The 137,867-nt window shown below is 55.0% G+C and overlaps 6 protein-coding genes, 1 long non-coding RNA gene and 1 other non-coding gene across 14 annotated transcripts in view; 4 read left to right on the top strand and 4 right to left on the bottom strand.

Annotated features, from left to right (window-relative positions):
• The first annotated feature begins 4,108 nt into the window (after positions 1-4,108).
• On the top strand, positions 4,109-7,547 carry HRH3 (histamine receptor H3). The gene is made up of 3 exons (XM_060078408.1): positions 4,109-4,367; positions 5,401-5,567; positions 6,609-7,547. The coding sequence occupies exons 1-3, from the start codon at positions 4,109-4,111 to the stop codon at positions 7,545-7,547; spliced, it is 1,365 nt and encodes a 454-aa protein (XP_059934391.1).
• A 9,522-nt stretch (positions 7,548-17,069) lies between these two features.
• MTG2 (mitochondrial ribosome associated GTPase 2) lies at positions 17,070-33,776 on the bottom strand. Of its 3 annotated transcripts, none has more exons than XM_060078913.1 (8): positions 33,518-33,776; positions 31,354-31,535; positions 23,838-24,046; positions 21,449-21,596; positions 20,085-20,200; positions 19,405-19,623; positions 19,089-19,227; positions 17,070-18,361 (listed from the first exon to the last, which is right to left on the bottom strand). In XM_060078913.1, the coding sequence occupies exons 3-8, from the start codon at positions 24,039-24,041 to the stop codon at positions 17,967-17,969; spliced, it is 1,221 nt and encodes a 406-aa protein (XP_059934896.1). In that variant the 5' UTR covers positions 24,042-24,046; positions 31,354-31,535; positions 33,518-33,776; the 3' UTR covers positions 17,070-17,966. The 3 variants fall into 3 exon arrangements, with proteins under 3 accessions (XP_059934896.1, XP_059934894.1, XP_059934895.1); XM_060078911.1 differs by having other exon boundaries at positions 23,838-24,062; XM_060078912.1 differs by having other exon boundaries at positions 23,838-24,062; positions 33,487-33,776.
• Positions 32,468-32,540, top strand: TRNAD-GUC (transfer RNA aspartic acid (anticodon GUC)). The gene has a single exon. It is a non-coding gene; the product is annotated as a tRNA-Asp (tRNA).
• Positions 33,777-34,074: 298 nt separating the features above from the next.
• On the bottom strand, positions 34,075-63,736 carry SS18L1 (SS18L1 subunit of BAF chromatin remodeling complex). Of its 2 annotated transcripts, XM_060078060.1 has the most exons (11): positions 63,573-63,736; positions 50,780-50,856; positions 50,149-50,233; positions 49,419-49,563; positions 48,719-48,916; positions 47,781-47,942; positions 47,505-47,609; positions 46,558-46,650; positions 40,116-40,235; positions 38,492-38,619; positions 34,075-36,706 (listed from the first exon to the last, which is right to left on the bottom strand). In XM_060078060.1, the coding sequence occupies exons 1-11, from the start codon at positions 63,639-63,641 to the stop codon at positions 36,680-36,682; spliced, it is 1,209 nt and encodes a 402-aa protein (XP_059934043.1). In that variant the 5' UTR covers positions 63,642-63,736; the 3' UTR covers positions 34,075-36,679. The 2 variants fall into 2 exon arrangements, with proteins under 2 accessions (XP_059934043.1, XP_059934042.1); XM_060078059.1 differs by lacking the exon at positions 34,075-36,706 and having other exon boundaries at positions 37,757-38,619.
• Positions 63,737-63,995: 259 nt separating this feature from the next.
• PSMA7 (proteasome 20S subunit alpha 7) lies at positions 63,996-70,028 on the top strand. Of its 2 annotated transcripts, none has more exons than XM_060079533.1 (7): positions 63,996-64,226; positions 66,270-66,396; positions 67,276-67,400; positions 67,972-68,151; positions 68,628-68,747; positions 69,383-69,445; positions 69,801-70,028. In XM_060079533.1, the coding sequence occupies exons 1-7, from the start codon at positions 64,131-64,133 to the stop codon at positions 69,891-69,893; spliced, it is 804 nt and encodes a 267-aa protein (XP_059935516.1). In that variant the 5' UTR covers positions 63,996-64,130; the 3' UTR covers positions 69,894-70,028. The 2 variants fall into 2 exon arrangements, with proteins under 2 accessions (XP_059935516.1, XP_059935517.1); XM_060079534.1 differs by having other exon boundaries at positions 63,997-64,226; positions 68,029-68,151.
• Positions 70,029-71,700: 1,672 nt separating this feature from the next.
• On the bottom strand, positions 71,701-83,831 carry LSM14B (LSM family member 14B). 3 transcript variants are annotated; one of them, XM_060079529.1, is made up of 10 exons: positions 83,486-83,831; positions 81,475-81,638; positions 80,250-80,385; positions 79,367-79,483; positions 77,019-77,186; positions 76,748-76,825; positions 76,363-76,524; positions 75,857-76,007; positions 73,921-74,106; positions 71,701-73,350 (listed from the first exon to the last, which is right to left on the bottom strand). In XM_060079529.1, exons 1-9 carry the CDS (start codon positions 83,610-83,612, stop codon positions 73,935-73,937), a joined length of 1,275 nt encoding a protein of 424 aa, XP_059935512.1. In that variant the 5' UTR covers positions 83,613-83,831; the 3' UTR covers positions 71,701-73,350; positions 73,921-73,934. The 3 variants fall into 3 exon arrangements, with proteins under 3 accessions (XP_059935512.1, XP_059935515.1, XP_059935514.1); XM_060079532.1 differs by lacking the exon at positions 79,367-79,483; XM_060079531.1 differs by lacking the exon at positions 76,748-76,825.
• Positions 83,832-96,879: 13,048 nt separating this feature from the next.
• On the bottom strand, positions 96,880-107,476 carry LOC132476634 (uncharacterized). Its single transcript, XR_009530157.1, has 3 exons — positions 107,347-107,476; positions 99,082-99,146; positions 96,880-97,268 (listed from the first exon to the last, which is right to left on the bottom strand). It is a non-coding gene; the product is annotated as an uncharacterized LOC132476634 (long non-coding RNA).
• Positions 107,477-108,361: 885 nt separating this feature from the next.
• Positions 108,362-137,867, top strand: part of TAF4 (TATA-box binding protein associated factor 4) — a 72,082-nt gene continuing 42,576 nt past the window's right edge. The window contains exon 1 of the mRNA XM_060078909.1: positions 108,362-109,677. Coding sequence (XP_059934892.1) covers positions 108,399-109,677 — 1,279 coding nt within the window. The 5' untranslated portion in view covers positions 108,362-108,398. The remainder of the gene's footprint in view (positions 109,678-137,867) is intronic.

Raw genomic sequence — 137,867 nt, forward strand, 5'->3', positions numbered from 1 at the left:
CCCAACCTGCTCCTCCCACAGACCCCCAGCTCATTCGTGTCAACGCCACCCTAGAGGCATTTGAGCCAAAACCCTGGAGTCAGCCCTGGCCCCGTCTTTCTCTCACACAGCTCCTGTCGGCTTCGACCCAGAATCTGCCCGGGTCTCCCCTCCCCCACTGCCACCGTCGTCCTCGCCTGGAGCCTAGCAGCAGCCTCCCCACCGGCCTCTCGGCTCTGCCTTCACCCTGTTGGAGACTGTTCTGCCCCGAAGCAGGGAGGCCTGTCTCACCGTCTCTCAAAACCCTCCCGGGCCTCCCTCAGCGTCTGCACAGGGCGTGAGGCATCACATCTGCCCTCCCCACGCCCCGCCCCCGCGGCCGCCACAGACGCACGCGCCCCGCCCCCTCCACCTTGTCCTTTGCTCCCGCGGTCCCCTCTGCCTGGAACGCTGCTCCCTCCAGATCTCCAGCCCGCTGCCTCCTGGAGGTCTTGGCTCGACTCCCTGGCCATCCTTCCAGAACCGGAACGCAGCCTGTGTCAACTTGGGTCCTCCAGGAAGCAGACGCGGAGACAGGGTCCAAGGTTGAGAGGGTGCTGGGGACACCTGTGAAGGACAAAGGGAGCAGGTGAGGAGCGTCCAGACCGCAGTGCGGGTCTGACACGTGCGCAGGGAGAAGGTAGGTAGGAAGGGGGAGCCCCCCGGGAAAGTCTCAGCGCCCCACGGGGGCCCCAGAGCAGACACTGCACACAGAGGAGTCCCACACGACAGCTGCTGACCAGATGCCCGGGCAGAGGCTGCTCTCAGCTGGGGCGGTCACCGGCCCTCCTGCCAGCAAGTTCCCTGTGGAGGGGCCTCTGAGCAGCACACGTCTGTGCAGCAGGTTCTCTGCTCCATGCGGCAGGAGGAAGGTGGGCGAGGCCCCGCCGCTGCAGCGGGTCTCGGGGCCCCTCCACTCTCCAGCCTACAGCGCTCCTCGGCTGTCACCTCTGCAGATCTTGAATGAACGAATCAACTGATCAATCAGTGGATGAGCTATCTCCTGTGTGAGGGGTTTGCAGGGGGTCTGATTTCACTAATCCAGGGCTTACGTTTTTGGGGCATTGCTTCCTTCTGGGACTGGACATTTTGAACCCCAAATGTTGGCTGTTTTGACAAATGGAGAAACTCGGCCCCCAGGCCACGCTCTTTGGGGGCGTCCAGGTGAGCTGAGAATAGGGGCCCATGTCCCCCAACGCTCAGCCAGCCTTTCCTAGGGTCTTGGGGCGTTCCCTGCCATCCTGGGGCCTGAATACCCACTCCTTGAGACAGAGACCTCAGGGCAAGATGCCCTGTGGACAGTCACATGGGGACCTGCCTCATTCACCCCAAACTGCCTTAGCCAAGTTGGGCCCAGCCCAGAGGACTCTAGGCTCCTGTCCCGACAAGGTCAAGGCCCCAAGAGTTAGTACATTTGCAAGGTCAGGGGGCTTGATCTCAGGGCTGGGCCAGGAGTGTAACCATTAAGAGAGGGGCCTCTGGCCTTGTGTGACCTTGGGCAGGTAGCTTCCTGGGCTCTGTGAGGGCTGCTGGTCCTACCCACATTGTATGCTGAATTCGGGGTCGGGGTGGGGGGCTGATGAGGTCATGCGTGTAAGTGCCAACAGGGGGCGCTCACCACCCTTGGCCATGGCCATCCTCAAACCTCTGGGCCAGCTGTGGCCCTCCTCCTGATGCCCTACATTTCAAGAGGAAGGTCTCCACACTCAGAGAAATTTGGTAACTCCCCCAAGTCACCCAAGTGCCAGGGTCTGAACTGAGTCCATCCCCTGCATCCCTCGCTCTAGCTGCTGTGGGGTGAGAGACTGCCATGGAAAGCTCATGAACACTAAAGGCCACAAGGACAACCGGGCCCCAGCTTGACTGAGACTTTAAAGGGGCTGCCCTCTGCTCAGACTTCCCTCCACCCTGGACAGGAACTGAGAATGGGAGGGGGCTCCCAGCCAGCGAGGAGAGAGCCAGGGCCCCCCCTCACTCCCCATCCAGCCCCATCTCCGGAGGCCTGGGCTGGGGTGCGGGTGCCCCCTTGAAGCACTGACTGGCCAGAGCCGGCCTGGGGGTGCTTGTGGAGGAGCAGGCTCTGGAGGGGTCCAGGCGGCAGGGAGCTGCTGGCGAGCACAGAGGACGGCCAGTCCTTACCCAGCACCAGAGATGCAGGAAGGCTTGGATGGTGGGAGCGATGGGGTCCAGCGGCACTGTGCTGGACTCCAGCAGCTCTCCACCTTGGCTCATCTAACCACCAACTGGTGCCTGGTCCTGGCACAGCCCTGCCCACCATGCAAGTTGGGGAGCTGGGGGAGGCTGTACGAGGAGCAGGGCTTGCTGGCGGAAGGGGTACAGCCAGCTACTGAGAGAGGGCTTCTGGGAGGGGGAGCTGGAGCCCCGCACCTCTCCCCCAGCACAAGCCACGAGAAGCCATAGAACCGTGGATCTCCTGGGGCTGGGGTGAGGGGCTGGGGTCTCCTCCCTGCAATCAGCCCTGAGGAGGGGGTAGGGGACCCCAGCACCCCTCCCTCACTCCCCGAAGTTTCTAAAGCACCTCGGGGCTAGGGGGAGCGGTGGGTCCCAGCGTGATCACGAAGCTGCTGGAAGTGCGGGTGCCTGTGTGCCAGCGCCTGGGGTCCTCCTGCAGCCCCCACCCCCGCACGCAGACGCGCACTTTTCTCTCCTCTTTGAGGCTTCGGCAGATGTGCGCCGCTGCTTCCCTCTCCCTCGGGCGCTGTTCCCTCGCTGTCTGGGTCTGACGTGTGCGCGTCGAACTGCCGTTCGTGGGTCCCCAGCCTGACGCTGGGCGGCTGTTTCCCTGGTCTGTGGGAGTCTGTGTGGCTGCATGTGGGCGTGTCTGTCTGTCTCGCTGTGTGTCTCGCCGTTGACCCAGTCTATCCGAGCGCTTGTGCCTGGGCGGAGGGGGCGCTCCCTCCCGCCCGCCTCTCCTGCCCCCAAACCCTCCCGCAGGCGCTAACGCAGCGCGCCGCCCCGGCTGCGCCCCGAGCGCAGTGACCTCGTCGGTCCCTGAAGCACTGACCGCCCCACTGCGCTGTCCACCGGGGGGACCCGTGGCTGGGTTCCGAGCCGATGGTCGCTCTCCCTTCAAACTAGGGCCGCCTGAGCCCATGGTGGGCACGCTCCCCTCCCAGCTGGGCCCGCTGGTTTCCCATTTTCCCTTATGTAACTCCACATCTGTCTGCTCCTTGCAGGTCACCCTGGACGCTGCGTTGGGTCCTGCCCACGGGGAGACTCAGATTCAGGGTCGAGTCCCACGCATACGGGGGGCGGAGCGAACCCCTGGCTCGGGCACGGCTGTCGGAGACCCCTCCCATCCTTTCTCCTCGGGACGTTCCTTTCTTCCGAGAACTGCTTGCCCGAAGCGTGAAACGAGGAGGGGTTCCGTGGGGCAAGTTCCCCCGAGCGCGGGCGCAGGTGTTTCCCCTCACCCGCACTCCAGGTCCCCACAGGCGCCCCGGCTCCCGACGAGGGCTGGCCAGGGGTCCCCGGGGCCGAGGGCACGGGGCAGGCCGCGCGGTCCAGAGGCTGGCTCCTGTGTGCGAGCGCAGGCTGAACGCAGGCGAGCCCCCAGCTCCGGCGCCCGCTGTGCCGGGCTCCCCGCCAGCCGCCGTGCACACTCGGGCCGGGGCTCCGGCTGCCCGGCGGGCACGCGGCGCTGTCCGTGGTGCTGCCGGCGCCGGGCGGAGCGGGGGCGGGGCGAGGGCGGCAGCCAATGGCGGGGGCGCTGAGCGGGGCGCGTGGGGCCGCGGGCTGGGCCCGGGGCTCACTCTGCTGCTCTCGGCACTCGGGGCGCACGGACGCTCCGCCAGCGGCTCGGGCTCCAACTCCGCTCCGGGTCCGCTCGTGCTGCAGCGGTCGTGCCGCTGGCCCGATTCGGCTCAGATTCCGGGCCGGGCCCCCTCGGCGCCGCCCGCCCCGGCCGCGGTCTCGGCGCCCGCGGACCATGCGCCGGGTACCCCCCGGGGAGCCCGGCCGGGCCGAGAGCTTGCAGAGACCAGGCTCCCGGGCCGGGATCCCTCCCGGCTGCCCGGCCGGCGGTCCGCGCCCTGCCCTGCGCCCCGGCGCCGCGTGAGCCGGAGGGGCCATGGAGCGCTCCCCGCCCGACGGACCGCTGAACGCGTCGGGGGCGCTGGCAGGCGAGGCGGCGGCGGCGGCGGCGGCGGGCGGAGCGCGCGGCTTCTCCGCCGCCTGGACCGCGGTGCTGGCGGCGCTCATGGCGCTGCTCATCGTGGCCACGGTGCTGGGCAACGCGCTGGTCATGCTCGCCTTCGTGGCCGATTCGAGCCTCCGCACGCAGAACAACTTCTTTCTGCTCAACCTCGCCATCTCCGACTTCCTCGTGGGTAAAGCCCCCAGCCCCCGCCCGAGCCCAGGGGCGCCCTACCGGGTCGGGCCAGCGGGGATTGGAACGCGGACCTAGGGTGCCTTTGCCTCGGGGACACGCCCCGCTAAGGGGTCCGGCCTTGGGAGGGGCATCCGGGACTCGTGGGGAGGTGGGCGCAGGCGAAGTTCCTTGCCTCCCCGGCCGCGGGACTCGGGCTGGGGAAGGATGTCCCCGGGGAAGGGGTCCTAGCCGGTGGGCGCTCGCCCAGGCGCAAGGCGCTGCGGCCGCGGTGCAGCGCGGGCTCCTGCGCCGTATCTAAACAAAGGCTGCAGAGGACTCAGGACACGGGGAGGGCGCTGGGGGGGAGGTTTGGGGGAGGGGACATGGAGGGGGGATTTTTAGAGCCACGTTGGGGGAGTAGGCCATGGGGAAGGCGGGCGGGGTTGGGTGGAGAGGCTCTGAGGAGTGCGCTCTCACGTGTCCGTGCGCTGCTGCCGGCTGTGAGGCGGGGCGCAAGGAGGGGGCCGGAGGACCAGACACCTGTTGGGGCTGAGACAGGCGTCTGCCAGACGCTCAGAGCGGGGTTGGCCGTGGGAGCCGCCTGCGGCCGCGTGGCAGCAGTCAAGTGCCCTCTGAGTCCGGAGAAAGGCTTTCTCGGCTTCTGAGGCTGATGAGGAAGAGCCAGAATAGGAGCTTGGGATCCAGCGGGGCCAGAGAGGGAGGAAATTCTCCTTCCTTCCTCTGGGCACTGGGAGGGCTGGGCAGAAGCCCAGGAATGACCAGACCAAGGCTCTGGGGCTCGTCGCTCCCAGCGGTCCCCACACCTGGATCTTCCTCCTGCCCCCAAGTCCAGGGGACCCAGTGGGACTGGGGGCAGGCCGGGGTTGAAGGCCAGGTGCAGTGCCAAGAGTGTGCCTGCGAATGAGGCGGAGGGAGGATTGCTGGCCCCAGAAGGGCCACCCAGTGACCCCAGGTCCTGCCTGTCTCTCGGCTGAGGGGGGGTGTCTGACCCCTGCCCAGCCACGGCCCACCACGGCCCTCCTCTCCCACAGGGGCATTCTGCATCCCACTGTACGTGCCCTATGTGCTGACTGGCCGCTGGCCCTTTGGCCGGGGCCTCTGCAAGCTGTGGCTGGTGGTGGACTACCTGCTGTGCACCTCCTCTGTCTTCAATATCGTGCTCATCAGCTATGACCGCTTCCTGTCAGTCACCCGAGCCGTGAGTCTGGGACGTGGGTGCTCATGTTCACTCCTGGGGGGGGGGGTCAGGAGCGGCCAGGAGACGCACCGGCAGGGGTTACGGCCACTTCTGAGTGGGCAGTGCTGGATGGGCTTGATCCCCACTGGCCTCTCACCTGACACATCGGGCACTCTATGGCCAGCCGCCCACATGGTAGCCATTTGCTGCCAGTAGGACTGGTCCTGGTTCAGGCAGGAGACACAGTGTGGACCTGAAGGAAGGGGGTCACTTCAGCCTCCACCCTGGAGCAGGTCCAAAGTCCCTGGAACTAAGGGAGGCTCTGGGCCAGGGGCCCATGGTGGTACCTCCCCACAGGTGTGCGTGCCTCGGGAAGACAGGCTCCACGAGCTTCCCTGGGCGTGGTGGCCACCATGAGTTAGGGGCCCTGGGCTGCCTGGACTTCCCACGTCGGTGTCCTGTGGGCACTGGGCTGGCGGCACTGAAGCAGAGGTCACTCCAGTGCAATCTCATTTCCTCCCTGATGGCTCCATCAGACACCCCAGGGCCCTCCGCTGGGGACCACGTGTGTCCTAGTCCAGGGAGGCTGCGGGACAGAGTGCAGGGAGCATGGGTTTCGAGGCAGCTCCGCCCCCTGAGCCGACCCACCTGTGTCCTCCCTGCCCTGCCTGAGCCACCAAGAAAGTGGGGATCATGCTGGAGCAGCTGTGAAGATTAAATAAGATGGTATCGAAAGGTGCCGAGCAGAGAGCCCGGCACACGGCAGGTACTCAGTAGATCGGACAGTGACGTGGCCCCCCGGGGGAGCGCACAGCTGATGGGGCGACGGCAGACAGGCAGCCCGGCACAAAGTTAGGATTCTGGGGGAGGTTCCGAGGCCACAGGGGAGTGTGACAGGGCCTCAGCCTGCCCGGGATTCATGGGGCGAGGGGAGGAGAAGGGAAAAGCATCACTGCCGGGGAAGGCGTGCACAGAGGCCCAGAGGCTGCTGGGAGCTGCGAGCGGCAGCGGCCGACCTGGGCTCAGTCCCCTTGCCTCCTGACCCAGCGTGTCCCACCGCAGGTCTCCTACCGGGCCCAGCAGGGCGACACGCGGCGGGCCGTGAGGAAGATGGTGCTGGTGTGGGTGCTGGCCTTCCTGCTCTACGGACCCGCCATCCTCAGCTGGGAGTACCTGTCGGGGGGCAGCTCCATCCCCGAGGGCCACTGCTACGCTGAGTTCTTCTACAACTGGTACTTCCTCATCACGGCCTCCACCCTCGAGTTCTTCACGCCCTTCCTCAGCGTCACCTTCTTCAACCTCAGCATCTACCTGAACATCCAGAGACGCACCCGTGTCCGGCTGGACGGGGCACGCGAGGCGGCTGCCTCGGAGCTTCCCCCCGAGGAGGCCCGGCCCTCCCCGCCGCCGGCCGCGCCCAGCTGCTGGGATTGCTGGCAGAAGGGGTGTGGGGAGGCCGTGCCGCTGCCCAGGCGCGGGGTGGGGGGCGGCAAGGCAGCCCCAGGCACTGGGGCCGAGGCTGGGGCCGCGGCCCTCGGGGGCGGCAGCGGTGGAGGTGCCGCGGCCTCGCCCACCTCCAGCTCTGGCAGCTCCTCGAGGGGCGCCGAGCAGCCGCGCTCATTCAAGCGGGGCTCCAAGCCGTCCACATCCTCGGCGTCCCTGGAGAAGCGCATGAAGATGGTGTCCCAGAGCATCGCCCAGCGCTTCCGGCTCTCGCGGGACAAGAAGGTGGCCAAGTCGCTGGCCGTCATCGTGAGCATCTTTGGGCTCTGCTGGGCCCCATACACACTCCTCATGATCATCCGGGCCGCCTGCCATGGCCCCTGCGTCCCCGACTACTGGTACGAGACGTCCTTTTGGCTGCTGTGGGCCAACTCGGCCATCAACCCTGTCCTCTACCCGCTGTGCCACTACAGCTTCCGCCGGGCCTTTACCAAGCTGCTCTGCCCGCAGAAGCTCAAGATGCAGCCGCCCAGCTCCCTGGAGCACTGCTGGAAGTGAGCTGGCCTCCACAGGCACCTGGGATGGAGGGGCGAAGCCCTCCACTGCCACCCGCCTCGAGGTTGTGGGTTCCCGGGCAGCCGGGCCTCGCCACCCTCCACCTGGCTGCCCCGCAGGCGTGAGCCCTGCCTTGTCTTCGGCCCACCCTAGATGCCACGGCGGCCTCTCAGCCCGTCCGCTGGCAGTCGATGCAGCCTGGTGGGCGGCTGGACAGGCCCCTGCTGCCCGAACTGGAATGTGGCCACCCAAATCCTGCTCTAGCCCGGGAGGGACAACCCAGGGGTCCCAGCCAGCCTGCCACCCCCAAGGACAGTGGGATGGCCGGTCGTGTCCACGCTTCACACAATTACTGCTTGGTGTCTTCCCAAAGCAAGTGCCTGGCGTGCGCTCCAGGCCTCCAGAGCCAGTGCTTTGCCCCTGCACGTGCACACGCCTGCACACCCCTGCACACCTGCCCCGTCCCAGACAAGCCCTGGCCACTGGCTTTGCTGCTGTCTGTCCCCTGCTCTAGCCTGGAACCTGGCACCTTCATGCCTCTTCCCTCCAACTTTCTCTGCTCCCCAAGTGCCGGGGACTCCCCAGAAACCTCGCAGCAGGTCTCCGCTTCTCTATTCTGGGTGTTTCAGGAAGACGGAGAAGAAGAAAACACGTCCGTGAACTCGCTGTTCCCTTGGATGTTTAATGAAGAGAGACAAAACTACCGAGGAGCTCAGGGCCTCCCACGCCCTCCTTCCTCGCGCTGCCGCTTCCGGCTGAGCTGCGCCAGCGGCTCCTGCCCACCCCGCCTCCCAGCTCACGGTGTTGGGCCCCGACTGGCGGCTCTGCGAGCGGCCAGAGCCCCGGACGCCTGCTCGTCCAGCGGGTTGCCCTTTCTTCTCCATTTACTCAACCAGAGGTTTCTGGGATTGACGGGGACCCAGCAGTGCCCTGAGCGTCCTGGGGCTCCCAGGGGCAGTCGGAGGAGACCAGGGGCCGGGTGCCCAGCAGAGGGGTCGCTTCGCCATATCCCGTGCACCCGGTTGGCACTCTGCATGCTCCGTTCCCCGCGCACCTGCTGCACTGCCCCTGCAGACCCCAAAGTCCACAGTAAAGTGTATTTTTTTATTGGTGCTGAATCCTGAGGAGTTCGTGGGGGGTGGCTGAGCGCCCGTACTCCAGTCGGGGACCCAGGGGGGCACAAGAGCACCCAGGTGGGCATGAGGCACAGGCCTGCCCCTCCCCCTGGCCTCAGTGTCCTCTTCAAGTGGACGAGCCCGGCGGTCATTCCAGGCTTTAATCCTAACAAGCGACGTGCGCCCCAGCAGTGCCCCGCCCGCTCCCCACTCCAGTCTTGAAAACACGCGCCACAGCCCTCCACCTGCTGCAGCCTGCCTGCCCACAGGACACGAGTTCTCACTGCTCTCAGCCATGATCTTCCCCCTGGGGAGCTTCCAGGGGCGTGGGGACTGGAGCTGAGCTTGAGGGGCTGGGCCAAGGGAGGGGAGGGGGCTTCCTGGGCAAAGGCTTGGAGGCGGGACTGAGGGTGATGGATGGGGACGGCGAGAAGGATCTGACAGGATGATGCTGGGTGATCCTGGGCCCAGTGGGCTCCACAGAGGGGGCAGACACTGGCCCTCACCCCAGGTGCCAGAGTCCACTCGGAAAGGGGGCAAGACCAGCCCAACTTAGGGGCAATAGATACTTGGGTGGGTCGGATGTCACCCCCTCCAGGAAGCCTCCCTTTCTTTCCAGCCACGAGGGCCCTCCCTCCCCTGACCTCACGGACACAGCCTCTCGTTCCCTCCCCACCGTGCTGGCCCAGTGTCCACAGTCTTTCTTCCCAAGGCAGAGAGACATTTGGCTGCCTCACGTCCCTCCCTTACAGCTGGGTGCCATGGGTCCCATCTCCAGCAGTGAGGTGCCCGCCAGCTCTGAGTCTCACCACTACAGGGGGCGAAGCTGTTCACAGCAACATCTGAAACCCACAAACCTTCCTCTTCCAGACATTTCCTCACCCCACAGCTGCACCTGCACTTTGTTTTCCCAAGCACCCAGAAGTCTTCCTCCAGAACCCCAGCTGGGACTCCTTCCCCTCTGCACTTTCCCTCCACCGGAAGGGCCCCCTCGGTCAAGGCAGGATGGTCTTCTTGGGCCCCCTCTTTAGTGGCCCGAGGGAGGGGCAAGCCTTAGCTCCCCTCAGGGTGCTGGGAGCAGCCGGGAAAGGCGGTGACAGGGAGGTCGCCCACCGTTTGTGGGCCCAGAGCTTGGGGAAGCCCTTGCAGCTCTGGGGCCCGTGGTGAGACTGGCGGGCTAGCCATTGGCCTTCCCTCCAGCCCTGCAGACTTGCCTGGCCCCCAGAGAGTGGGCGTCCGTCCCGCAGCCCAGAGCTGTCTGGGGAAAGACAAAGAACCCACTCTCTGCAGCGGTGGGCACCTCCGTGCTGCTTGCACAGCCAGAGCCCTCGCTGCCCCTTGGCCCGGCCCTGCTAAGTGGCTACAAGTTGGAGGATAAAAGTGCAGACTTTCAAGAAATTTTGCCTTCAGTCTCTGCAAACTGCTGCTTCCCGAGCTACTGCGCAAGGATGGAGGAGGAGAGAAGAAAGACATGGAGTCTATTGGGCCCGTGTCCAGCAGCAAACAAACACGCCAGGGGGGTCTTTCTCCTTGGATCCGACCGCTGGGAGCAGAGACAAGCTGAGCCCCGAGGCAGGAGCAGCCACCTCTACAGGCACCACCCACGTTGGCAGCTGCTGTTTATTGAGCACCTACTGTGTGCCGGGCTCTGTGCTGGACAACGGGCTGGAGCATCAGCAGGGCCATTCCCGTGGGGGCTGAGGACTGTGGGGGGACCAGGAGGTGGGTGGCCTGGCTCATCAGCTGGGGGGACAGGGAGCCTGTCTGAGGAGGTGACGTTTCTCTCATTCATTCCACAAACTTCCACTGAGCCCAGTGGTGGGAGCCCCGAGAGGTGGCAGAGGCCGAGCCTGTGGCTGAAGGAAGGGCCCGCAGGTGACGGGGGCAGAGGGGCAGTGATGTTTCAGGGCCTGGAGGCCAAGGTAAGGAGAGCGGCCTTGCTTCTGAGGACAATGAGGCATCCAGAGAGTGAGCCTTAGGCCCTAGGATGGAGCACAGCCTGGGTGGCCCGGCTGTAAGTGTCGGCGCAGTCCTAACAGTGGGTGCAGAGACTGGCAGGGGCATGAGGCTGGGGGGCAGTGGCACTGAGGAACTGGGCAACGGCCCGACGCAGGGTTCTGCTCTGGGTGCCCGTGGATGACCTGGCTCCTCCCATCGGGGCCAGCTGTCAGCCCTCAGGGGCCAGCACATCGACAGGGCCCCTCGGTCTGGCACCGGCTACGTATGTCCGGCTGCCGCTCCCGCCCCGGTGCTGGCTCTGGGGCGCCCCCTGAGAACAGCTTCTGTGCACATGCTGGGTGAGGGTCCTTCCCAGCCTGGGGTGAAGACCCTACATTCTCAGGAGCCCAGCTGGCAGTCCCCATCCTTCTACAAAAGGACAAATTATTCAACGCTCTTTTTGGGGCATCAGGGCCATGAAAATGGAAGCCTGGGGTCAGCTGGCAGGGCTTCTGGAGGCCTGAGACGTGGGGAGCCACACGCTGTCTGGCCTCTTCCTCCCCACCCCCCATCCTGACACTTGGGGCTGGACTCGGGGCTGCAAAGAACACTTCCACCAACACTTACTGCAGCCCGGCAGCCTCGTGGCCACCCCACGAGGGGGGTTGCTCAACTCTCCATTCTGCAGACTCCCCAGAGCCAGGGCCCTGGAGGCTGGGCGACTCGCCCCATATCCCGCACTCAGCAGTTGGTGGGGGCCAGGACCCCATCCTCACTCTTCCCTGGGTTCTCCCCAGGCACCACCAGGGATGGTGGTGTGTGAGCGGGTCCCTGCCACGTTGCACCTTCCTGGGGGCCCAACTGCATCCCTGGGATGGCGAGCACACCGGGAAGACCTGCCTGATGGCGCATCTGGGGAGGGACGCTGGCTCCAGCAGGTCAGGGCTGGGGGTCCTGGAGCATGCAGGGCCTGAGGCTGGGGGTCCTGGTGCTGCCCAGGAAGGATGGCCATGGTGCCTGGCACAGGGAACGTGCTTAGACTACAATTATAATGAACAGACCTACTATGTTCCGGGCACCATTCTGAGCCCTCTTCTTATGTAAACTCATCTAGTTCCCAGAGTAGGTACTATTATTCCCATTTTACAGATGAGGAAACAAAGGCACAGAAAGGTTAAATGAACTGCTCAAGGTCACACAGCTAATGACTCTCCTTCCATGACCATTTTCCCAAGGCCCTTGGCTCTCAGGGCCACCTTCTCTTTCCTCTCCCGAGCCTGACCCCCAGGCACCCGGAGCAGGCTCAGGGGACGCACACACGCTCCTGAGTGTGCCCAAGGCCTCTCGCTGCACCCATTCTTCTGGTGACAGCAGCCTGTTTCTCCTTTGGGAACCATTCCCCGGTTACTTCAGTGGCTCCAGGATGGGTGTGGATCCCAGGCGTGGCTGGTCAGAATCACCGAGAAAGGTTGGGGTGGTGCACGTCTCCAGTGAGGCCAGAGAGCAGCAGTCCTGGGATCTTGTCTGGTGCCCTGGGAGGCCTGTGTTCCCCTTCAGCTGGGGTTGCTGGCCTGGCGGCCTCCAACATTATCCTCATGGAGGCCACCCCGTGGAGGGGGCACACCTGGTGCAGCCAAGGTGTAGGAAAGCCACACCGAGAGTTGGACGGAGACGGCTTCCACGTGCTGTTGTCTGAGCGCCTGGATCCAGCCTGGCCTGAAGCTAGAACCTGGACCTTTTGGTTTCATGAGTCACCAAATGCCCCTTCCTTTCTAAAGCCGGCAATGAAATGACGTTCTGTAATGCGATGGCCCAAGCTGGCATCCCTCTGTCTTGGGGTCGGGGAGGGGAACAGAACACTTCTGCCCATGGGAGGTCTGACTCTAATAAAAAATAGGGAAGTGAGTCAATTCTTTAGTAATGATTGTTGGTAGGAAAATAATGATTTTTGGTATATTAGGTAACATACTGGCTCTAAGGGTGAAAGGTCAGGATGCCAGGCCATTTGTCTGTGACATCCTTCCTGTCCACAGGGGGACCTCGGCCAGGCGAGTGCCTTGGCCTTAGATTCCTTGTCCATTAAGCAGAGCGTCCCAGACAGCACGCGGCATCCTGCTCCCAGGGTGGCAGGTGCTGTGTCCAGAGGAGGCACCTTGCTCTGGAGTTTGTCAGACACAAATCTCAGAGGGGCGCAAAAATATCCTTCGAAAAAGAGCGAAGGGGAGAAGGGAGAGAGGAGAGGAGGGTTTTGGATGTAAGGGGAGGAGGGGGTGGTAGCGCTGTGGGAACTGTGCTATAAATGCATCCGTGACACTCCGAAGTCACCAGTTTCCAAATTCAAACATGACAAATTTGATGATCTTTAAACGCTTCCACTTTAAATGCTGGACGATCTTTAAAGAGTCCAGCAAAGCCTGGTTCTGAGCAGAGGTGTAGGAGTCGGGGCAGCTCAGTGGACGGGGAACGGGCTGCCTCCTGCCCTCCTTCCTGGGCCCCGGCTTCGCAGGACCACACACTCCCGAGAAGCCGGGAGGGGGCAGGGGGTAGACCGTTCCTCGCTGGCCCCTCCCGGGCGCCCCTCCCGGCCTGGGGCTTTTCCTCTGACAGCCGAGGCACGGCTCTGTCCCAGCCCCTCCAATCCATTAACTCATACTGAAGTGTGATGGACTGGTTCTTCCAGGGACGGGGGAGATGTGCATTGTAACAGAGGGCGATCTGGATCTTTAAATCAAAGGAGGCAAATTCTAATGCAGGTATTTCAGACCGTAAGGCACACCAAGTGGGTGAAGGGCTGGGGGTGGATGGTGTCTGCACACTGTCTTGAGCTCCTGCTACCTGCTGGGCCCTGAGCCAGACGCTGACTTCACCAAGGATTCCAGATCCGTGCAGCTGGGACGTCAGGGTCCCTTGTTTGGAGATCCTGGACGGAACCCCCGTGGTGGGCCAGCAGCTCTGTGGGCCACACGGATATTTCATGGGACCAGTGCCGGGTGCTTGAAGATGCCCCCTTTAATCAGCCGTGGACCCCAGACGTCCCTCCGGGGTCCCTGAGAGCCAGCTGGAAGGCAGAGAGCCCGACAGGTGCCCACCATCTTAGGCAGGGGTGGCTGCTGCTGGGCCCACCCTGAGGACAGCGGGGGCAGCTGGCTGGAGGTGACCAGCTGGGCCCGCCCTGGCACAAGCCAGCAGGGGGAGGCCTCGGCTCCCCAAGGCCCCCTCCAGGGACGGGATGAAGGCAGGGCCCCTCGCAGAGGTACAGCCTCGCCCAAGTTGGCCCAGCCCCCCAGCCCTCCCTGCAGGCCCAGCATCAATGAGGGCTGTTTCCACGACCTCCCCCGCACCTCACCCCTTCACTTCCGCCATCAGGTAAAACACATGAGCTCAGTGCAATCTGGATTTCAGAGTCACAACAAATAATCTGTTAGCTAAGTATTGCATTCTTTGTTGTGAATCTGAAATTCAAACCTAACAGAGCCGGTGACCCTCCCCGTGTTCACAGACACTGCAGGGGCCAGGCTGGGCTCTAAGGATCCATCCAGGTCTTTGGAAGCCACGGGAAGGGACCAGGGCTGGGCTGGTGGGAGGGTGGGTGGGTGGCTGCCTGTGGCCTGGAGTCCTGGGCCTGGCCAGGGGCGGCGAGCTGGCATCCTGGGGGCACGGCCCTCTCAACCCTGAGGCTTGCTCTGTCCTTAATTGTGGCTCCCACAAGACCCCACACAGGGAAGGGGCTGCGTACCCTGGGTGTGGCTGAAGTGAGCAAGCCAGGCCGTGGGTCTTAAGCTACTCTGCTGGGCCTTAGTGTCCCCGCTGTACAGATGATGAAAACCAGGCAGCTGGGGTGGGGTGACAAGCGTGGGCGTCCCCGCGATACCCCCAGTGCTGAGCGTGACAGGTTCAGTGGGCTGGGCCGGGCAACTTGCCCACCCCAAGGCCACAGCGGAAACTGGAGGGACTTCCTGGCTCCGGGAAAACATCAACCCCCTGGTGTGCACTGATTCCTTGCAAGAAAGATTTTTTCCTCTAAAGAATCAAAGGATTGCAAGACAGAAAGAGACCGCCCAGGGGCTCCTTGGGCACGCACAGACCCGCCCCAGAGGCCTGTGAGTCCCCTCTGCTCTGTTCGGCCTTTTGCCCTTTCCGGAGAGGCGACACTCTGGCCTTGGTGGGTCCGAGCACTAGAGCCGCCCTGGCAACGAGAAGATGAACATCAACAGCAGACAGCGCCCAGTGCATGCTCACCTGCACGTGTGTGCCTGCATAACTACATGTGCGTGTGTGAGTGTGTGTGCTTAGTTCTATGTGTGTTTTCACTGCGGTCAAATACATCTAAAATTTGCCCTTTCCGCCATTTTAGCGCACAGCTCAAGAGGCGTGGGGCACATTCATGCTGTCGTGCGGCCATCCCCACCACCCACGTCCGGAACCTTCTCGTTTTCCCAAACTGGAAGTCTACCCATCAAACGCTCAGTGCGACTTCATCGTGGCGCACGACACCGCCAGGCCCCTCGTGCTGCCCTTTTAGGGCCGCAGCCAGCTCCCCACCCCAGGCCGGCCCCGCTCCGACCCTCTGAACGGCATCCGCAGGCAGCCACGTGGAGCAGCCGTCTGCTGCCCGTCGCTGGGCAGTGCTCTCCACTCTGTGGTCTCTGAACGTGTGCCCTGTCCGTGAACATGCTGGCATGTATCCCCACACGTGTGCGTGTGTTCACCTGAACTACGGCCTGCCCGGCACGGCTGTTATGCCTCCGGTGCCGGCACTGTCCTGGCGCTGTGACGCAGCCCAGACCAGGAACCTCGTGGCGGTAGGGGCTGATGCGCAAGGCCGGGCCAGGGGGCCACGCGCCCGACAGCGGCTGGCGAGGCGCAGGGCAGGGCCCTTGCGGGTGGGGCTGTTGGATCAGGTGGTCAGAGGCCCGCAGCTGGGGGGCACTCATAGGGTGTCTGAGGAAGGGCATTTGCGTCACAGGGACCCCGGCAGCACAAAAGCCCGCTGTCCTGGAGGGTCCTCAGTGTAGCCAAGAAACAGCTGGAGCAGAGGACAGAAGGAGAGGGGGGTGGGCAGCAGGGGGGGGGCAGGCCAGGTCAGGCCTGGCAAGGGCTGGGGCTTTGCTGGAGAGAGAGGGCGGCCCAGATGGGGTGGAGGAAGGACCCGTGCATACAGGGATCATGGCACCTGGGCTGCCGTGCGGGGAGACGAAGGGGCCTGAGCAGGGTATTAAAATAGAGTGCTGACCGGGTTGAGGGGCACCCTCAAATTCACAAGCACTGGGAACTTGCAATGTGACCTTATCTGGAAATAGGGTCTTTGCCAATGAATTAGAGAGTAAAGCGGGAGGGAGAGGAGACCAGGGAGGAGACGGCCACCTCGCCCCAGGAAGCCCCGCCAGGCGCTGAGCCCACCGCCTGCATGGGAACAGAGGGCCAAGGACACAGAGAAGAAATCTCAGGGAAAGGCTGGCGGCTGGAGCTTCTGGGAGATGAAACCAGTAGGGGAGGGACGACGCTGGGACAGAAACATCACGCAGAGGTAGAGAGAAAGCCAGGCAAGGAAACAACCCAGGGCTGTGCCAGCCCCCAGAGAACGAGGGCCCCACGGAGACGGTCAAGTGCCTGGCCCTACAGCCCACGCCCCGCTGGCCTGACGCAGACCCAGGCCACCCGGTGCAGCCGTGGGGAGGGCACAGGGAGGGTGACATGAGAAAGCGAAGTCCCCGTCCAGGGGCCAGAGGTCAACAGGTGGGGCCCCGGGCTGATCAAGGAAGCAAGAGTTGCTCAGACTTTGGAGCAGATCAGTCAGCAGGAACGGGCAGAAGAGGTGGCCCGGCTGAGGCTGAGCTGGGGGAGCGGGACACGGCTCTCGCTCGGCATCCACCCACCTGCTAAATAGTCTTCAAACTGAAAGAAACCTAAATCACCCAACATCGGCCACCACGCACTCGCTCGCTCCACAGATGCGTGCTGGTGTCCCCTTGGGGCCAGGTCCCGAGGCCGCTAGGGGCACAGTCGAGAACAGGACAGAGCCCCTGCCCTCTGGGGCACCCCTTCTGGGTCAGCCACGGGAGGCATCTTGAGTGTCTCCCCTCTGAAGAGCACACATGGTGGGCACCCAGAGAGCAAGATGAAAGGCCAGGGATAATTAACGCTGCTCTTCGTGGTGGCCTGAGAGGGCAAATACATGCAAAACCCACCTCTGGTTTCCAGAACACAAGGACCTCTGAAATTACAAGACATTAAAATAAAGCTTCAGGTAAAGGACTCTTGTTCTACTTTCACATTTGACGTCAGATCAAAACGGAATTGCTCCTGAAAGCTCAGGCGCTGGCTTATTATTCGAGGTTTGCCCAACCCCCACGTGTGGAAAAGACACTGGCCTAAGTGCACCCAGCGGCCCAGCTGCCTAGGGACCCTGAGGCCGATCCCCAAAAGGCCCCGGGTCCCTTCTTCACTTGTCCCTTGGGCCCTGAGGGACACATCAGATGCATCAGACTTTATTTGGGGGAAACAAAAGTTCTAGACCATTTTGACGGATGAGCAGGCTAGGAGCAGCTGCACCGTCCTCACAGGGCACCTGCAGTCAGGGGGCGCTGGGGCGAGGGCGCAGCTCCCATCGACGCCTAGAAGCACAAACCTGAGCCACTGGCTACCCTGGGGGACGGCGCTGCCATGCCCCGCCCGCAGTCCACAGTTAATAACCCGTTCGCGTGTACTAAGCGGGTCAGAAGCCGCGCGTCCCTGGGTCGGATGCTGGGAGCGTTCAGTCGTGAAGCCCGGCTCCCGAAGAGCACAGCACCGTCCGGGACAACCGGGCGGGTATCAACCTCACTGCTTCCCTCAGACGGCAGCATCTGAGAAGAGGATCGCACCTGCTCCTTCACCACTGGGCGCCTGCAAGTGCTTTCCCTCCCCCGGCCCTCGCGCAGCACACAGAGCATCGCCGCAAAACTGCGCTCGCGGGGCGTGTCGACAGCCATGGAATCGAGGGCCCACCTCTGCGACAGCTGCCACCACCCGAGGGTCAGCAGGCGACACTGGCTCCCATCCACTGTGTGCACTTGGCAGCATTTGGTGACGTCAGGCAGAGTGTGGTCCCTGCTAATCAGGGGCCAATTAACACAGACAAGCCCATCGTAGCACGTCAGTCGCATGCAGGCAGGCGCAGGAAGCACTGGGAATAGACCGGCGGATGCTCACGCATCCGCCGCCCCAAGGCCCTAGGCCTAGGGCAGGGGGGTGCATTGGTGGGGAGCCCTGGGCTGGCGGGAAGGCCGCTGCACCAAGGCCTCCGATTCTTCGGGGCTCCTTCCTCATCTCCGGTCACAGTCAGCCTGCCCGGGCACTGCCCACGCCACCTCCCGGCCTACCACCTCCGCTACCAACGGAGAGGCTGGCGGCCGTGCTCCAGCTCCGCGGCCACGTGATCATCGTGCAGCTCCTTCAGACGCAGCAGCAGCTCCTCCAGGTTCTCCCCGGTGGCCGCCGACAGGGCGATGGCCTCTCGGCCTAGGCGGGCCTGCAGCTGGGGCAGCTGGGCTCTGGCCTGAGGGAGGTCGACCTTGTTTGCCACGACGGCATGGGGTCTCTCGGACAGGCCTTCCCTGTACTGTTCTAGCTCGTCCTTCAGGTCATCCAGCTGCGTCCACGGCTCCGGCACCGAGAGGTCCAGCACGAACAGGAGGAAGGGGCAGCGCTCTATGTGCCGCAGGAAGGCCAGGCCCAGGCCCCGGTTCCGGTGCGCCCCGCGGACAATGCCCGGGATGTCAGCCACTGCGGAGGACAAGAGCAGGCGGTCCAGGAGGGGACCTGGGACCTCTGAGCTCTGACCCTCTCCTTCCAAGGAACACCTTGCAAGTGAAGTCGTTCAGTTTACTGCCTCAGTGATGCATCAGGCCAATTGCCATCTGAGGCATTTCAGCTTTCAGTTCTGCTAATGCTTTGAAATATGTGGTTGACAGGCATGATGACAGATCAGTCTAACAAGAACTACTTAACACATTCCAGTCTTTCTGGCTTCAAAAATGATTCAAAAAAGGGGAAAACGGCTTCCTGTACCATATTAATAATTTGATTACTGATAGGAATGATAGAGTCTTCTGCAAATCTAAAGTGCTATACAAACCGCATCGCCAGCAGGCTTACTATTTTTAATGGGTACATTATCTTCTGGGAAAAGTTTTCTTCTCTCAAAGTGGTACAGGGAAAGCTTTTAAAATCACATGTTGTCCACGTGACTGACGTTGCCAAGTTCCCCGTAGATGAAAGAGTAGAGGCGGCGAAAAGGAATAATCTCCTCAGGTTTGAAATTTAAACTGCAATTCCTGCACTGCCACTAACAGATGCCTGGGGGAGAGGGTGGGAAGCAAACCTAAAACCTGATTCTGATAGAGAACTACAATTTTTAAATGAAGAAAACAACGCTAAACTTAAGAGTCACATAAGCACTGCTCTGAATCCCATCGTCACCCTGACCCTCTGAGAGACCCTGGCGTCCTACCTGCTATTTGCTGGTGATCCTCGCAGTGAACGACCCCCACATGGGGGTTCAGGGTGGTGAACGGGTATGAGGCCACAGTGGGCCTTGCGTTGGAAATGGCCCGGAGAAGCGAGGATTTCCCTGCGTTGGGGAATCCGACCTGGAAGAGAGTGGGGACGCCCAAGGTCGGGGGTCTTGGGTCAGGAACCGGGGACGAGGGACAGCAGGGCTCCTGACAAAGCCAATAGGCTCTGATGGGAGAAAGTGGGCTGCCCGGCCGCCGCCCTCCTGGCGTGTCCCCCACCATCCTCCCGCCGGGGCTTCAGGTGATACCCACCAGCCCAGCGTGTGCCACCGTTTTGAGCTCCAGGAAGAGGACCCGCTCCTGACCCGGCTGTCCGGGGGTACAAGTCGTGGGCGCTCGGTTGCTGTTGGCCAGGAAAAAGCGGTTGCCTTTCCCGCCTGCCCCGCCCAGTGCTGCGATGAACTCATCACCCGGGTGCGAGAGGTCAGCCAGGACTTTGTTTCCCTCCTTCACCAAAGTGCCCACGGGGACCTGAAAAATAACAAGCGCTTATAGGGGCAGCATGAGAAGGGGGGCACAACTAAGCTCCACAGAGGGACAAAGGACCTGGGAAAGGGCCCAGCCCTAAAGGGCTTGAGAGGCTGACTGCACTGCAGGCAAACTGCATAAATGGCTTTTCCCAACAGCGTGCCTAAAGCATCAGGGTGAACAAAAGCATCTGGAAAATGAGAGTGATGCTGAGAGCACAAACTCTCCGCTCACAGGGAGGCGCCCGAGAGGGTTGGGGGGGCAGAGCGCGGGGCTGGAGACAGCGGGGGAGACCTGCGGGCCCCTCGCTGTAAATATAATCATCTCACGACTTTCTGAACAGGTGACACATTCACACGGTATGAAATCAGCACAGAGTCCCCGTCCAGGGTTGCTTCATGGAGGACGGGGCCCCTCTGGACCATTCGGCAGGACCTGGGAGCTTGATGGCCCAGATGGCCTACCTGGATATAGAGGACGGCGCCGTTTCGCCCAAAGCAGTTCTTCCTGCCGCCGGCTCCTCCATCAAAGCCCTGGTACTGAGACAGGACTGAGGACAGGGACTTGACTTGCCGGTCAACTGGAAGTCAGAGCAAGAAACGTCATCTCCCTCTGTGTCAAATGCAGACCCATCTCATGTTGTTAAGTTTCTTTGGTTCAGATTAAGAACGTTAAGAATGCACCTGGGATGGGACTTCCTTGGTGGCACAGTGGTTAAGAATCCACCTGCCAATGCAGGGGACATGGGTTCGAACCCTGGTCCGGGAAGATCCCACGTGCTGTGGAGCAACTAAGCCCGTGTGCCACAACTACTGAGCCTGCGCTCTAGAGCCCCTAAGCCACAACTACTGAGCCCACGTGCCACAACTACTGAAGCCCAGGTGCCTAGAGCCCGTGCTCCGCAACAAGAGAAGCCATCGCAATGAGAAGCCTGCGCACCACAACAAAGAGTAGCCCCCGCTTGCCGCAACTAGAGAAAACCCACGTGCAACCACAAAGACCCAACACTGCCAAAAATAAGTAAATAAATAATAAAATAAAAATGAAAAAAAAATCTAAAGAATGCCCCTGGGACCATGGAATAAAGTTGTGGCAAAAGTCGCTAAACTAGCAATGTGATTTTTTGAAAATTTTAATTTCTTATTTCTTTCAAAAAATACTACAATTTTCAAACAATTCAAAAATTACCCATAATGTCATCATCATCTTGAAAACAGCTGTACTTACTATGCTGTGAATTGTTACTGAGGGGACTAGTTTGCTAATATTTGTGCTCCATGTGCGTCAGGGCAATCAGTACCCTTTCAGCACTTGACGGAGATAGTAACAGATTTAGCCCTCTGACAGACTGTACTGGAATGTTACATGCCCTGACAGTAAACTGTCTTTGTGTTCCTGAAATAAAAAAAACCCAAACCATCAAAGTTGGTTTTGGGTGGATTATCTAAATGTGAACATCCACATAATTTAATAAAATGTTGTCCACAGGCCAATTTCTTTCTTTCTTTTTTTTTTTTTTTTTTGCGGTACGCAGGCCTGTCACTGTTGTGGCCTCTCCCGTGGCGGAGCACAGGCTCCGGACGCGCAGGCTCAGCAGCCATGGCTCACGGGCCCAGCCGCTCCACGGCATGTGGGATCTTCCTGAACTGGGGCACGAACTCGTGTCCCCTGCATTGGCAGGCGGACTCTCAACCACTGCGCCACCAGGGAAGCCCCACAGGCCAATTTCTGAATCCAACTTCCTGTTAGGATAAGAAGGTGAAAACTCCCCACCCCGGAGGCGCGCAAACACAGCGCATTTCCCCGGGCCGCCCCTCGGGACACCTGCCTCTCAGGATGACGTGGCCGCCGTAGCCTCCGTCGCCACCATCGGGGCCTCCAAACTCCTTCCGGGGCTCACTGTGGAAGCAGCTCACCCCGTCACCTCCACGTCCCCCTCGGACAAGCACTCGGCGATGGTCCACAAAATGCCTTTTCTGCAGAGAGCACACAGTGGCCTGTCGTTATTAACTCTGCGGTCCTCCCAAGGACCAAGCAGTCATTTGTAATGTACCTTTTCTACCCATGACAGGCTTTAAAATTAGAAGCTAATGATATTAATATTGCTAATCACTCCTAAGATGCAAATATAAGAAAGAGTTCCCACAAGTCACTGCTATTTGTAGGCAAATGTAAACCAACAACGCAGATGTAAAAAGTGCTCAGCGTGGAATACACACCCTAGTCATGAACTCCACGCTAAAAACCTAAATAAAACTCAGTTTAGGAGATACTCCTTAAATAAAGCGTCTTCCCAGCTTTTTCAAATAGAAACATGTTATTGAAATAACAGGTCTTTACTAATGGGGAGTTCTGCTCCTCAGGACGAGAGAATGAGAGTGACAGTCCCTGGGCTGTTATCAGGCTTCCAACTAAGAACAGAAGTCTTCTGTGGCTGACTGAACAGGGCTCCTTTTTTGTTTGTTTGTTTGTTTGTTTGTTTTTTGCAGTACGCGGGCCTCTCACTGCTGTGGCCTCTCCCATTGCGGAGCACAGGCTCCGGACGCGCAGGCCCAGCGGCCATGGCTCACGGGCCCAGCCGCTCCGCGGCATGTGGGATCTTCCCGGACCCCGGCACAAACCCATGTCCGCTGCATCGGCAGGCGGACTCTCAACCACTGCGCCACCAGGGAAGCCCAGGGCTCCTTTTTTAAATGTGGTGATGCAGAGCCCTTACCTGAGAGCAAGTTTTTCTCTAGGTCCCTAAGGGAGACACAACCTACCTAAAGAATCAGAACTAACAAACCAGGTTAACATATATATATATATATATATATATATTTTTTTTTTTTTTTAACACTTATTTATTCGGCTGCGCCGGGTTTTAGTTGTGGCACACGGGATCTTTGTTGCAGCGTGAGGGATCTAGTTCCCTGACCAGGGATCAAAACTGAGGCCCTGCATTGGGAGCGCAGAGCTTTAACCCCTGGACCACCAGGGAAGTCCCCTAACCAGGTTAATATTTAATAAACGTTTGCTCACAGGACAAGATGTCCAGCTGCCCGAGGTGCCAGGGTACAGTGTTGAGGACGCCACTCCCAGCCCAGCCGTCCTGTCCCGAGGAGCCCACCTGCTCCCCGCACACGCGCACAGGCTGACGTGGCCGCCCACAAGGCCCCTCCATGGGGACCAGGGCATCTGCATTTCCATCCACTACTCCATAAGCAGATCTTTTTTTAAAGGAAAATACAGAAATACTTTATGATGCTCTGGCACCACCACATGGAAAAACCATGAATTACTGTTTCAAAAACGCAATGTACAATTTTGAACAGAATGGAAATCAACCCGATGGGAAAAAAGCACAACAAAGGAGCATCATACAGAAGATAAAACTTAAGAGTCAATGTTTACATTCTGGGGAGGAGACAAAACCATGTGAAAACTTGATATATCTGAGTGCACACGCTGACTGCCAAAGTAATTTTTCCACATGAAGTAGTTTGCCCTAATGAGCCTTAATTGGAACCCGCACTTAGGAGGAAACAAGGTGGATTATAAACATGTGTATTCCTTTTTTTTTTTTTTTTCTTTTTTTTGCGGTACGCGGACCTCTCACTGTTGTGGCCTCTCCTGCTGCGGAACACAGGCTCCGGACGCGCAGGCTCAGCGGCCATGGCTCACGGGCCCAGCCGTTCCACGGCACGTGGGATCTTCCCGGACCAGGGCACGAACCCGTGTCCCCTGCATCGGCAGGCAGACTCTCAACCACTGCGCCACCAGGGAAGCCCCATGTGTATTCTTGAATTTAATTAAAGATCATTCATGTTTTAAACAGGTTTTGGCAAACAGAATAAAAAAACATGTAAGCCTTTGAGAACTATAAAACTAAAGGTGTATGTCCCGGTCCCCACCCCGCCATGCCATAAATGGAGAACTATTCACATGTACCTAAGAATATATATAGTACATATCTCAGACACACAGGCTAATGATACATAAGCCCCAGCCTCCCTCCTGGCGAAGGGAGCGAACACGGTCATCACTTCTGGCGTGCTGGGCACTGCCCTGGGTCCGCCGCAGTTTTAGGCCAGCCCAGTGTTTGGTACCCGCAGGCCTTCATCTCGCATCCTCATTTCCAAGGATAAACGAAGACAAGACAACAAGAGCTCAAAACAACGCCCTGTGCCTTCAGAGGGGAAACGGCAGTCAAATTCCTTCAAGGTTAGAAGCCTCACCAGTTTTTTCTCTGAGAGCAGCTTCTTCCTGGGGGGTTCCTGGTGCTTGGTGCAGTCCGCACAGCTGACCGAGAGCAGCCTGGGAGACGCGTGCTGGGGAAGGAGCCACCCGGGCCTGGGAAACACTCGTGCCAATGGTGTCCAGCACCCCATGCCCTCCAACACCGGCCAGGATCTCGCTGAGAAAAGCCTCGAACGTATCATGGCTCCTTAACAAAAGGCAAACTGGCAAAATAAGACATCTGGTTTAAACCTGAACATGAAACCGAAACTAAAGAAGTGTGAGCATCTGGCACAGGAGAATGCTGGTGCGTGTTTCTGAAACAAATAAATGAACCAGTGAATGACTTTCTTACCTCGCTCACCACTTTCCACCCCGAGTCATGCCCTATTAGCCTATATGCTACTTGGAGGGAGTTCCCTGGCGGCCTAGCAGTTGGGACTCTGGGCTTTCACTGCCGGGGGTCCGGGTTCGATCCCTGGTCAGGGAACTGAGATCCCGCAAGCTGCACAGCACAGCGAAAAAAAGTCTCCTTAGCCTATATGCTACTTGGGGGAAAGATCTGTGTACAAAGGATTTAAATCATTAAACCTCTTGCAACTCTGGAATATACTCCCTACAGAATATCAAATACCTGCTAAATGAAAATATTAAAAAGGAATCTCAGCCTCAAATCAAAATTTCTTAAAAATAAAAACACCCACTTACTCAGATGCTATGGTGTTACCCTGCACAGTTTAAAATGGTCCAACTGGAACACAGTGGGATATTCCCTATGGGTGCAGTGGGTAAGCCGCCAGACTCTGCACAAGGACCTCTGCCCCTTTTCCCCAGGGTGACCTAGGACAGTTCACTAATCTGACGACGGACCAGGCTGGGAGGGACAGGATGCACGACAGCAGTACCTGGCCCATATGAAAACTCAGTAAGCGTGAGCTACTTTTCATTAACTAAGAGCTGTTTACACCACTGCTCGTTCATTAAACAGCTCGTGACAATTATATATCTTGCAGGTGCCGAGGGTCAACGCGGGGAGTGTCAGGCCCAGCCCTCCAGAAGACGACAGCGCCCCCCGCCACTGTTCTGAACATCACCCACTTCCAATGTCGCCGCTTCCCAGGCACACATGTGCCACATAAAAGGAAACCACTGAGGCTTTCCTCCCATTGCTAAGTACGAACTAGATGTACAGAAGGGATATAAATGTACACGCACTATTTTAAAAATAATCATAAAGCCACCACGCGCACAGTGCAGCAGGCGAGGACACAGGGTACGCCTTTTCCACTGAAGCCCCTCCCGTGCCTCCCGCTCCACACCTCTTGCCCCTTCTGAAAAGGAAATACTTCCTTGGTGGGAGCTATTCCCTCTGCATGGCACTGAAAAGCTTTGCTTTTTGTTTGGAAACAATCAGGTATAGAAAAGTTCAAAGGAAAGTCCGTGAATCACCTAAGGGTGAGCGGCCGACCTGACACCCACCCCCCGGGACACAGCAGTGTGGTTCCCTGTGGACAGAGACCAGGCCACGAGCCACACCCAGACCCCCAGGTTTGGCTAACGGTCCCTATAGCGTCTCCCACAGCAAAGGGTCCAGCTCAGAACCACGAGCTGCGTTTTGCTGTCACGTCTCTGCAGCCCCTCCCTGACTCTCGTGCCCCTGACACCTCAAAGGTCACAGGGCAGCTGTTCTACAGCATGTCCCCGTTTTCCCTCTGACGGACGTCCCTTTGTGACGAGACGCGGTTAATGCACCTTTGGCAGGAATTTCACACGAGTCACGGGGCCTTGCTCACCCTGCACACGGAGCTCCAGCGCAGGGGGGCCCTGCCCGGCTTACCTGCTGTCGGGGCGCCCCTCCCTCCCTGGGTAGTTACGAGGACCTCGGGGGAGGTGGTCTGAGACTGTGCAAATCCCGATCCCCTAAACCACCCCGGTACTCGTTTCTAGGGGCTCGGGTTCCTGTTTTATTCAGTTAGCTACACTGTTACTATCATTTACTTCGATGCTCAAATTGTCTCTGGTTTGGGCAGTGGCAGCCCATCCCTTGGCTTTCGTGTCCTTCTGACACGTGCCCCTCAACCTGTGAGCACTCCCTGCTTCCCGGCACAAAATGTTCCAGGCTCACCGGGTACTTTCCCTGGTTGACCCTGAAATCAGCCTTTACTCCAAGGAGCCCTGGCTCTTTTAGTGGAGAATGCTATTTAGAAGGCCACCTGTGTGCTAGGGGTGCTCAGGGGTCCTGGGGTGGTGCTGCTCGTGGGTCCCCTCCGTGGACAGAGCAGACGAAGGTAAACGCATCCACACACAACACTCACATCTGTAGTCACTGCTACACCGATCCACCCGGTTTTGGAGCAGCATCTTTTGGAAACCATGGGTTCACACCTATAATCCCGATTCCAATTCAACACCACAAGGTTCTAATTTTCTCCTCCTGTCTTTGCAAGTCCATCCTCTGACTGTCAGAGTCCTGGCTCCGTTACCCTCAGTATGTTTACTCACCCCACCTCGACAGTAACCAAACCCTCACCTCCTGACGTAGGTGCTCTCCCCTTCCACTGGGCGGCCCCTCCATGGGGACACCCTCCTTCTGTTATCTTCCTGTTAATGTATTCTCCTAAATACACCTTTATTTCGGAATGATTTTAGATTTACAGAAAAGGTGATATTCCCATATACATCTTATCCAGTTTCCCCTAATATTAGCATCTTACATGACCAGGGTACACTTGTCAAAACTAAGAAACCAACCCTGCTATGTTATTATTAATTAAACTCAGGATGGCATTTGGATTTCACGTTTCCCCATGAATATCCTTTTTCTGTTCCCGGATCCCACACTGCATTAAGCCCTCTTAAAAGATATTTTTTAAGTGCTAAAAGAAAAAAAGCCCCACCCAGCATTATTACACAGCCCGTGAAAATATCCTTCCGGGAGGGAAGTGAAGTAAGACATGCTGGGTGGTGGGACACTGTCTCCACAAGCAGTACCCCAGAAAGAAAATGACGCCACAGGGAAACCCCAACCTCTAGGAACGAGGAGAGAGCAACAGAGATGGTAAGTATAAAAGAGTATTTTGGGGGGACTTTCCTGGTGGCGCAGTGGTAAAGAATCCACCTGCCAGTGCAGGGGACACGGGATCAATCCCTGGTCCGGGACAATCCCACATGCCGTGGAGCAACTAAGCCCGTGTGCCACAACTACTGAGCCCATGCACCACAGCTACTGAAGCCCGCGCGCCTAGAGCCTGTGCTCCACAACCAGAGAAGCCACGGCAATGAGAAGCCCATGCACCACAATGAAGAGTAGCCCCCGCTCGCCGCAACTAGAGAAAAGCCCGCATGCAGCAACGAAGACCCAACGCAGCCAATAAATAAATAAGTGAATAAAAGTACCTATCCTTTAAAAAAAAAAGACTTTTTTTCCTTCTAAGAGTTTTAAAATATGTATGACTGTAGAAGGAAAATTATAACACTGTCCAGTGGGTTTCCCATGCATACAGAGGTGATTGCAAGGTTTCCACATTTCTGTGAAGTGGCACAAGTCTTAAGTCTAAGTGGATCACGAAAGGTTAGGTATGTGCATTGTAATCTCCGGAGCAACCACTAAAATGTATTTCAGAGATATATCCAAAGGCCAATAAGTAGATGAAATGGAATGCTAAAAGCCTTTCCGATAACTCAAAAGAAAGGGGACAGCAAAATAAAGAAGAGGGACAAAGGGAAAACAAATAATAAAATGGTACCCTAGGGCTTCCCTGGTGGCGCAGTGGTTGAAAGTCCGCCTGCCGATGCAGGGGATACGGGTTCGTGCCCCAGTCCGGGAGGATCCCACGTGCCGCGGAACAGCTGGGCCCGTGAGCCATGGCCACTGAGCCTGTGCGTCCGGGGCCTGTGCTCCGCAATGGGAGAGGCCACAACACCGAGAGGCCCGCCTACCGCAAAAAAAAAAAAAAAAAAAAAAAAAAAATTGGTACCCTAAACCTAACCATACACGTAACTCAGACAAAACAGACTTCCAGAAAAAGAGCATCACCTGAGATGAACAAAGGCATCTGATAATGACAAATGGAATTAGTCATCAGGAAGGTCTAACAATTAAAAATGTGCGTGATAGGGTTTCCCTGGTGGCGCAATGGTTGAAAGTCCGCCTGCCGATGCAGGGGATACGGGTTCGTGCCCCGGTCCGGGAGGATCCCACATGCCACGGAGCGGCTGGGCCCGTGAGCCATGACTGCTGAGCCTGCGCATCGGAGCCTGTGCTCCGCAACGGGAGAGGCCACAGCAGTGAGAAGCCCGCGTACCGCAAAAAAAAAAAAAAAAAAAAAAAAAAAAAAGTGCGTGAGCCCAATAACAGATGCAAAATACAGACAGCAAAGTTGGACAGAATTAAAGGGAGAAACAGACCATTCCACAATGATAGCAAAAAATTTTAACAACACTCTCTCAAGAAGTGATGAAATGAGTAGTTGAAAAAGGAAACAATCAAAAACAGTAAAGACATAGAAAATCTGAACAGTGCTATCAACGATATGGACTAATTGACATTTATACAACAGTACATCCAACAACTGGAGAATATACGTTATCTGTAGCTGCATGTGAAACATTCACTAAGACAGACCTCACCACAGGTCATAAGAGGAGTCTCAATAAATTTAAAAGGAGCGGGGACTTCCCTGGCAGCCCAGTGGTTAAGACTTTGCCTTCCAATGCAGGGGGTGCAGGTCTGATCCCTGGTTGGGGAGCTAAGATCCCACATGCCTGGCAGCCAAAAAACCAAAACATAAAACAGAAACAATATTGTAACAAAATTCAATAGACTTTAAAAATGGTCCACATCAAAAAAAATTTTTTTCTTTTAATAAATAAACAAATTTAAAAGGATAGAAATCATATCAAGTGTATTCTCTAAACACAACAGAATTGAAGTCAATAGATATAAAATACCTAGGAAAACCCCAACTATCTGGAAATTAAACAACACTCTTCTAAATAATCCAATAGGCAAAAGAAGAAATCAAAAAATATTTTGAACTGAATGAAGGTATGACATACCAAAATTCATGGGATGCAGCTAACGTAGTGCTTAGAGGGGAACTTTTAGCTCTAAATGCTTCTATTAGTAAAGAGAAGAAAGATCTACATAGGGGGTCACCTTGGAAACCAGTACCACACAAACCAATCTGGCTTACTTTGAACGACTAGCTTTTTTATATACTGTAACTCTTTAATTGCAAACATTTCTCCCTATTCTGTTCTTGGTGGCATTAGAGAATTTGATTTCCTCTCTAGAGTTGGAGAAGAAAGCAATAATTTTCTGCTTTAGATACAATAATACTAGCATTCTAATTTCAGTCTTTCCACTTAATTTTTTATTTTATTTTATTTATTTATTTATTTTTTTGCGGTATGCGGGCCTCTCACTGTTGTGGCCTCTCCCGTTGCAGAGCACAGGCTCTGGATGCACAGGCTCAGCGGCCATGGCCCACGGGCCCAGCCACTCCACGGCATGTGGGATCTTCCTGGACCGGGGCATGAACCCGTGTCCCCTGCATCGGCAGGCGGACTCTCAACCACTGCGCCACCAGGGAAGCCCTCCACTTAATTTTTTAATAAACAATGTATTAACTTCCTTCTGTATGTGCTTTCAACTGTGTTGAACTGTATTATTTTTTTCTAATTCTAGAGTTTCTAATTTTTAACCTTCTAGGCTTCATCCTTCCTAAATATACTTTACATTATTAATTTAAAAAAAAAAGAGAGAAGAAAGATCTAAAATCAGTGACTTAAGGTTTCAAATCAAGAAACCAGAAAGAGGGGACTTCCCTGGTGGTCCAGTGGCTAAGACTCCATGCTCCCAATGCAGGAGGCCCGGGTTCCATTCCTGGTCAGGGAACTAGATCCCACATGCCACAACTAAGAGTCTGCATGCCACAACTAAAGATCCCGGATGCTGCTACTAAGATTCGGCACAGCCAAATAAATTCGTTAAGTATTTAAGAAAAAAGGAAACCAGAGAGAAGAGCAAAGTAAGTGGAAAGAAGGAAATAATAAAGAGCAGAAATAAATGAAACTGAAAACTGACAACTGAAAAACTACCACAGCTTAAAAACTAGCTCATTGAAAAGATAAACAGAACTGACAAACCAATAGCTAGACTGATAAGAAAAGTAGAGAACACAAATCACCAATGTCAGGGTTATCAATACAAACCTTACAGGCATTGAAAGGGTAAAAGAACACCATGAACAACCTTTTGCCAACATATTCAACAACTTATGTGAAATGGACAAACTTCTTGAAAAACACAACTACCAAATAAACACAAGAAAAACAGAAAATCCCAACAGCCCTGTATCTACTAAAGAAGTTGAATTTGTTATAAAAGAACATTCCCAGAAAGAAGACTCCAGACTCAGACTGTTTTACTGGCAAATTCTATCAAACATTCAAGGAAGAAATAACAGCAATCTTACAAAAACTTTTTCAGAAAATATAGGAAGTGAGATCACTACCCAACTCATTTACTGAGGGCAGCGAGAGCCCAGTACCAAAACCTGACATTACGAAAAAAGAAAATGACAGCCCAACATCCTTCATGAATAAGAAGTGAAGAATCCTTAACAAAGCACCCAACTGAGCCCAGCAGTAGAGAAAGGATCCCACACCAGGACCAAGCAGGGTGATCTCTGGAGCCCCAGGCTTCACCAACAGTCAGAACCAGTCACCCACCTCACGGTGACAACGACATACACCTGACAAAAGTCAGCACCCACTCATGATTAGGAAAATGAAAGGACACAGCAAACTAGGAACAGAAGGGAACATCTTCAGCCTGATCAAAGGCATCTACAGAAGGCCTACAGCTAACACCACACTGACAGGAGAAAGACAGAACTGTCACCCTTTGAGACAGAGAAAACAAGGGTGCCCATGTTCAACACGTCGGTGTAACACTGTCTTTTAGACACTGCAATAAAGAATTAAAAAATAAAAAAGAAGAGGTAAAACTGCAGAAAATATGACTGTCTCCACAGCAAATTCCAGTGAAATCTATAAAACAAAGATTAGAATATACAAAGAAACAAGGTTTTTTTGTTTTTTTTTTTATAAATTTATAAATTTAATTAATTTATTTTTGGCTACGCTGGATCTTCAATGCTGCGCACAGGCTTTCTCTAGCTGCGGCGAGCGGGGGCCGCTCCTTGTTGCAGTGCGCAGGAAGAAGCAAGGTTATTGGTTACAAGGTTAATTTGCAAAAGCCAACTGTGTTCTTCTACACTAGCAGCAAACTATAAAATGAAATTAAGACAAGAATCCCATTTATAGTGACACCAATTACAAAAGCATCTAGAAATAAGTTTAACAATAAACATTTAAGATCTCTGCCTCACTACTGGCAAGATACTGTTCTAAGGGTTTTCCAGGGATTAATGCATTTAGCTCTCATAACAGCCCTGTAAAGAAAGTACAGATGAGGACACTGAGGCAAAGAGAGGTGAAGTGACTTACCCAAGGTCGTAGATCTCTCAGATGGGAGGAGTGGGAGTGGAGTGTGAAAGCAGGTTGTCAAGGGGCAAAAACAACCACCTGATCATCAAAGCAGCACACCCACAGCTAAGTCTGTTGGAGAGCTACGCCATCCGTCCCGGCCGGGTTGAAAACCAAGCTTCTGGGCCCTGGTAACACGAAACCTGAAAGCGATCAATCAGAGGTGACGATTGGAAAGCCAACCAGAGACCTGAACTCCGAATCCTGCCTAACGTGGAGTACTCCTCCTTTTTACCTTTTCAGTGTGTTTGGAAAAATCTGCTGAACGCATGCCGTGGCTCTCCCTAGCCACGTGAACAAGTTCACTTTGTTTTCACATGACTATTTGGTCTTCGTTTTCCTTCTAATGCTTTATCTGCTCTGGCCAATAGCCCCGTGTGGCTATTAAGTTTAAAGACTTTTTTTTTTTTTTTTTGCGTTATGCGGGCCTCTCACTGTTGTGGCCTCTCCCGTTGCGGAGCACAGGCTCCGGACGAGCAGGCTCAATGGCCATGGCTCACGGGCCCCGCTGCTCCGCGGCATGTGGGTTCTTCGCAGATCGGGGCACGAACCCATGTCCCCTGCATCGGCAGGCGGACTCTCAACCACTGCGCCACCAGGGAAGCCCGGCTATTAAGTTTAAATTAACTAAAAAAATTTTAAACGTAAAAATTCAGTCCCTCAGTCACACAAGCCACATTCAAGTGCTCACAGCCACATGTGGCCAGTGGGTACCACAATGACCAGCACCCATTGGCACATTTCCACCATTACAGAAAGTTCTACTGGACGGCGCTGGTCTATATTGTGCAATGGGAACTCAGATTCCTCCTCGGAGCATCCCTTTTCCTGGGCCCAGCAGAGCAGAGTACAAAAGGTGGGACGGTGGTGAAAGCTGAGGGCCCAGAGTCAATCAGACTTCATGATTACAGGGTGGGGGCTTTTAAAAATGCTGGGAAGGCGCTCAATACACGGCAAGGGCTCCACTTTGTCCTGTAAAGTGTTAAGATCAGTTCTACTGGTCCATACATGTTATTATCTGCCAGGAGCCTCTAAGATCCTCCTACGGAAATTTTAAATTTTATTCCATGGGAATTCCCCGGTGGTCCAGTGGTCAGGACTCTGCGCTGTCACTGCCGAGGGCCCAGGTTCAATCCCTGGTCAGGGAACTAAGATCCCCCAAGCTGCTCGGCCCGAAACAAACGAACAAAAATCCCTTACAACCACCCTATGAGGAGTAACAGTGCATGCTGTTTTTTTTCCATCTGCTTTTCTAGACCCCTTTTCCACCCTGCTCCGTTTCAGAAGCCTACCCTGCATGACTACCCTCAGCTACCTTGCCGTGGGGCGGAGACTGCAGGGAGGAGCAGCAGGGCTGGATCCTGACTGAAGGTCGACTTCCAGCCAAGGAAGCCCCGTCTATACTGCTCTCTGCTGGTCCTGGTAACTGGCCCTCCCCTTAACCTGCGGGTGTCCAGGAGCAGAAGCAACTCCACTGTTACCAGTGCCTGATAAAAACACTAACTCTGCTGTTTCCCTGCACACTCCGCCTTAAACGGGGCCTTTACAAACCCTCCTTAAAGTATCCTAAAGTGATGGTGCCGTAACTTCTGACCCTTACATTTTTTATGCCGTTTTGTTTTGTTTACCACGCTGCCTGGCATGCGGGGTCTCAGTTCCCCGACCGGGCATCGAACGGTGCCCCCTACAGTGGAAGCGCGGAGTCTTGACGTCTGGACCGCCAGGGAAGAAGCCCCTTTACGCCCGCTCTAAAGCAGCGGAGGCTGAGACTCAGAGAGGCTCTCGCGTGCCCAACAGTGTCCTCGCTGCCTGTATTTCACAGCAGGGTTCTTCAAATCAGGGATGTGTACGCGACCACCATGCAAGGGAATCGAGGCAAGGGTCATTTTAAAAGAATCAGTTTTGCGCTCCTTAACTGTGGACACGTTTTCTCTGCTAAAGCATATCTGCCTGGGAACCGACTTGCGTTGAAAAGCGCGATCTCCTTTCCGCTCGTGTCGTGAGAAGGGCCCTCTACAGAAGGAAGCCCCCTCCAGGGAACTGGCCCGAAGGACACGCCTCCCTCCTCCCGACAGGCCCGCGAGCAGGACAGACCCCGGTGTCCACAGCGGCGCGGACGGCGTACCCGGTGCCGGCCCAGCCCGCCCAGAGAGCCCTCGCAGGAGGACGCCGCTCCTGTGCGACCAAGTGTTTCTCACGCGCGGGCACCCGCGCGCCACAGCAGGTACAGAGCAACGTCCGGGAGGAAGCGTTTCACACTCAGGACCTCGGCCCGATGGCGTCTCCGGGCCACCCGAGCGCGCCCACGCGCGCTGAGGGGAAGGCGGAAGCCCGGGCCGGCGACCCGAGAGCGCCCGCGGCCGCTATTCGCACTCACCACTTGAGACGGCACGCCACTTCCGGGGCTTGCTCCAGGGGCCACTTCCGGGGCGGGTCCCGCCTGCGCAGGCTCCTCAGCGCGCATGTGTGGCGGGGGGCGGGGTTTGGGAGGGGAAAAACGGAGCTACTCGCGTCTGCGCAGAGGCGAGCGGGGTCTCCGGCGTGTGGAGCGGGGGCGGCTCGGAACCCGGGGGACCCGGGGACGCAGGGACCTCGGGCCCGGCAGCCGTCTCCCCGCCGGGGCTTCCGGTTCCCAACCACCTCACGGAAACTCAGTCTCCAGGACGGTTCTCGAAGAGCCAGTTTATTAATTACAACAAAGGTATAAACAACTTAGACGCCAAAGTCCGGCTGAGGAGAGAAACGGACGGGTGAGGATGGTTGTCCGGGAACGGGCTGTGCTCACGGACGAGACGGCGTGATCTGGTCGGGGCCGGGAAGTCACACGGAAACGCCCTCCTCTCGGTCCGAGTGTGAGCGGCCGCCCTGCACGGACCGCCGAGGCCCGGCTGCGGGCGCGCGAGGGATGCTCGGGCCGGAGGCGGCGGGGCCAGCCGGCGGCCTGGGCGCTGTCGGCACCTCCGGGGGCCGCGGCGGTCACCGGCGGCACCGACCGCACCGCGCGAGCGACTCTCGGGCCTAAGCGTCTGCAGACATTGGTGTTGCGGAAGAGGAGACACAAAACAGTGAAGGAAAACGAGCTGCTGGCGTCAGTTTCCCCACAATATTACATGAAAACGGACAGCACGTCAAGGAAACATTGTGTTATGAGTCATTAAATACAGGAACACCGACAATCATGTATAAATTAGGAAAGAGATGGACAAACTATTTCACAAAGTGCTTTTAAAAATATATACACAACATTCAAGAAATTCTTAATGTAAGACATTTCAGATTGAAGTTTCGGGATACGTTTTGTTAAGTGTCCTTTTCCTTCAAAAAGTATTAATACAGCACTTAAACCAAACCCACACACACACACACACACACACACACACACACACAAGGCATAGTCCCAGATTGGCAAGGAATAAAAATAAACTATTTTCACAGTTCTCTGAAATGGTTAATTAACATTTTCAACGGGAAAAGTTAATCCCGGACTGAGTTTGCAAATTAGTTCTATGAAAATTGTCAGGAAAGAACAGGACGAAATCAAGGGCAATGACTCCCTAAATGAAATTACTGATGTCTGTGTCATGTAGCAGTTACGGACTCTCATTTCAATCATTTAATACAGAGATGTGTTTTTAAGCCCTTACCAGTGTTAAGGGTTTCTAAAAACCCGTATGTCTACAAAATAAACAGGTGAGATTCTGTCTCCGCAGAGGAGGGGAGAGGGTCCTAGAACAGGACTTGTACTCGACCCGCCCTTTCTTTTCTCTGAGCCTTAGTGCTTCATCTGTAAAACAGCAACAAGTCATTGCCACCATTTTCCCAGTGTGGACTGTAGGAATTCATTCCAGTAAAAACACATCGAAAACGTCTTATAAACTGTAAAGTATTCAATTCTGGATAAAGAACTACTTTAAATTTAAAACTTAATAAAACATCACCTTCAGTAGACCTGATATATGAAGAATTGGATATATTTTTATTTTCTTGGTTGTCTTGGAAATATGTCAGCATTTGGCCAAAGATGTTTTTAAAGGGGTCATAATAAATATGGATATTGTTATCCAGGTAAGGGTTGATAAAATGTCCCTACGACTTATTAGTGAAATGTAGAATTTTTCCTTTGACCTGACTTTTCCACATGAGCTGTCTTTAATGTCTGCACAGAATTTAAATGGCATTTAATGTCCTAGGAATGTAAAAATTACTCGTTTCTCTCCATAAGAGCTTTCCTTCTCATTAGGAGGAACACAGTAGAATCAGTGGTGTTCTTTTTAAAAATAAGATGTGAATTTCAGATATCCCTAAAAGAAAAGGAACGCTTGCTTGGAGATCTGAATAAGTAGGTCCTGGAAGAAGCAGTATAAAATAAACAACTTGCCAACAGTTTGGAAAATTTGGTGTCAATATTTTAAATTATAACTTTGGAGTTGGGCATATTAAATATTAAAATCCCAGAAATGACCATCAGATAAACAAGGGCCAAAGCCAAAGTAATTCCAGAGACTACCTTCTCTTTCCTTCAGCAATACCACTCTCCCTGGGTAAGGCTAATCATTCATTGCCTTCATGGATTTCTATTTATTTAGAACATAGTCATTGATCCCTCTTTACTTTTTAATACAAAAACATATAACTTTTTGGATAAACACAATTGGTGAGAGACACAGGTAACGAGCGAGCTCTGAAAACAACGGTTCACAGCGTCTCCAAATGAGGCTTAGTAATCCTTTCCATCGTGTAACAGAAACTGACGCAAATCACAGAAGATGCCTCCCCCACCCCCCCATCGAGGCACAGGAAGAGGCTGCCATCCAGGGGCTGTGCACACGTGTCCAGCTGCGGTGCTGCCAGTGAAAGACAAGTTTACAACCCACAGTACGACAGCGCATGAGGAGCGTCAGACCCAAGGTCTGTTTATACAAGTACGTGGACTATGGCCTCTTGTAGGTATGTCCCATCACTGGGCACAGAACACTCTGATGACAGAAGAACCCCTAAAGCTAGCTAGAAACACTGCGGGGCGGGGGGGGCGGACAAAAAGGGACAACCTCTCCGTTGTATGGACATACAATACTATACACAGCACCAAATATGTCACACCATCAAAGCGCTGTCTTGCACCAGCAGTGCACGCTTGGTGTCCTACCCCACGTGAAATGTGCACGCTTCACATGCAGACGCGTGGGCTGAAGGGGCAGCCCGCAGGTCACAGCTCCTCAAGACTGTCGCTGGCCTGTCCATCCCAGACGGACATGCCGCTGCAAGGCTCCGGAAGAATGTTTGTCCTTTACTGCTGGTAATTTCCGTACTGGCCCTGCAAGAGACCAAGACACAGATTACACCCCAACAGTCCTGCGTAAGAGGGTCCACACCCAAGGGTAAGACAGACTCCCCCCACACACACACCCGCCAACACCCAGGATGAGAGGTGGAGGGAAAATAAAAGGCAAGCGACCAAACAGCCTCTGCCTGTTTCCACGAGGCAGGCAGATAAGCGGCCTTCCAGAAGCCACTCTCCAGGCTGCAGCTACTGATGTAGGTCAGAGGGCGGAAGAGGCTGGTTCACCCAGCCACACAGCAGCTCACTGTGCTGGGCCTGGTCCAGGTGCCTCAAGTCACGGCCCCACCCTGAGCCTGCGGTGAACAGGTCCGTGACGGGCTCCCCCAGCCACAGACGACACTGGCACCGCTTCCGGCACACTCGGGAACATTCCAAACTGCTCTCTTCAAGGTCAGAAAGGTTTTCTCCTTAATTGCCCTGCCCTGGGCTTGTTTACCCGTGTTGAAAACTCATCGTCTAAGTATGACTGGTTCATTCTCTCTCTTCAGGGAGCAGGGTGAGAAGCATTTAAAAAAATAAAATACAGACCTTACCTATTCAGGTACCTGAGAAAAACATCCGTCTTCCATGTGGTGCCTTGAGATTTCATTAGCCGTGTAAACGGCCATTAGTGCCTATGACCCAGCACAAAAGGCCACCGATGGACCATCACCCCTTGCAAGGGGCTCTCTTCAAAGGAGGTTCCGAATATGCCCAGGATAAGTCTCCTCCCGCCCCACTGCCCTGCTCCTGGCCTGAGCTGCAGACGCCAAGGCTCCTCCTGACCGACTCACCTGAGACACGCCTGGCCACCTCAGGACCTCCGCACGGCTGCGTCCCGTGGCTGTGGCTCACTCTCATCCTCACGTCCTGGCCCCATGGCACCTCCGCTGAGAGGCCCCAGACACTTACATTCACCCCTCATGGGTTCCTCTCCCACCAGGAGGGGCCGACATCCATCATTTACCGCCCTTCTCCTCCACGCCTCCAGGTGGAAGTCAGAGGCATCTGAAGTTAAGCTTGATTTTCTCTCCACAGCCCTCTGCACCCCGAGAAATGGCAACTACCTCAAGCAGCCCAGGCTGAAATCCCTGGGGCCACCCTGACCCACCTCTCCCGCACGCCCCAAGTCCAGCCCACCAGCAAATCCCGCTGGCACCACCTCTGAGAGCACCTAGAGTCCCGGAGACTCTCACCTCTCTCCAGCAGCCACTGTGCTGTCACCGAAGGCCCTGACAGCCTCCAGGGCCCCACCCCACGCAGAGCAGATCCTCGTCAGGTGGGCGAGGCCTCCCTGCCGTCCTGGGAGCCTGAGCGGCTCTGCTCAGGTCTGACGGCCTCGCGGTCGCCCGAGGGCCTCCCGGACCTGGTCTGCGCCAGCCCTGCCACCCGTCGTTCCATCCCTTTGCCCTCTGGGTCCTCTTCCCAGAACTACCTGCCGCTGCTCCATCCCGGCGCCAACAGGGCCCGGCTGTGTCAGGCGAGATGCAAGCTCTAGAATCTGCCTAGTCGCCGTGGCCCCCAAGCACGCACCAGACACCCGACGCTGCTAGGCACGCAGGAAACACCCGAGGTGTGAAAGGACAAGGACACAGAGCCAGCTGTGTCTGACCGAAGAGGTAATTTTTAAAAACCTTACAGGCTCAGAGAATTAACGTTCTGGAGGGACCCTGGGTGCCAGTTCACCCTGTGTTATTGTTTCTCTTGACCACAGGGGAAACCTTCGTCACGTCTGACGCACGCGGGGGCTGCAAGTCTGGAAACGGGCAGAAGGCTTGCCTGCTCGTAGCCGTAAGGCCGCTGCTGCTGGGCGGACGGGCCCGCCTGAGACGCTCGGTAGCTTCCGTACTGCTGGCCTTGTCCCTGCTGGTAGCTGGAGTACTGCGAGGGGGCGCCCTGGGCAGGCCCTAGAACACATGCAGGAGCCGTCAGACCACCCCATGCCCCCGTCCGCTCGAGCCCCTGACGCTGGCACCCGTTCTCCCTCCACATTAAGCCCGTGCAGTGAAAGCGCCACAGCTGGTGGCTGCGCGGAGTCCCGCGTGGTTCGCAGCTGTGCTCCCACCCCCACCCGGATGGAGCCTGGGGTCCACTCTCAGCACCCCGGGCCTGCTTCCTGGGACCAGCTTACACCAGTCACGGTGGTCACTGTAAACCCGAGAGTCAAACACACAGCAAATGGTGAAAACACGCGCGAGATGGTAATCGTGCCTCCAGAGCCTAAGTAGATGGTTTAGGAGAAACTGACAAAGGCCGAGTGTTTTTTCCAAAACTGGTTGTTTCTAGGGCTGGGGCAGGGGAAACACTGTGGTCCCAGAAAGAAGAACGTGCTCTAAACCAAAAAGATGGGGCACGTCCAAGGGCCACAGGCCCAACCTGAGCTCCCAAGAGGCAGGGCTGAGATGGTTTGAACAATAAAAGAAAGAAGTTTGGATTGTAACTCAATGTGTAAAATCAATACCCGTGAGCACCTAAAAATATAAATAAACGATCAATAACTAAGTGAATGGGGGAGAAGAGACCCATCTTCCCTACAGAAGAATTCCAAACAATCTATGTAGACCAGCGGTCCCCAACCTTTTTGGCACCAGGGACTGGTTTCATGGAAGACAATTTTTCCACGGACGGGGGAGGGGGAGATGGCGATGGCTCAGGCCATAATGCAAGCGACGCGGAGCGATGAGGAGCGGCAGATGAAGCTTCACTCACTCGCCCACGGCTCACCTCCTGCTGTGCGGCCTGGTTCCTAACTGGCGCGGACCGGTACTGGTCCGAGGCCCGGGAGTTGGGGACCCGTGATGTACACAGTGCCCCCTTGAGTGGGGCTGGACCCAGTGACGCCAGAGTCTGGAGGAGGAGAGGGAAGGAAGCCCAACACTGGGGAGGCCTGGCAGACGCCCTTGACCATGTGACCAAGGCCAGACTCAACGGAGGCAAGTCATGCCCACAGGAGGGGACGCAAAGGCACTTGGCCGTGGTCTTCTTTCCAAAACTCAGAACCCAGGCCAGACAAACCCAACCTGAGGGGGGCGTCTGGGAAGTGCCCGGCCAGCCCTCCTCAAAAGTGCCAAGGTCAAGAGGGACGGGGAAAGTCTGAGGAACGTTTGCAGCCCAAGGAGCTGTGGGGCTGATGTCATGTGGGATCCTGGACTGGTCCCGGACAGAGAAGGACATGCGGGAGAGCCAGTGAGATCCGAAGAAACTGGTTCAGTCCACGGCCAAGCACCAACCTTGGTTTCTTAGCTGTGACCACAGGGCCCCGGTAATGGATGAGGTTAACCATGGGGGGACTCTCAGCTTTCCTAACAGCTTTTCCAGAAATCTACAACTGTTCCAAAGTAAGAAGCCTGCTGGGCGCCCACCGAATGACCGCGTTCCTGTGATGAACCCCCCCACCGCTTACCATAGCCTTGCTGCTGCCCGGGGTAGCTCTGCTGGTTGGGGTACTGCTGCTGGGAGTATGTCTGCTGCTGGGCTGTGCCCTGCTGGTACCCCGCCTGCTGCTGGCTGTACTGTGAGTTTCCTGCAGAGGGAAGGAGACATGAGCTCATTTCCAGAGAGCAATGGCAGCTCCGCTGTCCCTCGAGGCATGGGCAACTTTGGGTTCCCTAGACCGAGTCCACTGCTCCAGTACCTCTTCTTTTCCACAACAATTCAAATTATTTTGTTTTATTGGGTTGGCCAAAAAGCTCCTTCAGTTTTTAAGTAAAACTAAAACACAGTTTTCATTTTCACCAAGAACTTCATAGAACAACGTATTCACCGTTTTGTTCCACTACTTTCCGCCATTTTCCAGGTAACTTCATAATTCCATCTTCCCAAAACTTTTTATCCTTTTGAGCAAAGAACTGTTCCAGGTGCCTTTTACAGTCTTCCAGGGAATTGAAATTGTTTCCATTAAGGGAATTCTGTAAAGACCGAAAAAAATGGAAATCCAAAGGTGCAATGTCTGGTGAATACGGCAGATGAATCAGAACTTCCCAGCCAAGCTGTAACAGTTTTTGCCTGGTCATCAAAGAAACATGGGGTCTTGCATTATCCTGATGGAAGATTATGCATTTTCTGTTGACTAATGCTGGGCGCTTTTCGTCGAGTGCCGCTTCCAGTTGGTCTAATTGGGAGCAGTGCTTGTTGGAATTAATCGTTTGGTTTTCTGGAAGGAGCTCAGAATAGAGGACTCCCTTCCAGTCCCACCATATACACAACTTCACCTTCTTTGAATGAAGACCGGCCTTTGGTGTGGTTGTTGGTGGTTTATTTCGCTTGCCCCCTTATCTTCTTCCGTTCCACGTTACTGTATGGTATCCACTTTTCATCGCCTGTCCCAATTAGTTTTAAAAACGGAACGTTTTGGGCCTCCCTGGTGGCGCAGTGGTTGAGAGTCCGCCTGCCGATGCAGGGGATACGGGTTCGTGCCCCGGTCTGGGAGGATCCCATATGCCGCGGAGCGGCTGGGCCCGTGAGCCATGGCCGCTGGGCCTGCGCGTCCGGAGCCTGTGCTCCGCAGCGGGAGAGGCCACAACAGTGAGAGGCCCGCATACTGCAAAAAAAAAAAAAAAAAAAAACGGAACGTTTTGGTTACGTTTAAGTAGAGACTCACAAGAGGAAATACAGTCAAGAAGGTTTTTTTCGCTTAACTCATGTGGAACACAAACATCAAAGCGATTAACATAACCGAGCTGGTGCAAATGATTTTCAGAGATGGATTTGGATATTTTGAGTATGTCGGCTATCTCCCACGTGGTACAACGTTGATTGCTCTCAATTAATGTCTTGATTTGATCGCTATCAACTTCAACTGGTCTACCCGACCATGGGGCATCATCCAGTGAGAAATCTCCACATGAAACTTCACAAAGCACTTTTGACACGTTGGATCAGTCACAGCACCTTCTCCATACAATGCACAAATCTTTTTTTGCATTCTGGTTGCGTTTTTACCTTTCTTGAAATAATAAAGCATAATAGGCCAAAAATGTTGCTTTTTTTTCTTCCATCTTCAATATTAAAATGGCTACACAAAAATTCCCCAGTTTTGATTTTTTTTTAATGCACAGATATGACAGCTGTCACATACAATCTAACAAAATTGTTTCAAATGAAGTTAAAGACAGCTAAGCGCTACTAGAGCCATCTTACAGGGAAACCGAATGAACTTTTTGGCCAACACAATACTTTCTCTTACTATCTTAATAGAAATACAAATATATCACCAAAGTGAAGAGGGTAATGCAATTAAGACAAAGACCAACACCAGTGTTGTGGGTAAACTGTGTCCCCCAAAAGAGCTGTTGAGGTCCTGATCCCAGGAACCTGTGGCCTTATTTGTAAATAGGGTCTTTGCAGATGTAATTAGTTAAAGGGAGGTCATACAAGGTTAGGGTGGGCCCTAATCCAGTGACTGATGTCCTTGTAAGAAGAAGGAGATCTGGACACAGACACAGGAAAAGGCCGTATGATCCCCACAGTTCAAAGGGACCCCAGAAGTTTTGGGACACCCTCGTTTTATTGGCAAACGTGCAAGCCAGGGTTCCAGCTCAGACCTATAATGTGTTTTCCTGTGACTTTATGAATGAAAAGAGGCAGACGTTTGCCCCTGTGTTCTGCATCTATATGTGGGTACAGTCCCAGAGATGTTTTAGGTTCACTTACTTTTTCTTTTCCCAGAGAAAATGGCTTAATTCTCATTTTCAAAACTCTAACTAATCAGCCAGCACCCGTGCTAAAAGCCTCATTTTGGAAGAAAGCTCATGGTAAGAAAACAATTTGGGAGAGCAGTAAACGTATTACCAAATAATTACCAACAGTTAAGAGGGAGTATTGGGGACTTCCCTGGTGGTGCAGGGGTTAAGAATCCGCCTGCCAATGCAGGGGACACGGGTTCGAGCCTTGGTCCGGGAAGATCCCACATGCCGCGGAGCAACTAAGCCCATGCGCCACAACTACTGAGCCTGCGCTCTAGAGCCCGCGAGCCACAGCTGCTGAGCCCACGTGCCACAACTACTGAAGCCCGCCTGCCTAGAGCCCGTGCTCCGCAACAGGAGAGGCCACCGCAGTGAGAAGCCCGCACACTGCAACGAAGAGTAGCCCCCACTCGCCGCAACTAGAGAAAGCCCGTGCACAGCAAAGAAGACCCAATGCAGCCAAAAATAAATACATAAAATAAATAAATTTTTTTAAAAAGAGGGAGTATTAACAACCATTTAAAAATCTTTCTACACGTGTAATGGAAAAGAACCTAAAAAAAGAATATATATATACGTGTGTCTCTGTGTGTGTGTGTGTGTATAACTGAATCACTTTGCTGTACAGCTGAAACACAACATTGTACATCAACTATATTTAAATAAAACTTTAAAAATAAATAAATAAAAATCTTGCTACGAAGTCTTCATAATGCAGGTCTTAAGAGTTTTAGATTGGTGTAGAGACTAAATTCCATTCCGTTTTCAAAACACCTTTATAAGAAGACCAATTTAAGTTTAGTTTCATCGTTTTCTTCAAAACCACAGTGTCTGGCCTTTAACCACAGAGTGTGGGTCTTCCTCTGCACGAGACCCCATCCTCTAGCAGGAGCAGGCGGGGCGAGGGGACCCGGGGTGTTTACCCCCTGTGGCGCCAGACAGCCTGGAAAGCAGGGCTGCTTGTGGTTTTCTTGTTCTTGTCTTTGTTTTTAGTTAATTAAGTTTTTTATAGTTTTTTTTCATTTAAAAATTTTTACTTTATTGGTTATTTATTTATTTTTGGCTGCGTTGGGTCCTCATTGCTGCGTGCGGGCTCTCTCTAGTGGCGGCGAGCAGGGGCTGCTCTTCTTTGCAGTGTGCGGGCTTCTTACTGCGGTGGCTTCTCTTGTTGCGAAGCACGGGCTCTAGGCATATGGGCTTCAGTAGTTGTGGCTCACGGGCTCTAGAGTGCAGGCTCAGTAGTTGTGGCACGTGGGCTCAGTAGTTGCGGTGTGCAGGCTCAGTAGTTGTGGCACGCAGACTCAGTAGTTGTGGCACGCGGGCTCAGTAGTTGCGGCACATGGGCTCTAGATCGCAGGCTTAACAGTTGTGGCGCACAGGCTTAGTTGCTCCACAGCATGTGGGATCTTCCCAGACCAGGGCTCGAACCCGTGTCCCCTGCACTGGCAGACGGATTCTTAACCACTGCACCAACCAGGGAAGTCCAGTAAAATGTAAGTATTTTAAAACTGGGGTCCTGATAACGTACATTTTAAAATAACAGCTTTATTGAAAGCGAATTCATGTAGAAAGGCTTAAAACCCCATAAGGAAGTTCAATTTCCAGCTGCGCAGAACAATGAAGGAACACACGCTCTACAGCACAGGAGCTCTTCTCCAAGGTGGGCTCTGAGGAATCTGCTGGGTTTTCTGATTGGTCACCATCTAAGGAAACACCTTGACAGCTTTTCCCTCCTCACAACCATGACCGGTCCCAGCAACAACGGCCGATGGGACGGCCGATGGCCAAGGAGGCGTCAGTGACCAGTGGAGACCCAGGTTCACTGTCTTTGTGAGAAACGCATCGGAGAAATTCATCAGAGACTTGGCAGGTTTTCTCCAGGGTTTCAGAGTTTTGGGGTCGGTCTGCATAGTCTCATGTCTTACAGCCCCTTTTCTCTTTCTAGGATAACGGGTAAAGGAGCTAATCCACAGCAGCAGCCGCCGTGGCCTAGACACAGCAGGTGTGCAGGGGGTGAGAAGCCGACGCAACTCTCACGCACCCAGGAAAACCTTCTGACCCGGGGCCAAATCCCAGCCGAAGACGGACCTGTATGGACAGCTCTGAAAGGAGAAAGGCAGCACTCCTTTGAACAAGCCTCAGCGATTCTCAGGAGGGTTTCGTGGGAGCAGCAGAGCGGGGGAGCCCAGACTGCTCTTCCTAGAACAGCCTGGGACGGTGACGGCGGCTCCAGGGCCTTCCCTCCACCACCGGCAGGTACAACGACTTCTCTTGTTTTTCGTCTCCTTTTCATTTGTTTCTGTCTTTAAGAATCTTGCAACATTCTGCGACGTGGCCGTGAAGAAAGGAACCACTTACGTGTGCAAGAAGAGGCTGGTGTTGTCATTAAACACGGCAGGACCGTGGCCGTAGGACAGCCACAGGCACTAATGCACAAGGGTGACCGACCCGTCTACACAACCTCGTCGCCAAGCAAAGATGAGCCTCAGGGACCCGCGTGGCAGCCGTTTGGGGCGGAGCCGTCCCCACCATCCCCAACGCCCGATCACAGTCACCGTCGCCATCGGGAGAAACGCCCCAAACAGCGGTGCTGCAACCCCAGGACTGGGGGGTATGGGCGGGTCTGGGGGGCCACAGGGTTAGTGCTTTGATTTTCAGTAAGTTTGACTTCTAAGTGGGCGATTCAGAAATAAAAAAACAAACCAAGTCCGTCTTCAACAGGTCCGGGGAGGAAGGCCCCCGCCCCCGCCCGGCCTCATCATCTCCATCGCTGTCCCAGGTATTTCTCCAGAGGCTGTTTGTGGTGTGTGCTCTTAGCGCCCTTTGTTTTACGCAGCAGGTGGCACCCAGACACCCTGGTCCTGTACACCTGGCATGACCCGGGGGAACATGCCACAGAAGCGCCCTGGACATGTCACAGCGGACACTGGCTCCATCCAGCCTTTGCTCCTGCAAACCTCACGGACAGGAAATGCCGTGGGGACTTCCAGGTTTCCTCTGTAGTGGCCCCGACAGCAACAGTGTCCCGCTCGGCTGGGTCGGCCATGCCCTGGCCCCTTCCTGACACTGGTCCTCTCATTCCGGGGACCCCACAGGGCTCCTGCCAGATACCACCTCCTGTGCACAACCCCAGGACCAGCCGCCCGTGCACCTCGAGGTTCCCCATCCCGCTGGGGGACAAGTCTAATGACTAGAAAGTTCTTTCTGTTGGCTTCAGGCGACCCCCTTATTGCTCCCAGCCAACACCCTGCCCCTCTCAGGGCCACGGGCCACTTAGCGCCCAGTCCTCTCAGAGCAAACTGCCCCCAGCACCTCTCACCCTAAACAAGACCCGGCAGGCCACCGGCTGCGGTATGGCCGGTACCATGTTAACACGTGCAGGGGTCATTAACAAGGTGGAACAAACACAATGCTTCCAGGTCCAGGAGGAAACTGTGTCATGTGCCACACTCGCCTTAAAAGAAGTCACTGAATGTTTTAGCAAACTCCTCATCAATTATGAAAGACAAGCGTACGTAACCCAAAGCGAGGGTACAGAACTCTGCACTTCAGACTTCAACAAGCTTGTCCCAGGGAGCAGCACACGAGGCAGGCAGGGGCCCCTCCCGTGGAGGAGGCTGAGCCCCGCTCTCCTGGAGGGGGAGGGGAAGTGGGGAGTTGGTGTTTACTGGGGACAGGGTGTCCCTTTGGGAAGGCGAGAAGGCTCTCAGATGACGCGGTGATGATGGTGGTCACACAAGAGTGTGAATGTGTTTAGTGCCACTGAACTGTGCACTTAAAAATGGTTAAAATGGTAAATTTTACGTTTTTTACAACTTAAAAAGTCACCCCAAAAGTCACATTTTCGAGTCACCTGTTCTGTATGTATCATCTGTCTTTTCCTCTCCGGGCCCCTGGCAGCCTTGCCATTGTCCCCAGTCCTGACGTCCAGACCAAGGCCCAGGACCACGCCACCCTGTGAGCTTAATGGCTCCTATCCTCTCGGGGCCCCTGGGGCGGTGGGAAGTCCCCGCACCCGAGAACCGTGTGAGAAACGACTATGCCTGTTTCTTCCCAAATCCGTGTTTGGTGACGTCATCTCGGCGGCTTTATCGGCGCCCGCCCCCATCTCCATACGCCCCACGCCCGTCGGACCCGGAACCAGAGGCCCGGTCGCCTTACCGCCCTCGTAGTAGTGCTGCGTGGACTCCTCAAACGACCGGTCGTAACTCTGCTCTGTGTAGGACGCCGGCTGGTAGGCATAATCGCCATGTCCTGCAAGCAAACAGGGTGCCCTGCAGTCAGCGGAGGCCCCGGCTGCCCAGACCCAGGAGAGACCGCATGAACTCAGCCGTCGGGTCAGGAGACCCCGGCGCTGGGCGCGGTCCGGTTTCCCTAGACGGAACCCATGGGGGCACTTCCTGCCGTCTGGCAGCCGCAGTTCCCTTACTTTAAAGTGCAGACGGCCGCCTGCTCCTCGGGGCGGTGTGAGGATCAACAAGCCACGGTTTACAGAGTGTACTCGGTGCCCGACGCGTGACACGCACGTGGACGTCAGCTCTTAATGTCGCTACACGGTCACCATCCCCGCGCCGGCTCCCTTCGGAGTGCGTGACACCTCGTGAGGCCCGGCCACCATTCCACAGAGGGGTCACGGCTTGCCCTGCCCTGGTCTTGGCCACCTCCCCAGCGCCAGACCTGCTCACTCACCCCTGCCTGGGGGGTCCTCCCCAAATCCCACCCGTCCTCTGCGGCCATGTTAAACGCCACCTCCACAAACCCTGGGGCCATTTAGAGATGCCTGAAAGGTGACACGGAAAAGGAAAATAAGCTGCAGGAGTTGTAACTGAGCAGCCAGGAGGAGAGCGTTACGAGACAGTCAGCTCATGTTTGTCACCTTCCTGAAAGCATCTCACAATGAGCTCGTGTCCATCCTCAGGACGTTTATGTCCATCCAGAGGACTGCGCACCCAGCCCCAGGGGGGCCCGTGCCGGACGCCTCTCTCAGCAGAGACCAGCCACCCACCCCCAAAGGGGACTCTGGGTGCTTTGCCGGCGGACGTCGGGGGCTCCGGGGTCTGAACGGGGGACGTCCAGCGAGCAGCGGACGGACGCCACTGCAGCCTCACCGTCAGGGTAGTACTGCTGGTTCATGGGCTCCGAGGCGGCCTGGCCGTGGCCATACTGCTCGCCGCCGTAGTACTCCTCCTGGCCCAGGTACTGCTGGGACGAGCCTAGGGGACAGCGCCGGACGTCACCTCCCCGAGCCCCAGAACCTCCCCAACAGGCCCCCCGATCAGAGGACACTCCACCAGGCCCGCCAGGGGACACAGGGAGGCCTGCCCCACGCACTGCACACACTGCCCCGCCCCCACCGGTTCCCTGCACCGGGGGCGGGGCCTCACCTTGCTGGGAGGGCCGGTAGGGCGCCATGGGCCGCTGCCCCATCATGCTGCCCGCCTGCCCGCTCTGGCCCATCATGGCCATGGACTGGCCCTGGTAGTGTTGGCTCCCGCCCTGTGCCGCGCTGTAGTGGGACGAGGCTGCCTGCTGGTGCATCATGGACACTGGGGGACACGACAGACCCCGCGTAACCCACGAAGCTCCCGGGCGGCACCCCACAGACCCCCCTGAGCCCTCCTCCCGGGCTGGGCCTGTGCAGCTCCGCCCCGCGAGGCCACGCCACCCTTCCTGCCAACGCGCCTTTGGGCAACTCATACAATGTGAAAGGCCGGCCCCCACGCCCCTAACTCCCCAAGGCTAGTCCCAGAGGAGCCTATCGCCTCGCCCTCCCCCGAGCCTCAGGTGTCGAAGGCTCCGGCTCCGGTGGGGGCCCCGCCTGCCTGTCCTTTCCTGCCACCCCTGCTCGGGACCCTCCAGGGCAGCACCGTCCAGCACAGGGGGACGTGAGCCACGTCAGAGAATGAGAAGAAACAGGGGAAAATCTATTTCAGGGACGTTTTATTTGACCCAATATATCCAAACTAGATTGTTTTCAATATGTAATTAACGTAGCGAGAGCTAAGGAGACACTTCACATTCTCTTTTTCTGTTCTAAGCCTTTGAACCCCGGTGCGCCTGACTCTTGTGGGACACCCCGGTTGGGACCTGACGCTTCCCAAGTGCTCAAGGTCCCACAGCCCTACCTGCCCCTCAGCCTCCCACTCCTGTGCGCTGGCCGCCACCCAGTCCTCCCAGCGGGGCGGCTGCCGCCCCTCCTCAGAGCCTCCCCTGAAGCCGCCCAGCCCCCGCCTCGCCCCTCGCTTGGGAGCTGCCGGAGGAGGGTGGCCCTGGGGACCACACTGGCCTGCGCTGGAGGGGGCGGGGCCTCTGGGGCCAGTACCTGGGTTGGACTGCATGTTGATGCTGGCCCGGGACACGTAGCTGCTGATGGCGCCCTGGCCCTGCAGGGGGATGGTCTGCGAGGCCGGTCCCGAGTGGCTGTAGCCGGGCCCCGAGCCGTGGCCGCTGCCGGACATGCTCATGGAGGTGGTGGGCAGCGTGCTCTGCGCCGTCTGCTGCAGGGTCACGTGGTTCGGACCTGCCAGGGTGGGGTGGGGGTGCTGAAACCCACCAAAGACCACCTCTGACGGCAGCCCTGGCCTCGTGCGAGGGCGCCCCCCCGCCCCCCCGGGCCAGCTTCCTTCACGCGGCTGTGGGGAGGGAGGCTGACCAGTCAAGGGCGCAACGGGCGAGGGACACGGGCACGTGACCAGGAAACGCACACACGTGCTGAGCGCGCAGAGGGGCCGCCTCCTCCCCGTTACCTTATCAATGGTTCCCGACGGCTAGTGGCGGTTCTCCACCCAAGGACAGGAGCCCCACACGGAAGCCCGTGCTCTGAGGTGACGCAGCCCCAGTTCACAGGGGACCTGGAATAGGGGCCTTATCCCTCTGCGTGTCACCCCGAGCACGTGCGCCTGCAGCAGGGCCTCCGGGAGGAGAGGGTCCCCACCGCGGCGGCCGGCCACCCGGGAGCCCAGTCGGTGACCCCGTTGTTCCCCGGAACCAACCCAGAGCCCAGCGCGCCCAGGGCCGCTCACCGTTGCCGATCTGGGCCTGCATGAGGGAGGATGGTGGCAGGCCCGCGCCGATGGCGTCGCTGAGGCTGCCCTGGGAGTGCAGGCCCTGGCCCGAGCCGCTCTGGGACAGCCCTCCGGGGCCCAGCGCCAGGCTCTGGGTTGGCGGCTGTGGCAGCGGGAAGGGCACCGAGAGGGTTAGCGTGGAGAGTGGCCACCAGGAGCCGCTCCGGGGGCTCAGCCACCCTGAGACCCACAGCCGTACTCCACGGCCGCCGGCCAGCACCTCCAGGGTGGGACGCCGCCCTCACGCGGCTGGACGCCGCCGACGGCCAGCCCGGACACCTCAGGCCAAGACGGAAATGCTATGCCAAGCGTTCCCCGGGCTATCAACACACACTTGGGAGGTTCAAAGCCGGGCCCCCCTTTCCTGGGACTCAGGGAGCTGCATCCACCTCACCTTGCCCACACCCGTCCCCACCCCTCTTGGTCTCAGCTGGCCAGCTGTCTCTGGCCCTCACACCCGCTGTGCCCCAGGGCACTTGCACAGCCTGTCCTGTGCCTCAGCACCAGGTTCCCAGGGTGCTACCCCCCCACCCCCAAGCCCACCTCTGATCACAGGAGGCAGACGGGAGATGGAGCTTACCAGTGACCCCTGGCAACCTCATCTCCCAGATCTGGACCAAAGAGCAGCCCCGAAGGTCTGGACAACACTATCTACACCTGGGCCCCCCACCCCGTGGCAGGCACTCACGGCGGGCAGCAGGGACTGCATGTTCTGGTTAGAATCCGCAATCGTGGCCAGGTAGACCAGGTTCCGGTGCAGGATCTGCTGGTACCTGCAGGCGAAGGCGCAGTTGAGGGGGAGGAGGCTGCCCTGCCCTGCAGCCAAGCCCCTCCCCGGGGAGGGGGGTGCGTGGGCAGGCGGCACAGTGCTCTGCGGTCCAGGATGGTGGGGGGAGGCCCCCAACCTGGTGGCCAAGGGGGAGTGGCTACCGGGTCTGTTCAGAGAATGGGGGGGGCGGGTCAGGGGGGCGGGCCCGGGGGACACAGGAGGGGCTGCCAGGGCACGAGCCTCCTCGGGTGGACCCGGCACTGAGCTAACTGGATACCCCTGCCCCTGCAGAGGCACTCAGTGCCCGGCCCTGGGATCACACGAGGTCCCACCTGGAGGAGCTTGCTGTCCCCTGGTGCGGCTGGCCTGGGCCCCCCCAGTGGTCCCCTCTCCCCCACACTCCCACTTCCCTCCAAACCTGCCCACCTCTCCCTGAGGAGCCACCCAGGGGAGCTGACCCAGCAGCTTAGCTGACCCCGAGGCCCCACTCGCTCAGGCCACCAAGCCCCAGAGGCAGCCGGGAGGGGCACGGGCAGCCACGGCCACTCACTGGGTGCACTCAGCCGTCTTGCCCTTGCTCTGATAGTCCAGGATACACTGGATCAGGTGGTGGTTCTCATCCAGCATCTGAAGGAGGAGCAGACGTGAGCGGGGGAACACGGTGTGTCCGCGGGCGGCCCGTTGCGGGGCTCGTGAGCCCCGGCTCACGGCTCACGAGGCCCAGCGGTGCCCATCAGCAGAACTGCCCCCTCACGGCCCCAGCCAGCAGGGCCAAGCACTTTCCACATCCCTGTGCCAAGCACGCAGCCCTGCAGGCGCCAGGGCCCATCCCTCCCCCCCACCCCCGCCCTGCGCCCCCAGTCCAGGTTCTCACTCCACACAGGAAACCCACAGCCTGCAGGACCCGTTTTCTAGGGCCCTTGGCCCCGGTGCTTCTGTCCAGCAAGGGTGGACCCGGAGTCTGGAGTGTGAGGCCCACACATCACGGCCACACGGTGGGGACTCCAGGGCGGGGGCAGCCTGCACCCCTGCGAGCATCTCCTAGACCCACAAAGCTGCTGCTCCAGGACGGCCACTTGGCGACAGCACCTGGGTGGCCCACGGAGACCAGGAGGGGACAGAGGCTGCAGAAGAGGGAGGAAGGTCGCGTGGGAGCATGGGAGGGGCCGCACATGGCCGGCCAGGAGGCCTGGCGTGGACACTCCCCACCTGGACGCGGGAGGGGGTGGGGGGACCCAAGCGCCAAGGGCCTGCCCTGTCACGGCCCTGCTCGCCTCTCCCTCCCCGCTCAGCCCCTGAGCCTTCAGGGTTGATTTCCCTTGTTCGGGTTTTTTTAGTTATAACCTCCTCCTCTATGCTTGAGTGTTTTCTCCCCACTGTGGAGATGGATGCCCAAATTCAGCCATTCCCCACCCTGGCCAAGGAGCCGGCCCAAGACGGAACCACCAGAGGGCGCTCTGGGCTGGGGCTGCTGGTGGAGCCCACCCATACATAGGCAGGCGATCAAACCCAGGGGGACTGGGCATCCCGGCCATTTGTCCAGGAAGATTTCCCCAGATGAATTAAGAAAGGCAAACCACCACCAAAGGCCATGTCCTCTCCCTCTCAGAGCCACCCTTAAAAGGCTCCACGGGCTCTACGTCCTGGCCTCACGATGCCTGGCAGGAGTCCCCTCCCAAGGCCACACACTCCGCACGCACGGATGTCCATTTCAGCGTCATTCGTGTCAGCTGGAAAAAGGGGGGGCGCCAAATGCTCAATGACGGGGTGACTTAAGCAATGACAGGAAACCACAGGGTGAGTTGTTAACCAGACACTACGACAGTCTTTGTAGTTTTTACAAGCAGGAGAAAATGTTACACTGTTAGGATTTTTTTTTTTTTTTAAGCAAGGTACTAACTTCACTGAGATGAAGTTTTCCATAACTTCACCTCAGTGAAGTTATGGAAAAAAGACCAGGACACACTGCGGGGAGGATGGCGGGCTGGGTGTGCGCTGAGGTCCAAACCCTCCCAGACCTGGGTGGTGGGAAAGGGATGAAGACAGTAACCCTTCACCAGGACAAAGTGAACACGGCTGAGATCGCACCGCAGGCAGCAGGATTCTAGAAGCGGAAGCAACTGGAAGAGCAAGAACTGAATTAGCAGAACCCAGGGCGCCGGATGGGACACAGACCCACACTGGGGACCCACCAGGCTTGGGAGGGTTGAGACTCTGGGACCTTCCCCACAGCTACTTGGCAGGAGTCCCCAAGGGGGGATTCAGGGAAAATGACCAGCCCGGGAGGAAAGGGCCAGACATCGAGAGCAGGGGGACACCTCTAGCCAAGACCTCAGATGGATGACCCACACCAGCGTTTCCCGGAAGCCTGCAAATTAGATCCAGCAAAACCAGCGACAGAGGCCAAAAGCTGGGGGAGACGAAGATTATGCAAGAAGGAAACTTAAAGTACAAAAAGAAAGAAAACCCAACTACTATTAATGTCCTCAAAGATAAAAGAAGTTATTGGGTCTATTTTTTAAAAAAAAAAAACAACATGCTATTAAACAGAACAGAGAACAAAAAGAGCTCTGGGGTATTTAAAATAAATCGACCACAGCAAAAAAGTCGACAGAAGAATTGGAACATGAAGTAGTAGAAAACTCCTAGACAGCGGAGCAAAAGACCGATGTAGAAAACAGAAAGGGTAATGAAATTGAAGAACAATCCAAATGGCCAAAAACAATTCTTCTAGGACTTTCAGAAAGACAGGAAGGAAGAAAGTCATCCAAAAATAATTGTTCAAGGGACTTCCCTGGTGGTCCAGTGGTAAAGAATCCGCCTTCCAATGCAGGGGACGCGGGTTCGACCCCTGGTCTGGGAACTAAGATCCCACATGCCATGGGGCAACTAAGCCCGCACGCCTCAACTAGAGAGCCTGCGGGCCGCAAACTACAGAGTCCATGCCCTCTGGAGCCCGTGCACCATAACCAGAGAAGAGAAAATCCGCATGCTACAACTAGAGAGAGAAAAAATCTGCACACCACAACTAGAGAGCAGCCCATGCGCCACAACGAAGAATCCACGCCACAATGAAAGGTCCCGCATGCCGCAACTAAGACCCAATGCAGCCAAAAAAATAAAATAAATAAATAAAATGTATAAAAAACAAAAATAATTGTTCACGACTTTTCCTCAGAACTTGAAGGATGTGAGCGTCCAGATGGAAAGGTTCTCAAAGGGCCCCAGCCTGACAGACACACTGGGTCACAGAAAGGTCCTAAAAATGAATGGAGTGAAAAGCACAGTACTGAGCGCCTCCACACAGGACAGAAGCTTCGGGCAGCCAAGGAGCAGTGACCCAACTGCGAGGGAGACTCTACAGGAGTGACAGCAGGATCAAAAGCAGGAACCCCTGAGTGATGACCAAACCCTCGAGAGACTTCCAGAGGTGGGATGACAGGACTTGAGAGAGACCTCACGGGGGAGATGCCCGGTCCTGAAGGAGACTTTCAGAGGAGGGGTGACCTGATCCTGAGAGAGACCCCGGAGGAGGGATGGTGCAAAGCTGAGGAGGGATGAACCGACCCTGAGGGAGACTTCCTGAAGACAGATGGCCCGAATCAGTCAGAGGCTTCCTAAGGAGGGACACCCCTATCCTTGGAGAGACTTTCTGAGAGGGATGACCCAATCCCCAGGGAGACTTCCTGAAGACAATGACCTGACACTGAGGGAGACTTTCGGAAAAGTCATGACCCGATCCTGTGGGGGAGGTTCTGAGGAGGGATGACCCCATCCTGAGAGAGCTTTCCTGAGGAAGGATTAGCCAATTCTGACGGGGACTTTCTGAAAAGGATAACCTGACTAGAGGTGTCTTTCAGAGCAGAAAGACTGACAGACTACCTGAGCTGAGGAGGCTTCCATGGCTGGAAGAAAGTCTGGGATAAACTAGCGAGAAGTGATTCAAAAGAAAGTGAGGGGGCTTCCCTGGTGGCGCAGGGGTTAAGAATCCCTGCCAGTGCAGGGGACATGGGTTCGAGCCCTGGTCCAGGAAGATCCCACATGCCGCAGGGCAACTAAGCCCGTGCACCACAACTACTGAGCCCGCGTGCCACAACTACTGAGCCCGCGCGCCTAGAGACCCTGCTCCGCAACAAGAGAAGCCACTGCAATGAGAAGCCTGTGCACCACAACGAAGAGTAGCCCCCGCTCGCTGCAACTAGAGAAAGCCCGTGCGCAGCAATGAAGAAACAAAGCAGCCAAAGATAAATAAATAAAAATAAATAAATAAATTTTTTTAAAAAAGTGAGATTGCCAACTGCAGGGAAAAGAAAAGACTGGGCAGGAAAAATGATTATGTGATCCCGCATGGAACAACAGTTTTTGGGGTTTTTTTTGCGGTATATGGACCTCTCACTGTTGTGGCCTCTCCCGTTGCGGAGCACAGGCTCCGGACGCACAGGCCCAGCGGCCATGGCTCACGGGCCCAGCCGCTCCGCGGCATGTGGGATCTTCCCGGACCGGGGCACGAACCCGTGTCCCCTGAATTGGCAGGTGGACTCTCAACCACTGCGCCACCAGGGAAGCCCTGGAACAACAGTTTTATCATCAGAGCCAGAGGTGAATCTAATCCCAACCACCAGGAAGTCATACTGGGGCAACGGGAGCACAGGTGTGTGGTGGGGGAGGGGCATGCTAATGCGCCAAGGTCCCCTTTTCCATCATCATCATGTGAGGCCAACAAATGTTATGGACTTTGGGAGGTCATTAGGTTCAGATGAGGTCACGGGGGTGGAGCCCCCATCAGGAGGTCACTGCCCTGGTGAGAAGGAGACAAAACCAGAGCCTCCTCTGTCTGCTGTGTGAAGACAGCGAGATGATGACGGTCTGCAAGCCAGGGAGCAGGTCCTCGCTGGGAATCAACTCTGCCACCACCTTGGTCTCGGACTTCCAGCCGCCTGGCTGTGACTAATGAATGTCCATGGTATTCTGTTATCATAGCCTGAGTGGATTAAGTCAACAGACCATGCTTAAAGCTAAAAGCATTCAAGAAGTAGCCACTTGGTTTAGTAATGATGAGAGCCAGAGGGTGCTGCTGGGAGGTGGGGAACAGCACAGGGGTGGAAGAATGACCCTAATTTGTAATACAAGCTCCACAGCACTATTTGATTCTGTATGTGCAGGCAGGGTTTTGATGAGTAACCTCATCTAACCTAAAAACAAGAAATACGTGACAGGAGGGAAACCCTGGCTCTCTCCAAATTGGAGATTACAAATACAGATTTTACTTCTTATATGCATTTGTGTTCACTGAAATTTCTAAGAGAGGCATTTGTTACTGTTATCATTTAAAAGGTGATTTTATTATTATTATTTTTTTAAGTTTCTTTTTTTGATCTTTTAAATTTTTTTCCTTTTTTCCTTTTTTCTAGTTCTTTAATATTGGAGTATAGCTGATTTACAATATTGTGTAAAAGGTGATTTCAAAGTGTCTGGGATTGCCGGGGCTGGGTGGGTCCAGGGGCTTACCTACTCTTCTCTCTACCTGGTGTGTGTCTAAAAATGTGTATCCCTAGTACAGAGCTGAAAAATAAAGACTCCACTTACACTGACGGGAAGGTTAACAATCTACTTCTTCATGTACTTACTGCTGTCTCCTGAGCTTTCTCACAGGTGATTCTGTGTATTCCTGCACCAGAAGGCACGTCCCTCACTCTCTGCCCTCTTGGGGAAGCCTGATTTTCTATAGATTCAGGGGTGACGGGGCAGGTGATGTCGCAGAGAAAGGCTCTGAAGCCTCAGGGCTGAAACCCAAGTGCCAGGCGTGGCCCAGGGCCTCCGGAGGCGAGGATGCTGGGGGCAGAAAGTAGAGACGGTGGCCACACCATCTGGAAGAGCTGGAGCTCAGCATCGAGGGCCACAGCCGCCGAGTGGTGGTGAGATCCCCATCTCTGAAGGCCCGTCCTAGGCCCAGGCAAGCATGGCGGAGAGGCAGCCCGACCCCGTTCACGCTCACAGTGGAGCAGGTGGCAGGCGGCCGGAGCTGGGGAGAGATGCCCGTGGGCACACGTCTGCTTGGTGCCACAGGCGGCAGCGTGTCGATCATGATTTGAGCAGCGGACACCCCGGTGGGCCCCCAGGGACGGCATCTGGGCCGTGGCTGGAAAGCTGACCGGGAATGCGCCGGTGGAGGTGAGAGGAAGCGCAGCCCAGGTGGAGGGGACAGCACAGCTAAGAGGCCTGGTGGGGCAGGGCGCGTCCAAAAACGGAGACGAAGTTCCAGGAGCCTGGAGAAGAGGGTGTGGCACGTCGGAGACGGGGAACGGTGGGGCAGCTGGGGGACAGGGAGTCCTGTGCCCAGCAAAGAGGGTGACTTTCTGAACCTCAGCCTGGGCTGACTGCAGAGGCTGATAGGACCAAGGTCACAACACACATGGGCGCATCCGTTACCCGCTACTGCATCACAAACATCCCCATGTGCTGTGGTGAAAGCAACCGGTCCTTAGTTCTCGTGATTCTGGGCTGTCAGGGCGGGTCTGCTGCGGCGCTCACACGGGCTCAGCACTGGGGTCAGTTCGGAGCTCCTTCTGCACGCGGCCATCCTGGTGGTCTCAGGACTCCGAGAGGGCACCCGAAAGCACAGGCCTCACACCAAGCCTCCGTCGTGCTGGCGGACGTCTCAGTGGTCAGAGCATCACGAAGCCAAGCCCGGTGTCCCCATGGGGGCGGGAACACGGGTGCAGACCCGGGGGGTGTCCTTCCTTGGCTGCTGTTTCTGTGACAATCGACCACAGGCTTTACAAGGGACTGGACTCGGCTGTGAGGGAACTGATGACCAACGTGAGAGCTCCGCTGCCCGTGGGCCTGCCTGGCCGTGAGGACACGCAGGCGAGGACGCAGGGCCCGGCTCAGGGGACATGTCTGGGGCTGCGGGCGCCACACGTGGGGTCCAGACTGGGTGGGTGAGGGAGTGAGGATGACAGGGAACTGGGAGGGCGAGGGACTGGGGGTCCCAGAGACCACAAAGAGCTGGGCTGGGGCCACCGGGGGAACCTGGGTGACGACCTCTGAAGGGGGAGTGGCCCCTCATGACAACCCTGGAATAGGGGCCACAGAGGGGCCTGGAAGCCCTGAGGCTTGCTGCTGACAGGGGCTCAGGTCACCCCACAGTGGGCAGAAAGACCCTTGACAACCTCCCTGTGGCTGTTTTTGTAATTAACAAAGGTTGCTGTCCTTTAAGCGGGAAGAGGTTCAGGACTGGCCGCAGTCCAAGCAGCCCCAAGGGAAGGGTGGGCCTTGCACCTCCCACCCTCGGCTGCCATTCCAGCCAATCTCGGATAGTTCTGGAAGCATCCCCTGCCCCCTCGCCCCCGCTGTGTGCACACAGGGAACATTCCCGTCCCGCTGGTCTCCCATCCTCCCTGTTATCTTGGAGACTGTCCCGTTTCAGCCACAAAGATGCCCCCCTCGTTGTTTCCGAGGCTCCAGAGAATTCCACGGAACAGACAAACACGTGGTACTCAGTCGGTCTCCGGCTTCTGTAGCTACAAACAAGGCCACAGTGCATGCCCCCCACACACGGGGTGGACTCCACGTGAGATCATTCCTGGGAATCACCTGAGGCATGACAGGGACAAGCCCGGGGCCAGCTGGAGAGTGGGGTGAGCGTCACCAGGTGGCTCAACCCTTCTTCCCACTGCAGCTCTCAGGGCCGACGTTGCTAATCGATCACGGCTTCTTCTCCCCAGCACACGGGCAGCCACCACCGCAGGGGACGCACGAGCTGCGCCGCAGACTCAGCAGTGGACATTGACAGGACCCCTTCGAACATTTACCTGATTGGAGAATCCGTAAAGCAGGTGTGTAGGTTTCAAAAAACCCCAAACGTTACTCCCGTGGTGTCCTTGGAAGGGGCTGGCCCCCGCCTCGTGGTCCTACCTGTGTCTGACACACGTGTTCAACTTCCAAAGACTCTAAGACACGTTAACGTGGACACAACTGCAAACACATGTCCACCTTCCTCAAGCGACTCGGGGCCACCTCCTGTCTGGGTCACCACCGCTCCGCCCCCGAGAGCGCGGCTCCTCCGCCTCCTCACACGACCCTGGACTCCAGGTGGTTTCCTGTGGTTTGGAATCTCCTCCCCTTCAGAATCCACTCATCACTTCCAGTCAAGGGTCCAATCAAAAGGCTGAGACTGTCACTTGCAAGGTCACGTGCCATCCTGTGCCAAGTGATCACGTCTAACCGCAAGCTCGACGACGACGATGATGATGACGACGACGACATCATCCTCCTTAAAACAAGGAGCCTGAGGCCCAGAAGGGGCTGGGCTGTGCACTGTTACAGCTGAATGAGAGTCTGAACCCAGGAAACCACGCCCCCCCAGCTCCACGGGACACCACCCTCACCCCATCCCAAGGGCCCACGGCCCACTGCCCATCCTCCACCCCTGCAACAAAAAGAACCCTGAGCAGCCCCGGTGCAATCGCCCATCTGCTCAGGACCGGGACCACGTTTCAGGAGCCTTTGCTGCACAAACATCACATCTAGCACCTTCTCCCTGGAGCCTTTTGACTCCTATCATGTTCACGCGGCAGGGTGTGCAGTCGTGGTGCCCGCCACAGATCAGGAGGTCCAGGCTGGCCCGACTCTGCCCAGGTCCTGCAACTTGGGGACATCAGCACCAGGCCCCCCTTGCTCCGGGGGTGGGACGGCAGCTCCTACTCGCAGCCCAGGGATCGCAGGTGACTCCCAGCACAGAGGCCGGTGCCCAGGCCCTGACCACTGGCCCAGGGAACAGGCTAGGGGCACAGGGCCGGGCAGTGGGGACACCTCGAGTGAGTGTCACAGGGCCCCTGACTGCGGCCCCTCCCTCCGCCTCCAGACTCTGGAAGACAGACACAGCCCTGGAAGAGGCAGGCGACTGCTTTAGGAAGGGATGGGTGGACTTTACCCAGGTGCTTCCATTGTCCACCAGAGGGCACCCAGGGCAACACCTGCGTTGGAGCAGCACCTGCAGGAGGGCTCTGTGCCAGGTTTCACTGGGCAGAGGGGACAGAGGCCTGGCGGTGGCTGTTCCCTCCCGGAGGATACACTTCCCCACCCGCAGGGGCTACACTCAGAGCCCTCGGGGCAGGTTCAAGTGTGCTCAGGGGCAGCGCCCTGGCCCGGGTCCCATCCCCGCCCCTCCCCAGGGCTGGGCCCAAGGACCAGAGTGAAGGGACACCATCACTGCCATCCCTGGAGACCCTTCCCAGGTTCTGCTCACTGGGGAGAAAGCGCTTTCAGAAATGATTAATTAGCCAAGTTCGTGGGACTCTCAGAGTCCCCAGGCCATCCTCAACTGTGAAAGCAGCTCGAATATTTTATTTATTTATTTATTTATTTATTTATTTATTTATTTTCAGTACGCGGGCCTCTCACTGTTGTGGCCTCTCCCGTTGCAGAGCACAGGCTCCGGATGCGCAGGCTCAGCGGCCATGGCTCATGGGCCCAGCTGCTCCGCGGCATGTGGGATCTTCCCGGACCGGGGCACGAACCCACGTCCCCTGCATCGGTAGGCAGACTCTCAACCACTGCACCACCAGGGAAGCCCAGCTCGAATATTTTAAATGGTCAATTTACCTCCCTTACGAATTAGCCTACACATTCTTTTTTTTTTTTTTTTAATAGTTATTTGGTCGCTCTGGGTCTTAGCTGCGGCAGGCAGGCTCCTCAGTCTCAGCACGTGGGCTCCTTAGTTGCAGCATGCATGCGGGGTCTAGTTCCCTGACCAGGGCTCAAAGCCGGGCCCCCTGCACCGGGAGCGAGGAATCTTAACCACTGCGCCGCCAGGGAAGCCCCTGTCCCACATTCTCTAAGAGAAGTTTCAGGTCTGAGAGAGCACAGGGCATCCCCCTGCAACCCAGATGGCCATTCCTTACCCCTGTGCGCCCACCCCTGCCCCTGGGCACAGAGGACGCGGGGGCCAGGCCGCCGCCCTGTTGGTCTCACTCTCCCGTGCCAGACCCATACCAGCTGCCCACCTGTCCCGCAGCTCCCGTGGAGCCTGTCTCTCCCTGCACGAGGTGCTGTGGGTACAGAGGGACAAGCCACCATTCCCGCTCTCCGGCCAAGGAAACAAATTAAGGAAACCAATACAAACAGTAATGACAAAACTTACATTTATTAAGCAAATACTATGTGCTACGCGGCAACAAGGCCCCCCCATGGCAGCCGAGGCCCACTCCCGGGGGCCCCTCCAACGTGCCCCAGCCCAGCTGTGCGGCCCGCGGAGACGGCGGCAGCCCCACCCCCACCGGTGGCGTCTGGAGCACGGCCTCTGGTCCCAAACCAGGGCGAGCAGCGCAGGGCAGGTTCCAGCCTGCAGGCCAGCTGGCCAGCTACAGGGCCACTGGAGTTAGTTTGCTGAGACACGGTTCACCTCCACCTCAGGACCTCTGGCAAAGTCACATCCCCTGTGGTTCTCACCTGCGTCGCACCTGCACTAATGCTATGCTTGGTCACCACAAGCAAAACCACCTGAGCACGCAGCCCAGGCGCCCCAGATCAGGCTGGCTCTCCCAGCCCCCCCAGTTTTGGCGCCTGTACCTGCTCCCTGCAGACCAAAAGCAGGACCACCCAAGACTTCCTCAATCTTTGGGACCCTTCCTACCCCTGCTCCTTGGTTCTCCTTGTCTGGTACACCCCTCCCCCACGCATCCTCTTTTACGAGTGAACTGTGTCTCTCAAAATGATACATTCAAGTCCTAACTCCCAGTGTCTGTGATCAGGGCCTTATTTGGAAATAGGGTCTTTGCAAATGTAATCAACTTACATTTGAGGTCACACGGATTCGGGTGGGCCCTAAATCTTGTGACTGGTGTCCTTATGAGAAAAGGGAAATTGGACACAGAGACACACACAGGAAGAGGGGCCACACGAAGATGGAGGCAGAGGTGGGGGGGACGCATCTGCGAGACGAGGAGCTCCAAGGGCGGCCAGCAAACCCCAGAAGCTCAGAGGAAAGCCTGGAACAGATCCTCCCTCGGAACCCCAGAAAGGAACCAACCCTGCCAACACCATGACTTCGGACTTCTGGCCCCTGGAACTGTAAGAAAATTAATTTCTGCTGTTTTAAACTACCCCGTTTGTGGTCATCTGTTACGGCAGCCACAGGAAGCGAATACAACTGCCTATCCCAAACACTTGCACTAATGGAACCAGTGTCACAGATGCTCCAGCACGTACCAGACACTGACTATGCCGGACACTGTGCCAACCTGGGGACACAACAAGAACAGGTCAGCGACAGGAAAACCTGGGAGCCCAAGTGATGTGTCAAAGTGCTGTACTCACCACATGACTGCCAAGGGGGCATGAGGAGGGGACATTTCAGTGGGGCCTTGAAGGCTGAGTAGGAGTTTGCAGGGCAGGCTCCTATCCAAACATACTCTAAGGACATGAGTATACATCTTGCTCTCTTACTACCTTGTGTGCTTCCAAGGAACCCCTGGCTTTTCTCCATGCTCTGAGCATGAGCACGTGCTGTGGACACAGAGTGTAGAACACGGACCTCTCATGCCCTCTCAGGACACCACTAAAAGAGCCCCTGGTCTGTATATTTACGGACAAAACACCAAGGTGAGTACACAGACTGCGAGCCCTATCAGGTCAAATCAGGTGATAGCCTAAGGTGAAGACCCATCTCCAAAGGTCAGCAGGCAGATTTTCTGCCCCGGGATGCAGTCTTTCTGATCTGAGGTTTGGAAGCAGTGCTCCAACACACACTTTTGCCTGGAGACTTCGGGGAGCTTTAATAGGGGCTGGGTGCAAAGAGCAAAGTGCAAATAACTGGATATGAATGTTGACGCCAAGGCACCTTCAGGAACAGTGACTACACTCATCACACTTAAGCTCCAAAAACCAGGGTTTGCAGAGGCCCTTGGGCTGCCAGCGTGTGCATCTGAGCCACAATGCTTGACTCCGCCCAGCCCATTGTCCCACACGGAAGTCACTGTCGGGGCAGAGACCCTAGAGCCGCTGTCTGGGTTTGACTCCTGCTCCACCACTTGGCAGTGGGCACTCAGCCTCCCTATACCTGTTCCCTGATTGATAAAATGCGCATGAACATAACCACCACAAGCAAGTAAATGAACTAAGACCTGCAAAGTCCTCAGAATAAGGCCTGGTATACAGTAAGCACCCCATAAGTGTTGACTAAACAAATAAAAACACCCCACTTTTAAACCTGTATTTCTCCTGCTCCTCAAGTCATCTCTTTCCTATTTAGCGTTTACTGAGGCTTCTCATTTGTCAAAACCAGTCACAGCAAAAGTAGTCTCAAAATAGCCAAGAGCCTGAGAACAAGTCCCCCAGGTCCTGTCACGTCATCAAGGAAGAAGGGCTATGACCATCAAGGTGAGTCCCTTGGGGAAAAAGGAGGCTCATGGAAACCAAGGGATACTGCCAAGGACCCCAGATTAGAAAAGAAAACAACGTAGCTACCAAAGACACTGAGAAAATTCAAACGGGAACGACTAACACCCCCTTTCTTCTGAGCTTATCTTTTAAACACAAACAGTAGGAAAATTTAAATCTCAATTTCAAAACTTAAGACTTTGTTAAAGGTGCCCCCAAACCCAGGAGAAGGTTATCTCTAGAAAACCATGAGGCCAAACTTACAGAACGCGGGCAAGGCTGTAAAGCGAATCTGTAAAGTTTCTGTTAGGTGAGAAGGCTGGCCAGGTGTCATGCTGAAAAACAATTTGACACGCGAATAAGGGCGGCGAAGCTTGGCCAGCAGGTCAGCCCCGAGGTGTCGCGCGCTCCTTAAAGGGCTGCGTTTCTGCTGGAACGTCGTCCCACACTCTGGATGCGCCCCTTTGTGCCTCGGACTGCCAACACCTAAGGCGGCGGGCGTGGCCCCATGCGCCCCGTGGCGCCTCCACCAGTCAAGCTGCGCGCAGGGACCGGGGACGCCCACCTCGCAGAGCCACGGCTTTCGCCAGCCAGCCGGGTCCCCTTAGCGCGCCGAGCAGCCAGCGGACACCACCCCGCGGGCACCCGGTCCCGCCGCCTTGCGCCCCTGCCCGCAGACCCTGGTCCCGAAAGCGGCGGGTCCCCACTGTGCCCGGCGCGGCCCGGGGTCGTTCACGGCTTGGCTCCGCCGACACCACCCCGAGGGCCGCCCCACGCCCCACGCCCCCGCCCAGGCTGGCGCACACCGGCCGCGAAGCGCGCGCCGGGCCACGGCGGGGTCGCGGCGGTCGGCTGCGCCCCGGCTTTGTTCGAGCCCCGCGCCCGCCGGCTGCCCTCGACCCGGCCCGGCACCCGCCCGCACCCCGCGGCCCCGCAGCCCCGGCCCGCGGCCCCCATCCCACCTTCTGGATGGTTTGCTGCGTGACCTCCCCTTTGCCTCTCGGCCGGGCGGACGCGAAGGCCACCGACATGGTCGTGGGTGCGGGATCAGCCCGAGATCATCGGGGTTTATTCTCCGGCTGCTCTCGGCGGCCAGAGGCGCTCATTCTCCGCAGTCGCTGGGGGGCGGGGGGCAGGGGGGCGCCGCGCCGTGGGCTCGCCCGCCCCTGCGCCGCCGCGTCGCCCTCGGGCCCGCCACGCCGCCGCCCCGCCCACCGCCTCAGCCCGAGGACGAGCCCCACACGGCGCCCCCGGGCGGCCGCTCTGCGCCCTGCTCCCGGCCCGCCGCCACCCTGCCGCCCCCCGCACCCGGCCGCCAGTGGTTCCGCCCGGCCCCGCCCCGGCGCGCGCGCACGTCCGCTCGACGCCTCCTGACGCCTCCAGACACCGCCTTACGCTGGCAGCGCAGTCGCCGGCGCTGGGGGCGGGCGCGCGGTGCGGGCGGAGGGTCGTTGTGAATCGCGGCCTGCGCGGCCGTGAGTGTGCGCTTTTCCCGGTCCTGATCGCGTCTGCCCGCCGGCATGAGCTACGACCGCGCCATCACCGTCTTCTCGCCCGACGGCCACCTCTTCCAAGTGGAGTACGCGCAGGAGGCCGTGAAAAAGGGCTCGACCGCGGTGAGCGGGGAGGCCGAGCTCCGGAGGCAGGCGGAGGCCCGGGCGGCTGGGTGGGGCCCGGGCGCGTCTTGCCGACCAGCTTCCCTGGGATCCGCGCTGACGGGCGCGAGGTGGTGCGGGGCTTGGGGCGGCACGATGGTGTGGGGCGCACTCGGAAGCCGCGACGTGGGCGTCTCTGCGGGGAAGGGGCGCTGCGAGCCGCGTGCGGGAGACGTGAGGACAGGCGGGGCGGCTCTCCGGGCGCCGGCTTCCACGTCCGGGCGAGCGGGGCGGCTCGTGGCTCGGCAGGCGTTCTGCAGGCCGCTGGCTTCGGTGCCCCGCGTCCGTGTCCGGAGCCGTGCGCGCGCCTGGCGCCGACGCCATCTTGGCGGGGGCCCTCGCGTGGACCTGGGGGGCTGGGGGCCGGGCGGGGCCGGGGCGCGGGACTCCGAGAGGCGGGGCCCGCCCCTTGCCCGCTCAGGAAAGCTGCTTAAGGGAGTAAGTGACTCCGCGAACTGTGTCTGGACAGCTCCCAGGTAGCCAACTACCCCCAAACCCCCGCGGAAAGCAGTTGCCCTCAAAGTCCGGGTCGGCCTCGAGAACAAAGGGCGGCCGGTGTCGGCATCAACCCTGCAGTTCCCGCGCCGCCGGCGCGGCGGGCAGGCTCCGTCTTGGGTCCAACTGCTGAGTCCTCCACCCCTTTGGTCACTGCGCCAGACACATGTCCCGTTGCACCCGAGCGCGCCTCTCATTTAGACCAGTGCTTCAGATATAATAAATACATGCTGTCCTCAAGACACATGTCAGTTTGCTGATTGGTCAAAATGGATGATGGTTTATCTTTTATCTGGTGTTTTAGAGGTTTGAGTGGGCAGAGAGAAAGCACACACGATTCTGTAAATTTTGAAGTGTTTTTCGTTTCTTGAATCTTTTTTGAAATTAAGGCCCCAAATCCATCTTGTGACCTGCCTCAGCTTAAAGACTGTTGGGGTCAGCTGACACCCCCATCCCCATACTATCGTGGGTCAGCCTGGGTTAACCTGACTGTCTCTGGGCCTGGCCTTCTTTCCCTTGGGAAGTTTGAAGACCGTGGAAGACAATTCACGAGAAAGCTCCTTGAAATCTGAAGCACTGCCAACCAGTGCTTCTCTGCACCCCACGTGGAGACTTATAGAGGTAGAGGCTGGAGTGATGCTAAACATCCCACAGTGCGCAGGGACAGCCCCTCACATTGACGAATTAGCTGGTCCAGGTTCCTGTAGGGCAGAGGCTGAGAGACCCTGCTCTAAACTAAGAGAAGAGGTTGCTTTTCCAAGTGATTGTCTCACTTGTGTCTGCTGCTGCTTCGATTGAGGGGTTTAACTGGCAGTCGGTGACTTTTTCCCCCCCATGTTTTTAATACATTCTTCTCCGTGCTACAGTGCCAGCCGTAAACAGAGAGCCATGGGCCTCCCAGTAATACTTGATACGTTGTCCACCTGATGCCGTATCAGGCACTTCCCCGCCGCTGTGCACATTGGTTTCAGAAGTGCAGGAGGGGGGAGTTCCCTGGCGGTCCAGTGGTTCGGACTCGGCGCTTTCACTGCGTGGCCTGGATTCAGTCCCTCATTGGAGAACTAGGATCCCACGAGCCTCGTGGCCAAAAAAAAAAAAAAGTGCACGAGAGAGGGGAATGTTTTGGTATAGTTTTACAACCACATCAACACTGCTTTCAGGACACCTGACTTCATTGTTAGGGACTCACACTCAAGCCTTCCAGAGACTCTTTGATTCACTGGGTTGAAATGAAACGTGTACGCATACACACTGATAATACAGTAGTTATTCATTAGTTGTGCTGTAACTGAAACTACGTGTCAGTATTTTAAGGCACAAGACTAGGCACCTAGATTGTGATACCGGGACTAGCTCTGCCAAAAGTGGATCGAGACCCACGGTTTGCAGGGTGTGCGTGCCACCCCGAGGGTGTTCACAGGACCACGTTAGCATCTGCTGTTAGTGCCCTGTGCCTGGTGGCAGAACCTCGTGTCAGCTCCTTAAGTGCAGTGTTGCCATTTATTGAAGGTTGGTGTCCGAGGAAGAGACATTGTTGTTCTTGGTGTGGAGAAGAAGTCAGTGGCCAAACTGCAGGATGAAAGAACAGTGCGGAAGATCTGTGCTCTGGACGAGAATGTCTGCATGGCATTCGCGGGTAAGTCTGGGGCCCGTGCTGTATTTCTTAGTCTCCTGGGACAGTGCTCTGGAGGTTAATCTGGGGGAAGGGCTATTGAGGGACGTGAAAGTTGGGTAACCTGAAATCATTCAAAAGAAAGGGCTGGGGCTTTCCTGGTGGCGCAGTGGTTGAGAGTCCGCCTGCCGATGCAGGGGACACGGGTTCGTGCCCCGGTCCGGGAGGATCCCACATGCCGCGGAGCGGCTGGGCCCGTGAGCCATGGCCGCCGAGCCTGCGCGTCCAGAGCCTGTGCTCCGTAACGGGAGAGGCCACAACAGTGAGAGGCCCACGTACCGCAAAAAAAAAAAAAAAAAAAGAAAGGGCTGGCCTTCAAGAAGAGGGCTGGCCCCAGTTGCAGGGGGAGGTCCTCCCCAGGAGGCTGAAGCATAGGGGCCAAATGAGTAAACACCCCGGGATGAGGCGCTGTGCTGTGGCCTCCATTGCTGCTGGCAGGAGAAAGGTCAGCTGTCACGGCTAACTGTGCGCCCGGCAAGTGGGGAGAGCCGGCGGCACCCTGCTCTCGGGACGGGCCGTATGTTCTTGCACTTCTGGGCTTTCATTCATTTCCTTCCTCAGCGGGGAGGTCAGTTTACCTAAACTAGAGATGGACTTGCTTTGTCAAAAAATGAGCGTGTTTACAGCCTGTGTAAATACACACAGCTCCTCGTACACGCAGCTTTCTCAGAGAAGCTCACAGAGGCTGCTGGTTCCACTGTTGGTCACTCAGAATGATCTCGGTGCTGGGTATCAGAGGACCGGCCAAGGGTAATTGCTGTCCACTCATGTGATCTGCGCTGGCCTCGACGATTGGCCGGACGGGGGGTGGCTCAGGGGGAGCTCTCTCTGTGCTCGTTGCAGGCCTCACTGCTGACGCGAGGATAGTCATCAATAGGGCGCGGGTGGAGTGCCAGAGCCACCGGCTGACCGTGGAGGACCCGGTCACCGTGGAGTACATCACACGGTACATCGCCAGCCTGAAGCAGGTGGGTGTGTCTGCCTGCCGTGGCTCGGCTAGTTAGGAGCAGTCGCTGCTTTGTCGTGGCGTGTCCTGCCGCATTACCTCACGTGGCCGCACACATCACAGTGGGGAGATTAGGAGACCATACTTGTTCCACGCACGTGGTCCTAGCCTTGACTTCTGTGTGTAATTTTACCGTCATTTATCCTTTTAAGTGGCATGGGGCAGTCCAGATTCATATTTCCAGAGGGAAATGATGTAGTTCTTGTCTTGTCATTTTGAATGATCAGTCACCAAGCAGTTGGGAGGGGGCTGAAAGCCATGCCCACTCTGGTGAAGTCTTCGTCACCTGGGAACCAAAGTGTGTAGCCAGGTTGCATCTGCTGTCAAAATAATTCCAAGCAGCCTTAGCTGTGCTTCATGATGCAATTCTGATCTTTCTGAGAATGAAAATGCAGCAAGAGAAGGAGGAATGCTGAAAACCATGGGCTCCTTTCATTTCTCACCTGAACTGCAAATAACCTGAACGTGGGCTTAACTTATTTTCATCCCTTCATTAAAAGCTGTTGGGAACATGTGTGCTTTACTTACGGCAGGTCCTGGGGGGCCTTCGTGCCAAGGCAGCAGTGTCACCGTGTCTCTTTTTCCACCAGCGCTACACACAGAGCAACGGGCGCAGGCCGTTTGGCATCTCTGCCCTTATTGTGGGTTTTGACTTTGATGGTACCCCCCGACTCTATCAGACTGACCCCTCGGGCACGTACCATGCCTGGAAGGTGAGTCCCTGTCAAAACAGAGGGGCTTGGTTTTGGGCCATCTTGCCAGTAGAAGCAGCTTTGGAGGCCATTGGGACCTTGAGCTGGCCTAATCCTATAGATAGCTGTGTACACATACACAAGTGTGTCCATGACACACTTGTCACATGGGATCTGAGAAGTCGTTAAGCGTTGCTTTTTGGGAGGAAAGGACAGCGAGGTGTAAGGATACGCGGCATAGTCAAGTTGCCCGCGTTTCTTTCAGTAGAATCCCTTTCTTGGTAGGAATCAGCACCAACTCCAAATAGCCCTTTGCAAAAAGAAGCCTTGGGGCAGGGCCTGGAGTACAGGCCCGCCTCCCACCAGGCTGCCACTCACCATAGCACATGGGAGCAGGGTGGCACTGGCTGGGCCACGGGGGTGGCGGTGGGGGGTCGTTTCCTTGGGCTGGCTCTGGATTGTCACACTCTGCCGTGTAACACCCATCCCTGTTTCAGGCCAACGCTATAGGCAGGGGTGCCAAGTCAGTGCGTGAATTTCTAGAGAAGAATTATACTGACGAAGCCATTGAAACAGACGACCTGACTATTAAGCTGGTTATCAAGGCCCTCCTGGAAGTAAGTCTGTGTTTGAAATATGGGCAATATGTTGAAGACGCACACGCCGTGGTGGTGGTACTTGGGCTGGGCAGAATGGAGCCGCTGACGTGTGGGCAACGAGCTGGCGAGGGTGCCAACCGTAGCACCAGGCACTGCTCTGGGGCTGTATCAGCTCCTCATACGTCTGGGCAGTCCAGGCACTGAGAGGCTAGGTGGCTTGCCCAAGCGCTCAGCCTTTCTGAGGCTTGAGCTACTGCTATAGAGTCAGGGACTTAAGAAGCGCTGGGAATAATGGGTGGAAGCCATTCTTAGGGGTGCTAGGGGGTGAAGCCAAAGAGGCAGAGGGGGTCCAGACGTCCGGGCTTAGTGGTGGGAAAGGCTGTGAACAGATGGGAGGGCCGTGAGCACACCTGCTGTGCAGGAGGAGGGACCAGCAACCCTGCCCAAATCCAGGTGCCTCAAGACAGGAGGGTATCGCAGAGGACTGGCCACATCAGTGTGCAGCTAGGACACACGCTTTGGGTACTGGGACCCCAGTGTCGCACCCCCTCCCCTTGGTGTGGCAGTGCTGGGTTCAGGCTCACAGGGCACATAAGGGCGCTGTTTGGTCTTGAGGTGGGTGAGGCATCTAATGCTCTTCTCTCCCCTCCCAGGTGGTTCAGTCAGGCGGCAAAAACATAGAACTTGCTGTCATGAGACGAGATCAGCCCCTCAAGGTAATCACCGAGTTGGTTTGCTGTCCTTACCTATGGAGTTTCCCAGTGGTCAGGGCAGGGGTAGTGCACATTCAGGACCATTCTGCTGTGGCTTTAGCCCCGAGAAAGGTTCTTTCCAAGGATCTCCACAAATGAGTCGAAAAGAAAGCATTCGCGTGCTGAAAACCTCAGCTGTACACGTTTGCTTCTGCTTTATAATTATCACGTACACATCAGTTCCAGCTTGTTCCCTGGGTCAGGCACATGTGGCCTTGCTTTCCTGTAGAAGCAGCTGGAAGGGGCATCTGGGGCCTATGTTCGGGGGCCTATGTTCGGGGGCCCTTGTGTGGCTAACCATACACTGTTCCTTTGATAGATTTTAAATCCTGAAGAAATTGAGAAATATGTTGCTGAGATTGAAAAAGAAAAAGAAGAAAATGAAAAGAAGAAACAAAAGAAAGCATCATGATGAATGAAATTTTGCCTGTAGCGATTTTTAAATTCAAATCATGGCTGATTTTCCAAATGACATGTAGGCATTTCTATCCCATTTATCCATACTGTCCAAGTGTCCTACAATAAACTTCCCTGTTTTTTAATCTTTCTTTTAGGGGTTAATGTATCCTTTAGCTGTACTGATAGCTCTTTAGAAAGCTTGCTCGCCTTGGGTCTCTGGAGCAATTCCTTCCAGCCCCTCGCCAGGCTCTAAGACAAGGCAACGGCCGAGTGGGGCTCCTCCCTTGGGGTTTGTGGGAAGGCTTTACGGGGTCCACACTGCTGTAGACAGGTGCTGTGGTTGTAGAAACTCAGGGTTTCTCCCATTCAGGAGTTCTGAACAGAATGACTTTCTTCTTATGCCTTTGTTCGAGTCCTTAATGAATGTATGATGTCAGGACACGAGGACAAACAGTGCTCAGTTTACATCTTGAGCTCATTTTGCAGAGCAGTAGCTGTGGAACTTGTCTTGAATTTCTGGTTCTAGTAGATCAAGTCAACACTCCTCCTGTTCTCTACCTTAAGACTTCTGGTGCTGGCTATTTCCTACCCTCCCTCACATTTTAGCCAGACAGATTACCCTTCTTTTAGCTTCCGGTCCACAGCAGGGTGAGTCATGGTCCTAAGATTTGCCTTTACAGAAAAATCCTAACCACCCTTCTCCTGCACAACTCTGCTGCTTCTCATGAGGCCCTGCCGCCAGCCCTGGTGATGGCATTGCTTTTTGGCTTCCTTTGCCCCAGGAGAACTCACAAAAGGCTTCTTAGAGTCCTTGGGCTGGTTGTCTCTTCCGACCACAGTGGTTGGTAGGACTCCAACGCCAGGGCTCTGCTGTCTACAGCTTCTCTTGTACTGGGTTTGCATTCAATGGCATATATGTATCAGGCTTCTGAAGAGGACTAAAGCGTATCCCTGGCGGTCCAGTGGTTAGGACTTGGTGCTTTCACTGCTGAGGGCCCAGCTTCAATCCCTGGTAGGGAAGCTAAGATCTCATAAGCCACGCGGCACGCAGCGCGGCCAAAATAAATAGGGGTAAAGAGGCCCAGATACATTTTAAACTTAGCCTAAAGTGTCTAATCGTCACAATGACTCAGTTTAAAGTTTTAATAGCAAGGTTAGTCATAGGTGGTAAACTGTGACAACTATGTTTAGAATCTCTAGCAGAGAAATACCTGTTTAGCCTGAGTGCTGTGTCACCTACCTAGTTTAGAATTAGTGCTAAGGCCAGTTGCATGTAGCAGGTCAGCTATGAAAGGTTTTTATTTTTAATTGGTCAAAGATGTTAGCAAAAAAATGGAAAGTTGCTAAGAGTTTGTTACCAGCAGTGCTCAGGATCTGTTGGAGAGTGGTGGACAGCCGGGAAAAGGAAGCTGGCCAGAACACAAGGCTGCATCCAGATGTCACAGGCCAACTTGGCCTGCTGTCTGGTCCTCCTCTCAGCCTGAATCACTCACAGATGGCCAGGTGGGCCTTAGTCCTGAGATTGCTTTTTAAAAATCACCTGGAGGACTTCCCTGGTGGCGCAGTGGTTAAGAATCTGCCTGCCAATGCAGGGGACATGGGTTTGAGCCCTGGTCCGGGAGGATCCCACAAGCCGCAGAGCAACTGGGCCCGTGTGCCACAACTGCTGAGCCCACATGCCACAACTGCTGGAGCCCGTGCTCCGCAGCAGAAGAGGCTACCGCAACAAGAGGTCCGCGCACCGCAACGAGGAGTGGCCCCCGCTCAGTGCAACTAGAGAGAGCCCGCGCACAGCAACAAAGACCCAACGCAGCCAAAAATAAATGAATGAATTTATATTTTAAAAAAATCGCCTGGAAACCGACTGCAGTGAAATTACATGCTTTCAGTCTGAGACCAGCCAAGTCTTGGCTTTTCTCTGTAGTCCCAGGGTCCAGCCCTGTAACAGGTTCTAAGGCATCAACAACATGAAAGTTCTGGGGAGCTTGGACGCTGTATTATGGCAGCAAAGGGGCCACTTCCGAAGCAGGTTCTCTAAACTAGTGTCCAGAGTATCCAGAAAGCAGCACCACTCGCCCCGGGAGGGTGGCTCTCAGTAACCTAGGCCCTGGCTCACTGCCCTGTACCCAGACTGGCCAGGTCTCACTCCAGAGTGCCAGATGTCCCCCAAATCTGAACAGCACACAACACCTACCTTGGGACAGGCATGTGAGCCATGATGTAACTCGGGCAACAGGGTCAACAGGATGATTTATTTTCAGAGCAGAGAAGAAGAGAGTTTTAAAGGTTTGCATGTTTGTTTATAATTACAAGTTTACATTGCTCCAACAGAGCAGCCGCATTGCTATGTTCTAATTCTTAGCCATTAATTTCTACAAAAATAAACCTAAGCTTTTACAGTAACTTAAATCGATACAGAACTAAAACCGTTACGCCTACTTAAAGGGATTTAGTTACCAAGGTGCTTATGTTCATCACGATGCCCTGTCAGAGGGACGCATGCTTCTACTGAAGGTCTGATCCCTTTATTCATGCAACAAATTTATATTCCCCACCCTCCCTCCACCCACCAGTAAAACAAAAACACAGAACTATTTACAATTGAGAGGAAATATGCTCTTGGTCAACCGACCTTGCAAAAAAAAAAGACTGGCTCATTTCCAAGTGGATGAGACACGGAACAGTGTCCGGCCGGAGCCCACCGCTGACTGGCCTGGGCCAGGGACTGGCAGGGAGAGGGCAGGAGGGAGAGGGACGCCGCAGAGGAGCCTGTCCTGGGCGCTCACCCCCAGCCCGGATTCCTATGGAAGCCACACTCCAGGTGACAGCTCCCAGCTCCCTCCCGTTCAGGGCCCCATCCTAAGCCTCCAGCACCCCTGACCCCTGACCCCGCCAGCCCTCTACCTTGACATCGCAGCTCGGGATATCAGGGTCGTCTGGTTTGCTTCTACAACATGATCCGTGGGACACCCCACTTGCCATGCCCTAGGCCCCCCCATGCCCCCATGCTGGCCACGCCTGGCTCCTAGGCCCCACTTGTGGCAGTGGGTGCCAGGCCAGCAGCACCAGAGGCCAGTTGGATTAGAGATGCGCTTGGCTGCTGCATTTGCCAAATGGGATTTGGTTCCACGTTAAAAATCAAAGCTGTCCAAAAAAGGTCACAAAGTGAGAATCACACTTTTGCTCTAGAAACCTTTCTGCAAAATACCAAAACCTTAGAATCAGGCTGTGCACAACTAAAAAGGAAAAATAGGCCAAGATACCTCAAAGAGGTTTCCCATATACACGTCCCCCCCAAAAAGTGGTTCTAACTCAGACCATGTCCAAGTTCAGTTCAGTCCAAAACATAAGCAGTAGCATGGGAATTTTCCAAACTCAGTAAACAAAGTGACCCACGTCTCCCGCAGTAAGTGCAGCGTTTTCCAACATCCTCGTAGACAGTCTGGCGTCTGTGCCGCTTCAGCAAGAGCCTGCGAGGAGGAGACACAACACCTGTGAGCACATCCAGGCAGCTCCCAGCCCGAGCCCAGCACCGTGAATGAAGACCGGGGGCTGCTCAGCCTCCCTCCCGCCCCGAGTCAGGCTGGGGCTTCCCAGACCTTCCCCCGTCACAACCCGAGTCATCATTTTTGTTCACACAGGGGGTGGGGGATGGGGGGTGGGGGCAGCTCCAGGTCCCACCCGAAGCCCACTCACGCCCAGCCCCTAAGGGGCAGGCACGTCACCCTCAACCTAGTTAAAAATGCAGACTCAAGGTCAGTGCAAGGCCAGGCTGGAACTGAGGCCTGGCTTGTAACCATCTCTCCTCCCTGACTACACCGGAGTGGGGAGCACCCAGCCCTCCTGCACCTGGACCCTCACTTTGACAACCCCGGGGCCTGGGTCCCACCGTCCCGAGTCAGAGGGTCGGGGCCTCAGTTTGGCCTCAATATCGACGCTCACCGGCTCCTAAGCTCCACCTGAAGAGGCTTCTCCTACCTGGGCAGCCCCGTCCGGATGCCCTCCTCCCACTAAAGGACCCCAGAGCTCCTCTCACTCACCTTCAGCTGCCTCCTTACACCCTGCCGGTCCCAGCTCTGTGGGACGTCGGGTTACGACGGGTTGCACCGTTGCCCCTGCCCCCTCGAAATCCACCCCGGAAACTACGGCCACGGAGAAACCTTCCTGACACCCCGAAGGTCTCGGTGTTGAGCTTCCTCTCTTCAGCCCACGTCGTCCGCCTGGAACTGAACCAAGACAAGGAACGTGAGACCGACTACAGCAGGCACCTCCTCACAGCCTTCTGAGCCAGGCCCCAGCCTCACACAGCTGGGGGAGGGAGAAAGCACAGACGGACGGATGGTGACCCGTCACTGGAGCCACTGGGAGGGCAATCCCATCAGGACCCCGGAGCCTGAGACTCAACATTGCAGGGGCTCCCAGCCCAATTTCCACCCAGGCCTGTCTCCCACTGGACGGGGCTCTTACACCCGCATCATCGAAGGCCGGCACGCGACAGCAGCGTGCGACGAAGAAAGCCCTCCCTGCTTGCCAGGCCCAGGGCCCGTGCAGGCTCCGAGACCTGGAGCAGATCACGGACCCCTCCAGACGAGTCTCCAGAGATGAGGAGGGGACTGGGCTAAACGGAGCAGGGTCCCCAAGGCTATGACACGTACGCTTTGGGGGAGGTGCGGACGCAGCACCAACGCTGCCAACACTCGTTTCTGCACCTCCAGCAAGCACCCCCCCGTGTCCAACTGCGTGCCACGAGGCTGCTTATAGGCAGCTCACACGCAACACACCCAGCCCGACCCCCCGCTCCGCTGCCCCCTCAGACCTCCTCACTCCAAGCAGCAGCAACCGCAGCCTTCAGCCAGCCAGGCTCTCCTCACAGCCCATCAGCAAACCTTCAGGGCACGTCAGAGGCCAAGCCTCTCTCCCCTCCTCCAGCACTGCCCACAACCCCAGAGCCTCCGACGTGACCACTCAGCTTCCATGCCTGCCCCACCTCCGCCCACTCTCCACAAAGCAGCAGTGAAACCTCAGACAGCACTGCTCTCCCCAAGCCAGCTGTCACTGTGACCTACAAAGCCCGGCAGGGACCGTCCCATCTTCATCGCTCCTCCCTGACCGCCCCCAGGCTCCGCTCCAGCCACACAGCAGCTGCACGTGCCTGCCTTGCACCCCGTCCTGCGTTCACCCTCCCACTGGCTCCCGAACCTCACCCGAGACCTCGGCGCTCCACTCCCCTCACACCCAACACACGCCCCAATCTCTCCCGCCTCACCGCTAGGTGTTATCTTGTGCGCCTGTTTTTTTGTTATCTTTCCCCTGCCAAAACGTAAGAGGGGTGTGTGGGGGGAATAGGGACCTCCCGGCTTGCTTTCTGCTGTTCGCCCAGTGCCCACAGTGTGTCTGCTACTCCATTTGCAAACGAATGGATCTGAGTTTCCACACCATGCCCGTTCTGTAGACTTCGTTTACTGTGTAGCTGGTTCTCGGGCAACATCTGAGCACCAGCTGTTGGCTGCTAAAAACAAAGCACGTGATAGAGTCCCCGGCCTCAAGCAATCAGGTGGGTGAAAGAATACTGTGGACACCTCTGCCAGCTGCCTCAGGTAGCAAGGGCCTCAGGCCACCAAGGTCAGACCAAGAAGCAGGCCCAGGCGAGGTGGTATAGGACGGGAACATCGACGCGGTGGGGAGGGAGGTCCAGCCCAACCTTGATGAGAAAGGGGCAGCTGAGCAGAGCGGGGCCGGGACCTGGGTCAGATCCCTCAGGTGCCTGTGACTGCCAGGGCTTCCCACACCACCACCTACCGCTGGCACCACCAGGCCTGACGTACCTATTGCGGTAAAAACGTGAGCCTGAGAGATCTGCCTTGAACCTAAGATCTGGGTTTGGTCTCCAAGAGGGCGTGCCCCAGTCTCAGCGTTTGGGGGCGGAGTGTCTTCCCGCAGCTCCCCAGGCCCTGCCCGGCCCCCCAGCCCCCTGACCTGGTCTTGAGTTCAGAGGAAATGTTGTCAAAGAAGGACTTGGACTTGTCGTAGTAGCAGTTGGGCCCCAGGTGGTCCTCCTCAGCAGGGGCCTCGTCACTCTGGGCCACCACCGCCAGGTCCTTCTCCTCCCCTTTCTCAGCTTTGTCGTCTACACGGAGAAGCAGAGCTCTGAGATGCCAAGGAGCGAGCAAAGCACCTCCCACCAGGACAGGTCCTCGCTGGGCCACTCAGGGACCGTCCTCGGGTCTCAGGGAAGCGGCCGGGAGTGCCCTGCACTAAGCGGAGAGCTCTTCCGGCTGCTCGCCGCTTGCCTCGCCCCCCCGGGCCCTGCAATCCGCTCCTCATCCCCCGAGCACGGGCCTCCCCCCAGACTCCTCTCCCTTCTGGGAACTCCTCAGACTGCGTGGTTTCCCCGCCGACCACCATCCCAGCTGCCCCCGCCCCTGCCCGGCTCTCCTTGACCTGTGCTGTGGACACTCCTGGGGTGGGGCAGATTTTCAAACCTTTAAAATTCAGTTTCTTCTTAAATTCTTTGTCCAGCTCCTCTCGGTTGAACTGGGCATTTGCACTCTCAAAATCAAAGTCGCCTTCAAACTTGATTGTGTTTTCCTTGACGTTAGTTGGACGGCTTTGCCCTCTGGAGCGATTCCTTGTTCGTCTGTTCCCTGTGAGAAGAAGGAAAGGATGGCCCTGGCTGGTAAGCCGCTAACTCCGCATGACTCGGCGTGAGACGGCGCCCTGAAGCTGCCGCTGAGCCCAGCGCCCTGAAGCTGCCGCTGAGCCCAGCGCCCTGAGACCGTCACCCACGGAGCAGCGGGCAGGAGCGGTAAGCAGAGCGCGACTGGGTGGCTCTTGGCTCCCCAGAACTCAAGTGGCAACAGCCGTTACCTGATCGCCTCCTCTGAGGTCTTCTGTTCTCGTCATTCACCTGCCCTTGAGTCTGCCCAGCTGCCGGCTGAGCTACATCTAAGGCGCAAAAAGGAAGAGTAAGGCAAAGCGCCCGCAAAAGCAGAGCCCGGGGACTGCGCAAGAGCCGGCCCTGCAAAAGCCCACAGGGCGGGGGATGGGGGTGTCTAATTAAAGGATAAAAAAAGAACCCCAGGAAGCGCTGTGCCACTGAGAACATGAACAAACCCCAGGGGAGTGAGTATTTAAGTACCGCTGGCAGCCTTGCTGCTTGGCGGGGCTGGGCGCCCGTTGAGCTGCATCCCCGCGGTGCCCTTGCCGGGTAACAGCTTTTTGGTGTTCAGGTTATCAAGAGAACCAGTCTGGACAGCCTGCTCCACCATGGGGCTCTTGCTGACTGAGACAGCCGGAAAGCCAGTTCCTGAGTTGAGGAGGAGGAGAGGTTAATAATGGAGACAAGGAGAAGGCCACACACCACCACCACCACCCCGCCTCGTCCAGCTGGCTGTGCGGCAGGAGGAAGGCAACCGCCTGGAGAGGTTCCACCGAACCCAGGCAAAGCCCCCACCCCACACCATCCCCTCTGCGTCTAGCCCAGGCAGCAAAAAAGCCAGCAGGCTCCCCCAGTTAGGGCATCCAGAGGAGGGAAAAACACCCCAGCACACTAAGCACCTCTCAAGCGGCTTAGAAAAAGCTTCCCCCAAACCACACAAGCTCTAACCCCAAGGGGGCTCGAGAGTCCCGAGATGCCGGTGAATTCACAGTCTGAGAATGTGTTTCGCTCTGGGCCATGCTGGACAAGAACCATCCCAGTCTGGCATCTTCCACAAAATGCAGTGCTCAGCCTTTGAAGTTAAAATTCTAGAACACTGTTGTTTTGCTTAAGAAACAATAAAACCAAAAAGGATGAAGTGATGAGAACTGACTACAGAGAAATAACAGCCTGCATTCCTCTGGGTGAAGGCTCATCATAAGAAACGAAGGATTCCCCGGCTGCCCCTGGACACGGCGCTGCACTGAGTCTGTTCCCACCACACGGCATCACCATGCCTGAGCGCAGGAGTGCTCAGAACCCGCCTCAGTGGAGGTCCCCCTCACGAGAGGGGCCTCTGCCGCAGGAAGAGGACAGAGAAGGGTGTGCCGCACACGCCAGGTCGTCTCCTCCCTTCCCTCTCCCACGTTCCGGTGGGCGCTGTTTAAACAGGACAGCTGAGGACTGGGTGGACGTGCACAGACTTTTGAGACAGAAAAAAATGAGCCCTAACCACGGAGTCACTATTATCGGAGGGGCAGCCCAACACAGTGAAGACTGGACAGCCTACTTTTGTTTTTAAACATGGAACAGAAACTATTGTCAGAAATTACTCTGAGAAATTCCTCACAACCGGATCAAAAGTACTCAAAGGGCAAGCCCTACATACTGGCACTTTTTTTTTTTGTTTTCTTTTTTGGCCGTGCGGCATGTGGGATCCTAGTTCTCCCCGACCAGGGATTGAACCCGTGCCCCTTGCAGTGGAAGCATGGATTCTTAACCACTGGACCACCAGGGAAGCCCCCCTACCGGTACTTTTAAGCGTCCTCTGCGATGGGCATTCATTGACCTAGACCACTCTCTGCAGCCTAGCGCCTCACTCAGCACAGCCCTCCCTGAGCAAGACCGCTGCTTCCTGCTCACGCTGTAACTGGATGGGGCAAGAATCTTGGACTCGTTTGCTTTTCATAAAAAAAGATCAGTCAAACTATCTTGCTCTAAGAGCAGTTTTATGTAAATGATCCTAAGGACAATGAACTATCTTGTGCAATTTTTAAGTGGGGAAAAAACTTCACTACCGCTGTAACTCAGATCCACTGGCATCCATGCAGGAAAGCAACACATGCAAAGGAACAGACTGACAGTAGTTGTGTGCCATGACGAAAGCCCCAGGTACCATGTTGGACAGAGTCTCTGCAAAGGTGAGGGCGGCGCACACGGCGCTCTCACGTCAGACCTCTGGTGAAAGGAGAAGGCCCAGAAAGGGCAAAGAAACCGCCCACAGGTGCGGCACCCAGCAGACAGGTGGGACAAACCAGTGTTACCAAGCCGGTCATCAGGCCCACTGCTCACCTGGTCCACAACTCAGGCTAGCCACCCAATTTTAACGGTGCTTCATTATACAAAGACACCCGAGGCCCCCGATGCTGAATGCCCTGGATGGGTGAGGAATGTGCCACACGGATCCTAGAGCAGCATGCCTGTTACTTGGGGGATTGCCCTGCAGTCTTACCCAGCCACCTACACTGCATTTAGGACCAGGAGAAACCCCGGGGAGTGGCCTTCTGTGCAGAGGGACGTTTCCCATACGTGGCAATCACAGTACAGGTCAAAACAGGCCCTGGACCCAGGAGAGCGAACAAAGTGCACTGCTGGTTCTTTCTAACACCCTCTTTAAAACCTGAGAGTTAAGTCAGGATTACGTGCAGAAACACACAGACGCAGTTTAACTGATCCACGGGCTTGGCAAATTATCTGCTACAGCTACTGTCATTCTGGTCTACTGGTTTACCCCATCGCTCTTAGGATGGCTCGCAAGACAGCATGCAGTTCTGCAAAACTGCTGTTACCCTTGGAAGTGAGCTGATGTGACTCTGAGGACATGTCAAGCTCTGAAACGGGCTGTGGAGATGGAGAAGAGCTAGGGCTGGAAGCCGCGGCCGAGGCTGGAGGGCTTCCCAACTTCTCTAAAGGAAGACAAAGGAGAGAAGAGCAAAAAAAAAAAAAAAAAGGTGCACAAATAAGTAACGAGAAACTCGTCTTGTGTAGAGCAGGCTTGGAAAGAGCCCAGCCATCTCACAGGACACACTGCTCACACAAGCCTAATCTAGAACTGGGGAGCCAAGCTGAGAAGGGCTCCTGCACCCCAGGAGCAGCAATCAAGACAAGTTCTTCTATTAGAAGCACGTGACTCATGTGAGTGAAGGGAGTGATGCCTGCGACTCTGCGGTTTGAACGCGCCGCAACCTATGGCCAGGGGGACCCACACTCCATGCGTGTAGAAGCGAACCTTACTCGGCCTTAGGGGAAACTTCATTTTTGAGCAAAGCACTGACACGAGAATGGTAAAAGGATAGGCTAGGTGGGCGTTGCATTTAACTTTTATATTTATAGGCTGACAAATGTGCAAATGGTTAGAACTCATCTGTCATTACACACATCAGTTATATCTTCTTTGAAGCAGACACACCACAACTTCCACCCAGACACAGGCTGACGCTTTAAATGAATTCTGAGTCGATACATCTGTTCCAAAACTCACCCTGCTGCCACTTCCACTCAACTGCGGAGTTACTAAGCGTTCTAACTAGTTGAAGGGCCACTGAAGAAGGTGCTCAGCGTGCACTGCCAGCTGAACGTGACACGAACACAGCGTCCCCACCACCAGGGTCTGGCCCCGCTCCTGGATGTCACGGCACAAGCACTTTACCAAGTAGAAAAAGGGTTACTCACCTAAACCCAAGGAAGCGGCATACTGCTGGCTGAGCAGGGAGCTGGTGGCCAGCTGGCTGTAGGGCGGCATCCCTCGGAAAGGGCTGTAAGGCACGTGTGGCTGGAAGGAGGAGGCCGAGCCCGAGCCCAGGGAAGACTGAGCAATGAGACACACAGGTGAGAGCAGCTCAAGGCCCTCCTGTCACCCTGCCTGGAGAGCACCGTGCAGATCGGGAAAGGCAGCCCGATTCGTCAGCCTGCTCCGGGAGGCTGAGGCGGCACTGGGGGGTGCGTGAGCCCCCAGGGTGGCCTAAGGGGCTCAGAGCTGCCTTTTCCACGTTCACCCCCAGCTCCACCTGCCAGGTAATTCTAACACGACCTTCTCCTAACTCCGTGAACCCCTCTAGTGGCCCCACTGCCGGTAGTCAGGGAGTCCAGGCTCTGCCAGGGACGAGGATGGCGTCCTCACCTGGGCCCTGGCCCCAACACGCCGGGGCATGGCTGTGTAGCCAGGGAACTACCTCCACGCGGCGTCCTCTCTCCAGCTCCCCGTGCTACCGGGAGGCCCCTTCGTCCCTCAAGGCCTGCCTCGAGCACTTCCCTCTTCTGGAGTTCCCAAGGCCGCTCACCTCAAACCTTTCAGAAGTCCGGCCCGGGGCTTCTCCACATGCCCACACAGCCCAGCGTGCAAGCCCCACCCCGCAGGGAGCACATTCTGTCCCGGCGCCTCCTGCAGCGTGAGCCCCGCAGGAGTCGGTGAAAGTCGAGGTTTACAAGCCAAGAAGATATTAGCCTGGACTCCCTAGTAATCCTGGGCAGAACACGCCATAACACAGCAGGCAGGCGCACGGCGTGCCACCTGCAACTTCAGCATCTCACAACGCTGAATTTATCGTCGGGACAGTGCCGGGAGAGCGAGCCCTGCGGTCCCAAGTCCCTACTCGCACCTCTCTCACTCACGGCGTGCCACCGGGGCTTCAGGCTTACCCACCCGAGACAAAGGACAAACGCCAGGTGCCGGCAAGACTAGGAGCACCGTCCCCTGCACCGCCCAACACGCGGGGCCGGCCTCACTCTACAGATGAGGCCTCCCACAGAACGCCAATAGCTAAACAAAGTTAAACTGCTTGTCATGAAAAGGCTATTCCTCGAGTTGAGCGCTCTGGCCAGATGACACCCAGCTCCCTCTGGAAGCCAGCGCCTCTTAGAGACGGTGCCCACGGCAGAAATGGGGCAGCGCACTTACTTGCACAATAGCAGGGTCCTGAGGGAGCGCGTGCTGAGCTTTCGGAGGTTCGCACACGGTAATGTCTTTGATGTCACTTCCCCGGAAGATGATGTACTCGTAAACTTCCTCTCTAGGGGGGGCAGGCCTATCTGTGGGACGGTCTTCAGTACCAAAGGACCTCACTCAGGGGTTGAGAAAAAGAAGGGTTATGTTGTCATCCTCAGCCAAGTGCATTCAATCAGTCCTCCCGTAGGGGCCATCCACAGCATGCAGTTTCCAGTCTCAACTGCTCCACCCCTGATTATCAACGGACAATACCTACAAGACTCCAGCTGGCAAAGCTCCAAAAAGTTCTAGGTCACAAGACGACCACGAACGATTCAGAGCTTGACAGTCTCCCTTCCAAACACGGAAGGCCAGCGCTCCCACAAAACGACGTCTGCTTTGCAAATCCCCCCCGCCCCCCCCCGCCCCATTCACATCTGACTTTGCAGATTAAACAGCCCCAAAGCTGCTTTTTGATTGAAGCCTCGCAACACTCCACCCCTGGGGAGTCTGTTTTCTTCTGAGAAAAGCCAGCAGGTTGAGTGTCATCCCCACCCTTCTGCCCACGACCAGCCTAGGAGGAGCTGGTAGAGAAACAATGGGAGAAAGCGGCCCAGAACGTGGACCCACACCACGAGCGTCTGTGTCTCCCGGAGGGGTTTCCTAGGGGATTAACCCCTACCGGCAGGGCTCAAGGAGCCCACCCAAGCAAGTGCCTCCTTCTCAGGTCTCTGAGGCAGGCCTGGGCTTGAAGCAGCCTCTATCTAATCCTAGCACAACTCCCGCTGAGGACCAGGGACTACGCTGGGCCTCAGTTTTTCCAACGGGGGTCTCAGGCCAAATGTAGCCAAAAGCCAAGAGTACAAATGACCACAAAATCTTACAGTACCAAACTATGTCCTGGAGCAACACATCTATCGGAAAACTTAAATACTAGGCTTTCAAAGGAGCTACTCCCAGAGCTGGGAACTGACTGCGACCTGGATGGAGGGGGCTCCCTCTAACACAGGAGCACGTAGCTGCGCCTTGACCCTTAGAGGCCCAGCCCAGTGTCTCCAGCCTAACAAGACCAATCAAACAAACAGGGTTTCTGCAGACCTGGCTGCACTCAGCACTTCCAAGAGGCAGGGGAAGGACACTAGTCATCGTCCCTGGAGGACGAAGACAAAGAAACTTTGGGCCCACCTCCTGCCTCAACACGCTCAGAAAAGGCTCTGGACTCCGGCAGAGCCACAGTACAGCCATCTTTCTCTAGGTCTCCCAGGGACTTCAGTGTGGCTACCAGCGCCCGCACGGAGAGGTCTGTCACAAAAGGGTAAACCCACGGACTGAAACGTCTGAATTAGAGTAGGAAGACGCTTTAAACGGGAGCATGGAGCCGCCAACCGATGCTCCTACCCCGACAAGAGAATCCATTAAAACGTGGTTATTTGTTCAGGCTCAAGGCCCCAGCTGCTTAATAGGTTCCAGAAGGGCTTGCAAGAGTCGCGTTTTCTCGCTCTCCAGACTTCTGGGGAGGCCCCGGGGAGACTCCGGGCCCCTAGCCCCACCCCTCCCCCACAGGGACTGGGTTCTCGGCGTCAGCCGCCCCCTCCGCCCTCGGGCAGCTGGGGAGGAAACAGCCTAGCAACGCCGACCCCCCACCTGCAGAGGTGGGCTACGCCGCAGAGGTGGGGGGTGCGGCACCGCGGGAGCTGGACCCGCCCCCACCTCCCCACCCCAACCCCGGGCAGGGCGGGCCGGCCGCGCACAATTACGCTGCCGCCGGGGCGCGGGGAGCCCATTGTGCAAGCCGAGCCCCGGAGGACAGGGGAGGGAGCGGCGCGGAGGCCCAGGGCGCCCCTGGGGGCGCGGGCAGGATGTGGGGGGCGCCCCGGGGGGCGAGGCGGGACTGCGGAGGGGCGCCCGGGGCGGGTAGGGCGGAGGAGGCGCGGGCCCGGCTGTTGGCGGGGGCGAGGAGGTTGGGGCGGCCGCGGGGCGCTACCTTTGGCGAGCGCCACCGTGGAGTTGTCCGTGTCGATGGTGTAGAGAATGCCCTCGTAGCGGATCTGCGCCTTGGAAATGAGGCTGATCTTGCTGCCCAAGTACGGGGTGCCCGAGGAGCCGCTCATGGCGGCGGCCGCCCGGCCGGGCCTGGCCCGCTCGCCTCCGCGCGGTCGCCTCGCCGCCCGCTCCTCCGCCTCTGCGCCGCCTCACCGCCGCTCGAGGGCCTGCGCGGGGACCAGAGAGCGAGCAACGCGCACGGCCGGGGGTCTCTAAGGGGACCGCGGGGGAGGAGGGGGTCGCAGCAGCCACATCCGGGTCCTGCGCCACCACGCCCCGCCCCCGCACGCTCACCACCCATTGGCTCGCCCCGCCGGCCTCCCTTTAAATATGGCCGCGCTGTCGGCCTGGGGGCGGGCCCGCGCTCCGCGCCTGCGTATCAAGCGCCGCCTGACCCGGCGGGCTTTCCCCTGCTCTCCGCCCCACTTCTCGGCTGGCTCCCGGCGGGCCCCGCGCGGGGTGGGAGCACGAGACCCGGCGGGCGGGCCTGGAGGAGGGGTGGGAATCGACCGGGGCGGAGCGCGCGTGCGCGGGAGGGCGGGGGGCGCACGTGTGAGGGAGGGGGCGGGGCGCCAAAGCTCCGCCCGCCGCGCGTGCCGCCCTTCTCAGGACCCGGGTGCGGGGAACCTGTGGATCGTGTTTCCCGGTTTCAGTTTCCCCGCTACAGCAGCGTGCCAGACGCTTTCCCCCGTCCTGGGCCGGAAGGCTGGGATGCGCCCCACTGTCACCTTCCCCAGGGGCAAAGGCTGGGGGTCCCTTCCCCGGAGAGTGACGGGGGCCGGGGTCACTGCCCGTGGGGTGAAGGTTTGGGGCCGGGAGGTCTCTTCCCCGGGGTAGAAGGCAGGGGTCCGGGCCGGGGTCATCGCCCGCGGAGTGAAGACGGAGGGTGGGGGGTGGTCTCTTCCCCGGGGGCGAAGGCGGGGGACCAGGGTCACTGCCCAGGAGGTGAAGGTGGGGGCTGCGCTCCGCGCGTGGGGCGCAGTAGTAACTGCGGGTAACGAGCGCTTCCGGCGCGTCAGCCGCTAAATATAAGGTGCTGAGCGCATCTTCTCTTTTAATCCCTCCCCTCCCCCCAAACCTGCGGTGGCGTTCCGCGTCCCTTAAAATAAATCCCAGCCGGCCACCAGGGCCTCCGAGACCCGCCTGACCTGGCCTGCTTGCCGCTTTGCCCGGCTCCGGCTCGGAGGCCTCGCTGTGAAGTGGAGAAACGGGCCGCCCCCTCCTGTTCGCCAGACCCGCTTCTTGCCTGCACAGCCCTTTGCTCGGTTGGTGATTGTGTCTGCGCTTGCTTTCTGCCTGTCTCTCCCTCTTGACCTCAGATCAGCGACTAGTATTAGGTCCTGAAAAAAACTTGGTGAGTGGTGACCAGCATTTTACAGAAATTAAACAGAATGAGATAGAGAGCATCTCACAGAGTGCTCTTGCTCTTTGAAGCATTTATTTCACTTACACGTATTTAAGTGGGTACTTGATCAAGATGTAAAGTGTATTTCTTACAATAAGTGCCAAACGAAAAATGGAAGCCGCTGCAGAGAACACCTTACGGCAACCTGCACATAGGCTCTGACTCCCCATTTTACAGAGGAAACTGAGACCCAGCACAGGACAGTTGCCCCACCTGCCCTTTGTGAATCACCCCATTCCACCAGCACCCGGCAACAGTAAGAGAACAGTATTGGGTTGGAGAAAAGGAAGCACAGAGGAGCAGAAAAGAAGATGGAAAAGTCTTCTAAATAGATCTGCCAAGATTTACCAGTGCATCTCTGCTCCTGGAGAATTGCGCTGGTGAGGAGAGGGTGGACAGCGTGGCCCCCGGGTTAGCCCAGCTCCAGTAAGAGAGGTCTCCAGGCATCGGGGCATCCTGCCCTTGGACAGGAGACAGGACTCTCTCTCAGCACAACACAGTCTTCCCCAGGGTGCACCTGTGTGGCGTTGGTGCAACCCCAGGTCTCCTGACCACCTCAGCGACCATCTGGCCTGGTGGTCCCCCTGCACAGCAGAGGTCCTCCTGTCCCCCACTTCCCAGGTCCAGAACACGACTTGCCTAAGGCAACAGGTTCTGTGCCTTGGAACTCTCTCCACAATCTTCTGTGTGTACTGGAGGTGGGGACGCATTCCTCCCCAATTGGAGCCGATTCTACCTTGGAAGGGGGAGCTGGATCCTGAGCTCCAGGATCAGGGCAGGGGGCAGCTCCCAGGAACCTCTGAGAGCCCACCGGGCCCCTGGGTGTACAGCTGGGTGGTTCCCTGAGGACATCGGTCACTGCAAATGCCCGGGCAGGGCAGAGGCTAAAAATATACGTGGCGCACAGGTCCAGGAAGGCTGGCCCTGCCACTCATTCCTTGGTGTCCTGCCCAAAGTGGAGGGCACTTGTGAAAGGTCTGAGAGGGGGAGCAGTTGTGTGGAGCCTCAACTTGGCCCGGGAGTCCATTGGTGTCTGTTTTCCATGCGAGGGCACACCCCTCCCTGAACATCACCTCCACCCTCAACAGCTGTCCACAGTGCCCACCCGCTCGGTCATCACCAAGCCTTAGACTCCTGAGCCTGGGGATGTAGAGAGGGGAGCTGAGAAGCCGAAAAACCCTGGGCAGGTTGGACTCCCTGCCTCAGTTTCTCCTTTTGCCAGGTTGAGAAGACAGCTGTCCTGCCCATCTCACTGCTGGATGTGAGGACCCCAGAAAATAATGCCTGTGACGGGCTTTTGAGAGGCGCTAGGGGCCTGTGCATAGGAGACGGTGGTCCCTGCAGAGGACCACAGAAGCGGCTGGCTGGGTTTCCACTGCACCCACGAGCCACGTACCAAGCCCTGTGTGTTTGGAGGAGAGCGTCCCTTATTAAGGATGCGTGTGAAGATAAGGACCCAGGACCCGGCCCAGGGTTCCATCGCAGCCCCTGTCCTGTAGCAGGTGAGGGGCACGTGGCCACGGAAGGCCACTCTGTGACTGATGTGAACCTGAGAAAGAACGACGGGCCCAGCCCCTGGTCTCACAGGCATCATTGCTTAGCAGGAGCCAAACAAAACAGGTGAGTTGATTCAAAGACGTATTAGTAATAGGTGGACACAGATAAAACAGAAATCGAGTCTGGGGTCTGAAGCAGGGGACGTGCCAGCAGGGTGTGACCTTGCCTGTCCCCTCCTCTCCTTCGGGACCTAACGCACGAGAGGGGCAGACGTCCACCCGCTAGGAGGGAGCCTTTGCCCAGAGAGAGCCAGGAGCCAGGAGGAAGCTGAGGGTTGCAGGCGGGAGGGGGACCAAGGGCACGGCTGGCTTTGAAGGTGACTCGTACCAGGAGCCTTTCAGGCAGGTCACAGGGCTGGGAGGCCCGGGCGGCTGTGTTCAGGGCCTCTGTGGTCCGGGAGTAAAGACAAGAAAAGCAGGGTTGATCCCACACGGCCAGGAATTCTCCCCGAGGTCTCTGCTCTCTGTGAATCCGGTGGGAATCCATCCCCGTCCCCGGGGCCTGCAGGGCTGTTTTCCCTGGAGGCTCCGTGAGCACTGGTGGCGTGAGGTTCCCGCCTCTTTGGACCCCCTCGTCTCCTCGCCCTTCTCCTTTACCCCTCCTTCCTCTTCCATCTCCCCCTCCTCCCCCTCCCCCTTCCCTACCTCCACTCCTCGTCTCCCCACCCCACCCCCGGCTGCCCACCCAGCTGAGCCTTCTGGTGATGAGGCGTGCTGTGGGAAGTAAGCAGAAGTGTGTTAGGACCCAGACCCAGCTGAGCAGTCTCGGCCCACCTTTCCAGGCCCAGCTGGGTGGGAGAGGTAAGCAGAGTTGATGGGACTCTGGCAGCCCCAGACACTAGGTCCCCGAGAGTCAGATTCTAACACGGCGGCCCTTCAGAAATACAGAGAGAAAACACTTAGAGAACATCCTGGGAACAGGAAGATGGACAGGCCAGTCGGCTTTCCTCTCCTGGAAAGCCCCTCGATGCTGAGGGCTTTAAGAGCTCAGGAACAGCTTAGGGTGCACATTCCTGGGACCCCTTAGCCACCTTCACCACCCAGGGCCGGTCAGGCAGACCTGGCTGGCACCCTGGCCCCAGAGCCTCCTGGCTGTGCCTCCAGCACGAAAAGTGGGACCCAGGTTGTGCCTCGTGCTGTGAGGATGGACAGTGCAAGCGAGCTGTTTGCACCAGGCCAGCGTGTGGGAGGGACCCTCATAACCCCTCATCCTGGGTCACCAGCGTCCGCTTGCATGTGTGGGGCCTCCCTGAGCCGGATGATAGGAAAGGTAGTTAGCCACCGGGGCCTACCACGCACACAGGGAGGGTTGAGGGAGGCTGAGGTCCCCTGGGCCCTCAGCATCCCCAGCTGGGCCCACCCTCACCCACCCCACAAGGCCCTCCTCACCCCTTCCCGCTGCCTGGGTTCCGTCACCACCTCGTTTAGGGAAGAAGAGGTGTCCAGGTCAGAGAGTCAGTGGGGAGGGGTTGGCTCCCCCCCGCCCGCCAGACCGGCAGGGGTGGCTGCTGGGAGCCGGAGTGGGACGAAGACAGGTTTCAAACGGGAGAAGGACGTTGCCCAGAGGCAGAGTACGCGGGGCCACTCCTGGTTCCTCCCGCCTCCCCCTCTGCTGTGTGCCTCGGGCGTCTCCTCCGGCCCAGCTTCTCCTGGGGCAGGGTGCCAGCAGCCACGGTGACAGGGAGGCCAGCGGCTCAGGGTGACCTGCCCTCACACCCTAAGAGCTTCCACGCTGGCCTCGGGTTCTAGCGCAGAGCTTGACACGAGGCAGGTGCACCATCGCTGTTTGGCTCACCTTGAAGGGGGCCACGAGAGAGCCCTAGACAGGGGCTCTGCCAGCGTTCCGTGCCAGCCGCCTGCACCTTGCCTCCTGGTGGGTCCCGAGAGGAGGTCGGAAAAGGGGTGTGGGCAGGGGGGAAGGGGACTGTAGGGTCCCCTGTGTTCCCCTGAGCGCACTACCTGCACAGTCAGGGTCGTTTCTATTTCTCGACAGAAGATCCCTCCAAGGGCCCAATGGTGGTGCGTGTGTCTCTGTGGCAGCAGACACTCACTGGAGCGTCTTCACAGCAGAGCTGGAGACCCCCACGACCCATGACCTCTAGCAGGAGACTGGGTCAGTCTGGGCACCGCACATGAGCAGACCCTGGCCGCACAGACAGGGCCACGAGGGAAAGATAAACAGAGAGCATATGCCCTGTACAGAGTCACCGGCCCCCGCAACGTACACAGGTTGTTAGAGGTCAGGATGGCGGCCCCCCGGGGCCTAATGGTGAGGAGACCAGCCTGGGCTAGATGCTCAGCCAGGGTCACACGGCCACTGAGTGGCCAACCTGGGATTCTGATGTGAGTCTCAGGCTGCTGACCCGGACACCCTGCCTCATGGCGCTCCCTGCTCAGCCGCGGGGGAGATGCCAGATGCGGCTTCTTCATTCAAGGAACGCACGCTGTACAGGTGCCCCGGTTGCGGACTGTCCTGAGGCTGCAGCTGGGCACTGCGGGGAGAGTTCCTTCACCTTGTCCTCTCTTGACCCCCTGCAAAGGATGCAGGAGGCGTCCCAGGGAGTTGCCACAGTAACCCAAAGGCCTACCCGGGGAGCGTCCTAGGCTGTGAGCTCCAAGTCAGCTCGGAGGCTGGGCGCTGGTCTTTGCACCTGCCTGATGGTGCACGAGCACCGGCCTGGCAGAACCGCAGCCCCAGGAATGAAGTCGTGTAAATAAAGGGGTGGGGGACTTTCCTGGTGGTCCAGTGGCTAAGACTCCACATTCCCAACGCAGGGGGCCCAGGTTCGATCCCTGGTCAGGGAACTAGATCCGCATGTCACAACTAAAAGTCCGCATGCTGCAACTAAAAGATCCTGCACGCAGCAACAAAGATCTGCATATTAAATATTAAAAATTAAATATTGAATATTTTAAATATTTACTATTTTAAATATTAAAATTAAAAAATAAAATAAAGAAGTGGTGGAGACAATCCAGCCCTCCCAAAGCCTGTGGTCACCTGGCAGTGCTCGGGAGCCAACGTGAGGACCCCTCGTCTGTGTACTGACATTCTTACCTGGCGAGAGGCTAGAGTGTGGATGGAAAGCATCCTGCCGGGCACATGGGTGTTTTTGCAAGTGTGAAGGTCCACCCTGTGAACACCATACACCTTCCCTTCTGTGGCTGCCTTAACCCCCTGAACGCAAAGGCTTGGTGGCCAAGCCTGGGCACCGAGGCAGACGCTTGTCGTGATGCGGACGCCCTCGGACGGGCGGGGGCATGTGTGACAGAAGGGGCAGCATGCGGGCCGGGCTGAGAAGCGAGTTCTCCTCCAGGAAGGTGCCTCGGTCCAGAGCTGCTTCCAGATTTTCCAGGAGGTTTCAGCAGCTGGACGGGGCGGACGGCACCAAAAACACATTGCCATGGCTCATGTTGCTCATACAAGCGATCGCAGACCTCCAGAAGTATATATTTGTCTTTCCCAAGGAACAAACATGAGAATCACGTTTGCCTTGGGAGTCTCCCTGGGTTCATGGAAGTGTTTTCACAAATGGCGTTTACCATGCTCCCTGGAATCTCGGGGCCAGTGGTCCCGAGTCTGATCTCTCTCCACGCTGGGCTGGACTGAACTCAGGCTTATTCATTTATTTGTTTGCTTAGCAACATTACTGAGGTATTATTTACATACCATAACATTCACCCATTTAAGGTGTTCAGCTCAGTGGTATTTAGTATAGTCACAGAATTGTGCAGCCATCACCACTGTGTAATTCCAGAACATTCCAATCACAACTCCCCAAACCCTATAGCCACTAGCAGTCGCTCCCCACCACCCTGTCCCCCAAGGCCCAGGTAACCACTATGGATTTGCCTGTTCTGGACATTTCCCATTCATGGAATCATACACTATGTGGTCTTTTGTGACTGGCTCCTTTCACTATGCGTACGTTTAGGAATGTTTTCAAGGCTCATCCAGGTTGCAGCACGTATGAGTACTTTGTTTCTTTCTGTAGCTGAATAACATTCTGTTGTATGCTGGTGTTTACGTGTTCATCAGTTGATGGACATTTGGTTTGTTTCCACCTTTCAGCTACTATGAATAATGCTGCTGTAAACACTGTGTACAAGGCTTTGTGTGGATGTATGTTTTCATTTCCCCCGGTATATACCTCGGAGTAGAATTGCCTGCTCATATGGTGAGTCTATGTTTAACATTGTGAAAAACCACCAGACGGTTTTCCAAAGTGGCTGCACGTCTTTATATTCCCACAGCAGCGTGTGACGGGAGCCTGGTCCTCATTTGATGCTCTCTGGGGGCAGGGTGTCCATGTCTCAGCAGGGCTGTTCCTTCATTTGGGGATGAAAGGCATTTCCCTGCTCCGAGGAGTGCCTTGGCACCAGGCGTCCACGTGCGCTGTCAGCAGTCACCCAAGGGGCCGGCTTCCATACTCAGATGAACAGGGCAGGTAGAGGTTTCTTTTACCACAGGACTTGGGAGAGGACTGGCGGGCTGCTCCTGGGAAAGCTGCACTGGGGCTGCTGCACAAGCAGGCAGCCTTTTATCCCAGTCAGTCATGTAGCACAGGGGTCCCCAACTCCCCGGCCTCGGACCAGTAACGGTCCGCGCCGGTTAGCAACCAGGCCGCACAGCAGGAGGTGAGCCATGGGCGAGTGAGCCAAGCTTCATCTGCCGCTCCCCATCGCTTCGCATCGCTTGCATTATGGCCTGAGCCATCCCCCCCTCCCCCGTCCGTGGAAAAATTGTCTTCCATGAAACCAGTCCCTGGTGCCAAAAAGGTTGGGGACCGCTGATGTAGCACAGGAGACTCAGGTCTTCAGCCTGGAGTCCCCAGACCTTACAGCTCCAGGTCTTCAGGCCTGTGGTCACCATCCCTGCCCTGATACTAGCAGACCTCAGAGATGTTGTGGGTTCCGTTCCAGACCACCGCAATAAAGCGGATATCACAATAAAGTGAGTCATGAATTTTTTTGGTTTCCCAGTGTGTATAAAAGTTATTTTTACGCTGTAGTCTATTAAGTGTGCAGTAGCATTGTGTCTGAAAAACATTGTACGTACCTTAATTTTAAAATAATGCTGTTGGAAAAATGGTGCTGATAGACTTGCTAAACGCAGGGTTCCCACAAAACATGTTTGTGAAAAATGCAATACTGCGAAGTGCAATAAAGCAAAGCATAATAAAACAAGGTATGCTTGTAGAATGCAGACTATGCATTCTAATTTCTGCAGAGAAAAATAAGGCCCATGCAGCAAACACCTTGAAGGAGTGCTCAGAGAAAAAAGAAGAACAGCAATTGAAATTCACAGTTGAGTGTGTGCTGGGCATCGTGCTGAGCAGTTTACACGCACACATCTGATGTTTGAAGCAGCGCTCTGAGTGGGGCTCTATAATCATCCCATTTTACAGACAGGAGGACGAGGATGAGGGCAGTTGAGGAACGTACCTACCATCCTAGCAGAGCCAGGTGCAAACGCAGGTTGGGGACGCCCTGGCCCCCAGCATGCTATTACACATCCTCCCCAAATATTTGCTGAGCTAATAAACCAGCCCTCCCTGGCCGTCCTGCTTGTCATCACATAAAGGCCAAGTGTGAGGGTCTCCAGGAAGAAAGTGCTGAGACAAGTAAGGGTACAAAGGGTTTAAGGGGGCTAACACCTGTGAGGGGAAAAGTGGAGGAAGTCAGCTTGGGCTGGGACCTGACCAAGTCTGCCTGCCGAGCAGGAGCTCTGGAGTCCAGGGGAGGAGTCTCACGTGGGGCAGAAATGGCCAGGCCTTCGGACCACGGCCTTGCTCGGGCTGACTGGGGCCACCCTGAGAAGGGCACCACCTCAGTGAAATCTGAGGTGGACCCTAAGCCTCTAATGCCTGCGGGCAGTCCGCTAGCCCTGCTCCTGTGTTGGGCAGTGAGTCTCTTTTGGAAGGGAGATCTGTGTGACCACAGTCCACCCCTTGTGCCCACAGGTTCCCTCCCTTGCACATGGGGGGCTCCTCCAGGGGTACCCCAGCCTCTCTTCCTGGGGGAGACTTAGAAGAGGGAGGGAGGAAGGTGGGCGAGGCCCCGCCGCTGCAGCGGGTCTCGGGGCCCCTCCACTCTCCAGCCTACAGCCCTCCTCAGCTGTCACCTCTGCAGATCTTGGGGGCCTTCCTGGGAGTGTGAGCCATGTCCTCATCCAGGAGGGTCTGAGCCCCTGGTTGCTGAACCGTCTCAGGCTGGGGTGCTGTTCTGTCCATTCACGGTAAGTCACCACAGCGCCAGGAGCACCCTCAGAAGCCAGCCCCACCGGTCTTGGCAATATGTGCTGGCCGAGCCTTGCAGCCCTTTTCCTGCAGTATCGTCCCAGCTACACTGGAACTTAATTCTGACAGGCCTGGTGGCCCAGAGAGGGTGTGGGGACAGTCACCTGTTGCCTTATGGGGAAGAGACTTCTGTATCGTCTCCCCCGGGGCCGGCTGGCTCTAGCTGGGGAGGGGGGCCACGTCTGCAGGCTCAGGTGGCTGAAGGCCTCTGAGGAATCAAATTCTGCATGCACACACTCAGGTCTCCACCCCCCGGGGTCCCCAGGGGTCCCAAGCAGGGTCCTGACCTCGGTAGCAGTCCTGCCTCCGCTGAGCAATCAACCATCTGTGAAGTTCAGCCACTCTGGCCATCAGGTCTGAATGTGAGCTTGAGTTTTTGCTGCTTTACTGCCTGAGTTTCTTTGAAGCTGCTAATGAGACTGCTGGCTTCCACACATGGTTCTCAATCGTTTAAGTGCCCTCAGCTTGTCATTATCGTCTATAAGTCAGTGCAACTTAGTCAACGAGCCTCCGGTTCCATCTTCCCCCCCCCCACCCCCACTTCTCTACCTTTCAAACTACCAGATCCGTTTGGATCATGACACTGGGCAGACTGCTGGCCAGTGCGGCCCCTGTTACCAGCCGGTCCGCCAGCTCCGTCCCCCAAGTTATCCCCAGGGAAAGTGTTAGCAGCTGGGCCCCGGGCCAGGGATGGGCTTCCCTCACTGCCCCGGTGGTGAGTGGTCCGGTCTGCAATTCCATCCTGCTGCCTGCTTTGTTGGACTGCTCCACTCCGAGTCCCAGCTTGTTCTCCAGGACATAGATGCGGAGGCGGAGGTTTCTTGGGAAGAAACACCTTCAAGGGGGAAAAGGGGGGCAGCAGGACTGGGCAGGAGGAACCACGGACCACAACGTGCCAGGCCAGCGGGCAGCTCTGGAGCACCTGCCCATGGGGGTGTCCCACGCCGAGTGGAAATAGGTGTCCTCATCCCACCTACCACCTTGCTGGCAGTCGCTGGGATCACCCAAGAAGAGTGTGACCTGGGCTTGAAGCTAATGGCTGGAGGCTCCCAGTTAGTTCACCCTGCTTCTTGCAGCTGGGCAGCGGTCCTTTCCTGGAGGGACTCTGAGCAGCACACCTCCGCATCTGCACAGAGATGGTGTCAGTATTTGTGGAATCCATCCCTTCCGCAGAGAGCCCTCAGCATTGTCACCCTGGGCTGTTTTGTGGAGAGTAACATACTCCCTCTGGGAGACTGGCATGGTCCTGGCCCTTTTCTGTGAAACCGGGCCCTACCCAGATGTTGAGCATCTTTTCATGTTCTTATCCGTCATTTGTATATCTCCTTTGGAGAAGTGTCTATTCATATCCTTTGCCCATTTTAAAATTGGGTTATTTGTCTTTTTATTATTGAGTTGTGATAGTTCTTCATATATTCTAGATACAAGTCTCTTCTAAGTATGATTTGAACTTTTCCTTCCTCTCTGTCGGTTTTTTCATTTTCTTGATGTCTTCTGAAGCACAAAAGTATTAAATTTTGAGGATGTCGAATTTATCTTTTTTGCTGTTGTTGCTTATGCTTTTGGTGTCATATCAAAAGAGCCATCACCTAATCCAAGGTCTATATGTATATTTTCTTCTAAAAGTTTTACAGTTTTTGCCCTCACATTTAGGTCTTTGATCAATTTTGAGTTAATTTTTGTGTCTAGTGTGAGAGAGGGATCTAGCTTCTTTCCTTTCCATGTGGGTATCCAGTTTTCCCAGCACGATTTGTTGAAAAAACTGTCCTTTCGTCATTGAATCATCATGGCACCCTTCTGAAAAATCATTTGACCATACATGTGAGGGTTTATTTCTGGGCTCTGTATTCTACTCCAGCTGGTCTATGTAACTCTCCATATGCCAGTACTGTTCTGTCTTGATTACGGTAGTTTTGTAGTAAGTTTGAAACTGGGAAGTGTGAGCGCTCCAACTTTGTTCTTCTTTTCCAAGATTGTTTTGGCTATTCTGAATCTCTTGAATTTCCATATGAATTTAAGGATTCCTTTGTCAATTTCCGCAAAGAAGCCACCTGGGAGTTTGGTAAGGATTGTATTGAGTCTGATATACAAGTGGTATCAGGGAAACGCAAATAAAAATCAATTTGGGGAGTACCACCATCTTAATGATATTCAGTCTTCCAATCCCTGAACACGGGATATTTTTCCATTTATTTAGGTCTTCTTTAATTTCTTTCAACAATGTATTGGAGTTTTCAGAATATATGTTTTGCACTTCTTTTGTTAATTTACTCATAAATATTCATGGAATTGCTTACTTAATTTCATTTTTGTTTTGTTCATTGCTTCTGTATAGAAATACAATTGATTTTTCGTATATTGATCTTGTCCTGTAACCTTGCTGAACTTGTTTACTAGTTCTAATAGTTTTCTAGTTGTGTCTTTAGAAGTTTCTATATACAAGGTCACATTATCTGCAAATAGAGTTTTCCTTCTTCATTCCAATCTGGATGTCTTTTGTTTCATTTTCTCACCTCATTGCCAGCCCAGTCCACTGTTAGCTGTATTCCCAAAGAAAGTTTGTGTCACCAAAAGTCAAGTAGGGAACGTTCAGAGCAGTACTCTTCATAACAGCCCCAAACTGGAGCCTCCAGTGCCCACCATCTGAAGAGTGGATACGTAGCGGGGTGTGTTCAACCATGGATCCTGCAGCAGTGAGCGTGGGCCCTCTGCAGGGTGGCAACAACACAGATGAGCCTCACCTACTGCTGAGGGAGAGAATGCCCATGCACAAGAGAACCCACTTCCTCCGTAAGTTAAACGTAGACTCACCACGTGACCCAGCAATTCCACTCCAAGGAATATACCCAAGAGAAATGCAAACATATGTTCACACAAAACCTTGTGTGCAAATCTTCACAGCAGCACTATTCCAAAAATGGAAACAACCCAACTGTCCATCAATGGATGGATGGATGGATAAACAAAAGGTGATCCATCCATGTAATGGAATATTATTCAGTCACAAAAGGGCCTCCCTGGTGGCGCAGTGGTTGAGAGTCCGCCTGCCGATGCAGGGGATACGGGTTCGTGCCCCGGTCTGGGAGGATCCCATATGCCGCGGAGCGGCTGGGCCCGTGAGCCATGGCCGCTGGGCCTGCGCATCCGGAGCCTGTGCTCCGCAACGGGAGAGGCCACAACAGTGAGAGGCCCGCATACCGCAAAAAGAAAAAAAAAAAAAAAAAAAAAAAAAAAAGGGAATGAAGCACTGACACAGGCTACCATGTGGGTGAACCTCAAAAACAAGATGCTGAGTAGGGACTTCCCTGGCAGTCCAGTGGTTAAGACTCCCTGCTTCCACCGCGGGGGACATTGGTTAGATCCCTGGTTGGGGAACTAGGAGCCTGCCTGTCGCATGGCACAGCCTAAAAATTAATAAAATAAAACATTAAAAAAAAAACGATGCTGAGTGAAGGAAGACAGACACAAAGGGAAGACACATATTGCATGATCCTATTTACGTGAAATGTCCAGAATAGGTAAGTCCATAGGGACAGAATGTGGATTAGTGGTTGCCAGGGCTGAGGAAATAGGAGGGTAGGGACTGACTGCTCACAGTGTTCCTTTCAGGTGAGGAAAACGTTCTGGAACTAGGTAAGGCCGATAGTTGCACAACATTGTGAATGCCACGAAGTTGTACACTGTAACAAGGTTGAAATGGTGACTTTTATGTTATGAGAATTTTACCACAATAAAAAAATTAACCCCCCCGCCCCCCCAATACACACACACACAAAATAAAACACTGGGGAAACAAAAGACAGAAGTCCGTATAATTCCATTTACCCCAAGTCACCAACCTGGCTACAGAAATGCGTGATACTAGAAGTCAGGTGGTGACTCTGGGGAGGGGTGGCCAGGTGGGGAGGTCTCTGGGGTGCTGGGCACATCCTGCTGGTGACCTGGGTGTGTTTAGTTTGCGAAAATTCACTGAGTTGTGCACTTTCCAGTGTGTGTGTTTTCCCTCAAGAACAAGTTAAGAGATGAAAAATCAAGCAGTGCTTCTCTTTTTTTAATGATAAAAGAACAACACATCCATTTAAGAAAATAAATTGCAGAAAAAGCACAGAGCAGAAGGAAACGGCAAGGTCCCTGTCACCTTTCCAGTCTTTTCCTGGAGAGCCTTGGGCCCCAGGGCAGCGGCCAGCACTGAAGCCTGAAACTGGTGAAAACCAGCGCTCTGGTTTGGCAGATGGTTTCTGGCAGACGGATCAAGTCGACCTGGTGCTGGTGAGCGGTGAGTCCCCAGCCTGGGGCACGCCTTCCTCCTGGTCTCTGGGTCACGTCTTTCACGTTTCAAGTTCATGCTTTGGTTTTTCTCACGCCACTCATGTTTATCACAGAGGGCCAGCGGGCCGTCAGGCTCCTAATGAGAAGATTCGACCTTTTCCACTCTAGAGCTGGGCTATCCTTCTGCTCTATAAGCTTTAAAAAAAATAGCATGTGGGTTCTTGGGGCAGGACGTTCAGTTTGCAAACAGTTTCTGAATGACACAACCCATTTTGATAAAATATGACTGTCAAAATACGTATTGGCATGAATTTGGGAAAGGTTTTATTTATTTATTTAGTTAGTTAGTTTATTTATTTATAAATATGCGTTGGGTCTTCATTGCTGTGCGCGGACTTTCTCTAGTTGCGGCGAGCAGGGGCTACTCTTTGTTGCGGTGCGCGGGCCTCTCATTGCGGTGGCTTCTCTTGTGGAGCACGGGCTCTAGGCGCTCAGGCTCAGTAGTTGTGGCGCACGGGCTTAGTTGATCTGCGGCATGTGCGATCTTCCCAGACCAGGGCTCGAACCCGTGTCCCCTGCACGGCAGGTGGATTCTTAACCACTGCACCACCAGGTAAGCCCTGGGAAGTGTTTTAATGTGTGAGCCTCCCCCAAATGTGAAATTTACTGGCTTGTTCATGACTGCTAAGCTCATTCTGCACATGCTACTCCCTTTGCTTCCCGAGAAAAGAGCAAATGACTCATTTCGATTATTCCCCCACTTTAGGGAATCTGAGGGAAAAGTCTGGCAGCACAGACATCTTTTGTATGAGACCCAATCTCTTTTTTTTTTTTTTTTTGCGGTACGCGGGCCTCTCACTGTTGCGGCCTCTCCCGTTGCGGAGCACAGGCTCCAGATGCGCAGGCCCAGCGGCCATGGCTCACGGGCCCAGCCACTCCGCGGCATGTGGGATCTTCCCGGACCGGGACACGAACCCGTGTCCCCTGCATCGGCAGGCGGACTCTCAACCACTGCGCCACCAGGGAAGCCCTGAGAGACAATCTTTTGATTGTCTCAGTGGGCGAGACAATCATTTAAATGATCTTTTCAGAGTGCAGGTGACTGGGTCCCACCCAAACCTGTGGACAGACCTCCCAGAGAGAGGCTGGGTGCACCTGAATGCAAACCTGTGCAGGTGCATGCACCATGTAAATCTGTGTGGGTGAGTGTTTGTGTTTTACCTTTTAAATGCTAAATGTCGGGCTTCCCTGGTGGCGCAGTGGTTAAGAATCCTCCTGCTAATGCAGGGGACACGGGTTTGAGCCCTGGTCTGGGAAGATCCCACATGCCGCGGAGCAACTAAGCCCGTGCACCACAACTACTGAGCCCACACACCACAACTACTGAAGCCCACATGCCTAGAGCCTGTGCTCTGCAACAGAGAAGCCACCACAATGAGAAGCCTGTGCACCACGATGAAGAGGAGCCCCCGCTCGCCGCAACTAGAGAAAGCCCGTGCACAGCAGCAAAGACCCAACACAGCCAAAAATAAAAAAATAAATGAAATAAATAAATTTAAAAAAATAAAAAAATAAAATAAATGCTAAATGTCTCATGCATATAAAAGAGTGTATATATCACAATGCATCTTTTAACTAACAAGAAGAAAGTGAGCACCCATGTCCCCACCATCCAAACTAAGAAGTAGAGTATAACCAGCACCTCCAAGCAGGGGGAACCTTCTTCAGTGGAGAGTTTCACCCAGTCCACACCCCCCCACTGCCACCTTGCTGGGCTCCTGACCCTGAGTCTGGGGTGTCTTTGGCTTCAGTTCTTAAGGGGTGGGGGTAGTGTTGCCTGGCCATGCGGGGCAGGGGTGGCCATCCAGGGTCCCACTTCTCTGGACACCTCCAAGCAGGGCCCTGTTTCCAGCACCAGGCATCTCCTTGGGCTGTACATCAAGGGTGCTGGCAATTGGCACAAATCAGGTGTTCCCCCCGCTCAGGAAGACGGTTATTAAACACTTACCAACACCTAAGTGGATGATTGATCCCTGACTTCTAGGACCTTCTGTTTAGTTGAGGTGGTAGAACCTACAAGTATAAATAACTTGAGAATGTTGATGAGACCACTTCTGGGTATTTATCCAAAAGAACTGAAAGCAGGGGCTTGAAGAGATATTTGCACAACCAGGTTTGTAGCAGTGTTATTCACAGTAGCCAAGAGGTGGAGACAACCCAAGTGTCCATGGATGGCTGAATGGATAAGCAGAATGTGATCCACCCATACTCTGGAATACTGTTCAGCCTTAAGGGGGAAGGAAATCCTGCAATATGTTACAGAATGGGTGAACCCTGAGGGCATTATGACCTACGATGTAAGCCAGACACAGAAGACAAATACTGTGTGATTCCACTTATATGAAGTCTCTGAAGTCATCAAAATCATAGAAACAGAAAGTAGAATGGTGGTTCCCAGAAGCTGGGGGAGGGGGAGAGGGAGTTGCTTAATGGGATGGAGTTCAGTTTGAAAAGATAAAAACGTTCTGGAGCTCTGTGATGCGGTGCAAATACCTAACAGTACTGAACTGTACACTTAAAAGTGGTTAAGACAGTACATTTTATGTTATGTGTTTTTTACCACAACCAGAAAAAGAAAAGGATTTGATGACAGCAGATTGCTGTACTGGGGAGAGCCCTGGCCCAGAATTCAGGAAACTTGGGTTTTCGTCCACGTCTCCCGTTTCCTGGTGGCCTTAGGCAAGTCGCTTGCCATTGCTGGACTCTGGTTTCCTTCTCTCAGAGAATGAGGGGTGTGTTTAAGGCTTCCCAGCTCAGAAAGCTGAGTATGCACAGAGCCTGACACATTTCCTCATCGACTTTCACTCAAGTGTGACATTTACAAAAAAACTACACACATCAACACATTCTCTCAAACCAAACACACCACCTAATGCCATTGAACGAATGGACCACCATTTGTTCATCCATTTCACTGGTGATGGAAATTGGGGTGGATTCCAGTTTGGGGTGAGTCTGAACAGTGCTGCTCCGACTGTTCTGGCACTTCCATGGGGCACACAGGACTTGCATCTGTTGCGTGCCTGAGGAGCAGAATTGTTGGGCCCCAGGTTGAGTGGTAAGCCATGCAATGCCAAACAGTTTCCAAGGTGGTTGAACCAATTCCTACTCTCGCCAGCTAGGTAGTGTTGGTCCTTTTCAGTTTGGTCTTTCTGGCGGGTCTGCAGTGGGCTTGGTTTGCATTTCCCTGGTGACCGATGAGGCTGGGCACCTTTTATATTCCAATCATCCTCTCTATCCATCAGAAGTGACGTGCCCATTTTTTCTATACTGCACCTAGCTCCTCCCACTGCCTTTCCATTCTTTTAATGGTGTCTTTTGATGAGTTCTTAATGTAGCCCAATTTATCAACTTTTTTCCTTTATAGTGTTTAGCACTTTTTGTGCTTATTTTAAAAGAAATCTTGAAAAAAAAAAAAAAGAAATTCCCTCGCCATCCAGTGTTTAGGACTCAGTGCTTTCACTGGTGTGGCCTGGGTTCAATCCCTGGTCAGGGAACTAAGATCCCATGAGCTGCACAGCTCGGTGAAAAAACAAACAAACAAACAAAAACTTTACCTGCTCCAAGATTATAAACATATTTCCTTCTACAAGTTTTATGATTTTACTTTTCACATTTAGCTCTTCAATTCAGCTGGAATTGTTTTTTCTGTATGGTGTGAGGTTTGGGTCAAGATTTAGTTTTCACACTTATGGGTAGCCATTGACCCAGAGCCAATGATTGAAAAGGCCATCCTTCCACCACGGCAAGGCATTATCCATTGTGTCATAAATAGATTGACTGTATATATGTGTCTTTTTCAGGACTCTCTATTCTTTTGGCCTATTTATCTATTCTTGCACCAATACCTCACTGCCTTAATTACTGTCATGGTTATGATATCTGGTAACGAAGGTCCTCCAGAGTTGTTGTTCTTCAAGATTGCCTTGGCTGTATTTGTCCTTTTGCATTTCCATGTGAATTCTGGAATTAGTATTTCTAAAATAAGCATTTATAAACTAAATCCCCTGCTTTACTTGTGGGCCACACATTTTGATATGTTGTATTTTCAGTAACATTCAGTTCAAAGTATTTTCAAATTTCCCTTGTGATTTTTTTGACCCATGGGTTACTTAGGTATTTCCAAATATTTGGGGTTTGCATTGTTTTGTTATTGATTTTATTCCAATATAAACAGAGAACATATTCTGCATGATTTCAGTCCTTTTAAATTTGTTGAGGGCCTCCCTGGTGGCGCAAGTGGTTGAGAGTCCGCCTGCCGATGCAGGGGATACGGGTTCGTGCCCCGGTCTGGGAGGATCCCATATGCCGCGGAGCGGCTGGGCCCGTGAGCCATGGCCGCTGAGCCTGTGCGTCCGGAGCCTGCGCGTCCGGAGCCTGTGCTCCGCAACGGGGGAGGCCACAACAGTGAGAGGCCCGCATACCGCAAAAAAAAAAAAAAAAAAAAAAAAATTTGTTGAGATTTGTTTATGGCCCAGCATTTGGTTTATCTTCCTGAGTGTACTATGTGCAATAGAAAAGAATGTGTTGGGTGTAGTGTTTGATAAATATCAGATCAAGACAGCTCACATTGTCATTCAGATCACTTGTGTCCATCCCGAGATTTTTGTCCATTTGTTCGATGGGTGTTAAAATCTCCAACAATGGTTGTTGGATTATCTATTTTTCTGTTTAATTCTGTCCGTTTTTGCTTCACATATTTCGAAGCTATGAGGCACATACCAAGTTATGGTTTTTGTCTTCTTGATGAGTTAACCATTTTTCATTAGGCAGCGTCCCTTTTTATCTCTGACAAGCACTGTGTTGAGGTCCATTTTATCTGATGTTAATACAGCCTCTCCAGCCTTGTTAAGCTTAGTGTTTGCATGATATATTTTTTTGAAGTGTCTCTCGAAAATAGCATATGGCAGAGTCTTGCTTTTCTATCCTTTTAATTGAAGTGTTTAATGCTTAACATTTAATATTATGGTCAAGTTGGTGAGATTTAGGTCTATCATCTATTTGTTTTATGTTTGTTCTTTCTAAAATGTCCTTTTTTTTTTTTTTAAGGAAAGCCAACGTTGGGGGAAGATGTGGAATTTTTTAAAAATTTATTTATTTTTAGTTTTGGCTGTTTGGGTCTTTGTTTCTGTGCGAAGGCTTTCTCTAGTTGTGGCAAGCGGGGGCCACTCTTCATCGCGGTGCGCAGGCCTCTCACTATCGCGGGCTCTCTTGTTGTGGAGCACAGGCTCCAGACCTCCAGGCTCAGGAGTTGTGGCATACGGGCCTAGTTGCTCCACGGCATGTGGGATCTTCCCAGACCAGGGCTTGAACCCATATCCCTTGCATTGGCAGGCAGATTCTTAACCACTACGCCACCAGGGAAGCCCTAAAATATCCTCTTTTGTTTTCTTTTGGATTATCTGAATATTTTTCAATTTTCTAGTTTATTGATCGTATTTTTAGGTGTGGCTCTCTGTGTTAATTTTTTAGTGGTTGCTTTAGGGATTACAATACATATCCTTAACTTTTCGCAGTCTTCTTTGAGTTAACATTGTACCAAGTCACATGAAATGTAGAACACTTTCTTTTTTTAAAAAAATTAATTAATTAATTAATTAATTAATTTAGTTTTGACTGTGCTGGGTCTTTGTTGCTTTGCGCAGGCTTTCTCTAGCTGTGGTGAGCGGGGGCTACTCTTCATTGCAGTGTGCGGGCTTCTCACTGCGGTGGTTTCTCTTGTTGCGGAGCACGGGCTCTAGGCGCACAGGCTTCAGTAGTTGTGGCTCGTGGGTTCTAGAGCACAGGCTCAGTAGTTGTGGTGCATGGGCTTAGTTGCTCTGCAGCATGTAGGATTTTCCTGGACCAGGGATCAAACCTGTGTCCCCTGCATTGGCAGACGGATTCTTAACCACTGTGCCACCAGGGAAGTCCCAAAATGTAGAACACTTTCAATGTCATAGGTCCATTTTTTGCTATAGATTTGCGATCGTATACTTAAATGCAGTAAACCCCCCCACCATTCAACGTTATAATTTTGCTTTAAACAGACATGTCTTTTAGAGAAATGAAGAGGAAAAATATTCTTTTATATTTGTTCAGGTATTTACCATTCCTGATGCTCTTCATTCTTTCCCGATGACCACGTTTCTATCTGGTACCATTTTCCTTCAGTCTGAAGAATTTCCTTTAGCATTTCTTGTAGTTTAGGTCTGCTGGGGATGAATTCTCTTAATTTCCTTGTATAGCAAAATATCTTTATTTACCCTCATTCTGGAAAGATAGTTTGAAAGTTTGGCATTCTGCAAAAGGGTTCACGGGCTTTCTTTCAATACTGAAAGGTGTTGGTCCACTTTCTTCTGGCCTCCATAGCCTCCGATGAGAAGTCTAGCAGTGTCACTTCATTGTTCCCTGCGTGAGAGGTGTTGTTCTCCTGTGGCTACTCATAAGATTTTTCTCTTTACACCCAGCTTCCAACAGTTTGATATGCTGTGCCTGTGCATAGTTCTCTTTGAGTTTATCTTAGTTGGGGATTGTGGAATTCTTCAAGCATGTAAATTTATGCCTTTCACCAAATATAGAAAATTCTGTAAATTATGTCTTCAAATACTCTTCAAATACTCTTTCCTGCCCTATTCTTTCCTCCCTTTTTGTGATTTTAATTGCACAGATGTCAACATTTTGATTCTATACCGGAGATCCCTTATGCTCTTTTTATTTATTCCCCACTCCTTCCTTTTCAGACTGAATAAATTCTGTTGATATACCTTCAAGCTCACTGATTTTTCTCTCCTCTGTCATTCCACTCTTCTGTTTGGCCCATTCAGTTAACTTTATGTTTAGGAAATTTTAACTTTCAGTTCTAGAATTTCCTTTTTAAGATATATTTTCCAGTTCTCTGCTGTGATTTATTTATTTATTTGTTTATTTATTTATTTTGGCCATGCCATATGGCATGTGGGATCCTAGTCCCCCAACCAGGGATCAAGTCTGTGCCCCCTGCAGTGGAAGCACGGAGTCTTAACCACTGGACCACTAGGGAAGTCCCAACTCTGCTGTGATTTTTTAAAAAATCTTTTCACTCGTTAAAAGCATATTTTTCTTTACATGAGTGATTATAATAGTTTAAAATTTTCTTTTGCTAATTCCATCACCTGTGTTGTCAGGGATCAATTGCCCATACTTTCTTTTTTCTTTTTTTTTTTTTTTGAGAATGGCTAAGATTCTCCTTTTCTTTGTTTAGTAACTTTAGATTGTGTCCTGGATATTGTGTTATTTTGTGTTGACCTTGGATTCTCTTATATTAACTCAAAGAGCATTGATTTGATTATTTCTGTGTTTGTCTTAGCAAATGGAAGGTGACTTGGTGGGGCTCAGACAGCAAATACTGTCCCTTGGACAGCAGCTCAGACCTCATCTCAGTTCTTTTATTCTTAGCCAAGATGCTTGGAGTCTCCCTATGCCTGTGTTCCAATGTCACCTGGAGATTTAGGCCCAGGTTACAAACAGAATTTGGGTCTCCCCTTCTCTCACTCCTTCCTTTCTGGGATGCCCCCAAATACTTTCCAGAGGGTGTCACTGCCCAAACTCTATCTCCTGGCTCTCAGGCCAGCAGGACTGCAGGTGTTTTGTTGGTGTTTATCTGCCCTGCATGGCATGGCCTGCCCTTAGGCTAGAAGCTGTGAAAGCAGGCAGCTCACCGGGCCGTTCTCTTCTTCCAGGGCTTCTCCTCTCCAGCACCTGCCTGTGCTCACTCTGGCTACTCCAGGTGAGCATTATGTTGTCCAGAGTTCATAGTGCTGTCGGTGGTGGGTTAGTTCAGTAGGAGTTTACATACTGGCAATGGAAGTCTGGCTTGTCCATTTCTGTGCAGAGATCCTGTCTGGGATCTTAAAATCCATTTGCATCGATCTGTAGAGTATGTTGGGGGAGAAATGACATTTTTACAATACTTAGTCTTCCAATTCTTGAACTTGGTATATCCCTCCATGTAATTATTTTTTCTGTAATTTCTCTCAATTGTGTTTTACAATTTTTTGTCTATAGGTCTTGAGCTCTTTTGTGTTAGTTTTATATTAAGGTATTTGGTGATGCTGCTGCAAGCCAAGAATGCCTGGGGCCACCAGATGCTGAAAGAGGCAGGAAGGATCCTCCTGGAACCTCCAGAGGAGCGTGACCCGGCTGACACCTTGATTTTGGACTTTTGGTTTCTAGAACTATGAGAATAAGTTTCTGTTGTTTTAAGCCCCCAAGTTTGTGATAATGTTACAACGGCCCTAAGAAACGAATGCGCCTGCATTTACAATCAGTTATGTGTTCATCCTGGGACGTGGATCCCCTCTTGACTGCGGCACAGCCCTCTGAGTCTGCAGCGCTGAGGGCTGCCGGCTGGGGCAGGGAAGTCTGGTGAACCAAGACTCTGGGAACAGGGTCGGGCCACCAGCTGCCATCTAGCTGCCTGTCTTTTTTGAAGATTGTTTTGTTGTGTTGTATTTCAGGCAGACAACAAAAGCATAGGAAATATAACAAACACTGCGTATCTTTCACACAGCCAGAGCAACACGGAAATGATTGACTCGTGGTTCTGTTTATTCTTATATTTAAGAGAGCGTGTCTGATGCTGACTCCATTTCATTGAGAAGAATATACTGCTTAATAAACCGTAAAGTCCCACACAGCTGCCGGCCTGGGAGGCTGCCTGCTTGCTCATGGCCTTGCACGTTTGCACCGCTGTAGGTGGCGAGGCTGTACTGTTTTTGGGTTCTGCCGTTCTCACTTAACAAGAAACATTTTTCCCTGTTTAAACCTGGTGTTTATATTTACACTCATTTTCAGGCCCTTTTTTCTCTTCATGCCACTTGGGATTTTTGTTTCAAACTACAGAAGTCACAGGGAAGCTGCTTGTTGAAGCAAGTAAAACCACACAGCGATATTCAAAGAAAATGCCCCAAGTCCCCAGGGTGGCCAAGGTTAACAGTTTGGTAGCGTTTCCCTGCCCTCCCATCGGGAGGAGGGGAGGAGCCACGTGGCTTCCGCCCTCACCCCCGCTCTCCAGGCTGGCCGTGCTCTGGAGGGCACCAGATGCGGGAGAGTGCCTAAGCGGTCGGTAACTCCCACCTTCCCTGGGGGCGACCCCTCTGGAAGGAGAATTGGGCGGAGCGGGGTGGGGCGGGGAAGGCGGCGCACGGACGCTTCACCTCCCACACTTCCTGCTGGACTGAAGGGCGCCCCGGAGGACTCTGGGGGTGATGTCAGCACCACTGCGGGGCGGAGGGTTGGAGGGGTCCTGGCGGGCCTTCAGAGGACGCAGGAAGTCCCTGCACTGTAGGGAAGCAGGAGGGGCCTGAAATGGCACCACCTCCTCCCTTCACTGAAGATCTGAGTAACTACAGAAGCGGACGGGAGGGGGACCCCCTCCCCCGGGCCTCAGAACCCGGGGGTCACGGTCTCGCGGCAGCCAGTGATCTGCCCAGTAGCACGGCTGCTAACTCTTCTACCCTAACTCCGATCTGAGTGTTTTGAGTGTAGACTACGGTGTACACCTCTGTTTCCCACTACGGAGGTCGCACCCGGGGTTGAAGTCAGCTTACTTTTGTTTGGCGCACCTGAACATTTTCTAATGAGTTGTCAATATTAATGATGATGAGATTTTACACGTAATTCCACATTTCTGCTCTGGCTCGAAAACCAGACTGTCCGCCCCCGCTGGGCTCAAAGAGCGGTGGGGATGGCGCGCAGGCACGCCGGGTGCAAGGTCCCCCACCCCAGGTTTGTTCCACCCCTTTCCTTTCCTGCCTTCTGGGCACTCAAGTTCGGGTGCAAAATTCCGGTTCTCTCTTCGCAGGGTTCCCCCCTGACACTGTGGCCCGTGGAGGCCCCTTTCCAGGCTCCAACCGCCGCGCCCATTGTCTAAACCCGCCCCGTGAGCGGGGCTCACGGGGGCCGGCGGGTTCTTTTGTTAGGCGGTTAGAAAAGATCATTTACGTGTCAACAGCTTCCCGCATTGTGCTGCGGTCCGTGTGACTGCGGCGCGGGCTCTTCAGCTGGAGCGAGGCCGGAGGCACCTCTCTGGGTCCCCCGCTGCCCCCCCCCAAAAATGGGAGAGAAGAGAACCACTAGGCATGTCCCAGAATACGATGTTTCGGGGAAAAAAACCCGAAAACACGCAGGAGAGAACTTTACATGAACTCTTTCTACAGAGAAAGTGCTCGTAAGGTTATTTTAGATAACTTACTTCGTCAAAAGGATAGAACGGGAAATAAGGACCCGAGGAAGACCTCCAGGCTGGACGCTCCCTACGGGAGCTGCTGGTCCCGGCCGGCGCCGCCGTCTCACCCAGTAATTTACAGACACTCGTGTGCAGGGGCCGCGCCGCCGGAGAAGATGAGTCACCCTGGCGCGGCCCCGGGCGCCGACCCCCGCCCCGCCCCTGCCGCCCGAGCAGCGGCCCTCACGGCGCGAGACGCCGGATCTCGGGCGGACCGAGGCGCCGGGCCGAGGGGCAGGCCAGCGCTCGCCCCGCCCGGTGCGCCGAGCTCCGGGTCTCGCGACCGCCGGGCAGCAATGGCGCCGACGCCGAGGCCGCCTCCCTGCCTCGGCCCCGGGCCCCAGCCCGCACCCTCCAGGGGCGCCAGGTCCCCGCGGGCGGCGGCTCCATAAGGGGCGTTGGGGTCTCGGGAGCACGGCGTCCCCGGCTCCCTCGCCTGCCCGCCCGGCTCTCCCCTCAACTCCGGCCGCAGCCATTTTGGAGCGAGCGGAGACAAAGAGCCAGTCACCGCCGCCGCTCCCACCAGGTCTCGGCCACGGTCCCGCCCGTCTCGTCCTCCTGCCCTCCAGCCTCTAGCCCGTCCGGCGGCCCAGACCCCCACGTCCCCGCCGGCCCAAGGGCGGCGGGCTCGCCACCCGCTACCCACCCGCCAGCCGAGCCCCGGCCGCCCTTCTGCGCACCGGCCTCTGCCGCTCGCAGCCATTGGACGCGCCTTTTAGGCGAGCGCCGCGGCCAATCGTGGGGCGCCGGGCGGCCGGGCGGGGGGCACCGTGGCCAATGGTGAGGCGCCGGGCGGCGGGCGGGGGCGGGCGCGCCGCCGCGCCTGCGCAACACGCCGCCGCCGCCCTCCCCCCCGCCCGGCCGCCCGCGCCCCCCGCCCGGCCGCCGCCCCCGCCCCGCCCGGCGCGCGCCGCCCCCCGCCCGCCCCCGCGGCCGCCCGCCCGCCCGCCCGCCCGCGCGGAGCCTCCTCCCCGCCCAGCGCCGGCCGAGCGGCGGCGGCGGCGGGCCGAGGAGGAAAGATGGCGGCGGGCTCGGATCTGCTGGACGAGGTCTTCTTCAACAGCGAGGTGGACGAGAAAGTGGTGAGCGACCTGGTGGGCTCGCTCGAGTCGCAGCTGGCGGCCAGCGCGGCCCACCACCACCACCTCGCGCCCCGCGCGCCCGAGGCGCGGGCCGCGGCCGCCGGCGCGCTCGGGAACCATGTCGGAGCCGGAGCCGTGCCGGCCGAGGGCGCGCCCGCAGCGGCGCCGGAGCCGCCCCCCGCAGGTAGAGCGCGGCGCGGCCTGAGCGCGGGCGGCCGCCGGCCGGGCCCGCGTCCTCACTGCGCTGCCTCTCTTGTCCCCGCAGGGCCCGCAGCGAAGCTGAGCGCGCTCGAGGCCGGCGCCAGCGCCGCGGCCGGCGCCGGGGCCGGGGCGGGCGCCGCAGCCGGGGCCTGTGCGCCGGGGGCAGCGGCCGCGCCCGAGCCCGCCGCCAAGCCCGCCGCCCGCAACGGCCCGCCCGGCGGCCCCGGCGCCGCGCAAACTTTGAATGGGAGCGCCGCGTTGGGGAACTCGCTCCGCGCCGCCGCCGCACCTGCTGTCAGCCTGCTCCACAACGGGCCCGCGCCCGCGCCGCCGCCGCCCAAGCCCGCCGCCGCCACTGTCATCCAGACGCCGCCCTTCCTCGGCGCCCCCCCCGCGCCCGCGCCCCGCGCCCCCTCGCCCCCCGCGCCCGCCGCGCCCCCCGCGGCCCCCGCGCCCGCCGCCGCTGCCCCGCCGCCGCCGCCGCCCGCCGCCGCCAGCCTGGCCCGGCCGCCCGGCCCCCCGGCCGGACCCCCGGTGGCCGCGCAGAACGGGGGCAGCGCCGCGCCCGCCCCCGCGCCCGCCCCCGCGCCCGCCCCGGCCCCAGCGCCCGTTTCTGCCCCGGCGCCCGCCGCCAACAGTCAGCCCGGGCCCGCCACCGCGCCCGCGCAGGTGGCCAAGGCCGACTCGCCCAAGACCGCGCTGCAGCCGGCACCCCCGCCGCCGCAGACCCTGGCGGCCAGCTGCCCGGCCGGCGCGGGGGCCGGCATGATCCTCGGGCCAACTATGCAAGGGGCTCTGCCCGCCGCCGCCACCGCCGGCCTCCCACCGCCGGCCCCCGGTACCCCCACCGGGCTGCCCAAGGGCTCGGCCAGCGCGGTGACCCAGAGCCTGCCCAGGACGCCCTCGGCCACCACCGGCGGGATCCGGGCCACGCTGACGCCCACGGTCCTCGCCCCACGCCTGCCGCAGCCGCCGCAGAACCCGACCAACATCCAGAACTTCCAGCTGCCCCCAGGTGAGTGGCCGCGCCACCGGGCGGGTGCGTTCGTGCCCCGCAGCTGGGCGTCCAGGAAGTTGTCGGGCTGGCAGGACGCGGAGGTCATGGGCCCTGCGTGGGCCTGCCGCGAGCGGGGGTGCGCCTCTGCCCCGGCGCGGGACGGTCCTGGGCATGCGAGTGTGTGTGCGGGAGTGTGTGTGATGTGGCAGAGTGGGGGCCTCCTACCTGGTGCAGTGCTTGGCTCCAGCTTAGCAGAGCTTCTCTGCCAGGGCTGCTGGTCCAGCGAGTGGGTCCTTTGCTCCCTTCCTGGCCCTGTGTGCCCCTGCCCAGTCCCCCCACGGTGGAGAGCAGTAGTAGCTGGTGCTCCGGGGACAACTTACTGGGTTATTCAGCCTGGGCCCGTGGCTTTCCCACGCTTGGCACTTTCCTCTGGTTTCTGGGATCAGGCATGTGGTCTGTGTCCGCATTGAACTCTCCTGCTCGTTTATTATGCTGGGCTGTGATTGGTGTCCCCTGCCGGTGGGCTAGGGACCCCCCTTTCCTGGTGAGGTCAGCGGAGTGACGCCCCCTCCACGAGGCTGGGCAAGGCTGCATGGAAAGCTTTCGCTGCCCTGCTGACACCAGGATGGCAGAGTTCCCAGGTGACCCTGGAGGAGTCGCGGGGCACACAGCCTTCCTGGTCGGAGCCCTTGCCTCACGCCTGCTCTGCAGCCGTGTTTCAGCACTCCTCGTGGGTACGGTGTCGTTCTGCGTGGTGTCCTCACTTAGAGGATTATTACCAGTGAGGTCAGCGGTGGGCACGTGCTCTCCCCTCAGCGGGTCCCTCGGAGGTACAGACGGTGCAGGAGGACAGGGAGCCTCCCTGATCCCACGCGTCATCTCGGCAGCTCTTCAGGTTCGCCAGCGAAAGGTCCCCCACGGCATTACGTGTCCCGCTGCTTTGTTTCGGGCTTCCTGGGCAGAGAGAAACTCCAGCACTGGAGGCTCCCTGTCTTCCCTTCCATGCCCTCCGCCTCGCCGGCGTGGACTCGGAGCGCGCCTCCCCTGCCGTGTAGTAATGTGTGCTGCCGCGCAGGAGTAGTAGAAACAGCACCTCCTGTGCCTGTGTCCCCCACGCTTTCTGAAAAGAACGGTTGGTCACCTTGAGAGGATTTCAGCGTCTTGGAAGGAAGGTTTTGCTGTCAAAGTGCTGTGAGGTTTGGAGCGGTGGCGAAGCCTGGCAGGGACCTGATGTCACACGGGTGGGAGGAGGGGAGGTTCCAGCCAAGAGCAGCGTTTTGGGGTGGTTGTGGGAGCCCCCCTGCTGTGAGGTGTGTGTGTGTGTGTGTGTGTGTGTGTGTGTGTGTGTGTGTGTGTGTGTGTGTGTGTGTGTGTGTGTGTGTGTGTCACTTGAGAGGTGCGGGCTGCCCCTTACAGCACAGTTTATTTGCTTTTGAGTTTGTAGAAGGGTTGTTTTATTAAAGGTTGTGTTTTGCTCATTATGTGTCTTTTGACCTTTTAGTGGAAGGTATGTTTGATCTTCAGTAACGTTTAAAAAAGAGAATTCGTGGTTGTAGCACGTTATGGAAAATGTCAAAATACTTTTTCCCTACGTATTAAAATACCTCCTCAGTGGTCCTCGGCACCTTCCTCGCTCCTAGCAAGGCCGGTCCCGTGCGCTGCACTTTTGTTATTGAAAACTGTTGTGAGCTCGTCAGTAAATTTTGCGAGGCTGGCGCGCCGTGGCTGGCTCCCAGGGCGGGGCGGAGGCCCCCTCGACCCCCCCCCCCCGCCTGCCCGGATGGTGCCTGTAGGTGTGGCTGTTTGGGGTTGACTGGATCCCCTTGGTCTGGGCCTCTGCTACGTGAAGCCTTCGCTACCTTATTTTTTCTGGGGGGAGGAAGCTGTGGTTTGGAAAGGGCACCTCTGTCATCTTCGTTGTGATTGACCCTGGACTCCCTCTCATCTCTTGTGCTAGCAGTGTGTTAGGGATGTCTGCATGTGACAAGCAGGCGACTCCTTGAAGAAAATTGTAAAAGCTCCGACTCTTTGCACGAGTTCTCACGAGTCTCTGCATTAGTCCCACGTGTGATAGCAGAGAACAGCTCATGTTGACATTTGGGTGACAAATGCTGAGAGCTGTGCTTTAAAGGGGCCAAATGCTTTCTAGAAAATAAAAGATTCGCATTCATCTCTTCATGCTCCCCTCCCCCCACAGTTGATCTACTGATTTGGAGTGCTGATTAATTCCGCTCCTTCACGTTAATAACAGAAGCAGCACAAAAAGTATAGTTAAAATTACTACCAGTGCCCCACAGCGAAGTGCCTTCTTTTAACTAGCACAACTTAATTCTTTAAATCAAAGTGACAGCTTACGAATATTCTAGTTACCTCGTATAATTGGTCAATCAGAAAATGTTAAATTCTGTTTGATGTTTCCTTTCCGTTGAAATCTTTCATCATAAAAGTGTACAAAGTGGAGGTGGAACTAACTTGTCAAAGTAACTATTGCTTGGATGATAACTCATTCTTGTTAGTACTTAGGCATTAGGGGTGGGCAGGGTTTTCAAAGCTACACTTAGGTGTCAAGTGAAGTAACAGACTGTTGGCAGTTGGAGTGTGGGTGAGAGAGGCCTGCCCCTCCCAGTGTCTTCCCTCCCTGTAGGTCAGAGTCTGAGGGGGGAAACAGAGGGGCAGAGGTTTCACTGAGTCCCTGAGGGCCGGTCAGGCCTTGCATGTTTCATCCTCACAGCCCACCGTGAGCGCATGTTGAACTTGGTTTCGGCAAACTCAGTCTCGATATTCCTTGTCCGGACAGTTTTGTAAAGCGACGTTGATGTTATTGTAATTAATTTACTCACTTAAGCGTACCAGAGTCTCAGTGTTATCTGCTGTGGGGAATATTAAGAACACATAAGCCTTCAGAGACATTGTTGCAGCAAAGGCAGTGGACCCAAGAACAGTGAAAAGCACTAGTTAGTTCTGTGCAGCTTAGAATAGTCATAACATCGAGGTAACATTATTATTATAGTTGAAAGGAGAGAAAAGTGATACGACACCAAAATTGGCGTGTGCGCAAATGGTTTCAAGAGATCTTTTCAGATAGGTGTTACGCTAGAGATGCTTATTTCTAAAGGTTATCTTTTCTTGCATTTTCAGCAGTGTATGTCTGTCTGTTCTGCTTTCACAGAGAATTTGTGCTCCTGTGGGGCTAAGGTTTGGCCGAAGTGTCGGTTCTCATGTTTGCCTGGGGCTGGTGGCTTAAGATGAACACTCCTGAGGCTGCTGAGGTCTAGGGCAGGGGTTCCCGTCCTTGGTGAATACAATTATTGGATGGTGGGCAAAGGGGAAAAAGAGTCCAGGGTAGCCGACTGTGCTGTGTGGACCGGGTTGAGTTCTGGGAAGGCTGATCCTGAGCCGGGGGGCAGCCCCAGAGTTTTGGGCTCTGGACGTCTGGTGGCCGACTTTGGCAGAAGTGCTTTGGCACAAGGGTCGTTCTTAGGAGTTTAGATTTTGTTACTTGAGGGCACTCTCGACCTGGGACAGAACATATGGTTCTTCGGAGCCTCAGTTTCCCCAGGTGGACAGTGAGCTTGACCGCTTTGTGAAGCACTTGAAATTGCACTGGGAGGAGCGGTACGCACCACTGTCAAGTAGCGTTTATTCACGTGCTGTCTCAGCTCCATTACGTTTCTCACTGGTTTCCAAGCAGTATGTTGCTGTAGGTGTAGCAAAGTGTAAAACACAGTTTTATTCCCATCAAAACCATGCCCAGATTGGACAGGTTCTCAGTGGCCAGGGAGCCTGGTGTGGTGGCCAGTGAGAAAGTGGCTGAGGTTGTCATCACAGGTGGGCCATAGACCTGGGGGACATGTCCTGGAAGCCATGGGGGACAAGGAGGTGCAGCTGTCTGCAGAGAGAGTGGACCTGGGCAGGGGGCTCACTTTAGGCCAAAGGCCTTCACTGAGTTTTTCTCTTGACATCCTTATATAACAGTGACATTTGAAAAAAAAAAAAAAAAAAAACTTTTGGGGAGCCGTACCCGGCCAGCACCGGGCAGCTCTGCTTAGCGTAGCAGAGGTGGCGTCTCTGAGTTTGCTTCCACACCGCCGGCTGGGAGGCGAGGCCCGTGGCAGGCGAGCAGGCAGTCACTTTTCCTTGCTCTCTGTCCCACCTTGGACCCTGGCTGTCCCCATCGTCTTTAGGGTGAACGTAGCCGTCTTGGTGATGTGGACTGGGATGATGTTGCACACATAGGTGGGTGCCTTTCGGAGCTGGTGGTTCTCACGTTTTAGCAACAGCCAGGAAAGGGGTCCCTCAGGCCCTTCCGGGGTGTCTCTTCTCACTGTGCTCCAGGGCAGCGGGCCCTACTCTTGTGGCAGAATCACCAGAGTTTGAAGAGACAACTTTCTGGGTACCACTGCGTGAGGGGTGCGTCCTTATTTGTGAGGGCTCTGGAAGGAAGCAGTTGGGAAAGTGGTCTCCTGGCTGGGGGGCGGCTGTCTCGTCCCCCCAGCCTGTGGGGTGGAGCCTGGGCTCCGGCTCCTTCAGTACCTGCAGAGTTTCTGACAGGTGGGCGCTGGGTCCCCCCACCCCGGCAGTGATGTTTGATCAGAACTGGAGCGGCTCGGTTCAGACCCCGCCCTGGGGGGAAGCGGCCCAGTGGAAAGAGCAGCAGGCGCACCTGTCTGTTTCCTTGAAGTCGTAATGAGATGCCGGTGGTTCCTGACATGCTTCCCGAGCCCGTTTCAGTGTAAATGTAAGCTTTCCTCATCTTAAATGATACCTTTTAAGAAAGCTTTTTCATAAATCACTAGTCGTATGTGAGTTGATCAAAACATAATTAAAACCGTTTTTGAAAATCTTGAAGCAGAGATTTTGAAGGACTCCGGAGAAACTTGCCTGAGATTTGGGGTAATTTGCATAGGTCTCAGAAGCACTTTTCCGTGTCTTCATGTTGATAGCAAGCAGGAGACTCAGATTTTCTTGATTGTCTTGATTGATTCAGTCACCGTTCAGAGCTCTCACCTCTGAAATTGGTCTCAGGCTGGAGGTCGGCAGCTTTTTATTTAATCAGGCCTTTGATAGTAAATAAAACAGTCGAACTAAGTAAGAAAACCAAAGGAGAGGGGAGCTGTTTGCAGCAGGACCCTCTGTCCTGGGTGCTGTGCTCCTGGCAGGTGACTGAACTATGCTATTTCCAGCTGGGCCTGAGGGGACCGTGGCCCCTGGCCTGTAACTTACAAATACGTGCACTTCAGAGCTTCTTACTTGGAATAATCGCTCTTAAACACTCTGTGAGGTAGAGAGCAGGTGCTGTAAAGTCATGATTGAAAATTGGAAACTTTGTATTTCTAGGGTAGGGCTATGCATGCTTTGAATGAGAAATTTTGAAATTTAAAAAATAAATTTATTTATTTTTGGCTGCGTTGGGTCTTCGTTGCTGCGCGCGGGCTTTCTCTAGTTGCGGCGAGCGGGGGCTACTCACTGCGGTGGCTTCTCGTTGCGGAGCACGGGCTCTAGGCACGCGGACTTCAGTAGTTGCAGCACGTGGGCTCAGTTGTTGTGGCTCACCGGCTCTAGAGCACAGGCTCAGTAGTTGTGGCGCACGGGCTTAGTTGCTCCGCGGCATATGGGATTTTCCCGGACCAGGACTCGAACCCGTGTCCCCTCCATTGGCAGGTGGATTCTTAACCACTGTACCACCAGGCAAGTCTTAAAAATTTTAAATTTTATATATCCTCGAATAGCTACACCAAGGAATTAAAACCTTTAGTAAACAAAGAGATACAAACAATGTCCACAATTTAGATTCCTCCCCCGCCCCCATTTGAGAAGTGCGTAGATGTCGCCCCCGTTTGTCCGGCTTCCTTGTCTGGCTGCCTGCCTGTCCGTGCTACTGCATGGGCGTGGATGGAGGCCGTGGATGGAGGCCGGGGGAGCTCCCCACCCTCCTGGCGTGGGCATCGTGAGCGGGGCTTGAAGCAGGGCCTGTGAGTGCAGAGCCCTTCTGCAGCCCTGCAGGCCTGTGAAGCTGAGTTGGACTTTTGTCCTTCCCCCCTGAAGTTAGAGGCCGGATGGGAACTTTCTGCCTCTTCCACATGGCCTGGGAGGAAGGGACGTGCGCGCTGATTTTGAGCCCAAACTCGGGAGACGTGTGACCAGGTGAAGAGGAGGATGCGGGATATCCGCGCTGACACTGGGGAGCTAGTGTCCTCCAGGGCTTGTTTCCGAATATTTTCTAGCTTCAGAGGTTGGGGAAATCCTAAAACGGTTCTTATGACCGTATCAAATTGGGTGTCAGATTTTAGAACTTAGGGGCAAGCAAGCGGTAAGAAGGTTCTAGCTCTCAAGTGACTTGTTTTGGGGGGGCGGTCAGTGGTCTGAGTAGACACCAAGTGGACAGGGCAGGACTCTAGTAGCCAGGAGACCTAAGCCCTCCTCCCCAGTGCTGGGTGCGGCCTACCAGGTGTGTGTCTGCTGGTCAGAGTGGCAGGTGTTGGCTGGACACTCCACAGAGGGCAGAGAGGCCTGTGGGTCAGCGAGGAGACTGAGCTTTGGGGAGGGAGAGGGCAGCGCATACCGCTCACACGGCCGTGTCTCAGCATCGTGGGGAGAAGGCGAGAAGGCAGTTTCTCCACTCCGAGACTTTGTGCTGAAGTATGTGGACAGCTGCTCAGGAAAGGAGTTTAAAGGAGTTTTTACACCTCTCCCAGGGGAGCTCACCTTCATAAGGTTTATGCAGATGGACGCTGGGTGGTAGTGAGCCCAGCACATAAGAGACAGGCCTGATGCGTGCCTGTTTGATCTGTAAAGATGCTGTAAAATAGTAGCATCTTAAATATCACGACAGTTATTTGAAGAATTAAAAAGGAAAGCATTCTTGATTGATTTTCAAAATGTAACTGTTATTAAAATCATTAGTCACTTGAAAATGACTCCTTTCTTCACCTGTTTTTTCTGATTATAAAACTAGGTTTATTCCTTCAGGAAGTTTGGAAAGAAAGGGGCCCTGTGGCCCGCCTTCCCTGCCTGAGTTTTGCGTGCAGCTCCCACCCCTCAGTGATCTTTGAAGTCCCCTTCGTCCGCCTGGTCCCCCACTGCCTCGGGCCGACACTTCGTCGGAGGCCCCTGTGACAGGCTGCTGTGCTGATGTCCACTGGTCTGTCATGAATGACCCTTAGGTGGCTGTCCTTGTGTCCACTCTGTGTGCGTCTGCTGGGCTGAGCACTTTCAGGTCTTTGATAAAGATTGTCTTCTGAAGAGCTCGACCATTTATGCTTTTGAAACCATGGTTTTTAGAAATGTGGCCCAAATACGACTCTTTAGAAATCGATAGCGGTCTAAAGACTTCCTTTAGACAGTTGTATCTAGTTTTACATCACATTGTTTTCAACCAAGTGAGGTTAATTAAACCCCTTGGTTGGTGGAGGTGTCGATGGAGACGGCGGCCCAATCACACTCATGCTTTCCCGGTGTGGACTGAGCCAGTGAGCCAGGCTGCTGTGGCGCCGGGGTCCAAGCTGGGGGCCCCCGGTCCCACAGAGCCCCTGCTGTCAGGGTCCTTCGTCGTGCTGGGCAGCAGGCAGCGAACGAACAAGCGGAGCCTCGGCAGGGTTTCTCACCCTAAGTTGATGAAGGAGTGGACGAGGGACCAGAAGGTACCGCCGGCCGGGAAGGCCTTCCGAGCAGGCGAGTGAGACCTGGGTGATGAGAAAGGAGCCACGTGCCACCCGGGACCTTGGTTCAGGCAGAGGAGGGGGCCGGTGCAGGGGCCTGAGGGCAGGTCAGGGAGAAGGTCCTGGGCCGGAGTCGGCGAGCAGGGGTGGGCGGAGCCACGGGGGATGGGTGGGGGCTGTCTGGCTAAAGAGGCGTGTAGCCAGGTGTGGTGGGGGTTTGAGTTTATTCCAGGTGCACTGGGAAGACTTTGGAGGGTTTTCGGCAGCGCGGCAGTAGAATCCGAGCTGTGTTGTGAGAGCACGTTGTGTCTGTGGCCTGTGGAATGCAGGGATGAGGTGGCCAGGGCAGGACAGGCAGCGTCCAGGCCGGGGCAGGTAGCCGGGCCTGGGGTGCCGGCGTAGGGTGGAGCGCTGTGGACTTGCTGATAGGCTCAAGGCCAGGGGCGAGGACAGGGAGTCCCAGAGGGACTGAGATTTGGGACCACAGTGACACGGAAGAAGGTGGAACGTTCCCTGGGTGGGCAGTGAGGGTGGGGACAGATGTGTGTGTTTGGACACGTTAAGTTTGAGATGCCTATTCCCAGAGGAAACATCAGAGGTGGGTAGTTAAGTATAAGGCAGGAGCTTGCAAGAGAGGTTGGAAGAGGTCAGAATTTGGGAGTCATGGCATTCGGTGGGATTTTTGGTTGTGGACGGTCACCCCCAAGGGAGCCTCAGCGCAGACCCAGCGAGTGAGGGCTGCCTCCTGGGAGAAGGTGGGGAGTGGGCAGCCCCCTGCTGGGGCGGAGTTGGGGAGGGCAGAGGGTCAGGAGGAAAGGGTGGTGGCCCTGAATGCTGCCAGCTCTTTGCGGAAGAAAGACATGGGGCACTTTTTTTTTTTTTTTTTTTTTTTTTTTTGCGGTACGTGGGCCTCTCACTGCTGTGGCCTCTCCCGTTGCGGAGCACAGGCTCCGGACGCGCAGGCTCAGCGGCCATGGCTCACGGGCCCAGCCGCTCTGGGCATGTGGGATCTTCCCGGACCGGGGCACGAACCCGTGTCCCCTGCATCGGCAGGTGGACTCTCAACCACTGCACCACCAGGGAAGCCCGGGGCACTTGTTTTAAGAGTGTTTTGTGATGTCGGATGTTTGTCACTGAGGGAGTGCCATCCCCTGGCCTCTTTGCCGTTTTATTTACGAAAATGGCTTAGAACGAACATCCTTACTTTCGACATGGTGTGTGAGTTGATGAACTCAGGTGGTTTGCAGTCATCGACTTCCTGCCACGTGCAGATGGAGGGGTGTAGGGGTCTGTAGGTTTCTGGAGCCGGTTGGTCCTGTGAAGATGACCTCCCCTGATGAAGATGCTGAGACTGGAGGTGAGTGGCTTTTCAGGGACCCGGCAGCCAGTTACCGGGGGGCTGGGCCTCCAGGGTGCCTGCTCCTTCCCGTGCACCCCTCATGACTGTGCCGACTTGGAACAGCTGATGCACAGGGACCAGGCTTTTCACGGGGAAAATCCATATGGCGAGAGGCTGTTCCCAGGGTGAGTGTGCCCGCCACCCATTCTGGAGACGCAGGTGCGAGAGGGCGTGGAGTGCCCGAGCCACGGGCTTCTCGGGGTGGCAGGAACTGTGCTCCGCGGTCCCGGCTTGGAAAGGCCCCTCACGGCGCCCACAGGCTCTTCTCTGCACGGGCTGCAGGTGCTCCGGTCAAGGCCACCTTGCCGGCTGGAAAGGGTGAGCGGTCAGGAGGCACCCTGGCCTTCAGGCCCGGGACCTTTCTCCTGGTGGCAGAGGCCGTGGGCTCCTTCAGCCTGTGTCCGGGGGCTGTCTTGGTGGACAGTCAGCAGCCCTACTCGTGGCCCCGCAGGCCAGGGCAGTGGTTTGAGAGCTTGGTCACTCGTCGGTCAGCAAGCATTAACTGAGCGCCAGGTTCAAGTCCGACCTTGTGCTGAAGCAGCGCGGTCCTGTCCTCAGGGAGTGCCTTTCTGATGGGGTTGTGTCGCTGAGCCACTGTAGGTCAGTGTGTGAGGGCAGGAGTGGGGCGAGTGTTATGTCATTTCTGAGATGCAGTGTCATTAGTCAGGCCCTCCCCTCGTATAATTTCTCAAAATAGAGGTTCTGTCTGTTATATTCAGTTCTGGAGGCTCCAGAGTTTTCTCGGCTGCTTTGGACTGATTAGATAACAAGTCAGGCCTGGTGCCACTTAGTTATGTGTCTGGCAGTTTAAGAAACTCAGTTCAGAACGCCCACTTTGAAAGTCCTCAGGTGATGTAGTAAAGATAGCCTACAGCTGGGCCACGGGGAGGCAGGCAGAGAGCCCCGAGCCAGAGCTTGTCAGTGATCGGGCGGGTCCAGGCAAGGCTCCTGGCTGCTCTGGGCCTCGGTGCCTGGCCTGGGCCCTCGTGGACTGACCCCTGCTTCCCTTCCACGCTGAGCAGTTGGGAAACCGCTGCCTGGTGCCGCCTAGCGTCCTGGTCCTGGAGCTGTGGGGGCTTTGCAAACACACCTCCATGGGGGGCTCTGAGGCTGTGCTTGGGGGTGCTGTTGGCTTGGTGACCTCGGGGCCGCCAGCAGAGTCTCCTGGTGTGGGTGTGGGCTGCCGACCCGCTGGGGACCTGCTTCCCTAGAGACAAGTGTTGTGTCTCCGGTCTAGCCTTAGCAGGATGGGACAGGTGAGTGCAGGGATGCGTGGGCAGGGCAGAGCTGGCGGAGAGCATCTGGGCTCCCTTCTCCGGGTCAGCACGGCTGGACGGCAGGAGTCCACCGCGTGCAGGAGGCAGGTGGGATGGGGCCCTGTGTGAGCCCACTTTCGTGGCTGTGCAGGGACGCCACTTGGATCTGGGTTCGCACCTGTGTTGTGCCGTGTGTCCTTAACGCGCGGGCTTTCTCTAGTTGCGCTGAGCGGGGGCTACTCTTCATTGCGGTGCGCGGGCTTCTCATTGCGGTGACTTCTCTTGTTGTGGAGCACGGGCTCTAGGCGCGCAGGCTCAGTAGTTATGGCTCGCGGGCTCCAGAGCACGGGCTCAGCAGTTTTGGCTTATGGGCTTAGCTGCTCCGCGGCATGTGGGATCTTCCCGGACCAGGGCTCGAACCCGTGTCCCCTGCAGTAGCAGGCGGATTCTTAACCACTGTGCCACCAGGGAAGTCCTTGAATGTTTGTTCTTATGATCATGTGTATTTTAAAATTTTCCAACTAACTCGTGGATGTGATCATGAATGGATGCTCAGTGTGTTGTCGTGGGCGGTGCCACGTGGAGCTCCAGACGTGGCAGGGTGTGGTCGCTGTCACTCAGGTGCCCCTCACACCCTCCTCACTCAGTTCCCCTCTGCTTGGGGCAGTTCCATATAGGGACCTCCGTGTGTTCTCACTGCTTGGGGAGGAAGCGTGGGCTCTCGACAGCGGCCTTCCCGCTGGGGGCTCACGGTCCTACCCCCCTGCTCCTGTGCACGCCTGTTTTCTTTTTTTTTTGAAATTTATTTATTTTTGGCTGTGTGGGGTCTTTGTTGCTGCGCGCGAGCTTTCTCTAGTTGCGGCGAGCGGGGGCTGCTCTTCGTTGCGGTGCGCGGGCTTCTCATCGCAGTGGCTTCTCTTGTTGTGGAGCATGGGCTCTAGAGCGCAGGCTCAGTAGTTGTGGCACGTGGGCTCTAGAGTGCAGGCTCAGCGGCCATGGCTCGTGGGCCTAGTTGCTCCGCGGCATGTAGGATCTTCCCGGACCAGGGCTCGAACCCGTGTCCCCCATATTGGCAGGCAGATTCTTAACCACTGCGCCACCAGGGAAGCCCATGCCTGCCTTCTTCCTCATCAGTCAGCGCCCGGGTCACAGCCGTACGTCACGGCCACTCTTCGTTTTGCCGAGAACATCACTCTCTGGACGCTTCTGCCCATCATCAGGCGCCAGCTCCAGTGCTGCTCCTGGACCCTGGCGTCTGTGGCCCCCACGGCAGAGCAGGCCTTTCCTCAGGACTGCATGTCTCGCGTGTCTCTCACTGAGGCCTGTCTCCATGGGTCCCAGCAGCAGGGCAGGTGGCTCTGAGCACGTACAGGTGGGGCTTCCTGTGGGTTACCAGTTGGTTTTGACTGTGGTCTCGTCAGCAAAGCAGGGACACCTGAGGGCAGCGAGCGTGGCCTGTGCGTCGCTCCTCTTTGACCTCAGCATCAGCGTGGCGCTCGCGTGGCGTATGTACGTGCTCGCTGCTGCGTCAAGGAGGCCTGGGGGTGTTTGTGGTCTGTCCGCTCAGTAGACAGGCCGAGACTTCAGGAAGCCGTTGGTTGAGATGGAGACCAGTGGAGGACAGGATAAGTGTGTTTGGATCTGAGATGTGTAGACATGAATTAGTCATGGTCTCTGGTCATATAACAGTTTAATAAGCACCTGTGACACCCCTGTCAGCAGAGCTGGGTCCCTGCACACCTCCCACGTGACTGTCTGGCCCCCACCTCTCCGGCCGCGGCAGCCGTTGTCCCCACTGGTGGCCACCACACCCTCGTTTCCCCTTCCTACCTGCTCGTGGCGTCTTCTGAAGGTTGCTGAACTGTGTGTCTGGTTTTGCCGTAACTTTGCAGAGAGAGCCGTGCTGTGGGCCGTCTTCTGGGACCTCGGCTCCTCGGGTGTCGTGGTGCAGGAGTCGTCCTCCTGTAGGGCGGGCGGTCCTTTGTCACCTGGGGATCCCACAGCTTCTTCAGCCCCGCTCACCTTGCTGGGGTGTCCAGTGGGGGAGCAGGGGGCACAGTCCTGTTGTGGGAGGAATCGCCAGCCCAGGAAGTGTTGCCACTTCCCAGCAACGTGTGGGATATGCTGAGCACAGGCCAGTTATTTGCTTACGAAAACTCACGTACTTGGTTCTGGACGCTTGAGTTTGGGTTGTCCACTAGATGCCCAAGTGCGTGTGGGCGGGAATTGAGATGGGAGTCAAATTCAGAAGTGGGTTCGGGGCTGGGGACCTAGAAGGGGGGTCCCTGAAGGAGGGATGGTACTTTAAACCAGGGGGTCGGTGTGCTCGCCTGGTTTGGGGGACGGGTAAGATAGCCAGGGAGGAAAGAAGCGCCCACAGATGTGTTCTGAGACCTTCTGACACCTGGAGGTGGAACAGGCGGATGCAGCAAAGGATGCTGCAGAGGAGATAGGGGAAGAAGGGGGCCCTCGGGGCGGGGCGGGGCGGCAGGTGTGGGGTCATGAGTGTGTCAAGGAGCTGAGTGTCTTCACCTGGCAGGGAGGTGAAGATGGAGCTGCCCTTGGGTTGGGCCCTGGAGGCTGGTGACTGGAATGGGCCAGCCTGGGGGAAGGTGAGAAGGGCCCTTGGGGTGTCAGGACAGTGCTTGGGGACTGTCGGTGGGGGACATGCAAGTGGAGTCTCAGGAGTCTCAGTCTCTTTGGTTGTTTCTGGGCTTGTTTCTGAAAGATGGGAGACTTTAGAGCACGGCTCTCCAGTGGAAACGTGACGTGAGCCACACGGAAAGTTCAGTTTCCAGTAGCAGTTAAAAAGGACAAACACCACGAGAGTACAACAAGATGAAAGTGATTTTAACATATTCTGACCCACTGGGTCACGCTGGGCTGTCACCCGTGTCCGAGTCACCCTGAGCTGTTGGTGCACCTGCGGACTCAGCACAGCCCCGCCTGGGGCTTGAGGCGGCTTCTGGACGTGTACCTGGGGACGGAGAGTGCGGCGGGGGAAGGAGGGTGTGTGGTCAGGCCCTGGAGGAGGTCGCTGGGGGCCGGGCACTGAGCCAGCGGGCGCTGAGCCGGAGGGCGGTGTGCGGGCAGGCGGAGGACGGTGCCGCCCCTTGGGGTGGGGAAGCGTGGGCGAAGTGGGGAGGGCTGTGCAGGAGGCAGGTGGGAGGGGCTGGGCTGGATTGGGGGGCCCTGCCTCCTTCCCTGGGGGCGGCGGGGAGGGGGGCCGTGTGCGCTGTGGCCTGCCTGCAGCAAAGCACTGGGTCACCGGGAGAAATCGGGCAGTGGGCGCGCCCAGAGTCTACCCGGGTGGCCGCGGGGCTGACGGATCAGTGATTGCTCGGTGGCAGCTTTTTTGAGAGTGAAAGGAGGACACGGATAACGGAGCTCAGACAGGAGGGGGAAACCATTGCTCTGGGTGGGTCGGCCCCGTGGGGCTGGGGGGCGCAGCCCGTGGCGGGAAGAGGCCACGCTGGCTGGCGCTTGGGGTCCCCCGTGCCCCCCCCCCCACCTCGCTGCCCGGGGGCTGACGTCCTGCTGGAGCCGTTCTCCAGGAGCTTCCAGGGGGAGGCTGTGGCGAGCACGCCTGTCTCTGCCGGGGGCCCTGACACACTGGGCCCTGGCCGCACCGGGGGCTGGACCTTCAGCCCAGCGTTGCCATCTCCGTGCCGGTCGCAGGACCTCGGGCCTCCTGGGGCGGGTGCCCCCCGGCCCTGCCGTTGAGCCTGCGCCCCTGGACGCTCCAGTTCTCCAGGTCGAGGACAGGGTGCTGCTGTTCCTGTGGGCACTTCGCCCCTTCTGAGTAATTTCGCGCCTGTGCTCTCTCTCTGAAATTCCTTTTAGTGTGTCGGGAGCATTGTGTCGTGTCTGGGTGGTTTGCTGTTGTGCGTTCTCCCCGGTTGTGGGTGCCCCATCTCCCCAGCTCTCTTGAGTTGCTTTGTGAGAAAGGAAGCCCTCTGATCCTCAGCACGCAGGACAACGATTGGCACGTAGCAGGTGTGCATGCCCCTGTCCTGTAGGAGCCTTTCCTGAAGTGTCTGGTGGTCCTGGCTTGTCTGAGCACGGCATGAACAGGGTGGGGATCCTGCTCGTGCCCCGGCACCCCTCGTCTCTGGGTGATCAGGTGTGACTAGGCGGGACTTCTTGATGCCAGAACGTTCTCAATGTCTTAGGAAAGGTTAATCTGGCTCTGAGTTTTTCCTGCTTAAAGCCTGGACACGTGGCTGCTGTGCTGCCCAGACTCCCCCAGTTCCTGTTCGTGGTCCCTGCAGCAGGCACCTCCCTCCCCGAGCCCTTGGCAGTGCTGGGCAGACCCCTTCCTGCCCCTCCTCCTGGAGTCTGCTTTTCCTCCTTCATTCCTTGGTTCTTAGTTTCCTGACCAGGGATCGGACCCAAGTCCATGGCAGTGGAAGCCCGCATCCTAACCTCTGGACTGCCAGGGAATTCCTGGAATCTCCCGTCCTCCTATTCTCTCCTTCTCTTGGGGGCTTGGGACCACTTAGGTTCATTTATTCTCGGTTTAGTGGGTCTTGGTGGGGGAGGAGATTGTTCCACCGGTCAGCCAGCCACCCAGAGGCTGCTTCTCAGGGGGGTTTTGGGGCACCTCCCTGGACTCTCCAAGTACTAGTAAAAGCAGATTTAAAAAATATATATTTATTTACTTATTTATTTATCTTTGGCTGCGTTGGGTCTTAGTTGTGGCGTGCGGGATATTTTGTTGTGACGCGAGCTCTTTGTTGTGGTGTGCGGGCTTCTCTCCATTTGTGGTGTGCGGGCTCAGTAGTTGCAGCTCGCGGGCTCTCTAGTTGAGGCACGAGGGCTCAGTTGCCCCTAAGCGTGTGGGATCTTAGTTCCCCGACCAGTGATCGAACCTGTGTCCCCTGCATTGGAAGGCGGATTCTTAACCACTAGACCACCAGGGAAGTCCCAAAAGCAGATTTTTTTTTTTTTTTTTTTTTTTTGCGTGGTACGCGGGCCTCTCACTGCTGTGGCCTCTCCCGTTGCGGAGCACAGGCTCCGGACGCGCAGGCTCAGCGGCCATGGCTCACGGGCCCAGCCACTCCGCGGCATGCGGAATCCTCCTGGACCGGGGCACGAACCCACGTCCCCTGCATCGGCAGGCAGACTCCCAACCGCTGCGCCACCAGGGAAGCCCCAAAGCAGATTTTTTTTAAAGACAATTTTTTTAGAGCATTTTTAGTTTCACAACAAGTTAAGAAAAAAGTATAGGGATTTCTTATATGCCCCCAGCCCCCACACATACATAACCTCCCCCATTATCCACACCCTCCACCAGATGGTGCATTTGTTAACAACTGATGAACCTGAATTGACACCTCATCATCCCTCAGGGTCCATAGTTGACACCAGGGCTCACTCTTGGTGTTGTGCATTCTGTGGGTTTGGACAAACGTATAATGACATGTATCCACCATTGTAGTATCATACAGAGTCGTTTTACTACCCTCAAAATTCTCTGTGCTTCACCTATTCACCCCTCCCTCCCTCAGCCCCTGGCACCCACTCATCTTTTCACTGTCACTGTCTCCATCGTCTTTTCCAGAGTGTCGTAGAGTTGGAATCGTACGGTATTGTAGTTTTTTCTGACTGTCTTCTTTCACTTAGTAATATACACTTATGGTTCCACCATGTCTTTTCATGGCTTGATATTTCATTTCCTTTTATCACTGAATAACATTCCACTATCTGGGCATACTGCAGTTTATTTATCCATTCACCTGCTGAAGGACACCTTGGTTGCTTCCAAGTTTTGACAGTTGTGAATAAAGCTGCTTTAAACATCTGTGCGCAAGTTTTTGTGTGGACATGAGTTTTCAGCTCCTTTGGATAAATACCAGGGAGCAGAGGTGCTGCGTCACATGGTAAGAGTATGATTCGTTTGGTAAGAAACTGCCAAACTATCTTCCAAAGTGGCTGCACCATTTCACATCCCCACCAGCAGTGAATGAGAGTTCCTGTTGCTCCACATCCTCACCAGCATTTGGTGGTGCCAGTGTTCTGGATTTTGGCCATTCTGAGAGTGATATAGTGATATCTCATTGTTTTAATTTGCACTTCCCTGGTGACATCTGATGGGAAGCATCTTTTCATGTGCTTATTTGCCATCTGTAAAGCTTCTTTGCTGAGATACCTGTTTAGGTCTTTGGCCCAGTTCCAGTTGGGTTGTTTGTTTTCTTACTGAGTTTTAAGAGTTCTTTGTATATTTTGGTTAACAGTCCTTTATCAGATGTGTCTTTTGCAAATATTTTCTCCCAGTCTGTGGCTTGTCTTTTTCTCTTGAAGTTGTCTTTTGTAGAACAGATGTTTTTAGTTTTAATGAAGTTCAGCCTATTAATTTTCTCTTTTATGGATCGTGCCTTTGGTGTTGTATCTGAAAAGGCATCACCAGGCCCAAGTCATCTAGGTTTTCTCCTCTGTTATCTTCTTGGAGTTTTATAGTTTGCACTTTACATTTAGGTCTATGATGCATTTTGAGTTAATTCCCGTGAGGGGTGTAAGGTCTGTGTCTAGATTCATCTTTTGCTTGTGGATGGGTGTCCAGTGGTTCTAGCACCATTTGTTGAAGAGACTGCCTTTGCTCCATTGTATTGCTTTTGGCCCTTTGTCCAAGGTCAGTTGACGGTATTTGTATGGGTCTATTTCTGGGCTCCCTGTTCTGTTCCATTGATCTATGTGTCTATTCTTTCCCCGGTAGCACACTGTCTTCATTACTATAGCTTTTTAGTAAGTCTTGAAGTCGGGTAGTCAGTCCTCCGACTTTGTTCTTCTCCTTCAATATTGTGTTGACCATTCTGGGTCTTTCGCCTCCTCTCCATGTGAACTTTAGAATCAGTGTGTTGATACTCATGAAATAATGTGCTGGGATTTTGATTGGGAATGTGTAGAATCTACAGATCAAGTTGGGAAGAACTGACATCTTGACAGTATCGAGTCTTCCTATCCATGAACAGGGACTATCTCTTCCATATTTAGTTCTCCTTTGATTTAATTCATCATTGTATGTATTATGTTAGATTTATATCTAAGTATTTCACTTTTTGGGTGCTAATGTAAATGGTATTGTGTTTTTTTTTGTTTTTGTTTTTTTGTTTTTTGCGGTACACGGGCCTCTCACTGTCGTGGCCTCTCCAGTTGTGGAGCGCAGGCTCAGCGGCCATGGCTCACGGGCCCAGCCGCTCCGCGGCATGTGGGATCTTCCCGGACCGGGGCACGAACCCGTGTCCCCTGCATCGGCAGGCGGACTCTCAACCACTGTGCCACCAGGGGAGCCCCGGTATTGTGTTTTTAATTTGAAATTCCATTTATTCATTGTTGGTTTATAGGAAAGCGATTGAATTTTTTTTTTTCTTGGTTGCGCCCCGCGACGTATGAGATCTTAGTTCCTTGACCAGGGATAGAACCTGTGCCCCCTGCAGTGGAAGCGTGGAGTCTTAACCACTGGACTGCCAGGGAAGTCCCGCAGTTGAATTTTATATATTAACCTTGTATCCTGCAACCTTGCTGTAGCCGTTTATTAGTTCCAAGAGTTGTTTGTTTGTTGCCAGTTCTTTTGGATTTTCTGCATAGATGATCATATGATCTATGAACAAAGACAGTTTTATTTCTTTTCCAATCTGCATACCTTTTATTTCCTTTTCTTTTATTGCAGTGGTCAGGAGGACTTCCAGTTGAAAGCAGTGGTGAGAGGGAACATTCTTGCCTTGTACCAGATCTTAGTGGGAAAGCTTTGAGCTTCTCATCATTAAGTACGATGTTAGCTGTTGGTTTTTTGTAGGTTATCAAGTTGAAGAACTTCATTTCTGTTCCTTTATTGAGAGTTTTGATCACGAATGGGGGTACTTGGGGAAGAGTCATCAGGCAGCAGCCTCCCTGGGACGCTGGAGGAGCCCTCCTGGCAGGGAGAGCCTGAGGGAGACTCCTGGCCTGTCCAGGCCTCGGGATGGACTGTCACTCTTCTCAGTCCCCGAGTGAGTCCAGGGTTCTGAGAAGAGCATTTCTGGAACTGGACCCCAAGGGCAAGCCCCCTCCCTGGCCTGGGGTTTAGGTGACAAGCGCCAGTGTCGCTGCCCAGGGGACCTGGCCCTGCCCGAGCCCCCGGGGGCTTTTGGGACTTTCAGGGGTGATTTTTGGTGCTTGCGTTAGAAGGCAACCCTCCCCAACCAGGGGTGCCCCGCTCTGGGGAGGGGGTGGGCTGGTGGCCACACGCTGTGGGTGGGGAAGAGGGAAGTGCCTGCTGGGTGGCCGTGGCGGTGGGGGCAGGGGCCGAGCCTTGGTGGAGGGTGTGAGGTAGGAGGAAGAGTGGGTCTGGGGGCTCCCCGGGGAGCAGTGGCCTGGGCGACACTTGTTCATCAGGCAGCCCCCGTGCCTGAATGTCCTGGTGAGTGATTCTGGGTGCTGTATTGAGATGGTAGACCTCTGGCTCCCCTGACCGTGTCATTTTCCATATGATCGGCATTTGATAGCAGACGTTTATGTTCACCACACTCTTACCATGGAAACCAGGGGTCACTTTTCCTGTGGCAAAGCCCGACGTGTTCCAGAGCAGGTTGAAGCCCTTTGGGATTGGATGTGGTGTGACTGCTGCCTTTACAGCAGAGAGGAGGAGGGCTTGGTATCTCAGCATCGTGGGCAGGTGTCCCTTTTGTAAGATTTTACCACCCCACTTGTAGGTCAGGTTCTCTAAAATGAGGCTGTGCCTCTGCAGGTCTCCCTGAGTGTAGTTTCAGACCAAGAATCCACCGAAGACATTGTCCTGTTTTGCTCGGTTAGGGTTTTCTCCTTCCTTGCACGTGAACTTACAATTTCCTTTTCAGGTTTAGGGTTCCCGTTCTAGGGGCAGGAAAGTAAGGCGAGCACAGTGGGTCTTCCCTGTGGGATCTCTAGACTCTCACCCCTGCTGGCGAGGAGTGTGAAAATCCAGTCGCTTTAGGAGAAGCCCGCACTCTCAGTGCCTGCTCTCTCTCGGGGGGAGGCCTCCTCTCCAGAGGGGGTGGCATCTCAGGGCTGGGGCACAGGCTGCTGGGTGGCCTCCCGAGGAGACAGGGCGTCGGCCCGCCTGCCGCGGGATGGCAGGCGCTGGATGCAGAGTCCCGGGAAGCGAAAGTGCGTCCCACTCGCAGTGACACTGAAGTCACCGTCCTAAAAGCAAAGAGAAACGTAGAAAGCAGGTGGCGATCTTTCTACCTGTAGCTTAGGAAAAGATTTCCTGGGACACAGGTGGCTGAACCATCGAAGAAAAGATCAGTAAACTGAATTTGAGAATGAAAGGAAAGCTATTGCTAGCTGACAGACATTGTTAAGAAAATGGAAGGCAGGCTGTGAAGTGAGATGAGCTTGTGTCCAGAATACAGCTCAGTAGTAGGAAGACAGCTCTGTTCAGGAGGGACAGAAGTTTGGAATAGACACAAGAGAAGTTACAGAAATGGCCAGCAAGCACACGGAAAGTCATCAGAGGAATGCAAATTAAAGCCCCCGTGGGACTCCTCCACTGCTTCCACCTACACCGACGCAGGTAGAACGAGAGGGACCGACCGTACCTCCTGTGGGTGGATGTGGAGATCGTGGAGCCCTGTGGGGTGAGTGCCAGCGGGGACAGCCAGGCAGGCGGAGACAGCTTGGCAGCTGCTTGAAAAACGCGGCATGTGCTCATGGTGTCCAGCCCGCCCCCTCCAAGAGAAGTGAGACGTGTGTCCTCTCGGGGCTCGCTGGTCGCGTTGGCAGCAGCCCTGTTTATAACAGCCCACGCTGGAAGTGACCTAAATGTCCACCAGGTGGTGAGCGGTGCACACGGTCTGTCCACATAGTGGGACATGACTTAGGATACAAAGGAATGGAGTAGGCCACGTGCCACGGTACGGAGGGATCTCAGCGTCGTCCACCAACTGTGAGAAGCCAGACACAGGACCGGCTATGATACGGTCCCGTTTATGTGAAATTCTAGCAAAAGCTATGCTGTAAAACAGTGGTTGCCTGGTCAGGGGTGATGGCTGTGTGCTGCCCAGAGACTTTCCAAGTTGATGGAAATGTTTCAAACCTCGATTATGACAGTGGGTACACAACTATATGCATTTGTCCAAGCTCACCAGGTTGTACACTTTAGATGGGTATATTTTGTTCTTTGTTAACTGTTTCAGTACAGCTATACGAGAAGAGTTCTTGGTGCCTCCTTTTCTTCCTGCCTTGGTGTTGCATGATGTCCTGGGGGAAAGAAGGGTAGGTAGTTGGAGCTGGAGTTACAGTCTGTGTTCTCGTGTGTTTGTGTGGTATACCAGTGTCCGCCCTCTCCTAAAACCAGGGTGCAACAGAGCAAGGAGTCGAGACTGCTGTTCAGGAGCTTCTTTGAAACGGCTTAATTGCCCTCTGGGTCTGACACTGGTTACTTAATCTCGCTTTTCTTATTTTTAAAATAGAGAGCTAGAGCACCAGGAAGCCCATTTGCCTGAGCTAAGGGGACGTTTATTAGCTGTGCCTGTGAGGAGTTACTTTCCCCCTGGAGCCCCTGGGGGCGGTGATGTGTCAGGGACTGACGGGACCACCCACATTGCTTCCATTTTGCTTCTGTTTAAGTGGAAGCATCCGTCTAGTCTTCATCGGAGGAAGTTGAGTGTCCGTCAGGGGTGGTCTTCCTCTGGGCCTGCCTGTCCCAGAAGTGGCCATCGTAAGGTATAGCTTACCTCCTCAGTACTTGCAGACCAACAAGATAACATCTGGTCTCCAAATACATGCCCATCATAGAAAATTTGATAAACACAGAAAAGTATGGGAAAGGAATGGTTAATAATATGTATTTCTGTCACCAAGAGGTCATTATAATTCTCTCTGACACGTTGTTTCCTGATTTCCAGAATTTCCCAGGTCCTTAACTATCCTCTGGTGTAAACATGATTTTAGTGGCTGTGTACCTGAGTTAACATTCATTCACTCTTCAGTACTCGCCTAGTGCCAGGCCTGTCGTGTGTGGCGGGGACCCTGCTGAAAGGGGAAGCTGTGCTGGGGTGGGCGTGAGCACCAGTGGTGTGAGCAGCGGAGGGTGGCCTGGCGGGTTCCTAGCCTGCCTGTCTGGGGGGCTCTCGGCATCTGACACACCAGGTGTGTCTTCACGTGTGTGTCTCCTTGCAGCCTTGACTGCATCTGGGATTCGTCTCCGTGTATCGTAAGGCGAGTGAACCTCGCCGCGTTTCTGGAGGTGCCTCTTTGTTCGCTGCCTCCCGTCTCTGCACTGGGGGCCGTGGGCTGGGTGGGGGGCCCGGCCTCCGCTCTGTGCTGCTGGGCAGGGAGCGCTCGCTGTGTCCTGTGCTCTGGGCCCCAGGCCTGGAGGCGGACTTTTCCCAAGGAGCCTGGGAATGGTCTTTAAAGGAAAATGGCTGTGGAAACACCAAGGGCTGGGGCCAGGTCGTGTGTCCTGTCACTGTTGCGCGCTCTGTGACGGAAGGGAGCTCCTGTCGGTGTTTCCAACATAGCAGGTTCCCCCCCATAAATTCTTTGAGATTATATTTGTATCTCTTCTCTTGCACGGAGCATCTTGAATCCTGATCATATACACATATTTATCACCTGGCTTATTCTACCATATACTTAGAGATAGTTTCAAGATTATAAGAGTAAGACTGGAGTAAAGTTTAAGGCTTCTTTGCGGTTCTTTGTGTGCTCAAGACTCCATTGAAATTCTTTTTTTGTGTGTGTGTGTTATGCTACCAATTTGATACATGGTTTAGTTTTTTTTTAATTAATTCATTTTTATGTATTTATTTTTGGCTGCACTGGGTCTTTGTTGCTGCGTGCGGGCTTTCTCTAGTTGAGGCGGGCAGAGGCTACTCTTCATTGCGGTGCGCGGGCTTCTCGTTGCGGTGGCTTCCCTTGTTGCGGAGCACGGGCTCTAGGCACCCGGGCTCAGTAGTTGTGGCTCGTGGGCTCTAGAGCACAGGCTCAGTAGTTGTGGCGCACGAGCTTAGTTGCTCTACGGCATGTAGGATCTTCCCGGACCAGGGCTCAAACCCGTGTGCCCTGCATTGGCAGGTGGACTCTTAACCACTGAGCCACCAGGGAAGTCCCCATGGTTTAGTTTTGTTTGACTTTGTTTTCAACTTCCTGTTTTTTTGTTTGCTGTAATTTTGTATCTTGAACGTGTGAAGCGTTTTCACAGTAGGAAGGCTGAGCTCTGTAGAAGCACTTTCACCTCTAGTTCTGCCTCTCTTCTTCCCCTAGAGGGATAATTTAAAAAATTTTAATTTTCATTAGTTTGTGGGCCATCTTTTCAAGTATGTCTTTTTGTAAAAATAAGTGTGTGCACACAGAGATGTGTTCTTTTTCCCCCTTTTTCTTACACCAAAAGTGGCATATACATTGACTTGAACCTTGATTTTTTTCTGACAGTATAACCTGGAGATCATTTTCTGGTGGCATTTTATTTTAATTGAAAAAACAAGTTTTATATCTAGTACACTCTGAGAAGAAATTACTTTTCGTAGTGACACCTTCCTGCACAGTTCAAGCACTAAAACGTAAACGTAGTTTTGGAAGGGAATGGGTTCAAAAAGTGCATTAGACCTTTCCCTGCAGGGTCAAAAGCATCCATAAGCATAAGTCACCTGTGCCAGGGAGTGTTGGGCTGCAGGCGGTGGCTGGTCCTGCTCGTGGAGGTGCAGCTGTGTGGTTCCAGTCCAGTCTGCTGTGTGCTTGGAACGGGGCCTCAGCTTCCCGGGGTGACGCAGAAGCCAGGTCCATGGTGTCTGAGGGCCGAGGGGCTCATCTTTAAATACTCTTCAGCACACATAAAATCTTTTGAGGGAGGGTATGCTTTCCATACAACAAAACGGACCCAGTTTGAGCACAACAGGTTGAGTTTTGAGAAGTGGGTGCCCTGTCTGTCCACCGTCATGACCGAGATGCAGGTCGCTCGTTCATCCCTAGTACACCCTGAGTCCAAGCAAGTGTTCTTTTTGCTTCTGTGTCACTGCCGTTTGGTTTTTGCCTTTCTAAGATTTCATTTGTGCGGGATCGTGCATCACGTGCTTTCTGGTGTCCGGCGCTCTTCCCCCCGTGCGTGCTTTGAATTCATCCACGTGGCTGCGTGTATCCGTGATGCTTTGTTCGTGCTGAGCAGCGTTGCACGTTTGGACACACACCGTACGTTAATTCATTCACCGGTGGGTGGGCAGTGGGTCGCTTCCCATTTTTGGCTGTGGTGATTGATGCTTCTTTGAACGTTACTGCCCAGGCTTCGTGTGGACGTATGTGTGGACATCCTTTCCTCTTGGGTGAATATCAGGGGTGGAATTGCTGCCTTGTGTGGAAAGTGGATGTTCATTCTCGTCAGAAGCCACCCCCCACTGCTTTCCTGAGTGGTCGGCCTGCAGTGCACGAGAGTCCCTGTGGCTGCATGTCGAGCCAGCGCTGGGCGTGGGAAGGCTGTTTCATGTTAACCGTTCTTGTGGGTGTGCAGTGGTATCTCATTGTGTTTATTTTTTAAAGTCTGTTTTATTGAGGCGCAGTTTTCATACAGTAAAATTTACCCTTTTCAGGGTATAGTTCTGTGAGGTTTAGCAAACCTAAATTATGTAGCCATCACCACAATCAAGAGACAGAACCGTTCCAGAGCCTGGAAAAATTTTTCCCCCTGCCCCTTGCCTTGGTAGTTAGCCCCTCCTCCACCCTCCCTACCCTGGCAACCAGCGATCCGCGTCTCTGTGATTGTGCCTCTTCTAGAATTTTATGCAAATGAAATTATACAAGAGTAGTCTTTTCTGTCTGGCTTCTTTCACTTAGCAGAGTGCTTCTGAAATTTTCCAAGTTGTTGCATGTATCAGCACATGCCTTTTTGTTGTAAAGTAGTATTCCACGCTGTGGATATACACTGCATTTTATTCATCTAGTTACCAGTTGGTGGATAGTTCGGTTGTTTCCAGCTTTTGGCTATTAAGAATAGTGCTTCTAGGAAGCTGTATAACTGAAACTAACACAGTGTTGTAAATCAACTATAGTTAAATTTAAAAAAAAAAGAATATCGCTTCTATAAGCTTTGCCTGTAAGTCTTTGTATGGACATAAGTTTTAATTTCTCCTGGGCAGCTACACAGGAGTGGGATTGTCGGGTGTGGTAGGTGAGTATTTAACTTTTTAATCTGCCAAGATGTTTTCCAGAGTGGCTGTACTCTTTTACATTCCCACCAGCAGTGTGTGATGGTTGTTTCAAATCCCTGCCGTTAATATGGTCAGTATTTTAAATCTTAGCCAATTTCATGGGTGTGTAATGCTATCTCATTATGGTTTTAATTTGCATTTCCCTAATGACTAATGTTGTTTGAGCATCTTTTCACTTGCTTATTTTTCATTTGCGTATCTTTCCTGAAGTGTCTGTTCAGATCGTGTGTTTTTTTTGTGTTGTTCGTTTTGTTATTATTGGTTTGGTAAGAGTTTTAAAAACATAGATACAAGTCCTTTATCAGATAGAATTGTTTTATAGATGTTTTTTCTTAGTCTGTGTTTGCCTTTTCATTTACTAACAATATATTGCAAAGAGCAAGTTTTCAATTTTAATGAAGTCCAGCTTATCAGTTTCTTTCAGTGTTCACATTATGTCTTATCAAAGGAATTTTTGCCTAACCCAGAGCACAAGGATTTTCTCCCATGTATTCTTACAGGGTTTTTATGGCTTTAGCTTTTACTCAATCCAAGTCAAGTTCATTTGGGGATAGCTGTAAGGTAGGGGGTTGAGATTAATTTTTTTCCGCATAGAATACCTAGTTGTACCAGCCCTATTTGATGGAAAGATCTTCCTCTCTCTGTTGAATTATCCTGCCACTTTTACTGAAAATCAATTGACCATGTATGTGTGGTCTTTATTTATGGATTGTATCCTGTCGCATTTATTTACCTATGCAGTACAACAGTGCGTGATTAGTGTAGCTCAGTCATAGTAAGTAAGTCTTGGACTCGGGTAGCGTGAGTCCTCTGACTGCTCTTCTTTTTCAAAAATGTTTGGGGGTACTTGGGTCTTTTGCGTTTCCATGTAAGTTTTAGAATCAGCTTGTCAGTTTCCACAAAGAAGTCTTCTGATATCTTGCCTGGGATTGTATCGAATCTGTAAACCAGATTTATGATAATTGACATCTTAACAACATTGGTGGAACTTCCCTGGCGGTCCAGTGGTTAAGACCTCACCTTCCAATGCAGGGGGTGTGGGTTCAATCCCTGGTTGGGGAGCTAAGGTCCCACATGCCTCATGTCCAAAAAAACCAAAAAAACGTAAAACAGAAGCAGTGGTGTCACAAATTAAATAAAGACTTTAAAAAATGGTGCACATCAAAAAAAAATCTTTAAAAAAAACAAAACCAAAACCAAAAACATTGGCTTCTGATCTATGAACATGGTATACCTCTCGCGTTTATTTAGGTCTTTCACTATTTCTCTCAGAATTATTTTATAGTTTTCAGTGTTTATGTCTTTAACGTGTTTTGTTAAACAAACATATCTTTAAGTATTCATATTTTTATTCTGTATAAATGGTACTTTAAAAAATTGCAATTTGGGCTTCCCTGGTGGCGCAGTGGTTGAGAGTCCGCCTGCCGATGCAGGGGACACAGGTTTGTGCCCCGGTCCGGGAGGATCCCACATGCCACGGAGCAGCTGGGCCCGTGAGCCATGGCCTCTGAGCCTCCGTGTCCGGGACGGGAGAGGCCACAACAGTGAGAGGCCTGTGTACCGCAAAAAAAAAAAAAAAAAAATTGCAATTTCCCATTATTTGTTGCTAGTATTTAGAAATACAGTCGCTTTTTAAGTATTGACCTTACATCCTGTTAGTGTGTCTAACTCATATATTAGTTCTTGTAGCAGTTTTGTGGATTCCTTAAGATTTTCTACAAAGGCAACCAACCGTATTGTCTGCAGCAAAGAGAGGCTTCCTTCTTCCTTTCTGTTCTGCATAGCTTTATTTTTCTTCTCACTATATTGCACCTCTAGTATAACGTTGAATAGAAGCAATGGGGAGGGACATTTTTGCCTTGTTTCCGATTTGGGGTGAATTGTACTCAGACTTTTTTCCATTGAATGTATGATACTAGCTGTAGGATTTTCATAGATGTCCTTTACTGGGTTGAGGAATTCCCTTCTATTCCTAGTTTGGTGAGAATTTTTGAATGGATGTTTAATTTGTCCAGTGCCTTTCTTCATGTATTGAGATGCTCTTGTGGATTTTCTTTTTTAGTCTGTTAATAAGGTGTTAACGTGGATTTGATTTTGAATGTTAAAATCATGGCGCGTTCCTAGGATAAACCCCACTTGGCCATGAAGTAGTACCATTTCATGTACTGTTATATTTGATTTGCTAAAATTTTTCTGTGAGTTTGTGAGTGCTCTTGGTGTTGTCTTCTTGCACTATTGCTGTCTGGCTTTGGTTCATGAGTGATGCTGGTCACAGCAGTTTACCTGCCTACACGCAGAGCTCCTGTCTGTTTACATCCCTGACAGCACTTGGTGTTGTCAGAGTTTTCAATTCTTCAGACCTAGTGCGTGTGAAATGCTGTCACACTATTGTTTTAGTTTTCGTTTCCTTTTCCTTCAGTGTCGAGGAAGTTGACATCATTTTGTATGCTTACTGCTGTTTGTGGGTATCCTTCTGTGAAATGTCTGTTTATGTCCTTTTGCCCAGTTTTCTTTGGAATTTGCATGTTAATTTGTAGGAATTCTGTTTATATTCTGCTTACGATTCCTTTATAGGTCATGTATGTGGTCGGTGTGTTCTTTCAGTTTGTGGCTGGTCTTTTCACTTTGTTTATGGTATCTTCTGATGAATGGGAGTCCTTGATTTTAATGGAGTGGAATCTGTCTTTTTCTTTATGGCAAATACCTTTTTCAGTCATGTTTAAGAAACACTTTCTTAAACCCAAGGTCATATGAATGGTCTCCCGTATTTTCTTCTAAAATTTTAGTGTTTGCTTCCACTTTTATGTCTTTAATCCTCCTGGAATCAGACTTGCATATGGTGTGTTAGAGTTCCGTTTTCACTTTTCTTCCATTTGGATAAACAGTCGTCCTGGTACTATTTACTTGAATGACCTTCCTTGTCCCACTAATCTGCATGTCCCTTCTGTAATATTTCAAGTCTTATATTATGTAGGGATCTGTTTCTGGGCTGTTGGTAGTTTTCTCTTGGTTTATTTGTCTTTTCATCAGTACCATCATGTCCATAAATAGCGTAGCTTCATGCTGACTCTAGGTGTCTACTGGGGCTGGTATCCCACTAGGTTCTTCCTGAGAATTGTCTATGCTAGTCTTGGTATTTTTTTTTGTTTTTCTTCTTTTTGTAGTCTTGGTATTTTGATCTTGCTTATAAATTTTTGCATCAACTCTTTGAGGCCCAGGTTATTTTGATCAGAATTTTATCGCTCTGTGGGTCAATTTGGGAAGGATTGCCATCCACAGTATAGTGCTTAGTGTATTCATGAATAGGGCATATCCCTCTCCTTAGGTCTTCTATAACATCTTTCAATCAAGTTTTATATATTCTTTCCCGTATAGGTCTTACACATATTTTGTTAGATTCATTCCAGGACACTCTTAAGTTTATTCCTGTTATTGTAAATAGTAGTTTTTTAAAATTGTATTTTCTGATTCTTTGTTGATGAAATATTGAATTGTAGTTGAATTTTGGATATGGACTTTAAATATAGCGATGTTATCAAGCACTTTCATTTAAAAATGTATGTGCAGGGGCTTCCCTGGTGGCGCAGTGGTTGAGAGTCCGCCTGCCGATGCAGGGGATGCGGGTTCGTGCCCTGGTCCGGGAGGATCCCACATGCCGCGGAGAGGCTGGGCCCGTGAGCCATGGCCACTGAGCCCGCGCGTCCGGAGCCTGTGCTCCGCAACGGGAGAGGCCACA

Source organism: Mesoplodon densirostris, chromosome 16, assembly GCF_025265405.1.
Source record: "Mesoplodon densirostris isolate mMesDen1 chromosome 16, mMesDen1 primary haplotype, whole genome shotgun sequence".
NCBI lineage: Eukaryota > Metazoa > Chordata > Mammalia > Artiodactyla > Ziphiidae > Mesoplodon > Mesoplodon densirostris.

Coding starts and splice junctions, on each gene's coding strand:
- SS18L1 (XM_060078059.1), bottom strand. CDS start 63,641: ATGTCGGTGGCCTTCGCGTCCGCCCGGCCGAGAGGCAAAGGGGAGGTC. Junction 50,234..50,779: donor AAGACGGCTGAGTGCACCCA/GTGAGTGGCCGT, acceptor CTTCGCCTGCAG/GTACCAGCAGATCCTGCACC. Junction 47,943..48,718: donor CAACATGCAGTCCAACCCAG/GTACTGGCCCCA, acceptor CGTGTCCCCCAG/TGTCCATGATGCACCAGCAG.
- HRH3 (XM_060078408.1), top strand. CDS start 4,109: ATGGAGCGCTCCCCGCCCGACGGACCGCTGAACGCGTCGGGGGCGCTG. Junction 4,368..5,400: donor CATCTCCGACTTCCTCGTGG/GTAAAGCCCCCA, acceptor CCTCTCCCACAG/GGGCATTCTGCATCCCACTG. Junction 5,568..6,608: donor TCCTGTCAGTCACCCGAGCC/GTGAGTCTGGGA, acceptor GTCCCACCGCAG/GTCTCCTACCGGGCCCAGCA.
- PSMA7 (XM_060079533.1), top strand. CDS start 64,131: ATGAGCTACGACCGCGCCATCACCGTCTTCTCGCCCGACGGCCACCTC. Junction 68,152..68,627: donor GCACGTACCATGCCTGGAAG/GTGAGTCCCTGT, acceptor TCCCTGTTTCAG/GCCAACGCTATAGGCAGGGG. Junction 68,748..69,382: donor TTATCAAGGCCCTCCTGGAA/GTAAGTCTGTGT, acceptor CTCCCCTCCCAG/GTGGTTCAGTCAGGCGGCAA.
- MTG2 (XM_060078913.1), bottom strand. CDS start 24,041: ATGATACGTTCGAGGCTTTTCTCAGCGAGATCCTGGCCGGTGTTGGAG. Junction 19,228..19,404: donor CGGTGGCACACGCTGGGCTG/GTGGGTATCACC, acceptor ACTCTCTTCCAG/GTCGGATTCCCCAACGCAGG. Junction 18,362..19,088: donor GGATCACCAGCAAATAGCAG/GTAGGACGCCAG, acceptor TGTCCTCCGCAG/TGGCTGACATCCCGGGCATT.
- LSM14B (XM_060079529.1), bottom strand. CDS start 83,612: ATGAGCGGCTCCTCGGGCACCCCGTACTTGGGCAGCAAGATCAGCCTC. Junction 80,386..81,474: donor AGGACCCTGCTATTGTGCAA/GTAAGTGCGCTG, acceptor CTCATTGCTCAG/TCTTCCCTGGGCTCGGGCTC. Junction 77,187..79,366: donor ACATCAGCTCACTTCCAAGG/GTAACAGCAGTT, acceptor TCCTCAACTCAG/GAACTGGCTTTCCGGCTGTC.